Source organism: Buteo buteo, chromosome 3, assembly GCF_964188355.1.
Source record: "Buteo buteo chromosome 3, bButBut1.hap1.1, whole genome shotgun sequence".
In the NCBI taxonomy this organism is placed as follows: domain Eukaryota; kingdom Metazoa; phylum Chordata; class Aves; order Accipitriformes; family Accipitridae; genus Buteo; species Buteo buteo.
Window position 1 is genome coordinate 16,694,080 of NC_134173.1, and position 136,897 is coordinate 16,830,976.

Consider the following 136,897-nt stretch of genomic DNA (forward strand, 5'->3'; position numbering starts at 1 on the left):
CAACAATAGTAATGAAAAGGGAAATAACAAAAAGAGAGAGAAATAAAACCCAAGAAAGCCAAGTGATGCACAATGCAATTGCTCACCATGTGCTGACTGATGCCCAGCCAGTCCCCAAGCAGCGATCAGCCCCTCCCGGCCAACTCTCCCCAGTTTATATAATGAGCATAACGTCCTATGGTATGGAATATCCCTTTAGGTAGTTCAGGTCAGCTGTCCTGGCCATGCTCCCTCCCAGCTTCTTGTGCACCTCCTTGCTGGCAGAGCATGGGAAACTGAAAAATCCTTAACTTACTTAGGAAAAGCGCTACTTAACAGCAACTAAACCATCAGTGTGTTATCAATTTTATTTTCATACTGAATCCAAAATACAGCACTGTACCAGCTACTAGGAGGGAAATTAACTCTGTCTCAGCTGAAACAACAGACAGCCTGGAAGGTGGGATCACTTGTGATGAACCACTACGGACATTGATAGCTACTTTCACTTCTCACTCTTGCAGAAATACTGTAATTAGCATTGCCTCAGCATAAGAACTCTCTCGAAACAATCAAATGTCACTGGCAGTTAACTAAGAATGATATTGAGAAAAAAGTAAAATAGTTGGAAAGTCTATTTGGCCGCATTTTTCACCATTACTTATCAAGACTTTTTGCCATGATGCCACCAAATTGGTGTGCAAGCAAGGACTGGGTTGGAGTTTCAAACATTTGCTTTTGGAGAAGCACCTATGTGTGTCTGAGACAATCTAGAAGACTAGCCCTGTCTTTTTAGGTAATAATTTTGTGGAAGCCTGCATTGTAACCAAGGTACGAGAGCAGGACATGTAATTATTATTTGTCTATTTTTCACTAGCTGTCTTGAACATTGGATAAAGTACCTAAACCAGCAAGCTCAGGGATAGCTACACAGCCCTCATGAGCAGAAACAGGTAGCTGTTTCTCAGGAATCTCAATGCTGTCAAAACTAAACTGTTACCAAGCCATAGAGTTTAAAGTTAATTTTGATGTATCTGCATGACCCATATCACAGTATGCGATACAGATATGATGGTAATTCATAGCTTGCTTGACTCAGGCATTTTATAAAGGTAGAAAAAGAAATAGAGGAAACAGAGCAACTATGACCAGCACTTGAATAAGCAGAAGAGAAATATTTGCTTCATTAAAAACTTTGCCCAAGTTTTTAATAAAAGCAGAGTTTATTAGAGAAATCAAAGCAAAATAACGGTGCTGTGGTTTTAATTCAGTGTCATTTTACTTATTTGTTATGCATTTTGTTCTTTTTTCTTTACTTAGAAGACAAAATCATGAAATGACAGTATATAAAAGAAATATGGATGTATATACCTGTCGTGTAAGTGAAAGAAACAAAACAGTTTCCATAGCTGATATTCCTAAGCTTCCAATAGCATAACTTCAGTTACAGAAAAGGGAGATTTTGTTTACTAAGTTTGCTTTGACATTTGAGTTCGGTTATTGCCATGGTAGAAGACAAGCCGATTAGGTCATTTGCATCATCTAAATGGAATTCTGAGTAATGTCATCATTCAGTGGGTGATTGAGAACAGAAAAGTGATTGTATCCCATCAAACCAGGCTTTATAATCAAGTAAATAATACTTGGAATGTATCATTAGTCTGTGCAGATAAAAAGTCTGATTGGCTGATATTCAGATAAGGAATATGGACCTTAAGTTTGAAAAGGATACTTTAGAGTGGGAAAAAAAAAGAAAACATAAAGAAAGAGGAGGGGAAAAAACCTCTCAAGTGAATCCAAATTTACAGCCAAACTTATTCACATTAGACTGATTTGAGATCACCTTTAAATATTCTGTGATACAGCCAATAATAAAATTATTTTCAGTAATAAATTAATTTAATTTATAGGCATTATAGTTGGTTTAATCTGATGGAGACAGTGCACTGGGTACCTTTGACATATGTTTGAAAAGTAAAAAAACCCCACAAACACAAAAAAACCCCAAACAAAACACAGAAAAAAAACACCAAACCCCTCAAGCCCCCCAGATTTTGTGCAAAGTCTGAGCAGTTTTCTCCTTATCTAACTGAATTAATTTCATAACTCTTACAGCTATGAATATTCCACTTACTATATATGTCACCAAGTCAATAACACACCTCAGCAGGTGTCGACTATTGTTTCTATAGTGGATTACATATTTTCTGATGTAGAAATGTCCAAGATGAACAGCAGGGCTCACTATCCAAACCAGCTTTAAACGAACTTGTACAGAAAAATTTAACTTTGGCTGCCTGAAGCACTTGACATTCAATCAGCCCCAAATGGCTCAAGTTAGTCCAAACTGTAAAATGCACTTTCATTTAAAATGTATACCAGCACTGGAGGTGTGTTGAATCTGTTGCGTATTAAGTTAGCCTTTGTCAGCAGAACATTACAGGGATTTAAATGTGTGTTAACAAATTACCTTCATTCAGAACACCAACTTGACCTGAATCTCCTGAGTTATAAAATTCAGCATGATCAAAAAAGAAAGGAGAGTGACAGTCTAGGTTAGATTCTTTTGGAATTGTAACGTCCTCACTTTCAGTACATCTGACAAGAGTTTTAAGAAAGTGGAGAATGTCTTTTATTGAATGCAATATGAAGTAATCCTGAGAATAACACTCTATTTAACCTCTATACTATAAAGAACATATATTCACACTTCTCTGTATACCTTGCCTTAGGCCAGTGCAAAGGAAGAGAGGGAGTTCAATCCTGTAAGGTACTGAGTACTGTGGCTGTGATCCAGCAAAGCACTCAACTATGAGTTTGAATTTAAATACATGGATCACACCACTAACTTCAATGGGATTGTGCTTAAAGATAAACTAACCTGAAATGCTTTGCTGGATCACAGCCACAATGCTCAGCACTGGGTGAATGCAAGTCCGACCTGAGAGGAGCATTTTCCTCTCTACGTTTCCAGAGAGACCTCACAAAATACATACAAAGTTCCTTTCAGTAAAGAGAGTTCATGTGATAGCCAGACTGAATAGGTTCAGAAGGGTGGGATGATTTATAAATCTTGGGATACTTGTGTTCAAACAAACGAACAATGCACTTTGACTTTCCCAGGTTCAGATATTCATTTATTCATTTAACATAATGACTGAGTCTGGACAGGGATATAGATAAAGCAGAAGAAACTGAGTGAAAGAATAGAAACACAGGCAAACAGTGTTGCCTATTTTCCTTTGCCAAATTTCTCTCTTGATTTTAGCTGTGGCCTCTGTTACTTCTGTAATTGAAAAGAACAAGAAGTCCCTAAGTTTAAGAGCGTATGAATACTCTCACAGAATACATGTCAATTGAAATCAGAAAATACAGTGTATATAATTAGACATAAGTGACATTCTTACAGGCCTACTGCTGTTCCAGCTAACAACAACAGGAAAGTGAGCTTAGGAAACAAAGAATATTTCAAAAAGCCAAAGCAAGCCTGTGCTTTTCAGCATTATATATTAAGATTACTAACTTTGTCATTTGGTATGCAAGTTTTGAACTTCCCTTGGCTACCACCAGCGTAGAGAAGACCTGGTGAGAGCTCTGGAGCCTGCTCAATGAAGGCAGAGGAACCTTACTTGTCTTTGAAAAACTGTAGGAAGTGAGAAGAGAAAGAACAAAGCATGTGTAAACTTCCGCCACTCACCTGTTCTTGATGGGTGGCAAGAAAGGTTTTGCACCAATTTTTCTTCTCTTGTTAATTATTTTTAGGCCAGGTTACCAACTCATTGGGCAAACCTGCAAGCCTGTCTTCAGACAGTAGCTGTCACAGCAACTACACAAAGATGGTGAAAATGTGCTGTGCAACACCGTTTTACCAGGGTGATGATGTGACTTGAACAAACATGTTATAGTTGCTACATCCTAAACATCTTGACTGCCAAAATGAAAACCAAGCTACATTAAGCCTCCTGTAAAGCAAAAAAGAGAAAATGTCCCCTAAAATAGCATACAAAAACCTAGGACTGCCTCAGCAAACTTGGCCACATGTGGCTTTCTCGAAGGCTTGAATCTTATTTAAAAATAATACGCAATACACACAATAGGGCTCCATATTTCAAGGGAAATAATTAAAGACAGCGTTGCACTTTCTAGCTAACAGCTCTCATTGAAGCAATGGGCAGCTCTGGCAAAAGTCTGCCACAGTGCACCCTGCAGTACGATCAGATCAAACTGATAAAGAATTCTATCAGAGGTTAGTGAACATGAGACACTTTTGAAATACAAAGTGCCCAAGCAGCTCAGCATGTGTATTTTTTTTTTTCCCCCTAGGTTTATCTTATTCCCACAATTCAACTTCTCACCTTTTCATCATACCCATCAATCTTTTCCCTGTTGAGAAACAATTGTATCCTAGGAATCTCTTGAACTCATTCATACTTTTTCCTTTACTCTCATTTCCTTGAACTTTGTTCTATGGCTTTAATATCTTTTATATGAGCCATGCTCCAATTTTCTATTTACTCCTAGATCCTTAATGCTATAAAATGTTCTTCAGTTTCAAAATCTGTCACCAACATGTATCAGTTCCTTTCATAAACTGGAAAGCTCGATTTTTGATTCACCTCTTGAAATTTGAAGAATATTCTGTAGTCATGCAGGTACATTTTATGCTTTCATCAAATATTCATAACAATATTTTAAAACAGGATGTGTTTTCTCAACTATATTCCCATAGATCTACCTTTCTAACTGCATAATCAAGTCAGTTAAAACCATAAACAGTGAACTGCCTGATATCCAGTTCCCATTGTACACAGATTTTTATCCTTCAATTTATGAAGCAAATAGAAAAGAGGTTACTAGTTGTATGCAATATAGGTACTCATTACCTAGTCTTTTGAAATGCATTTGCAGAATAAACCCTGCTCTAAATATACCAGCAATTTTAAAAAAAGTACCTTAATTTTGTTTGACTGAAAATTCCACTTGGCTCCAATACGTGGATAGATTTTAGTCTGTAGTTCACTGATCCCTGTCTAACTAAGATCAAGAGATACTTACACTTTTCAAAGTCCAATATCTATTCCATAGCACATGTGAAATGACTGCAGTGATTGTACCAGCTCATTTCCTGGGAGGCAAGTTTCCATCAGGAAATCCATCATGAGAACTAGGATTGCTTGGGAACGTCAACAAAAAGACTGAGAATTAAATGCATTTGGAAAGAAAATTTTCTTCTGGGGTTAGATTTAGGTGTGGATTAAGGTATATTGGTGAAGTTCACTACTAATTTTTGATTATTGCAATGCCCCGCTGAGGCCCACAGCAGCTGGTAGAGTTTAGGATGATCTCAACGTTAGTTCTTTATCCAGGCTCTTGGATTGTTTTCTTAGTGATATTAACTCAAGTTTTCAACAGTTAAGCGAACTCCTTTGCAAAATCACTGCACAGTGTTTGCAATAACAGTACACGACAGCTGAACTCTTCATTTCGAACCCAGAACGTCACATAGGCCAGCTAGCTCAACCTGAAGGTGCTCATTAACTCTAGTGAGCAGTCTCCAGCTGTGAATATGCATGAAGTTAAGATCAAAATGAAAGTTAAATCCTGAGTTTACACTTCAGTAGAAGAGACACTCAGATTTTTTTTTTTCCCATTTATCTTTTAGAGTTTACAAGGGAAATGAACAAAACAAATTTTACACAGAGAAGCGAAGCATGTTTAGGCAGAGAAAAGTAGAAGATTTCATCTATTTTATTAGTGTGTGAATAATTTTGCTGCAGGCTTCTATCTGTATCAGTCTTCTTGGGTTAGGGATCTGTTACTGCAGTGTAGTTCCTCTAAATCCAGTAGCACAACTAAATTAAAACTCATCTCTCAAGAAAACCAGCAAATGTCATTCATTTTTGGAGGCAGTGGGGATATTTAAGTTCTGTTGTTTGGAATTAGTGACTAAACATAAGCACCGTTCAGACTTCCTTCTGTTAGTAGATAAGTGTTCTAAAAATTGGGAAATGGGAACTTACATAGTAAATAAGATGTGTTACCTATGTGGTCATTTAACCAAAAGTACCCCATATTAAAAACTGAAAGTGAGAGAAAATACAGTCATTGGCTATGACATTAAAAAAAAAAAAAGTTAGTCCATTCTCTGGATGCAGCTCAGTGAGACAACAGAAACAACCTAACTGCTCTCTGCTGCTTCAAGGCTTTGAGGTATCTTCCACTTCTTCCTTCCTTAATCTTTCCTCTCTCCTCTCCAATTCCTCCTTTCCCACTTCATATCTGCTCTCATCTCTGCGCAGCAGTCCCACTTCTCTTGTGTCCTCTCTGACACATCTGCTCTTGAAGGCAAATGCACATCAGAGTCTGTGAAAGCAAGGGGTCAATAAACCCATTTGACTTGACATAGCAACACAAAATTACTTTCTTCTCTTGTATTTTTTTTTCTTTTTTTTTCAGCCAGACTTAGTTTATTGACTTGATTTACTGCACAGACAATGTTTGAGATGGCTCAAGTTTGGGAAGGGTTGTCCAGAGAGAAATGTGGAAGCAGCAGAGGTAGGGGAATAGGATATTACTATCTCCCTTTTGAAGGTAGCAAGCTATTAAGTCATCTCAGTTTCCTGTGTAACTGCACCACTAGGATATGGATATGTGCTCTTCACTGGGTGAAAAACTGGCTGGATGACTGAGCCCAGAGAGTTGTGGTGAATGGGGTGAAATCCAGTTGGTGGCGGGTCACAAGTGGTGTTCCTCAGGGCTTGGTGTTGGGCCCTGTTCTGTGTAATATCTTCATTGATGATTTGGATGAGGGGATCTAGTGCACCCTCAGTAAGTTTGCAGACAACACCAAGTTGGGAGGCAGGGTCGATCTGCTTGAGGGTAGGGAAGCTCTACAGAGGGATCTGGACAGGCTGGATCAATGGGCTGAGGCCAATTGTATGAGGTTCAACAAGGCCAAGTGCCGGGTCCTGCACTTCGGTCACAACAACCCCATGGAGTGCTACAGGCTTGGGGAAGAGGGGCTGGAAAGCTGCCCGGCAGAAAATGACCTGGGCGTGTTGCTTGACAGCCGGCTGAATATGAGCCAGCAGTGTGCCTAGGTGGCCAAGAAGGCCAACGGCATCCTGGCCTGCATCAGAAATAGTGTGGCCAGCAGGAGCAGGGAGGTGGTTGTTCCCCTGTACTGGGCACTGGTGAGGCCGCACCTCAAGTCCTGTGTTCAGTTTTGGGCCCCTCACTACAGGAAAGACGTTGAGGTGCTGGAGTGTGTTCAGAAGAGGGCAACCAAGTTGGTGAGGGGCCTGGAGCACAAGTCTTATAAGGAGCAGCTGAGGGAACTGGGGCTGTTTAGCCTGGAGAAAAGGAGGCTGAGGGTTGACCTTATCGCTCTCTACAACTACGTGAAGGGGGGTTGTAGTGAGGTGGGTGCTGGTCTCTTCTGTCAGGTGGCTGGAGATAGGACAAGAGGAAATGGCCTCAAGTTGAGGCAAGGGAGATTTAGGTTAGATATTAGGAAAAATTTTTTTACTGAGAGGGTTGTCAAACATTGGAATGGGCTGCCCAGGGAAGTGGTTGAGTCACCATCCCTGGAGATATTCAAAAAGCGAGTGGACGGGGTACTTCAGGACATGGTTTAGTGGACATGGTTAATGGTTGGACTTGATGATCTTGAAGGTCTTTTCCAACCTAAATGATTCTATGAATCTATGATTCTATGATACTCTGGAAAGGGTAACAGGGAAATTTGATGTGGCAGTGCCACATACAGAACTAAATTAAGGTCTAACTTTATACATCTGCTTTAAATGCCTGAAAATGGAGCTGTGACTCTAAATATGTTAACAGATTTCTCAGAGGATAATTCAACACTCAGCAAAGAACCTAAGAGCCTGCCAACTTCTAAATCAGATGCCCAAAGTTAAATGGGGTTAATACATGAATATTTGTTCTAGCACAGCCCTGAGGGCCCGGTGTAGAAACAGGGATCTTGAAGTTTCTCACAGGTCCCATGTTTTGTAGTCTATGAAGAAGCTGAGGGGATTATTTTTGACCTTGCAGAACAGACAACTGCAGAGGTAGGAGTCTCTTACAGAGAACACTATGCCAGCAACCAATATGCTTTTGCTGAGAGATGAACTCTTTTGCTGCAAACAAAATGTAATGCAGCCGACTGGCTTACTATATTCTGTGATGGTATAGGATTTTAATGAAGCTTTCTGACACAAAACAGGAATAATGTAGTACAAACCAGTCCTGTACTGAAAATGAGAGTCAACTTATACTAACACACTTTCTCATATTATTCTCTACCCTCTCTTAATAGAATAAAAATTATTAGCTTTTCTGAACGCTTATTTGCATTGAGACACCAAGTTCAACATGCTGCCTGTGTTGATACATAGATCTTTTTCCTGCTAGGTTAAAACTAATTCTAAATCTATTACTTTATATGAATTCATTTTTCTCCTTGGTAGGTGTATCACATTGCTCTAGACTACAATGAATATAATTTCCTGGCATGTTTCTTCTTTTTCGTTTTCACGTAGTCCCCCTGCCTTTCATTAACATGCACATGGGCTAAGCTTGTGACACTTTCTTTGACCTCGACTCACCCTCTTTAAACCTCTAAACTTTTTTTCTTCTCTGCTTTAGTTGTGAAGTTCCTCAGAAACACTTCTTTCTTAAACACTTCTTTCCCCTGTAGCCAAAAGAGGTCCTCTCCATTCCATTCAGCTTTTTTTGTTGTGATTGCTGGGTAGAGCTACTTGAGTTGCTCTTGAGTTTGGATTTTGTTTTGTGCACACTTGGGTTCCCTTTTTAGAGGTTTCCCACTGTGCATCATGTGTCAGAGCATAGTCTTTACGTTCTTACCCCTTTCTTACACTTGCTGTCTAAGGCCCAGTAGTACTGCTACCATAAATGTTACATCTTGCAATGTTATCTACAAAGACAAGTCATTCTGGTATATATTTTGATACTGCATGATCTGAGGGTATGGTTGCATTAGCTGCAGTTTGGAAATAGACTGGCATTCAGACTACCTCTTAAGAAATAAATAGCTGTATTTCTTTGTAAGTAAAAGTTCAGATATTTATGGTTTGAGGGTACACAGGAGTTGATCTCTAGCTTGATCTAAAGGCTACTGAATCAATGAAAAGACTTCCACTGGCAGCAGCAAGCTTTGTATCAGGTCCCTTGTGCAGTATCTGTCCTCCACTAGTGACAGATACCTTGTCCTGTGACTCTCTCAGCAAAGAAAAGGAAAGAGCATCTTACTTAACAGCTGATATAGGATGTATTTCTCCTAATTCAGAGCTAAAAAATAGTACTTCGGCAGAAGATGTAAATGTATTTATAAAAGCAAGAGTAAAATTACAGACCTTTACAATTAATTTATCACTGTTCGCAGTTTCCAGTCCACAGCAAAAGAAATAACAATAAATATTTAGCAAAAGAAAGTGAATCTGCATTTAGAGCATTTTAAATAAATGTTTGAAAGAAAATCAGCATAGATCACTTGGCTCTGGCTAACACTTTTTTATCTTCCATCTGTCTGTCTTTGATGGATGTTGTTCATGCTCTTTAGTTTACAGTAACAAGCAGGTTTTTAATTTTTCTATCTTCCTTCTCTCTAGTGCCAGGCTATGATGGATGATGTGACAATGAAATTCATCAGTAAATTCTAAATCCTGAATACAAAATAAATTAGTAATATAAGAAGCGGATTTGCATTCTCCTTTGACAGCATTGCAACTGCATCTGCAGTGTTCTCATTTTTCCCTTTTACTTGTTTAATCTTGATCATAATACGAACTCAGCATAGGGATATCTTGCATTTTTTAAAGTACATGAGTGTACAGTATTGTCCTAATATACTTTGTGTCATTAGTTCAGCCACAGGGTTTGGATTTTGTATTGAAGCAGCAGCAGCTGAATCATAGGCAACAATCTCAGAATCAAGAACTGGATTTCAAATGAACTGTGTTCCACTCTTTCAACAGCATTTCTCAAATATTGTGATACCAATGTGCCAGGTACCATGTTGTTCCTAAAGACTAACCATTCATAACGTATGGATCATGTACATCTCATTGTTTTTCTTTGACTCTCCTGAAGGACAACATTCACCTTAACAATTGCTTTCCTCAAGTTTAGGGATGTCTGGGTTCCTAAGAGGTCTGCTGCAACTAAATGATTGCTTGGAATCCCTCTGGGTTCCTCTATCCTTTATGTAAAGAAAAGCCAAGGTTCCCTCATTGCCAAAATGAACAGCAAGAGCAGTGATAGAGGACCTGAGTACAATTTTGATCTTTTATTCCTTTCTAAAGGTATTCTTTCTTGCATACAATTTCTACTTTAAAAAAGAATTTCATAGTTACTCTTGCATGAGACCTCTGTTAGGCACAAACAAACACACACACACACATGAAGAAAATTGTGATGCTTTCCTGAAGGAAGAAATAACTATTCAGGAACTTAAAAATTGATACTTATGGAAGTCAGGCAGGACTGAAATAAATTTATACAACTAAAAAAAGTAACTAGCTAAAAATCAACAGTGAGAAGAAAGCTGGATGAATTTAAAATGTTCCTTCTTACATATACCATATTTTCAGTAGAGATATCTCAGCATTGCAGTTACTCACTCTTGCTGAAATGCTACTTTCAGGTCAATCTCAGCAGTGGCTCAGATTGTCTGCAAATAAAGCTTTATTTTTATGGCGTGGAGGGCATCTTCTGCACTGCCTTTTACAGCTCTCTTCAAAGGTAAGACTACCCACGTTAAAAAGAGATGGCAAAGCATCCTTATTCTCTAATCAATTTTGCGCCACTGGATTAGACTTTTTGGTCACTTAATTTAACCATTTGAATTGCAAAGGTGACAGATTTTCTCCCATAATTCTTACATCTGTCTTAAGGCTTTACATCATTACTTAGTACTGTAGTATGTAAGCATAGATAACATCTGGTGGAGCTACAACATTTGTTTTAGAAAGGTTCTTAGTCTTAATTTAAAGACTTGCAGAAACAGAGTTCAACAGTGCATTGATTATAGGATTTCAGTGTTTAATTATTGTCAGAGTGAAAAATAAGACTCTGATTTCTAACATAAATTTTCTTCTTCTGGCTATGGATTTTGTGATAAGCAGGAAAATATCAAAACTCCCTTAAAACAAAACAAATCTAGCTGCATGATTTGTGCTTTGAATGGCCAGGAATGAGATGTGCCAGGAGGGCATATTTTGAAACATTGAATTCCATGCACCCCAAACTTCTAAGAGGATGAAGCACCCAGCAATCAAAACTTCAGCTCACCCCCTGCTCGCCCAGCAAACCAAACAAACCTGACATGCCAGCACAGTATATGAGGTCAGACAGAGGTTCTGCAGCTCCATTTATTTTCTTTTTTACCTGTTGTATCAGTGAGTGTTTCAGCAAATGTGGAAGCTCCTGTTGGCAAAGAGAAGCTGAAACAAATCTTTCTTGGGCCAGGAACAAAGAGATCGTCAAGCCTGTGTTCTCATCAGGCAATGGTGATGCCCTTGGGAGTCAATATGCTCTCAAAGCGATTATTACAATATCTGTCTCAGTGGGAATATAACTTTTGTGGGGCTAGAACTTGAGTGTGAAAATTTGTAAGACCATGGCAAAAAGGCATTACTGGGGAAATAAGACAAAATGGTTAAAATCCACAAACACACAGAGAAAGCTTTGCAAAGGAAAGGAAAATGATTGGTTTCATGCATTTGGGAAATTATGGTCTTGAGGTAGAGAGGAGGTAGAATGTTACTCTGGCTTAATTATAGGACCAGGAATGACAAGAGAAAGGGTACAAGTACAGAAGATATTTGATTTTACAGAACCCTTGAAACGCGGAGGATACATAGAGTATGCTCCCAGAAGTAACCCAGAACACTTCAGAGCAATGAGACCACTAAGGCAAGGAAGGCTGTTTTGTTGTTTATTGGTTTTGTCCGATACTTCTCATGTAGTCTGACATGGAGTCTGACAGCAATTTGCTTTCAAGTATAAGCAAAGTGTCCATATGTGTAATACTCATACCTACCACAAATTCCTGAAATCATTAAATGTAAAGCTAAAAGACTTTCATTTTCAGCCAGAGCTGCTGGAGATGCCTAGGAAAGGCAAACCTTATTTCCAAAACCTAGCTGGTCTGGGCACTTTGGTGCCAAAGGATTATCAGAGTTGCTGGGGGAAGCTCATATCTGCTGTACCTCAGGCAGGGACAGAGAATGTCCATATACAGCACCAGAAAACTCACAGCTTATGGGAATTAAAGTCTATAAAATCTCTCAGAGTGGTCCTGCGGTGTTCAAGCAAGGGTGCTCAATTAGATCTATGACATATTTTGTTTTCCTTCCTGTGCCAAGTTTAGCACATTCACAGCTGAGAATTTAGCCTAATTTGAACAAATCTCTCAGATAAAATGCATTCAAATCAAATTTATGTTCTGTTTGTAAATATAATTAAAACATACTTTATTTTTTCACCATATGTATCATATGGGTGCAAAAAGGAAGGCCTACAAATGTCTCTCCTTTTTCATTTTCCTTGGAATCTAATCTTTTTTCCCTCTGAGGTACACCACAAGCATGATTCCTCAACTTTAAGGAGTGTTTCTCAGTCCATAGAGCAAATTAGCACAGTTTTTGTCTTCCACTCTATATGTTCATCACTGATCCCTCCTGATAGTGTTCAGTATCAATGAGGAAACTGGGACACCATATCTGAAAACACATTTAGATGTTCCAGTTTTAGTGGAAAATGACCATCTTTCCAAGTAATATTTGAAAAAACACAACCTTTTTGTTTCACAGTAATTCCAAAGGCATAGCATGAAGTGTTGCTATAAATAGCAGTGGTTACCGAAAATGCTGTGGAGTATATTACAAATGTGTTTGAATTACTTTACCAGTGCTGCGTAAAAGGCAATATGAATATGCAAAAAACATGCTGGAGAATTAAAACCAGAGGAAAACTTATGGGATGCAAACCAAGTTACAATCACCAGTTCACCCATCCCTTTTTGCCCCTTCAAGTTAAGATCTCATTGAGGTGAAGCTAAATAAATACTTGAAACAGAGAATAGAGAAATACAAGCAGCATGCTAAAAGGAAAAGCTAATGTGCTATGGAAGTTTACTTTTTCCTTTCTTTAACTGAAAGATAAGGAAAAAGGGAAGAGTATACAAAACTCACCAACTAAGCCTTAGAGGTTACTTCTAAAACTCTGGGGAAATAAAACATACCCACTTATTAAGACTAATCTCAGATCTGTGTTAGGAATACATTTAAGACATCTAGTCATAGTTTCAGTCTGTCTTTGTCACCAAACCAGGTAGGAAACAATTTAGCTATCACATACTGGGACATAGTTTGTTGCTAACTGTTCCTTATTTTTAAAGATTTAGCCAAAGAAATTGTGTTGGGAAGAAAATAATATCTATGAAATATTATTATAAAAATGATACCCTTATCTGCTAAAACCAGAAATATTTTGGGAGGCTGAAGTTGTCCCTTAAAGGGGAAGCTATCACACTTCAGGATTTTCCAGGTTCCTCGGAATAGGCAGATTTAAAACAAAACCAAATTAAAACCACCCAAAGCAAGCAAACAAACCCCCAACAACACAAAGCTTTGAATAAAAGCTTTATTATATTCCTCTTGGATCTGATCACCAATTTTGAAAAAGTTTGCATTGCCCTCTTTTTAAGCAGTTGAAATTTTCACTGTACCATTAGCTGTGTAAAACATCATCGTGCACTACTTCACTCCTGACACACGAAGTTCAAACAGGTAAATGAATTTGCAAAGGACCATGATGGAAGATGATTCTTTTCCTTTAGAGGTCTGAACCCACTACACATAGCGAGTGGCTGGCCTGGTCCTAAAGACATCCATGAGAAGTTTCCCTCGGAGCCGTGACTCCCGCTGGGCAGTACACAGCTCCAGGGCTTAGGGAGCCCTGAAGAATGGCTGTGTGACACACAAAAGAGGTAGTTTCTATCACGTATCATATTTTAATACCAGTGCCTGAGTCCTTGGCTAGTGCTTTAACAGCTGGGAAATCCCACTTTTCAGGTTACTTTTCTCCGAGTGAGGAAAGTAAGTCTCTTTCAATAACACCTCCCAGTTAGGTCTGAGAAATAGGACCCATGGGATTCACCACAGCATTCATGTACATCTGTTGTCAGGTGAGAACTAAAGTTTTAGGAGGGTTTTTCATGGCACCCAACAGCTTTGCTATATTAACCTGAAATCCAAAGGCTAAACCTTATTATAAGTAGTATGCCCTTGAACACAGAAAATTAATTTGTCCATTTTGAAGAAGCTACCATATTTTTATCCCATGTGGCAAAGGCATGGTACATTGATTATGTCGGGTCCCAGAATTCCTATTTTTCATACTGAGGTTTTAGCTAAGTACTTAAAGAGACTGGAAATCTGTCAGTCGCAGGCAAGAGAGAGCTTCATATAAATATTGAATTTAGTCAAGAAGGTTTGTGTTCTGGATGTCAATGAAGGGCACAAGGGGGAAAGGACGGAGTGGAACAGGGAGCTCGCGTGAATGACTTCAAGCCTGTGGGTGAGCTCAGGGCAGACCCTGTGCCTATGAAATCATTTTCTATTGTTAGCCTGCACAAAATGTTTGGCTGTAAGCCCACAGCGAAACTAGGCTGTTTTTGTGCCAGACTACTGGTGTGAGGACAGGGTCTGATTGCTACTCTGCACATACAGAACAAAGAATTACAGATTTGTTTTTTCTTCTCCATGAAAGTCAGCTTAATAACCTTTATTGTAATTTTCTACAACAAAATAGAAAAACCTCCTGTTCAGGCAGGTGTGTTTCTCATGCACTAGAGAAGGGAAACCTTGACTCTCTGTGTCCTGAGAGTGAGGGGAGAGTTATTCCTACTCTTGGAAAGGTGACCTGCCCCTGAACATCTGAGCTGAGATTTTCTGCCTTGGTGTTCTACAAGTCTTTACCTTTGCCTGCACAATAATTCTGGCTATCCACCCTACTGAATAAGAAAAATGTTTCTGCATGTGAAGGCACATAGCTTTAGTTTTCCCTGAGAGAACCAATGAACTCTGACTATGTAAGGGGGGGGGGGAGGAGGAAAACACTTTTAGAAATATATTTAGAAATAAAAAATGAGAATAATTATAAACCTGAAAACATCCTATGATCCCGTGTCTCAGTAAGCTCTGCAGTACAGTGTTCTAGTAAGAATGAGTAACAGATTAATGTAAAAGTTCATTAAAAATAATTTTATGTTAATAAATTAAATTCATTCCTTTCAATCCCTGCATATTAGCATTAGCATCTGAGTGTGACACATCTGTTGAACTGTATTTCTGCATTACTGGTTGTAATAACTACTCAGGCTGATAATCTTAGTTTTGGGTTTTGGTGGACAGGCCATTTTGTTTTAGGTCCAGGTTACACTTTCTGCTCATTGTCTTTGGATCTGAAGGTGCAAGGCTTTAAAATTGACAGTAGAATGTACTTTTCACAGGTCGTTTGAATCAGCTTTGGAGAAAAGAGTGTTGTGATATTGATCATGTCAGGATCTCTTCCTCTGCTCTAACCAGACCAGATTAACATTAATTTCAGAGCATTTAAAAGGCATCTGTTTAAAGGGGACTAGCTGGGAGGAAGGCTAGGTGAAAGAACTTAATAAAGTGCTATCTTGATTGACATGCATTTTGAACAGTGAAGTGTGTTATCAACCTTGAATACGATTCATATTCTGTCAGCATGTTCAGGAAGTGGTAGGTTTCTTTGTAGCAAAAGAAAAATAAATGTCATTTTGAATGTGAAATAAATACGCAAACCAAGTATCCTAAAACATCATTTCTCTAAGGAAGTTGTCACTGTCAAAAGTCATGAAATGATTTATTGTAAAGAAGACCCTAGATAGTTTTGCTCCTCTCCTCAGGGCTCACTGACATTAATTATTTGCAGGAATCTGTGTATTCCAATGAAACAATAAAGACAAGGAATATTGACTCTGTAATAAATAGTTCCATTAAGTAAATGCCTGTAGGTAAAAATATGCTCTGTGAAATGCAACTCTCTTAAAGCCCTATATACACTTGTGCTGACACTGTTCTTAAACTGAGGTTACATGAGTACATCCAAAGGTTAATAAATGAACATAGCATATCCACCATGTTAAGATGGTTTTTCTTAGATTGAGCTGACCATTAGAGGACATAGCATTTACTTTGAGAAGTCATCTGAAATTAAGACTTTTGTTTTTTATAAACAAGTTATGGTACAGCTTGTTGTAAATAAAATGTAAACTCCTCAACTTGGTAACTGCTTTACCTAGCTGAAGTCATAGTGCCCTTTTAAAATCCCTTAATCCACCAGTGCTTGCCAAATTCTGAATAAACAATATTCATAGACTTTTGTCGATAATTCAGGTGGTTCATCATACTAATCCAATGCGTTGGCAATGGCCAAATGCAGCCATATATCAGCTGGTAAATGACTCTTGGTAGTCACACTTTGCATCACATGAATGGATAAACAGATCATATCTGGCTAAATTCAGTTTTGTTCTCTGTATTTGCAAGTGTGTGGTTAGCCTGACTTTTTCTGGCAAGTAAATATTAGAATATACCTAATAGTGGAAGTCTTAGTTTATCTCTACCAGAGTTATTTTTGTGAGAAAAGAAGTGATGCAATCTCTGTTAACTAGGTCTCATGTATCAGCTCTGGCAGTTTTATGGATTAGCACCTAAAATAATGGTATAAAGTGGGAGGTTTTACAATAAAATTCCACCAGAACAGGCTTGCATTCATCTTTCTAGAGATTGTGCCCAGCTCCACAAAAAATAAACAAACAAAGCAGAACAAAAAAACTAGTTACAGTGATTCAACTTGTGGGTTGTACAAGCAATAATGTCTCCATCTTAAAGCGGAGTTTGAAATCTTCTGGATAACCAGTAATGAAAGATGGTTTTTTTCTAACAATCTAGATGATGGGAAAGCATTTACCAGTCTCCCAACAGCTTTTTAAAATACCGTTGATCTGTTTGATAACTGATGTCCTTCAGTATCAAGGGTTGTGTTGAGAAAACAGCATCATGTCTGCTTGCAGATGATGTAATGAGAAAACACTGGCAGATGAGAGCTAATACACAGCAGGGTGAAAACTTTGTACCATGACCCTATGAACTAAATCAGTAACGCATTATTCTCATAAGATCACAATTCTGAAAAATTAAAAATTGCAACTGAGGATATAAAAGAAAGAAAAAGAAAAAAAGAAAAAAAAAAATAATTTGCTATTATTGGCAGGGTTAAGACAGTTAATCCATGATCAGTGATGGATTAATTTTACAATGTCACTGGAACTCAACTTTTAGGTCCTTCAATACTACTCAATCTGCACTGAGTGCAGTTCTTCCATATCAAAGCATGAACTAATAGCTCAACTCTGTTTAAATGGTACCTGTGGTATTCTTAAACATCTATTTTCAAGAGCTTATTTTTTATATTATAAATCTATTCAGGAGCCCTCTATAAGTGTATAGTAGTCAGTCAAACAATTGGCAGTTTGAGAGAGACAGTGCAATGGATTTGAAGTCCATGTAACTCAGCACTACAAGTGAAAGGCATCATCTGCTGGCCATCACCCCAAGAGCAAGGTGGCAGAGATGTGTCAGAATAGGCTCTCAGGCTTAAGGTGAGATTTGTGCCTGAAGAGGATATTTTTACAAATGCTGAGTTAACAGAGGGCAGCATAATGTCTGTGATACTAAGAAGATGATATTTCCTATTAATGGAGCAGGGACCTTGCTATCGCACACACAATTCTGCTCAGGCTCATCAAGACCCATTTTTTCTGCTTGAATGGAAGATCACAGCAAGGTATATTTTGTAAAGAAAGCTTATGTAATCAAAATGAAAATTGAATTCTTACAGAGGAAAGATTTTAACAACAAAAGCTGTAAAACTCCCCTGAAAGTGAGACTCAGTCCAATTTGACACAATAAATTGTTTTACCGTTGAACAGAGTCCCACTAACAAGTATAGATTACATGTGTAAGACCTGGTTTTGCTTGCAGCTAATGTACCTAGAAGATGTATTAACTGTGTAGCTCTCCTGTTTGCAAGTAGTAGAAAGAATTTGATTCAAGTATAGGAGGAAATGGAGAGGAATATGAACACTAAAGCTTAAAAATGGCCAAATATTCAAAAATATTTAATATCTGTAGCTGACTTAATGTTCCAAATAGTCTAAGGAGGCTACAGCCTTATCTATAAGTAAAATATGCTTTATTATTTACTGGAATACAGAATAAAAGGCAATTACATTAGCCACAGATATTAAAATGCCAGATGGGGGAAGGGGAGGCATGCTATGTATTCTGCAGCATGCCTCCTTGGAACTGTTAGTGCTTCATGCTGTAACAGGCTGAAAATGAAGTGCAAACTCATCAGTGTAATTATTTCTTCTCTTCCTTTTGTGGAGGCTGTGCTGAAGGATGGACATCTTTAACTTAATCACTGATTACATTTGTTGCTGTATGAATCTGTAAAACAAGTGTAGCAAATCTATTGCTACGCTGAGACGTTGGGAGCCCCAGTTCCTGTTCACAAATTTGCAGCTCTGCTGTACGAAAAACAGAAAACCCACTTTTTCCTGCTGGTGGTTTGAATTGCTCTAATTTGTTCTGGTAATGGTGCCAGATGTCACAGTATAAAAGGAAACCCGACCCGGCAAAAAAGATTGCCATTCTGACCTTCTATTGAATTCTAGAGCTCTTGCCCTTTTTTGTTTTCTGAACAAACCCAGCACTCACAAACATGCTGAATGGAGTGGAAAAAGCAGCTTGACTCGTGTGAAAGAAGTTACAAGCAGAGCTGAGATGGCCGCTTGCCACTTTCCCTGTCATGGTGACATCTGCCACCGTTTGCTGAGCTGCTTTTTTGGGGGGAGAGATGAACCTTCACCCCAGCAGGGCTGGCCCTCTCCCCCCATCCCTGCACTTTTGTCATTGCTTCTTTTTTTCCAGAATGGTTGTTATTTTTCCTTTGGTCTTTGGAGTCTGTCTTCCAGGAGAGATGAAAGCTATATCTTATGAAGCTTTTACTTCTTCAGCAAGATCCTGACACCATTTCTTTTCTTACACAATAAGCATTTAGTTTATCATATTTACCACTCCATTTGTCTTGGTAAAATGGTTTTACATCTGTAAAAAAGCCCAGCAGAGTAAATCAAACTGAATACAGCCAGATGCCTGCTTGCATTGATAACAGTCCACTTTCATGATAAAGGCAGTCAACTTCTACATGATTCATGCGTCTTAGCCTTTAAGCCATATTTTTGGTTAACTGATCTTTGCTGTGTTCAAGATAATCTGTGTGAAATTTTGTTTTCCTGTTTGCAGGAAGAAGTAACAAAGCTTGGCAGTATTGATTTTGGAAATGAATAGGTGTGCATATGTGTATGTAGATGGGTGTGTATTTCTGTGTGTCTATACATTTCCAAGGTCTTGGCACTTACTTTATTTCCATAATTCTTATTTATATAAGCCTAAACATGGCTCCGCCACAAAACTGAATACAGAGCAGAATACAGTTGTAGCTCTCACAAGCAGAGGAAAAGTCATTAAAAGAAAATTAAGAGAAAAGATTCAAAGCCTTTCTCTGCTTGGTGAGGGTGTAAATACCCTTGGCAAGCCAGAGAGAGCATAGATTTTGATCTGTCCTCCTAACTGGCTCAGATGCACTATTCAGCATCCTCCAGGGCAGAGACATGCTGCTTGGCAGAGGGCATAATCTCCCAGTGCTACATGAGGCTGCCTGTATCCAGTAAGTGCAGAAAAAGGAGGAATAACCACTAGAGAGAAGAGCAAGTGACAGTCAAAGATATAAGGCTTTGACTTATATTTGTGACATATTTACATATGTCACAAATCAGCCATAAGAACATTTTAGAACCAGACTATAGCCCTTGCTCATGCTAATTCGTATTTGCTCAATTAGAGAAACCCAACAAGTATGTACAGTGCTTTATGATTATATTCAGCAAGCAGAATTACATGCATAGGTATTTTGTTCAATATAAAGAGTTCAAGTGGGGAGCTTTTCTTTATCTGAAATAAAATATTCTTTGTTTGCATCATGTCCAAGAGAGTGAAAAGCAAGACAGACATTAGAGACTAAAATTAAAGCAGGCTGAAAGTAGAAAGGATTTTAGAATCTTAACATTAGAAACTGTCTTGGACATTAAAATACGGTTTAGCAGTGACTGTTGAGTTCTTCTGATCTGCCCCATGAGATTTCCTGTAGGTAAACATGGGACATGAAAATTCTCTACTATAGAAGAAATGTGGAGTTTATTTTATATCTTTATATCTATCTTTATATCTTTACCTCTTTATCTCTTTATAACCATCTCCAAATCTTTAATCTTTATGTCTATATCACTGCATCTTGTTAACACATTTTATCATCACTGTGTACTTCATTAGGCTAGATCATGCATTTTGGGTTTGATTTCAATTTACACAGAAGAAGCGATTAAATATTCACATCTTGAGTTGTTCTTTAGTTGCTGTTCTGGTTTTAAAATGGAATGCGGATAAAAATTATGTCGATTATGGGGTTTCTAGTTTGGTTCAAAACCACAGCTGATAGAATAGACAATGAAGAAACTTGGTACAATGCTAGTTATTCACTCATCTCCCAACAATTAGCAAAACAAGTTTCCTTTTATTTGCAGACTATTGCTGTGCATTGCTAAGGTATTTCTTTGTTTGACTTCTGTGTTAGAGACATCTAAGTGCTGAATTCCATTATTCTTCCATCAGAATCATTCTTATTTTTACAATTCAGAAAGCGTGGTAGGTTGTACATAAATGTGAAATATAGTTTTTGGCATGAGGATGAAGCTTCATGAAATTGCACATACACACGCAAAAAAAAAAAAAAAGAAAGAAAGCTCACTAAATAAGACACTTGCTGGGCCAACAGTCCTTCTCCAAGGATTCATGCTGTCTGGAGATTTCTATCCAACTGCCTTCCTGTTTTCTCCCCTCCATTCTCTTCTATTTATCATCAGTCCACTAGTTCTTTTTATTCTTTACAGCAGTAACTGACACCTACCAGCAACAGCAAGTTGAGGTCACTAAGGCAAGTGTCTGTGTCTTACTAGAATTGATCATTGATCTGGGGGTATGACACACACATGACAGAGCAAGGTCACTCAACTTCTTTCCCTCCATTTTTCATTTCTATGCAGGTAGCTACCACTTCAAGGTTCTTCCTCCCAGCCTGTCATGTTGTTTCTTATTATACTACTGCATGAAAAATAGAGAGTACTCCAACCTTTATGAGATATTATCTCCTAAGTATTGCTCTGCTAACAGTTCAGAAACACACTTACCACTACAATATGTCACTGAGGTACACTATTTTAAAAATACGATTTTATCTAGTAACAAGTGCTACTATGGGAAAAAACTGCAAAGAAAGAAATAAGCCAACTCATTAGGAATAACCTATTAAATCTTAATGAAAATATGTTGTAGAGGAGTCATATATCTGCAGGGATGACATAAATAATAATCCAATGTGAAGTAAAAATTCACTCAGATACCTATGATAGTAACTTTTGTTGATGTAAAGCACTTTAGGATATTCCCTAAGTGCCACTAGGCTATTTATCTTTGAGCAAAAAAAGCATCTGGGAGTTGTGCAAGGTCTTATATTTAAAATGGATAAACCTGTATATTAAAAATAAACCTCACGCTGTGGCATTAGTACTCCACTCTCAAATGTTTAAAGTAAAAATACATGTATTTGTGTGAATATGTGAAACAAACTTCCTGGCCTGTTCTTTTCTTTGGTTGACTTGACAGGGTTATTTAATTGTGTGTAGGAGTGAATGGCACATTCATTGACAGGTTCCTAAAACTGTAATTTCTATCTGACCAGGGTTTTAAGCCTCAGGAATGTTTTTAAATTAATCCTAATCCAGAAGTGAAATAACTTCTCTGAGGGAAGAAAAACTATTGATTGTTCTGTTTCACTGATTTTCAAAAACAAAGATTGGATGTAAACATAAAAGTTGAGGTCAGCCCTTGCTAGACTGTCTTCATGACCTAGAAAGGACAGAAGGCATTATGTTTTGACAGATCTTCTAATCAACTCAGAATAGGGCCAGAGTTTCAAATGAGGTCCAGCTGCTGTCGTCACTAGTGCAAATCAAAATCATTGTCCTTACTAGTTTTGATGCCGGGCTATCTGATGTTGATGAGAGTTTACAAAGGCACAAGAACAGGAATGGAAAAAACCACGTTTCTGAGGCCAACGACATTAGAAGATTTAAAAGATTCCAGAGAATTACAGAGAGGTAAAGTTTAAAAAAAAAAAAAAGGTGCTTCCTTCCACATTTCATTCAATGAATTTAAAAACTGCTGAAGACTGAAAATGTCTTCATCCATGCAGTATAAATCAATCTCAAAGTGGTGGAAAATAGGTAAAAGGATTGGCTAAGGACAATTATTGCATTGTTGAAAACTGACTTTTGGAACAAATTGTTCTGACAACCTTCTGGTATTAAAACCCATGATGTTAAGATGACCTCATATCCAGGGGCCAGAACCCTGGAATCATAAGAAATGAAACTGGGGTGGACCTTAAGGCATCATTAGATCATTCCTTTACACAAAGGCAGAATCAGATGAACTTAAAACATCGGTGATAGATGTTTGAATAGTCTGATCTAAAAGCCAAATGTTATTACACAACTTCCCTTCTGCATCTAGACCTCCATCACCCTTCAGCTGAACTGAAGACATTCGTGATAGATGTTTGAATAGTCTGTTCTAAAAGCCAAATGTTATTACACAACTTCCCTCCTGCATCTAGACCTCCATCACCCTTAAAATATTTCTTGCTACATCACATTGTAAACTCCTGTATAAATCACCACTATCTCACTGCCTATTATTTTATAACCAAGAAATAACACTTATCTATTCTCACTGTTAGATTTTTTACCCTAGTATCTATCCTCATGCTTTCTTGCTTAGAATGACGTTCATTTTTTTTTTTGTCCTACCTATGATGATAACAGTGAATACTTTATCTTATTCCTTTATGGTTTTCTTTTCCTTTCTCATATGTTCTTAGCAGATTTCAATATATAAAAAAAAGTCATATACTGTAATATACTGCCCTGCCATGATTAAGCTGTTCTTTACTAAACTCCACAATAACTGGGTAGGTCTTTCAAAATTTTCTGCATGATGAGCTTTTCCTCTGTTCTGTGGAACAATTGTCCTATCCATAACATGATCTTATTGCCTGGGTGATTCAACAATGTTCAGATGTAATGCTCTTTATCTATCTATATCCATTTGCTTGAAATGTTACCCTCATTGTGATATTTTAATTTCCTTTAAAATAGCTTGCTTTTTGTCTGCATTCAAGAGTCTGACTCCAATATTTGCTCTCAATGACATTTTACCACACTGCCAACTTATAACTAAATCATTGCACTGTTTGTGTGAATGACCAAACTTGTTATTATTTAGTTGCGTGAGGGTCCCAGACCAAACTGAAGAATGCATCTTTGCTTTATATGTAAAAGTATTAAACTGTAACTAAAGCAACACAATTAAACAGCTTATGATAAACTGCAGATAGAAATGTTCAGGCCTGTGAAGTTGTGCAGTTATAAGAAAGCAAATATACCTAAATGGCCAGGTTTCTCAGTCTTTCCTCTGAGAAAAAGGTACAGGGGAAAAAAAAAAGAAAACATAGATATCTATACCACATAGAAACAGTATGTACACATAATGACCTCCATATGTCCATGTTTCTATAGGCTTATAATGAGTGGTTTAATTTCTGATAGTTCTGTCTCCATATGATGATACATCCAAGAATGTCAGCACAGACTTATAACTTGTCATGTTTCTGTCCAAATTTGTAAACCTGCTCCAGTATCACTGTGGAAGTACTGCACCCCTGCCCTCCCCACACCATCCCTTGCACTCCCTGCCAAAGGCACCATTGCTTTAAAACAACAGCAATGACTAGAAATTATGTGAACATTTCTGCTTAAGAGAAATTTAGTGAAAAGATGAGTTTGCCAAATCTTAAATGCTTTGAAGAAAGATATTGGTATTTATTGTCATTGGAAGCCTACTAAAGGCCAGAGCTTACGTTTCCTCTCCAAAGGAGCTTCCTCTATCATTTGCTGAGTTTCAGACTAAGGACCCTTCGTATCATAATTTGCAGTCTGAAGGTAGGGCATATTGTGCCTGTTTTACTTCTATTGATGTAATTTCTGTCTTCTCCTGTCCCTCTTTGAAATATCAGTGCATGACCATTTCCGACATTGTGTTATACAGAACTGGAAAAAGAATTAGTGGGGAAAAGAAGTCAGAAATGTTTGAAGACACAGAGAAGATACTCTGTAGACAATAAATGAGAGCATCCTAGCAACCTCGGAAACAGTGTTATAGTAAATGACATATAAAATGGTAATCAGAAAGTACCATGTGTATGATAAGCATTAAGAAGGAAAATAGGAGAAAAGAAAACCACCCTAGAATTGTAGTTATGGTGGAAAACAGATAAAATAAATAATAATACGAAAAGGTTCATTGAAGTCTAAGGCACTGCTGAGAGTGGTAGAGCATTAGATGCATGATTGGCTAGATTGCCTTAGAAGTAATTAAAAGTACTGCAACAAGAAAAAAATTTTCATACAAGTAGATCAAAGAACAGAAACAATATTTTGCATTATACATACCTGTCTAAAAAAAATGAAAAAAAGAAAAAAAAGAAATCTGCTCTTCTTTGAGGATCTAAATGGTAGTTCACTAATAAAAGGTGAGATGGCAACTATCACATGTAGCTTTTGTACCATGTAAAACAGAACTATACATTGGATTGGGATGTTAGTGCTAAAGTCATCATTCACAGCAGTAACATAAATAATCACACCACCTTGTCAGTTTTTCCTCTGTAAGCATGAAATAAAATTCCTGAAGCCTGAAGTGAATTACTTATCTCAGAAGGTGGTAATAGCAGTAGCATCACCAGTTACAGGAAAGGAAACCAAACCTTCTGTTGTCTTAATCCTTTGGTGGCCAGTCCTGCTGCCTTGTGCCCCTCCTCCCTGTCCCTGGGGAAGAAAAACTGTCCCACCAGTGTCAGCGCATTGCGGCAGAGACCTGCCCCTTCCTCGCCTCTCTCCGCGTGTTTCCCCTGGGCGTTGCTCTGCCATCCGTCCGCAGGCCATCTCCTCTTGCAGGAGAAGCAACCTGGGAGGCAGGCAGACCCTCCGCGGAGCAGGAGGAGGGACCAGAAGCCATCCGCTCACCTTGAAGTTTCAAGAGCTTGCTGATCAGTGCCTCTCCGGTACTTCAGAAGCGGGGAGTCACGTGTGAACACATGGGGCTGGAAGGATTAATTTTTTTTTTATACCAAGTCCTGCTTTACCTCTGTGTTGGCAATTTAAGAGACTTTCAATTATCCTCAGCAGAGTGTTCACCCATACAGCTTCCATAAGTAAAATAACAGAGTGTAAGCGTGTTTTTTTCTGATGGATGTTGTGGTTAAGAGGACATGACAGTGAGCTGCAAGAGTCATTATCTATTAATTTTGCTAGTTTATTTTAGTAAGCAATTTATAGCTTTTCCAGAATGTCTTTTACATTTTCCGCTCATTAATTGAGTCCCATTTATACTATTTCTTTTGCATTAAAAGATGTATTGCACTATTTAAAGTCTTAATTTAGCCCATATGTCAAAACTATATCTAAATGAGACACTTACAGCACTTTTGTATGAATTACATTATGTAAGTCTCCTCTCCTGTCTTTTTTATCCTTGCAGATTCAATTTCTTTATTAGAAGGTAGGAAAGGAACAAATAAAATGCAAGTATAATAAGCAGCAATATTAAAACACAAATTTGGGACTACCAAGTCAAGGTCAAGCTGTAGAAGATATTTTAAGTGCCTAAAAAAAAATGGTCCAGAACCTTGCATAAATGTACTTAAATTATTGCTGCTATCATCAACAGAGAGAAGGTGCATACCTTCTCAAGATTATGTCTTCTTTGTAAGCCAGTGGTAGGAGGCAAAAAAAAAAAAAAGCAGAATAAGGAGGGAGAATCAAGGCAGACCATTATCAGAACTTCTTTCTCAAAGCTCATCTAGTATTCCAGCTTCTGACAGTCCTTAACTCTAGGAAAAAAATAAAAAATAGACCAAAACAAAACAACAACAACAACCCCCCAGCCCTGGGATCTACCCGAGAGTTACTGAGGCTAGGACACATTCTCTCTTTACACATGTTTGGGTTTTTTTTCCGGAAACTCTTCCAGAGTTTTTGTTTGTGTATTTGTTTTCTGGCAAGTAATTTCTTCCTGTTTCATATATTAGCTACCAATGCTGTGAGCTAGATACTTTACTGGTTTAAATTTTCATATCTTTCCTTTAATATCTCCATTGAATGGCCCATTGATTCCCAAACTGTATTATTTACAAGAGGTGCAGGGAACGTCATTCCCTTCCTTGGTTGGCTAGCAGCAGGCAGTGACATCTCCCGCTGGGAGTAGTACCTTTGCACTGTTCAAATGTGCGTATAACTTAGATGCTGATATTGATGTTCACAATAATGATGTTTGTCATCTGCTCCATTGCAGATGTCAGAAGCTCTTTCCCACTTAGCACTACATAATAAAGTGTCACTCGCGTGGTTCTTTATTCTTCTTTCTTTAGTCAGAGAGTTTGGTGAACTTTATTTCTACTTTCTCTTTCTATGTGCAAAGTATGACTTTTTTAGGTTATTTAAGGTATATGCTATATTTTTAAGATCTCAATTAACATTAATCAAGACAGTTTTTTGCCCTTAAAACTGTGACTATTTTCAACATAGTTTTCCTTTTGCTCACACACTATTTTGTGCTAATATATTGCTTATAATAAGATACAATGTTGCCAGTGGTTATAATCATGATCTTTAACATCTGTTCTTTGCAAATACCAACTGTTCCTTAATTTGGTGCCATATTTAAAAATAATTATCCACTTTCAGCCTTCCAATTTAATATCAAGTTGTATTTCATATCAATGTGTTTTACTAGATAGATGATTTTGTTTCTTTTATTGTATAGTTGATTCTTAGCTGATAACAAATTACCGTTTCTTTCACCCTGGATAAATTTGGTAGAGTGAGTAGTACTCCTTATTTCCTGCTTCCATCAACAGCTTTCTTTTGTCCTGGCAAAAAAGAAACAATCACAACATATTACCATGTTATCCTAAGAAGGAATTTGGATGTACTAGAATTTGGAGGTATCTGTACTACATATCTGATGGTGTTGCTCTTTCCTAGTAACTAGTCTTCCACACAGAGCTGAGTATTCCTTTTTTTATTTTTTTATTATTATTTTTTATAGCTATACTTTGGAAAACTATGTGTTTCAGCTTTTACTATAAAGAGATTTTTAGTATAAGGGAAGGCACCTTTATGATAATTTCTTTACATTGGGCTTGGAAATCCCTTCAGACCCTGGACTGCTAGTGCACCTGCTCCAAAACCAAGAAATAGAATAATTTTGAACCCAAATCTTGAATGTTATGGGTCAGATAGTAAATTCTGAGTTATGATTTTTTTTTACATATTAAAACCTTGCTGAAGTTATTAGCTCAGATCCTAACTTGCTCTCCATTTCTTCAAGAAGTGCAGCCTAACCAGTCCTTGTGCGCAAGCAGAGTCCTTCAACCCCCGTAGTGGGTATCATGACACATGCTTTCAACTTACTCATTTTGTGGAAAGGCTTCAGTTATTCAGGCCAATGTGCAGTGTTACCACCATTGGAAAAACCTGAGCTCTCTTCCAGATCTACCCTACTCTGTAGGAAACATTTTTTGCCTTTCTTTATCTTCAAGATAAGGTTGGAGAAACCTGAAACCACCTAAGGACTTGATCAGGCTCTCGATACGGATAGTTCAGAAAAAGAAGTGGGAGTCATTTTATCCCACAATCACTTAGTACAGCATTTTTACAACTTCCCGGACCAGGTTAACATCACTAACTGTTGAAGAGTGGCTCCTATTCTAGCTAGACCTTAGCCTCACCCAGTGCGGCTATTCCAATGTTTCTGCAATAAATTCCATAGTAATACTGGATTTATTCTGATTTTCTGCTGAACATAACTTAAGTAATCTTGAAGGTCATGGACATAAACATTCTCAGAGGAAACTATGGTCATGCACAAATATCTTTAAAGATTCTTGTAGGTGGTTATCCCTGTTGAATTTATTACAGTTTAGATAAAGAAGGCTGGAAATTACATCAAGTTATAAATAACATAGCTTGTAAACCTGTATAAGTGACCAATATAGCAGAAATGCAGTCAAATACAGTCAAAATGCATTTTATGTGTATAAAAGGCTTAGATAACTTTTTTTTTTCTTAGAGAAAAGGAAAGTAATTTGAATTAATCAAGAACTGAATATAAAGCAGACACAGATAGACAATTTTTTACTTTTAAAAATATCTGTGAAAATCTAAACTTCTAGTTTTTATTTGTACTTATAGCTATACTTCCTGAACGGCAAGACACAGAAGCTGAGATCTCAGAACTTTTTCTTACTGTGTCTGATCTGCTAGAGTCACTGAGCAGAATATTCAAAACCTTAAACAAACATATGCTCTTAGGAAATCTCCAGCTTTTCAGACTCACAGATACTGGACAGTTCAAAGATGACAAGTTCATTGCACTGAAGATGCCCTGGTCTGAACACACAAACTTTTGCAAACTTTATTTTTACTGTTGATAGAAAAATCCATTTTCTGTTATTTTCCTGATTATACTTAAAATGAACAGATCATATAGAGATGATGGATTATTTTTTTAATTTATGAATATCAGACAATCTTTAAAAAGAGCAGCAGAACCTCTCATTTTTCATTGAAATATTTAGTTTACATTTTTTTTGGATGAAGGAAATTACTTTTTTCACTGCATGTACAGTACCTAACACAATGAAAATGCTATTTGTTAAAGTCTCCTAGACATTAGTGCACATAATATGAAAAACTAGTAATATTATTAACCTAGTGGGGTAGCACTTCAGAATAAATTTATTTCTTGAGCTCTGCCCTTAATTTTTACAGAATTACATCTCTAATGCTTTGAAGGATTTATGAAATAAAATCAAGTGATAAAGATGTAATATGAAAGAGTGAGTTGTTTTCTGACAATGTATTGGCTTTAGAAACAGCAAGGGTAGAAAGTCAAATACAACTAAAAATGAAATGTCCTATCACTGACCTCTAGAGAATGAATATTATTCCCTGTAACAGGGATTGTTAATTTTATTACTTACAAATTATGTTTTGAACAGCTCTACATTCTCTTTCTATAGTGGTTATTTTAAGAATGATTGCAAATTTTTAGGTTGAAAAAAGGACTAAGCGATAATATGTAAATTTTGTGTTATGTGACTTTAAAAACAGAAGATGAGAAAGCCTTACTACCTTGTTTGATGAATCTTAGGATATTATTCTGAATACTTTGTTTCTGTTTTTGCTGAAGATGGCCTTTGTGAAATAGGTCTACTGGCACATAATACTTTACATACCTACTGTAGCTGGTCAGTCAGGTAAATTCACTGAGGAAAATTAAGCTGTGATGTTTGTATTAGAGATTCTTTGGGCATTTAGGGACAAAATCATCTAACTTTCACTGGAAGTATCATTACTAGACTACAGGCTGAATTTATTTACTGTGTTAAAGTTAAGTAGCTAGTGGTAGAACGAGAGGAAATGGCCTCAAGTTGTGGCAGAGGAGGTTTATATTGGATATTAGGAAAAATTTCTTTACTGAGGGTTGTCAGGCATTGGAACAGGCTGCCCAGGGAAGTGGTGGAGTCACTGTTCCTGGAGGTGTTCAAAAAAGGCATAGATGTGGCACTTCAGGACATGGTTTAGTGGGCACAGTGGTGTTGGGTTGATGGTTGGACTTGCTGATCTTAGAGGTTTTTTCCAAACTTAATGATTCTATTTCTATTTAAAGAAGAAATATTTGAATGCTAATGTTCCTACCATGTAGGTTCCATAAAGTTTTATGAACCAGGAGAAAACAACCATTTTTACTTCAATCAATTGACATGATACATTGTTTGCATCCTGTTTTTTGCAGAACTTAGTTTATTGCTTATAATAATAAGATTAGAATTTACTAAATTAATGAAACTTACTTTTTTCTTCTAATAATAGAACACGCAGAGTGTATGCTTTGACCTAGGAAGAGATTGCAAAACTGAAGCTACTAATATCTTCTCAAATTTTCCTCTTGAATCTCTTCACTAAGATGAGAAGGCAACATTCTCATCTTCATTTATTATCTATGTTGTGTATGTCTGCGTGTATATTAAATCATTTTTTGCTTTGTTCAGAATACTGAACAAAGTCATATAAATAACTACTCATAAGCATTTACTTTTTTGCTTGAAAATCTCAAAAACTTCATGCTACAGGACAAACATTAACTCATCTGATGAACAAAGAATCACAAAGTCTGAAACGCTGGTACATGCATGCCTGTGCTACCAGTTTGGTGCATCCAAGTTGTAGAGTAGGTTGCTTGGATTCCTCTGAATAAATTACTCCCAAATCTTGTTATGAGCAAAGGGCAATGAATACACTTTATCTTCAAAATCAATTTGTTACTCTAGTTGAAATCTCAAGAGTCTAATGAAATAATAATAATTATTAGCCCAATTACCATCTTAATAAGTTGCAGTTCAAACTATATACAATTAAAAGTACTGTGCTCAAATTTCCTAGTATGGTCCCCTTTTCTTTAGTGAAGGGTTCACCCCCTCTAGTGCCCTGCTGGGTGCTGAGGCCAAAAGCTTCAGTGTGGCTTGAAGGAAATTGTACACTGAAACTTCAGCATCCCTAGTCCTTCACTGGAAGGAGCTAAATGTTGATATGGATAGCATCTTCCCCCACATGGCCCAAGGCAATTTTTTTTTACATTTGTAGTACCTTGCTCTTTCTTCATTGGTCTGCAGGACCACGTCACATCCAATGCACTATATATGGTATGTTTTACATGTTTACTCAGGTTATCAGGTTGCATTCTTTTCACAAACGGTGGTATCTCATCTCTGGTACCATCATATGCCCATAATTTTAAGGCCTCTGCTCCTATCCTGTGCCTCCCCTCCTCTCTGCAGCATTTCATTCCAGGTTCATAGATAGTTCATTCTACACCAAAAAGCTGCTGAATATGAATATCAAGGAGCTACCAAAATGTATATAGCTATACACACAAGCACATATGCATGTATGTACATAGTTACACAATTTTAGAAAGCTAAACAAAGATAAAATAAAATCAGATAATTATTAATCTGATCATTGGATAATTGCTTTTATGGTTAAACAAGCTAAACAAGATCTTCAGAGATGAATCCAGACAAAGCCTGGTAAGTTCTAAAGCATGTGTTATTTTGTCAACACAAAGTCTCTAGCCCATTACAAGCAATGATGTCAGTCAACTGAGCTAGAAGGCTGTGCTTGTTTTCTTGAAAAAGATGGTCCTAAGAAGATGCTTGAAGTTGATTTATAGGATCACAGACTGATTAATTATTCAATGCTGGAAGATACCAATGCTGGAAGAAACCAAGCTGGCAAGTCCATATTATATAGTTCAGAATTATATAGCTATGGGTACGCTGTTTATTAGCTCTGATATTCCTTTTCATACTAGTTTCAGTGATCTTCCATACTCCAGCCAGGTAACCTCCATCACTAGAGAATCCTCCACAGCATCCAGGGGCCCTGCATACCAGGACACGTTTAGCTTCCTAGCACATACAGCACTCATCACTGAGACTAAGATGAGGGTTAAGATAAAGAGCTATACTTATCACTACTCCAAAGTCCGTCATTTTATTGCGAAGTAGATCAATTTTATGAGGGTACATACAATCACATAAGCTCAGAATTATAACCAGGCAGATAAACCCTGCTTTTTGGTACCTTTGGTACATTGGTACCTATGAAAGTAGCTACATATATATATATCACTGTGGATCTTAGTTTCTAGACTTACTAACTCAGGTTTCCACGATCTTGTGCATCTTTGCACAGTTTTATGGTGTAAACATTCAGATTTCAAATCTGTATTTGGAGATAGTCATGGCATTTCTGTTGAAGAGAAAGGAAGATTTAACCTCTACAGTTTATAAAATATTCACATACAAAAAAACAAGACATGGAGAAAAGTTTTGCCTCATGGTCAAATGTACTATTTTGGGGCTGCAATTTAAGCATCATTTCAATTTGTCATTATTGGAATTAAAACAACAGTAACACCAATAAATTACAGTACTATACTAATGAAAGTTATGCCAGACTTTTTATCTTAATAAACACTGAAAAATGTTTCTTTTTTCTCCCTGTGAAATAAAGATCGGATATTTTCATTAGTTTAATAGCAATAATAATATGAATGCTACTTTTAAGTTCTCTAAGGAGAAGCCAAATTTGAGACTGGGCCTATAATAAATATTACCGGTGATCTTGGAAACACTGGGCAATTTGAGTAAATAATATTGTATTTCTTTTGCAGTTCAGAAGGCAAAGTATTTAGCCAAGGTCAAAAATAGAAAATAGAGCTTCAGCGTTCTGTACCAAACAACAGAATTCAAGTGCCTTTGTTGCATCCTTGCTAGATTTAGCTTCCCCTGAATCCCTAAACCCTTTCTGAGGAGCAGAGTCATCCACTGGCACTGATAGCTCCTTCTCCTCTCAGCCTCCTTCCCTGTGTGAAACCCCACAGCCTCGCTGTTTGCACGGGAGGTGGGACGGCTCCTGAAGGCAGTGACCCGACTGCTGCACGAGCTGTTCTCCATCTGCCTGTGGGTGACCTGGCTAGCACCCAAGGCAGGGCTGACCTTGCTCCTGGGCTGCTCACATCTTCATCTGTCCGGGACCTTGCCGTGCTTCTCATAAGTTGCTCTCCTTTTTCTCCTGACTGCCAGAAAAACTGGTCCTCCCTCTGGCTAGTGTCCAAGCTGATCCAGTCACTGTTTCTCCATCTGGTTTATTCTTGGAAAGGTGAACTGGATGTTCTTAATTTAGAATAGTCAGTCTCTCTCTACCCTCTCTCCCCAGCCAACTTACTGCATCTACAACATATTTAATTTTGGCCAGATTTCTGTGTAATGTTGGAAAGGAGACCTGGCTGTTTCCCTCCTTCACTCTCAATCTCTCTTTTTTCTCTTTTGTCCTTTGCTTCTTTTCTATTCTCAGGTAGCTGCCAGAAAGTTTCCTAAATACTGTGAAATTGTCACTCCCAAGATTGCTTCTTCATCTCTACACAGCTTTCCTGTTTATTCTCTGCTGGTTTTTAAAAACAATGCTTCCCCCCCTCCCCCCAAAATAGAACAGCTTAACATCTTTATAGTTTTACTGTATTTTCATTGTCCTTTTGATACACCACTATCAACTACACACATATATCCCTTCCTCTCTCTCCAGTGGGTAAAGTGCTTTAACAACACACATTCATAAAAATTAATTCTATATGAACATCTTATATCCTTGGTACCAAATGGTAAAGTGCATAAACAGACAATGGGTTCAAAAGGAAAAGCCTCCATGAATATTTTTAGTTTACTATAAAATATCTGAGTGCATCTAGGCTGATTTTTCTCCTCAGATTTTATCACACAAGGTCCTGTTTGTTGGTTGACTGTGCCGCTGACTCTTAGAGGTCAATGCGTTTCCATGCTGTTACTCATGTAGCATTCATGTCAGGGGCTTCAGCTGGTCTAATTGGCGTAGACTACACAGCAGTCAATGAAGCTAGCGAAGTTTTCATCTGCCCATCCTGCTCACAGATCAAATAGGAGCATTTCACAAGCAGCAGTTGCTCAGTCCTATCTATCTGACCTGGCTTTGACATTTAAAGATAGGACAGACTACGTTATACCAGCTATAAATCTGTGTTAGGCAATGCTGTGTTAACTCTTTAGTAACAACTATGGTAGCATTTAAAAAAAAAAATAATTGTTTATGAACAATTCAGTATTCTGATGTTTAGCCCACATAAACTGATCTGCTGGTTTGTTTAGGGCTTCCATTGATTTTAGTGCAACTTCAAACTGGTTTTTTAGAGAGAACATGCTGTTAATACTTACAATTGTACAGAGATATAAAATAGGAGAATCTCACTGTGGATATTTCAGTGAGAAATACAGAAAAATAAATCACACTATAAGCTTGATTTCAGATATTTTATAGAAGGTAGAGTGAATTATTTTAGCTGAAGTTATTAATTTGGCCCTCTTTTGGGGAGAGTAAAATGCCTTAAAGTCAGATTTTTCTTTGCCTTTTTTTAAAAAATAATTATTTTTTTTAACTAAACCAGCAATCCTTTCAGTCTGCGATAGGTATTAATATGGTGCAAGAAATCACAAACCCTCTAGGTAAAAACAAAAGGAAACAAGTTAGGATTAGTGTCATTATAATGACATATAAGCTGAGGTTAAATTGTTGTGCCCAAAATGCAACTGTAAACTCTGTATTAAATTCTCTTGTGTCAAGACCCTACCTCTGAACCTCAATGAAAACCACAATTTTCAAAAAAAAGGAAAAACTTTTTTTCCCCCAACTTTTTTCTTTCTGAATTAGAACAAAAAATAAAAAGAGGGGGGAATTCCTTAAAAAAAGGGGGGGGGGGGAGAGTTGGTGTCAAACAAAGCAAGGTTCTTTCTGGCTGATTGACTTTTTCTCAGGGTGTAACTGAAAAACCCAATTTTTTCATTCTAGAAAACCAGAGAGCTCAAAAAAATTGCCTTACGTCTTTCCCCTATCCTGTACCTAGAAATCAAAAAAATGTAGAGATGAAGGGTGGTCCATGGAGCACGGAGTGAGGGCATCTTGTCCTATGTCACCTTCTTAGCACCCATTAACAAAAAGAAAAAATGTTGGCCTTCTGTTTTCCTCTCACTCTTGGCAGGAGGGATGAGATTCGAATCTTTTCCTTACCCAGGAGCTCATCTCAAAGGCTTTTCCCTTTTCACAATTGTCTTCCAAGCTATCATTTAGGCTTTGCTGGTGGGACATGGGATGAAATGTTGACATTATGAAATTATTCAGACAGGAATCCTTTATTTTATTTTATTTTGTTCTATTCAATTACATTCATTTTTTTTGAATGGAAATGTCATGGGGATTTGTGATGGGTTGACTCTGGCTGGACGCCAGGTGCCCACCAAAGCTGTTCTATCACTCCCCCATCCTCAGCTGGACAGGGGAGAGAAAAATATAACAAAAAACTTGCGGGTCGAGATAAGGACAGGAGAGATCATTCACTAATTACCGTCACGGGCAAAACAGACTCAGCTTAGGGAAAATTAGCTCAATTTATTACAAATCAGCCAGAGTAAGGTAATGAGAAATAAAACGAAATCTCAGAACACCTTCCCACCACCCCTCCCTTCTTCCCGGGCACAACTTCACTCCCGGATTTCTCCACCAAACCCCCCCAGCGGCACAAGGGGGACAGGGATGGGGTTTATGGTCATCACACGTTATTTTCTGCCGCTTCACCTCCTCAGGGTGAGGGCTGATCACACTCTTCCCCTGCTCCAGCGTGGGGTCCCACCCACGGGGTCAGTCCTCCACGAACTTCTCCGACGTGGGCCATTCCCACGGGCTGCAGTTCTTCACGAACTGCTCCAGCATGGGTCCTTTCCACGGTGTGCAGTCCTTCAGGAGCACACTGCTCCAGTGCGGGTCCCCCACGGGGTCACAAGTCCTGCCAGAAAACCTGCTCCACGGGCTCCTCTCTCCGCAGATCCGCAGGTCCTGCCAGGAACCTGCTCCAGCGCAGGGTTCCCACGGGGTCACAGCCTCCTTCAGGAACCCACCTGCTCCGGCGTGGGGTCCTCCACAGGCTGCAGGTGGAGATCTGCTCCACCGTGGACCTCCCTGGACTGCAGGGGGACAGCCTGCCTCACCGTGGGCTTCATCACCACGGGCTGCAGGGGAATCTTCGCTCCGGCGCCTGGAGCATCTCCTCCCCCTCCTTCTTCACTGACCTTGGTGTCCGCAGGCTTGTTTCTCTTACGTGTTCTCACTCCTCTCTCCAGCGGCTGTTTCTCACTCTCCCAACTTTTTTCCTTCTTAAAAATGTTATCACAGAGGCGTTACCACTATCACTGATTGGCTCGGCCTTGGCCGGCGGCGGGTCCGTCTCAGAGCCGACTGGTATGGGCTCGCTCTCTCTCGAACACAGGGGAAGCTTCCAGCAGCTTCTTACAGAAGCCACCCCTGTAACCCCCCTCGCTACCAAAACCTTGCCACATAAAACCAATACAGGATTAATTAAAACAAAACAAACAAACCAAACCAAACCAAACCAAACCAAACCACATTGACATTTCTGAAATTGGAATATTTAATTTAGTTTTGTTGAACTAATCCAACAGGGTTATTTTCCTGCCACTGAAATTTGTGCATAAATGTCTTTTCCAAATTAGGCTGACCTGGCCGTGTAATCTCTATACCAGTTCTCATACTAATCTCTACACTAGTTTTTATACTGAGAGGTTTTAATGCTGATCAGTCGCAGCTATAGATTTGGTCTTCATAAGCTTGCATGTAATATTTCTGATATTTCTTCTACCTTCATGCTTCATTTTTTTCTACATGTAAATGGGTACACTAATATTTATGTCGCTACCTACCATAGAGGTAGAATAGCATTCTAACATTTGTAGCAGATTGATCACGTATGTGAAAAAGTGTATGAGGGTTACATAGCTAACCAAATGGAAAGAAATATTTGTCTTGTTATTCTTCAACATATTTTATACTAATTCATGACCAAATTCTGATTAGTGCTATATACAGCAGTTGCTGTCATCTCTGCAAGAGACAGGTGGAAGAATATGAACTAGTTACTTACAGAAATCAGCTGAATTCAGGTTCTTATTAGGATGTGATCATCAGCATGAGAACTTGGGCTAAAGACAGAGGTGAGACAACATCCCCAATTTTGTTCAATCTATATCTAAACAGTGTGTAACAGTAAGAGAACAAGGGAGCTCCATTCTTTCAGGGGATCATCTTGAAGATTTTCCTGCTCTGAATTTGATCTTATTGATTGTATCTTGTGATGGGAATAGTACAGGAAAAGATAATAAGGTGTCTGCATATTATTTTCCAAACTCAGTGTATTCTATCATAACAATATTCACTGAGAAAATGAAAGGGAAGGGAAGGGAAGGGAAGGGAAGGGAAGGGAAGGGAAGGGAAGGGAAGGGAAGGGAAGGGAAGGGAAGGGAAGGGAAGGGAAGGGAAGGGAAGGGAAGGGAAGGGAAGGGAAGGGAAGGGAAAGGGAGAGAGGAATTGTCTTTGGAAAGGTCTGATTACAGTGTGATATTCAGATTCTTTTAATTAAGAAGGTTACGCACCATTTCCACAGACTTTTCACACATACTACTAAGCACACACTTATCTTAAATAAGTATACTTTGTTGCAATTCATTAAACTTCTTTCCCCTCTGGGGGGGGGGGGGGGGAAAGAAAGGAAAAAAAAAAAAGAAAGAGAAAAAAAGAAGAAAAATGGATTTCATAACACAGAAAGCACACAATCATATGGAAAAATGCAAAAACACTCAAGTTGATCATTAAATACTGAAACAAATAAGACACAAAGATTTTGAAACTGATTCCAAATAATTCCATGAAAAAGAGTCTCCCTGGTATTGTAAATTAATCCATGCATTTTTGTATTTACAGCGTCTCATGTGTAGCTTCTAACTTCTGTTCCAGAAGCTGTGATTTAAAACATATTTTAGTGGGAACTGAATTTTAGTTACAGTGGAATTATTAAAGAAGAAGTGAAAGAAAAATAACCCCAACATTTATTCAACAAAATGCTTTCATTCAGTGTAGTGTATTTATTCTGTATAGTGACAAGATATTGATCAAGAATGCAAAAAAAAAAAAATTGTATTTCATCCTATTCAGCCCTCCAAGCCCCACTTCTCCTTCCTGTCTTGGTTCTACTTGGCTCCTCTTGGAGCTATGCCTCCCTTAAGTGACAATAAGTAAGACTCACTTTGGGAAAAGCTGCATATATGAATCTCCATTAAAAAAAACATCTAGAAATGGCAAAGATCCCAACAATAAAAAAAAAAAAAAGCAATACAAATCCCCCAAATTCATTATTGAGTCCACAGAGATGAAGGTATTACGTATGCTCTTACTGCTCTTGTTCATACCCCACTGCTGCTATTTTCACAGCAGTTTCTCCACCTTTTAGCGGTGTTGTGCTGGATGCTTACCTAGCCTGGAATAATTCTGCTTAGTTTGATGCAAATTCCAAACACAAGAGCCATGATTTGGGTATTGGTGACTGGGGAGGATCATCCACCTTAAAATCTTGAGTTCTGTCCTTCTCCCTCCCTGTCCCTCACTGAGTAAATTCAACTTACTCTGATATCAAATCAGTATTTGAATAACCTACCTTATTTTCTCTGGGATATATTTGCAAAAGTTATAAGCTGCTACTTGAAAGTTGGAAATACCATATGTAAATCAAAAATAATCAAATAAAACTTTGCTCTTCTCATATTTCATGCCAATGATCTATAAAAGTGTAAAAACATAACCTGCATGATATTCAGAGATCAAATACAGGGATGAATATCTCCTCTTCCCCCCAGTTTTAGTTCACAGGAGCAATGTATTCCTGTGCAAAACCGAGGACAGGACTTAGTAGAAAAGTCTTTACATACCTTGCTTTTATATAGCAGCTTGCTGTAAAACTCAGCAGATGTTTGACTAACTTCATTTAACTTTTTCCAAAATGTGAAGCTTTTTAAACAGCTTTTGTTTGAAAATAATCATCTTTGTAGATAAAACCATGGCTTCTTATTCTCTGCAAACTAACATACATGCAATTTATTCATTTGGTTTTTGCCTTCTAGAGACAAATACCTTCAAAGAAAAAAATGTGGTTTTGCTTTGATTATAAAGTTTTTTCTTTCTTCCCTTTGTTTTATGAGAGAAATCCACCCTTAGGTGGATAGAACAGAAATCCCATCACTGAAATTCCTCTAAACCTCTGCCTTGCATAAATGCATCCCACAAACACAGTAAAAGAATAATTAAACAACAAATAAATGAAATAAGAAGCAAAATATGTGGGTTTCCCCATCTACCACCCCTGCCTCTCTTCTTCTTCTTGGTTTGTTTGGGTTTTTTGTTTGTTTTTTTTAAGGTTTTGTTTATCTCACCTTTTGGTTTTCCGACATTTTTCAGGAAAACTTTTTGCCCTTGCCAAAGTATCTGTCTGTGTTTTGAATTCTCCTCATACTGGAAAGTGATTAAGGGAAGAACTGTTTACCTGTAGTCCCACCAAATGAACCCAAGAGAGTGAAACCTTCTGAGATCAGTCCAATTAAGCAAGTATCAAAGATGAGGATATAATCTCATTTATCTCCTTGAATGACAACTGACCCCTTTTTAATCCTTTTTTTTTTTTTTTTTACAGTGTTCTTTATTCTGTTTAAAAATAAACAGTGCTCCTAGGGCTTCGCATCTTTATTATTTCTTTAGTTTCTGGAAAATGGAATAGGTTTTCCTTAAATAAAGATAATTAACTCTACTGAATTCTCAGAACTGTCTTTCTTCAAGTCATTATAGCACATACACATATAACCACAAAATTTGATTGGTCATTATATTTGAACAGAAATTTAACTTTAAAAGAAGTTAGTAGATATCATATTACAATTGACTGATCACTAACCAAGTTCTAAATTGTATAGACATTTTAATTCCAATTATCATGTTCTTGCCCACTAGCAAACACCTAATTTAAGCTATAGCTTTTGGATGGATCAAATTCCTATTTTTAATCACAATAAATATAATGAAAAAGGAAAAGTTTCCAAACAGTTTAACTGGAATTCTGAAGTTTCTCTCTCAGTACACAATCCCTATACGACAACTCATTTTCATTTATTTATTTTGGTAAAATAAAGTTCACTCAACTCTTCCAAACCTCCAGTAAGGTTTTGTTTGGGCAATGATTAGAGCTCCTCACGTGTTCCCTCAGTACTGGGTTGCCCAGTCATGTTGATTGTGCTACTAAATCTGCTCTCAGCAAGCAACGGGTCTCCCCCGTGGAGCGAGATGATGTTAAGCTTTTAACACACCTTGGAGGGAAGCTGTGACAACAGTCAAGGTGACAGTGGCTGCTGAATGCTATCATATCGCTGAGATCCCTCTCTGCAGGAAATAGCAAGGTCTGTGACATCCAGAAAGAGCTAACAGCGTAACTCTTTTCCTTAATATGTGACAGTCCAAATCATTTCCTTTCAATGTTAGTACCAAAAAGCCTGTCTGTCATTAACAGATGCCTAGACAAAGAGTAGCAGAGACTGTTTATCACATGAGAACACTGTACTGGGAATAAGTATGTTTTCTTCTCAGTTGAGAAATGTTTTCTCATAATTTTGTGAAATAACCTTCTTATTCAACTTCTTTTTTAAGATGCAGACTACACAACTAATTTCTTTTTTTTTACTTATTGCTGTGTGGTACCTGTACCTTGTCAAAAGTCCCTCCTATTCTGGCCAGTTCGCCTCATCAGTTCTTCAATAAACATTCCCAAGAAACTTCCATTTTTATTTGCTTCCTACTACTCATTTCTGTTCCCTTCACATGGCATATATTATTTAGATTACATCCTGTGACAAGTTTCAGCATTCTTGGTAAATGAGCATATCTTATTTGCCAAATGTTAGCAATAATTGTACCCTTTTCTTACACCTATGTCTGGTTAATTCTGACTTGGTGAATGAAACATCACCTCTTCTGTATTGCTAGAAAGCCAGTGAGAAGCAGCGTTGGTAAAAAAGCTGTTTTTCCAGGTGGTAAATGGTAACATATCACTGAATTCCAGTAACACTTCTTCAGTTTCCACAGGTCTTAGGAGAGCATCCTTCTCCTCTTCCCATTTTTCCTTTTTTGCATCAGCTCTGCATCACCCTGTGCAGAGCTGATGTCAGACCATGGACCAAAAGTAGGATGCAAGCATTATTACCAAATAGCAGCTGTCTCCAAACATTCCTGTTTCTTAAAGAAACAAACAAATAAACAAACACGATAAAAAGTGCAGAAGACATGAAAATGTGATCTGAGTTCATGTTGGTTCCTTCACTTAAATCTAACATCAAGTTTCAGACAAAGAAATCAAGTTTTGCTTAGCACAGGCAAAAATGTTTGAGGTAAGAGCACCAGAAAGAAATCTTTGTCAGTTTGGTTTTGATATCCAGTTTCATAAATAATTAAATAACCATTACTAAGAACACAGTGTTATCAAAGAACCTTAAGCTGTATAATATCATCATGTTTGCTCTGTATTGAGAAAAAAATAACAGTTAATCTATCTACTTCTTAAAGCTGAAGCTGTATATAATTTGATAAATTGTGTGTTCATTTCCAGTCTGATACAGAAACTATTTACTTATACTGACGTAGTTAGGAGGAGATAATCCTGAAGAATTTACTGAGAGATCATCCTCAAAAGATTGAGAAGTAATTCTGAATAATCTCAGAAAAATCCAGCTGCTCAGATAGTGTACACAATACTTTTGTATGGACTATAAGGCTTTCTGATGGTGTCATGATGGGCGCAATGGATAGACAGTTTTCCTGTGTTAACTTCAAGCCCATTCATTTCAAGTTTTAAGGTCTGTGATATTAGGGAGGTTTGTATTTCTTTGGAACCAGCTGATTTGTCTCTGACACGTAGACATAAATACAGTAAACAGTGATTCAGTGTTAGCCAAGGTACCAGAGCTCACCTATGCATCAATCATCAGGTCTGTTCCCTTTGCAGACCATGTTCTGCTCTGCTGTTGTTCTCTGAGCTGGCAGCACTACCTAGTTGTATTTTCTTATAGCATTACGTATGCTGAAGAATCATGTTTCCTCATTCACCATCTTTTGTGTTCTGGCCATGAGATTCCTGAATGACTAAGAGCTGCAGGGCTGGTCAGAATTTACTTTCCTTCCTTTCCAGAAAAAAGTATGATAAAAATACATGACAAAAGCACAGGCAAAAGTTTTTCTATCTCCACATAGGAACAGTTGTTAAATTTTCCTAGACTGGATGACGAAGAGGAAAGAGGGAGAGGTAACTTTTCTCAAGATGTCAAAATTTTCTGTTTAAAGGAGGCAGTTTCAGGAGAAATAAAAAAATCTGTCAACTGAAGGCATATTCATTCCTTAAGCAACTAATTTCATAGTGGAAAATCTAAAATTGTTTTAGAAGTTTTTGAGGTGGCACTTTTTTTCTTTTTTCAGTTTTATCATTAACAGGATACATTAAGTCTGACAAAATGTAATGTTTGTTGTTTTACCATTTAGGACTTCTCAGAAATCTTCTTGATCTGGAGCTAATACTGCTGTAGCACTAAGCTCTAAATAATCTCACCATAAATATGTCTTCCATAATAATGACAGAAGTGTTACTGTAATCCACAGTTCTTGTTTATTCCCCAAATATCCTTATTTCTTTTTGAGAGCCCAAGGTATGCACAATGAATATTTGAATTTGTTATTTTGTGTTTTGAATATTTGTTCAAAATTTCATAATTTACTTAAGATAAAACTTAATTTCTATGAAAAAATTGTGACCTGTTGCATAATTATTGCACAAGATTTTGAGTGTATTATTCTTTTTTTTAAATGAGGATTATATTATTTTTGTTATATTTTTCAGTGGACTATAAAAAACCAACGTTAGCTAGTAGACAAAAATTAACTTTTGTAGACAGTTGCAAGAAAAATAAACCGATGTATTTCATGTCTCTCAAAGTATGTAAGGACATAAACCAATACCTTGGGCATGTGTTTTTTGCTCAGTGTGAAGATTTCATGATTCTTGAAACTAAATTATTTGGGGAAAAAAAAAGCTGGAGGGCAAAAAACAGGCTGTAGAAACTCTCTTCTTTGACTAACTTTTGTGACTATTCTAAATTGATCACTTGTTTCCCAGACTAATCTCTAAACAGAGGGCATATCCCTTTCACTTGCAAAATACTCTCACACAAAATGAATTACCTTCCCACCACCTTGGTTACTTGCCAGGGAGTACTTTATTTTTCCACTAGGAAAAAGAAAATCAGCTCGTATTTTGCTTGCTAGAGCCTTCTGAATTTTAATTCTGAACTCTGAATGAACATCAGAGAGGCCTTATGATGTTTTGCACAAAAGTGCCTGTGTTCATAGTTTTACTCAGGGCACCCAAAATAGCATGCAGTAAGCAGTGTCATACTGTGAGTTTTCAAAACTAAAAGCAGAAGTGACTTATACTGGCAGGAAGCTGTAACTCCTAAAGCTTTCTGAGGATCTGTGAAGTAAAAGAGAACTGCTTACTTCTCTGCATCAGATGTTTAATTCAACTTTTACAATACCCATTTCTTTAAACCTAGAAGGCCCTGAGGTTACACAGGTAAGATCTCTATCTTTTTTTTCCCTTTATTATCTTCAAAAATCAAATTTAAAACATTTAGCTGTGTGTCTCCAGTGCAAAAATCACAACAGGCGAGACAAACCCAAAAGCCACTCAAAACCTCCAGGAGAAATCTGCTTTTGTTGTTTTCTCACAGTCCACCAACTAACTTCTATAGCTGTGGAAATCCAACTTTCTAAGTTGGATTTACCAGAGGAAATACTTGCTATGACTGTTTTGTGTTCAACTGGCATATTAAAATATTCATGCTGATTATCTACCTCTTTTTGCAAGACCCCCACCTCTGACAGACTGCTTGCAATTGCTTCATCTACACTCATGCAAGTGATTGTCACAATTTCTGAGTGTGATATCAAGAAGAGTGAAAAGTCTCTTGTTTTACAGCAACACTTAGAAGTACCCGCTGGCTTGCTACTCTCCATTCTACTGTTGCAATAACAATAATAATATATCTTTTTAAATTTTGTCTTAACTTTACGTTCACCTTTATGTTCCCATTTCTCTTTATAATCCCACACCTAGCAACTGCAAAGTCTTTCAGACTGCAAAAAAGGGATGTCTCTACCTTTGTTGGATGTCAAGTGTGAAATGGTAATTTCTTAGTAAATAAGATGTTCAAAAAGCAGTGCAGTATATATACTATCAAAATATTTGTATTGTATGTTTCTTTCATCAGCCTTCTATTAGGAGGTATAGCTACAATTTATTTTTCATGTTCAAACTCTCTGATTAGACTGTAGTCAAGAAACAGACAGTAGAATATAGCCCAGAAATATTTAATAGCTGTTGATTGGTTATTAAAATGCCGAATGTCTGTCAGCTTGTTCGTTTCTACAAATTATTTTGGTATGAAACAGATAGGAATTACATGGCTTTTGGATTATATCATTTTTTAATAGATTGTAATTTAGAATCAGTTGTGGTTGCAAAAGCACTCCGGATAGATAAACTACTTTTCATTTATATGGGGATAAATTTGCACTAAGGTGCAAAAATTGATCTGTGGACACAATTTGAGGAGTTATAATGATACATTGAAATGTTCAGCATTTTTCTGTTAGAAGTGTTGAACCAAGCACTTAACATAAAATGAATATAGGGCTGTGTCTGGAGTTCAGGCTTTCTGCATTTTTACAGCCTAAAAAATGCATTGGTGTAAGAGCTAGCAGACAATGAAAATCCATTCTTGGAATTATTTTTATGTAAAGGAGGGAGGAAGAAAGAGGGGCTTGCCCAGAAAATACTCTAAATATCTTAAAATTGAAGAACAAAATTACAAATCTACTATGGAAAGCCATGCATTTTTAGAACCAAAATGTAACTATTTTAACCTAGTGTTATGAAATTATAATGCACATTTTACATTCTGAACTGCTAGTATGTAGAATATTTTAAAAATGAACTCAGTATGTTGCCTCTCTGTTTCAGAATGCTTTACAATTACCAACCTGAAGTAAATATCAGACAATATCAGCACATTTTGTTTTTTAAATAAGAAAGCAATATGTGATATGCTATACAGGCAGATTTTAATGATGCTCATGGTTTAAGCTACCTGTTGCTTTTCATCATTGCCTGGTGTTTTTTATGCTTTGGTACTTTATAACTCTTTGGGGTGAAATTGCCATGGTGTAGTCTTTGCATCACATTCACTATAAATATACTTGGAAACTTGTTGTTAGCTTTATCAGAAAGATTTGGCTCTTTCTTAAATAATTTTAATTTAAAACAGATAATTTTGCCAACAGAGCTAACAATACAATAGATAATACTGAATTAAAACATTAGCTCTTTTGTAGGTGAAAACCATTATTCTCCTTTTACTCTGCAAGTCACAGAAAGTCTTGATTTCTACCACAGGCAGCAGAAATAGGTTCCATCACAGTCCCTTAATATTTTTCCCTATTTCAACTATTTTCCCAAGCCCTTTTGAGTCTACATGATGCTAAAGGAAGAAAGGTGTAATAGAATGTCTTCGTTATCCATCCTTTTAATCTTCTTAACCCAGAAAAACACTTGTTTCTGAAGATGAATGAATCAAGAGGCCAGAGAGTGTGTCTGGCAACCTCAGCTATCCTGAGTATTGCAGGAGGTTTCATTCCAGACCTTACTAAGTAGACAAGGTACATATCCATCACAGAGGAAGTTGATGAGAATGGAGCAATGTCAACGAGACCACATGGGACGGACCTGGGAACATAATTGTGCTTTGGATATACAGATCCAGGTCTCCTCTCCACAGCTGCGTTGCCTGTAGCATAAAAGGAATTGCTATTGCTGCTGCTAACAAGCTGCAACTGTTAACAATGTTTGCAAAAGGACATTACTCCCAGGCTTTCTATCAGGGACACAAACATAGTGAAGACCTTGTAAATGGAAGGTGATATTAAATTAGAATCCTTCATTCTCAGGCCACTGACCTAACTGTTAAATCAAACTCCTTTTTGAGACAACAGAATTAGAAACATTCAAATAAACAACATAAAGGATATCCCATTGGGAAAAAAAGAAAAAAGAAAGAAAAAGACTTTGTGTCTGCACATATAGTACTGGAACTAAAAATACGATAATACCTGAAATAAGGTTACTAAAACTATATTAAGGGAGAACTCTAAAGTATATATTCTGATGCAATGTTAAATTTGTGGAGGACAACTCTTTTTTCCCTTGGCGCTATTTTTTTTTTCCAACTTATGAGTGACAGTTGTTGCAACCTTAAAATTGCTAACTAAACATTAGAGGAAGTGTTAAGCTGTCACTTAACATTTTCCTGGTTTACATTTTACATGGAGTCATGACACATTGGGAGCCAAAACACATCCCAGTAGAGTAAATTTGAAAACATAAATAACAAAAGAATAACTGAATTCAGTGTGACTGAGCCCTGTCTTTATGTATTTATCCTGATTCAGATCTAGCCAGGATAAAATCTGTCTGCAGAATAAACTCTTTTTCAGTATTTTACAGACCTTTAAGACAGTCAGTGGTAAATAACATGGGTGAATAAAATAGCAATTTAAAGTTCTTGAAGTTTTATTTTGCTTGACAATTTTCTGTTTAAAACTGGTTTTACAACTACTTAAGCAATGTTGTATACTGTTATTATATTAACAAATATTTAAAATGCCCTGCCCTCAGTCTCATGCAGTATAAAGAAGGTTTGTGGCTTTTCATTGTTAGAATTCTGACAGTGTAGTCAAACTGTTGAGTACTCTTTAAATACAAAGACTACAAAAATTAAAAGGGATTTAAAGAGACAATGCTTGGCAAATGGTAAAGACACTATGCTTACACACTTCTTTCCCTTTAGCGAATCTTCTCAGAATGGTGAATAGGATATGTAGAATATGTGGGGAACAATTTTCAAGGCAACATAGTAAATTTTTCCTCTTGCGGTGGTAAATTGAAGTGAGATAATACCATCTGTCAAAACCAGTCAGAAAAAAACAGGATCAAATGACTTTGGAAAGAAAACTGTATTTAGTGTCTCTCTAACAATTTAAAATTGTTAAATGAGATCTAGATATTCAAAACAGAATTTATCAGGAGATGGAACAAGGAGCTATGTCCTATATTGCTTCGTAAACAGACTGTGGTTCACTGGATGTGGTCACAGGTGAACAGAGCTCACTTCCTAGGCATTTTGCCCATGGTGGCTAAACACGGGAGCCAAAACCCGAAATGATGTGAATCTTTGTTAAATCATTAATCTGTGATTTCTGGATGATTGGAAGCACTCTGGAAACGTCAAGAAGACCGCCAACAAACTTCGTAAATAAAGCTGAGAAAATCATAACACAGCAGCATGTAAGAAATTGTATAATCCAAAATACTTTAAATATTCTCTGCATATTTTTTGAAATTTACTGAAAACAGTCATACAAGCACACATGCCCATACACAAAACCTTGCTCTGTGTTACATGTTGACATGAAGAGTATGAACGTGCAAACTGCAACAGAAGCTCCCTAGCGCCTTGATGCATTGGCACGTATTTTTGAGAAGATGGACACAGACTAGGAGTAGTCCTAACTTTGGTTGCCTTTTGACTTATCCATGACATTTCAGGTGCTAAGAAATGAGATTTTTTTTTCTCTAAATGGTGCAAATGCCTTCTCTTTCATCCTTCAGATGCAGAACACAAAAAGAGACCATTATCCAAGGGTCCGTGAGCTGTGACAATGGGTTGCACTCATGAGGCCCTTCCCAGGCACCTCAGCTTCCAGTGGGGTCCACAGAAAACTTGAGGGAAAGAATGAAGGGAGAAGAGGACATGTGCCAATAATGGTGCAACCTATAAACCCCCCATCTTTGCTAACAAATTGGAAAACAGTGTTAGTTTCAATTACTGCCCTGTTCATCTTCAAACAGCTGATCTCTCACTCTGTCTCTCTCCATGAGATACAGATAGCCGTCAGAGAAGATTAAGGGCATTGCTGGTGCTCTTTTTATCTGACACTGTGATATATATTAGCTGGACCAAAATTTACCCTTAACAGTAATTCCCAATGGTAGATGAGCTAGAATGATTTATGCTACTTTATATCCCATGAGGTAACCCTGGAAAATAAAAAGACATTTCCAGACAAATTAAGATGACAACCAGACTTACAGAACAAAAATGTGGTAAGTGTATTGGTTTTCCCCTAACATCAAATTTAACATATAAATTGAATTGGTTTCAAATGCCAGATCATTAGATAGCTGGCATACACAGCTATTTTCATAAAAGACTGACCCATGAAATGTATTAATAGCATTTGGAAATGTCACATAGAGATAAACTGTGCTGATTGCTCAGCTTTTCGTATGCGCGCTTTCAGGAGTGTGCAGGTGTTATAAAATTAGACCCATTTTCTGGTGCCTTACATGTAATATTATTCTACTCAATTGTTTATCATCTCAGCTATTTTTTAAGTGATCATCTTATGAAAATAGTTTTTCCCACATAAAGATTACAGGAAAACAGAGCCTAGACTCAAAGACTGTCACAGTTTGAGACCAATTTGACAGTGTGGAGACTAGATGGGCTCAGTTACCTGAACATTTTAATCACAGCTAGATGAGATTTTTTACAGGGGACACAACTCCCCTCACGTGCAGAGGGGAGATGGTGCCCTCCAGGAGGATGATCAGACACGTCAGCACAGCAGTCCCTACTGTGCAGAGGGACTGCAGGCCCAGCCGTGCACATATGGACAGGTAGCAAATTTCTCAAGAAATACATCAGTAGGAGCAGCTAATGCAGAGCAGCACTGCAAGCTGCGTGCGATGGGAGCACGCCAAGGCCAGATCCTGAAGCGTCTTCTCTTGATGGGCAGAGCTAGTTTCACCACCACCATCTGAACGACCCAGACAAGTAACTGCCTGCTCTTAGCAACCCAGCATTAACAAAACCAAACAAAAAGTTCCTATTACACTGAGTCCTTAAAACCAAACCTAAGAATTAAGTTACATTAAAAAAAAAAAAAAAGCTTTTCTCAGTAGACGATATTATTTCCCTCAAATGAAGCTATTCTGTCAGAAGAAAAGAAAATTTAAAGCAAGAACTTACCGCCAAATATAGTGTCTACAAACATGGGTTTGTTGCCTGTATGAAGTATTCACAGAAACTCTGAAATGTAAATTTATAATCACATTTTCCAGTTATATTATAAAAACTGGAAATGTAAATAATTCAAAGATGTGAAAAACTTACGTTGTCATAAATCATGGATTTTTGCTTTTCTGTCTATTGGGGTTTTTGTTGTGCAGTTTTCCTTTTTTTTTCCTTTTTTTTTTTTTTTTTTTTGTTTTTTCTAATACATAGCCACTCCAGAATAACAGCTGATTTCCAAGTGGAGAAATACTGCTTAAGTCTGACCTACCATAGCCTGATTTGGTCCATTTTGTTTCAAATGAAAACAAGTATTGCTGAGTATTACTAATCGCAAATGTAAGAGAGTAAAAAGTATACTATTTCAGTAGGATATCTGAAGATAAACTCTGTTGGAACAATTTCAGTGGCCTTTTACAGTCAGCAACTTTAGATTTCTAGGAATGTGTAATTGTTGTGTGTAGGCTTTCTTATTTTAAGTCTGGGTATGTTGGAGCAATGCTCGCTATACCTAAACCAGGGAAGTGAGATGAGCCTACAGGCCCACATAGCAGAACCTATTGGAGAATGAACCGATGTCACTAAAAGACTGAAATTGTATTCACCTATAAAGCATGAAAAATGTGAGAGTTTTAATATGTATGTCACAAAATCACAGAAAACAATAAAGTGAGGAAACAAAGAAAACTTAGGTTTGCTTTGATGTGTTTTCACATCCAAAAGAAACATTTCCCTTTTTTCTACACTATCAGATAGTATTTATGATTTACATACGGTAGTATGATACCATAGTAGTATGACATTATGATCATATAGATCATAAATCATAGTAACCATATGGAGGAAGAGCATTCTGGTAATCAGCTGTGTTAAGTAAGGATTCAAAATGTGTGAGAAAAAGTTTCCTGAAGATTTTTTTTTTTAATACACTAGACAACATGAAGAAATGTCAAGTCCTTCAGATAATATTATTCCTCCTGTCCAATCTAGAGACAAATGGTTTCTAAAAAGTGTTCCTCTTATAAAGTAACTTGTACCAAGAAGACAAATAGTGTGTTTTATAAGAATTTCAAACATTATTTTAAGCTAGTTAATCTATGAAACATCTTTGTTCTGGTCTAATTTCCTTTACTGGATTCATTTATCTCTACCTAAAATGCAAAACATATCTAACAGAGGAACTGTAAGCTATACTCCTAACTGTAAATTAATACTTACATATTTAACAAGATGTACCTTGATCCTCACTAATATTAATATGAACTCAGAAGTGAAAGAACTTGCTCAAAAATAGAATATTTCTGTGGGGATGACAATAAGACTAAGAATGTAGTTCATTTGACCTGTTTGTAGATGTCTTTTAGGTCATTTATTAGCTAAGGTTAATTGTCAAGATCTTCTTTAGACAGAAAGAGGGTGATTTAGACTTTGTATGTTAGTTACCTTTCTTACAATGCAGTAAACCACAGATGCCTTTCTCTTTCCATTGACTACTGAGGGAACCTGCACAGGCATGTTACGCTAGGTCTTTAACTTTCAGGTGCTTAAATTATTAAATTCAGTCTTAAGGAAACATGGGAGCCTCAGGCTTTGTATTATTAAAAAGAAATATGCTATCTATGCCATAAAGAATAATCATTCACAGGCATGGAAAAAAATTAGATAAACTCTTAGGTTATTAATAGGCCTGTAACATCTATGAGTCAACAATAAACACTGTAATATTTCATCTTGTAGTCACAACTTTTCAGTAAAAAGGAACTTTATTCCATATTATGTTCTGTTCTTCTGATAACAAAATTAATTTTTCTACCTCATTTAGCAGTTGTATTTAGCAGGTAATGATTCTAGGAGTAGAATTAATTCACACAAACAGTACTAATAAAGGTAATGTAATAAAAAAATAAAAAAGTAACAAATAAAGCTAACAAAAAAAAGGGGGAAATTAAACATTTTGAACGTTGTAACTTTGACCAAGGCTCTGATATATCTTGTCAAAGTGACAGTGGGTAACTGTGGAGAAGCACTGGATGTTTTTTACTCAGCAGAAACTGTGAATAAGTTTGATTTAACTGAGGCAGAGAGGCTGCAAATTGATTTCTTGATTCATTTAGGACACAGTCAGAGGTAGCATATAGAAAACCCTAGAGAGAAGAGGACAGCATTATTGTTTCCTTCCTTAATAGGTGTAAAAGGTTGGAACTCTGTCAAGTGGCAGCAAGTTCATCTGTGTAAAAGACAATGTAAGGTATTTGCCCATCAGACACATCGATTGCTTGATGCAAGGGAGAAACAGAGGTGACAGCCTCAGCAGCCGCTGACAACTTGCTGCCTCCTACATCTGGGGGAAGGAGATAACCGGGGGATGCTGAGCCAGCCCAGCCCTGCTGCCAGTCACACTGCCAGGCTGGGGCATGCAGGCGGCAGCTGCAGTGCTGACAGATCACAGATGGTTTATTAGTCATGGCCTGCTCAGCCTTGCCCTCTGCTGCTTCATGAAGTTAACAGTTAGTTAAAAATTGGTTCAAAATTAGTCCACAGCTAGTTAAACATCATTTCGAAAAAAATCAAATTCAAAGTTATACATTCTCACATCCCTCTCTCAAGAGAGGAAATGAATTTAAAGAAAACAAATAACCCTTTTCAAACTTTGAAAAACTGAAATACTAAACTATGGTTTTCACATGCAAACCCCACCATTTTTATTTTTAAACACCAATGTATTTATAAACAATGGGCATAAAATATCATGGGCACAGTTTTTAGTTTTTAAATATAAGTTTCATTCAGGTGTCTTGCACTGAAGTCACAATGACTGCAAACATTTTTAGAGGGCATACCTCAGCAGTAATTGCTTTAGATCTTCAGGACTTCTCCATTAGGTGGCTAGCTATAGATACATATTAGTAAGTTTGCATAAAAGTCTGTGCGTTTACCACTATTTACCATTTATTTAAAAAATGCACTACATACGTAAAAAAGGAAACAATCTAATATCATGTCCATTAAATCACATATAAGGTCCTTAATTAGCAAACATAAGTTGGGGTTCATTTTTGACCATTTACAAGGCCACAACCTGGCTGTGCAGCAATAGTCCACCAGTGATATTAATGATGTGTTAAAACCCCATCCTTTTTAGTGCTGGAAATTATTTACACTTTGAACTTCTGAAATACTTCTAACAATGCAGTAACTGTATATATATTTAGTTTATGCTTTGTTTTCCAATATTCATAATGCCTTTTAACTCTCCCATTTCTAAATCTGTGATAAAGAAAATAAAAATAATTATGCCTTTCTCTCGTAACCATCTTGCAAGTTACAATTACAGCAGGGGAATCATTTACCACTTTTTTAGATTTGCCATTTGCTGATAACTTTAAGCAAAACCCATGAAGTTCAATTTATTCCATTAAACTCAACCCAGTCAAAGACCTCTTTCTATAAAGAATGAGAAAGCCAGGAAGAATCTTGGTTATCGGGTGGGTAAAGTGATTAAGCACCAAGTACTTTCTATTTTGCACTGATTCTTGTATTGAGCCAATCTTTGTCATATTTATGTATCAGTTAGGAAATTGTGCTAAAATCTTATCAAAAGGCATTATCTTGAAATATTAATTTTCTTTCCATTCTTTTCATCCTTCTGCCTCCTACACAGAAAAAAAACCCATTGTTTGGGGGATATTGTCTAAGCATTCTAAAGAGGTATGAGCATTTGGATTTGGATTTAGATGTAGTGAGGTTGGAAGTAGTTCTTAGATATTGTATTAAGATGCTGAACAAACTGAACACTATATAAGAAAAAGCGCTGTGACATGAAGAGATTAACCTTAGCCTTGAAAAGAAACAGTACCATCTTTACTAAGAAGATGAAGCCGTAAACATGCTGTAAGCATCCAAGCCACTCTCCTACCTTATCAGGCATTTTCTCCCTTCAAACCTTCTCTTCTATTGTATAAGTAGTAAATAACCTAGCAAAAAAAACTTTTTTTTTTTTTTCTAGTTTGTTCAATTCATAGCATACGATTTCTCCATTCAAACAACAAACAAGAGGGGCTGACCAGGGGCAGCAAAAGTGGCTGGTGTTAGAAGAGAGGGAAAAGGCAGCCTAAAGTCATCGTGCTACTGAAAAAACTTATGTTAAACTATAAGCTATAAACTATAAACTCTCCTTTAAGAGGATTGGAGAAGAGCAAGGTAGTACTCTGAGGGGGTAAAAAGGTGATTTCTTACAATTCATTTACCATTTAGCACAAAAAGAACTGAATTTTTAGTACAGAACAATGTTCTACTGAGAGCCAGTGGAGGAAATGCTCTTCAAGGTGAAGTGCTTTCATTGTAGATGAATTATGTGGCTTGTATACTGAATCAGTTGCTGTTTCCACAAAGATGGCATTGTAAATCCAAATAGACCAAATTGCAAGAATCCTGATAATAGATCATATTTTGCTTTAAGATTGCCTTTTCACAAAAGCCTGCTTGGTCTCTATTTGATCCCAGCCGCAAATTGTTCAGCATCCAGTTTGATATCACTTTGAAAAAAAATCAAGTGATGTGATCTACAGATAAAAATGCCCTCTCTTCCTGTTTATATGAACCAACTGGATTTGTATGAGATAACTTTTTTTTTTTTTTTCCTTCTGATTCTCTTTAACAGAGAAAGATATTCTTTTGAAGCATTTCAGAGAATTTGATCAGCCTGGAATTTTTCAACTTTGAAACAGCTCAGAGTTCAACTGTTTCCTCAAGGTAAAATATATTTTTCAAGCTAATCACAGTTTTAAGCAGTAGAACTGTTCTATTTATTTATTTTGAATATTGCTCTGCGTGTTCTGTAAAACTCACCTGATATCAAGTAGAGAAAATGGCAAGACATCCCAAAAGGCAGATTCAGAAGATCTAATAACCTTTATTCCCTGTTCTAGCTGCCATGTTACCTCTTTTCTTTTGGGGGCTGTGTGTGAATGTTTTATACATTTGTTTCTTTTAGTTTTACCTAATCCTTCTTGACACCATTTCAGCAATGAGTAGAGTCAGCACATTAGATTTATTGGTTAATCTACACAGTAGAGCTTATTTTCATGTTCTGCGAAAGCTTGAAGCCCTTTTATTTATTTGTTTGTTAGGAAGATTGTATTTTCTATCCAGTGGGGCATTTTTATTTTGTTTTCACATTGCTATGCTACCGTTTTTTGTGTGGATAACAGCCCTGGCCCCTTCCCAGAGTGGGGGATTTCTGTGCCGTTCTTAAGATTCCATAGCACCATGCCAATAGCCTGTCCCTGCTTCTACTCCTTTGTTATCACACAGCTGTGAGGGTGAAATATTACAATAACATAATCAGCATTAGCGACGCACATTTTGAGTCATATTTCAGTTAAGGGCAAGGAGGTCGCAGAAGTAATTTGAAGGAAAATGAGACTGAAAATGTACAGAATTCACTTTCGTGTCTGACAGTTGTTGGTAATAACAGCAGGAACTCGATTAAAATATTAGTGCTCTTTTGTACATCTGTCTCTATAGCAAAACTGTGAGACCAAGGAGTAATCCCAGTTTATCTCTACATGAATTTTCAGCCAGTTGTCTAAATATTTTAATCTTAGGATTTTTTAAACAGAGTGCTAGTGAAATTATGATGCACTACTGAATGAAGTTTCAACCCAAGGTAATTGAGAACATCTGTGTATTTTGCAAACACCCTGCACAGGAAAATACCCTTGCATTCATTACACTGGTATATGATGTCCTTTATGAAAGCAGTTAAATATATTTCTGTGATTTAGGCACTGATTTTCAGAGTGGCCTTTTAATTCTGAGTGTCCAGAGGACAGATATTTTCTTTAAAATCAATGCTTACTGTTGAAGGCTAACTAGACAGTAACACACACAATACAAAGTTCATAGGCTCTGTAACTGTCTTTGAGGGACAAAAAAAAACCTAAGCAAAAAAAACCCATAAAAACTAGTTGTATATTAGAAGTCCTGAACTATAGGACATCTAATAAAAAACATTTTCCATAAGAGACCTCTAAAAAGTCAAAATGCGCTGAACAGTAGTGAGCTTGGAGAAGGGAGATGAGAGGAAACTTATCATTAAGGAAGCTGCCTATGTTATCTCACAGCTCATGAGAGCTTCCTGGACAAAGCAAAACTTACCTAAAATCACAAAAAAACCCCCAACCCTTCTATTATTGTATGAGACAACAAAAGAAATTTATGATAGTGGCGTATCTAACTGTTGCTCATTTTCTTTCACTTCTGTTAACAATCTTCTTTTTATTTCTCTGAATAGTTTTCCACATCCTGTTGGCTCTTCTGCCATTTATCCACTATTTACAAGTCCTGGGCAAGAATCTGTAAAAGGACCCAAACCACCTGGAATGATAGGACATAGCTAGCATGAGACAAAATGTAAATCTATTGATAAAGTCTGATAGAATGATGAGCAGTGGAATTCCACCCAGGGAGAAATAGAGGTGTCAGTCTGTTCTTTGTATTAAATGTTCAGGGGAAACTTTCAGGTTCAACATCCTGCTGAAAGCTGGCACTAGAATTAAAATGCAAGAAAAGAATGAAATAAAGCAACATAAAATACAATAAAGCTGTACTGGCAATTCCCATCTGGGCTGTTCTTTTCACACTTGCAGGATTAAAATGAATAACTGATGTACTCAGGAATCTCATGAAAAAAGAGCTACAGAAATCATTAACCTAGGGAATTAAATTATATAGAATCAGTTCTCTAAGACACTGAAGTTATAGGTAGATTCAATGATTAAAATGACCCTATACATTTACTAGTGCAAAGCTCCCAAACAATGTTTATGATATTTATAATATTTACCAATGCTATTTAGGAAATTTGCAGTGCAGCAGGCCTGTTTTACAATTTTAATCTGCCCAATTGCTAAACGTTGCATAAAGCAGAAGGTGTGGGGAAGGAGGGCAAAATTAAGCAGACAAGAAGAAAACTGTTATTGTTCTCAGAGTTAGTGGGTAATCTCAAATCAATTCAAAGTAAAAGACTTTCAGTTCGTGATCAAGAAGCTGAGAAGCAGGGAATTATCGGAACTAAGCAAATATATAAATACTTTTTGTTACTTAATTTTGTCACATCCATCTTGACACCACCCAGCAAAACAGTTGACTATGCTACACTTATTTTAATCCAAAAGAATGTCCATGACAAAATGGTGTGATTCATAACCCATTCTACAAGAAACTTCTCCTTTAGTCTTGCTCTCCTACATCTTTCTCGTTACCTGGGCAGTGTCACTGCAAATTTTATCTGTGGACTGGGAACAATAACAATTGACTCTAGTCCCATTGTTTTCATTAGATTGCAAAATTCAGAGTGTACCATCCTCTGTTACTGTTAAATCCACACAGCTTTTATGGACTTTAACAGCTCAGTTTGGGGAACTTTTTCAAAATAAACTCTTAAAAAATTAATAATATAACTCACAGTCTCTTTTAACTTGGAAAGCACTACTGTTACCATACGCTGGTTTCTTGTTCTTTTTCATTCCCCTTGACTTTTTGATTGGCTTACTATCCAACATACAACTACTTCTGAGAAAGCATGGAGCGATCAAAGCCCATTTTTCACTAGCTAAGGAAATGACACCTATTTATTAAATATATATATATAATCCATTAACAGTGGACTTTATAGACCTAAATAATTTAAGACCATTACTGTCTGCAGGATATGAGTTCTGGCTTATATAAACTAGTGAATTAGGTCTTTGTCCATTCAGTTACTATGGCAACTTTATGGACTTCCCAGTTTCAGCTGGCTTGCAATGAATTAAAGTCAGAAACTCTGACAGACTCCTGGAAGAAGGGGAATTATGTGGATGAAACTAGCTTTAAAGAAGTGAGATATCCGTAGAAACCTATTTCAGTAACTTCTTTTGTAAGAACTTATTTTGGGATCAAATTTAAACAATATGATTTAGTGAATCATGGCATCTTTGAGAACTCATGCATATTCATATCTTTATCTACATTGAATTTATTCACTCGGCTGCGTAGGAACCAAAGAATGCTCCAAAGCCTGGCAAAGGAAAAGAAATGTCTACAAAGCAGGCATGCTGATGGCCAGGTCCAAGGCCAAAAAGTGGCTTGAAAAGTATCCACTCATTTCAATGGACTTTGAAGTGTTATTTCTTCACTACAAATTTTCATGAACCACAATGAAGGGATGAACTTTGAAAGAAGTACCCAAAGTCTTACACATCAATTTCACAAAAAATATACCTATGTCCATGAAGAGGTCTCCTATGTCCTAGCCTGGGATTTTCTTAAAATATTACTTCCTCGATGAAACTCCCCCACTCCTGTCACAAACATAGTAATTAATGCAGTGAGGTTTGGGAAATACAGTCCATGCTTGTTTTTCCTGCTCTTCTTCATGTGTTGCTAGCTGAATTTACAGATACATGTAAAAGTTACCAATATAAATAGTAATAAAGCTTACTGAAGTATTCCTGGTCATATTTTGCCAACTAAAAGCCGTAAGTCTCTAATTTTTATAGGCACGTTTCCAAGGGGAAGCATTGATTATGTTTCCTTCTATTTGAGAAAATTAATACAGATAATGGTATGAAATTAGTTTTTGAAAGTCAATTTTATCCATAATATACTTTAAAGTTTCATTTAGTTTGGTGTTCATTGGGTTTGGGTTTGGGTTTGTTTTTTTTAAACTTTACCTTGTTACTTTGTTTTCTTTATTCAGAAATTTTATCCAGAAAGTTAATATTTCACCTTTACACATTCTTATTTAAAAGAAACACAGAAATCCTGGAGCTGTTAGCTCTTCAAACATGCATCATCTGCGGATAAGTTTGCTATTTGCAAAGGCCTCACGTTTCTTCCTTAGTTCAACTGTCAAGCCTTCTGTCTCCTGCTTTTCAACACAATTCTTCATGGATCTTTGAAATCTTCTCAGACTACTTCTGCCTTCCATAACCTCTGCTCCTTTCTTGACTGCCAAACTTCTTTGGTAGTACATGTCGGGCCGCTTCACCGTCAAGGTCTGATAACAATAACTTCTATAATTTTCTTAATCCATTCTCTTACCTCCTTTGCTCCAGAGAAACTACTTTGACCATTTGCCGCGCCGCGCTGATGTCACAGCACCAACACCAGATTTTGATGTTTTAGTTATTCTTTTGAAACAACTGGGAGAGTACTTCATAATTAACAGAGCTCTCTGCTGCTTTCTAACAGACATGAGGCTCTTGCACTGAATTTCTGCAACTCCTAAAGATTTCAGCTGAAAGGACACAAAACCATTCCAGAAGTAATATTTCTGAATAACTTCAATTGAGCTAAACTAGATATAGCTATAGATTTTAGCTCAGTCTGGCTTTTAAAGCTGAGGAGAAAATTGGAACGTGCAAAGGACCTGCCTGCTGGTTTCCTCAGCCCTGCTGTATGGCGATCCGCATGCACCAGGAGGCAATTCATCCTGTGAATGTCTCCCACGGACTGAAAGGCCCCTGGCCCAGCACACTTGGTGCTCCTTTCCAATGCAGGTCTGACTCTGTCTAGCTTCTTTCTTTCTTAATCACTGCATGAAAATCAAGTGTTACATTTTAAACGCCAGGCTCTTCTAGTCTCTCACTTCTTGTCCCTTACCACTCACCATGATTCCTACCTATTACAGTCATCCTAGCCAGGATTTACTTTAGTGTGAACTCCTCTTATTTCTGCCTCTCCTCCACTTGCTTCTTGGCTTAAGAAGCTTCTTCCAGTGAAAGAAAAAGTAGGTAATGAATTTGAAAAGTGTTGAGTTTGATTGTGCATTTAACATTCTAGTAATACATAAAGTACTGAGAATACCTGCTCAGTTGGAGATACAACAGCTAAGGCTACAAAGTACATAAGCGCTCTTGAAATAGGCAAAATTACCCTCTGAATGACTCACAGGGACTCTGGCTCAACAATATAATACAGCACAATTTATTTTTTACAATAGGTTTCTATGAAATAAAATATCAAAAGAAATCTGTACAGAGAGGCCTGATTGAGAGATAACATTGAACAGAGAAGCAACAGAGGCTCACACAGGTAATGGGGGGATAATGACACACAAACGTTAGAGAGAGGTAAAAAACTTGGATAAAGATGCAATAAACTGTTATTGCAGATAAGTTACAGTGGTGGGGACAGAACTGACGGTGAGTAGGTAGTTCATCAATCTTAGGTGCAAACAGAAAAACAGTTTTTAAATGAAGATTGGGAAAAAAGCGGAGAGGGACTCTCAGTGGCTCAGCTTCTCGGTGAGAAAGGGGAATTTGATGTAGGCTAGGAAGAGGAAGAATCATGTTGTAGTAAGGTAAAAACTGGTTGGAAAAAGAAAGAAATGAATGAAAAGTTAAAAAAAAAAAAAACAGAACAGAAAATATGGAGAAATAACAATATTTTGCCAGCTTCAAAAAGAACTGTGTGTCTGGCTTTCTTCTATCAGGAGTATTAGTCCAGAAGATAAGTAATCTTAACAACTAACAATAACAATTAACTGAAACAATATCAGCTGAATTTTGGGGGTTGCTTTGAAGTCTTTAGCCATATTGAATTTTTAATCCAATTTTCCACTGCTCTCACTGCTTTTTTTCTTTCTCTTTTCCTTTCTAAACTACTGTAATACACTTGAAGAATGACCAGAATTTAAGGACCTGAGAAAAAAAGTGTGTTAAAAAGACAGCATTTTACCAGAATTATGTGTGGGTGTTCATGGCACCAAATAATAGCTAGGAACTTTTCAAAGGCTATTTCCTACATAGATACAATACATTATAATAACCACCCAAAACCACAGTATGACCTGAACAATGACTTTTAGAAAGGTAAGTTTCAACACAAATTCTAGTGGTGTTCCTGACTTCCTGATTAATGGATTTTTAGTCAAAAGGGAATTTATAATTAATTAGAATGTCCCAAGATATCTTAATTCAATTCAAGGTAAGGACTATGTTGAATGATAATGGAAATATAAACAGTATTCCCCCCCCCCCTCATTTTGCAGGAAGAGATATGTTGCGTGTACCAAATAGCAAGATGATAGGAGAAAGAGGAATTTTATTTTATGGATAAGCATGAAAGTGATGGACAAAATTTATGCTCTGAGATATTATAGGAAAAAAAGGCAACTTGACTATGAAGAGTGTCAAGACCTAGGTCCCAGATACAATGCAACTTAGATTTTTTAATTTGTATTTTTTTTTACCTGAAATTGCTCTCTGATATTAGGACATAGGAATATCAGAAGGGCCTAAAGTAATCCCTATCCTTTAAAAATAGGTTTAAAGTCAAGAATTTTTGGAGGATGCAATATCAATAGCTAGACAAGGCATTCTAGTTTTAGGATTTTTTTTTTATGACTCTCATAAAATGTGATTTCATAAAAAAAAAAATATGCACAGTTTGTAAATCTGATGGATTTTTTTGGAGTATATCTGGAATACTTTATTCCACACCTTGAAACAGATCAGAAAAGAAAAGAAATCCTTTTTGAAAATCTTTTACATTAAATTGATTATGCAACACCCTTTATTTGGCCTGGATGACCTAATGCTCTGTTCCTATCCTGTTCTGAATACCTTGGCACCTGGAAAGTGCTTACAAAGTTTAATGGAACCAAGTAAGAACTGCACTGGATTAATACAACTTTGGTATATGAGACAGATTAAAAAAGGATATTAGCCTTTAATGTAATTGATAGAATAAGTGAAGAAAGAGGATAAGATTTGTTCCTGGTAACGGAGCAGAACAGTGTAATATTAAAAAAAACGAATATGGAAGAGACAAGCCTCTGCACATTGAGACCTAAGCAGAACTGAAACTGAGGTTACTCCATTTCAAGAGATAATGTAAGATTCATCAGCTGAGAACTAGACTAAGAGAATAAAAAGGCATGAGAGGATATGATATTTTTAGCAAGTTTGTCAATTAAGTCTTTTCCATCTCTACTTCTCCCAATTCTGAAAACTACAAATACTCTTCAGTTTGTTGTCTCTATTGAAAAGCAGGCAATTTCTACCCTTTCCTGTCTGATATTATTGCAGCCTTTCGGAGGGAGGTGCATTCTTTCAGCATTTTTCCAACTGACTTCCACTGTGGTGGTGCACAGTGTGCATGTACATATGTATGCAAGACACATTGTCTGTTCATGAGTTTAAATTGTATCTTTAAACTGTATTAGGTATCAGAGCAAATTTTATAACTTATAATGAAAACTCTTAATACTGTTAAAAGTAATTGTTCCTGTTTTATTTACCTTAATGTGTTTCATTAATAAACAGATCACAGGGTAAGTTAATGAAAATAAATATTATCCTTTTTTCTTTCCTTACTTTTTTTTTATGTGAAGGTATGGTTTCTTTAACTGCTTGTAAGAGACTGGTTTTATGATTATTTATTTACTTTACAAATGAGCCCTGGTAAGTTCTCTCAAATATAAGCATTTGAATCTGATTTCAGTCCAGTTTCCCATTGACATAGACTGAATGCTTTCATTTAAGGCTGTTTCTGATTTACCTAATTTTATGTGGAAAATTGACTCTAAAACCAAAACCACCTGTTTAACAATAAGTCAAATTATAGCAAAAAGCATCTGCTTAACTGAAATGTTGAAGCTTCTTTTTATCCTTGGGCATTTCATGTTTGGAGGAATTAAATCTCCTCAAAAACCATGGGAGAGGTGAATTCATTGCACTATTAGTTTTAGTGTATGCAAAGAATAATTATGAACGAAAGCAAAAAAAAAAAAGGAATCTGAATCCTAAAGAGAGTTTTGGAGCATTTCATGAAGTGCCTTCCTGAAATTCATTTGGCAAACAGTTTCAAGTGTGAATCACAGAATGTGGTCCTTTACATCGTTATGCTGACAAGTGGTTCTTCAGTACTGAGTGGTATCCTGCAGAGCCGGAAATGTTCCAGTAGGATTTGCCCAGTGAATCAAACATCTTGTAATTGGATTTGCTACTTCTCTACGATAAAAAGCAAATGCCAGAAGGCAAGAATTTCTGTTTTTACTGTGTACATGTGTTAGTCTTTTTAATCAGCAAAATATTTATGCTAAAAGACATGGGTTTAGTCATAATTTTCTTTAGTGCAAACTATCTTAAAAATAAATAATAGTCATAGTTAAGGAAAGCTACAATTAAAACAAAACATTTACTTATTTTTAGTGTAGAGAGTGCAGTGTACCACAACTACTGGCATAACTGAATCTTTTAGCGTCTCAGCATCTGTTTACTAAATTGACTTTTTCATCAGAAAAAAATTGCTGAAGCTATTGAATGACTGCAGAAAATGAACATAATTTTTCATAAAGTTAAGTCCTAAGGTAAGCATTTCAATTTTTCTTTAGCAAGTAAGCATCTGGACTGAAGTAGGATGTAGCTGTATGGCAGAATAGTCTGTGAAAAAGAACTAAATATAATCATTAATCCACCAGTGTTTAGACAAGAGACACAGCTATACCTACTTCATTTTTCTTTTCTTTTTCTTCCTCACAAGAAATTGAAGTGGGAATATCTGTGTCTTTTGTCTATGAAACTATTCACCAAATAACTTCTATTCTTCAGTTAATAACATGCAGAAAAGCAATGCTTCCAAAATAAGAGAAGATACCATACCAACCAGGGAGAAATCCTCAAGGTTTAATTACCTCTGGGGAATCTGCTGGAGCTCTGCATGTGTGTCAGTGTGATGTTCTCAGTGATACCTGCTGATCCCCTTGGGGAATTTCAGTAGACTCCCAAAGAAACTTTTAATTTTTCTTTATTACCTTCTGATGTTCCAGATTTAATTTTAATATTATCTTGGTTCCAGCTGAAAAACGGTAACACAAGGACTCACAGGGAAAGTTTACAGTAATATCAGATTGTCTTTTGTTCCACCAATATGCAATGTTGACCTTAACCAGCACTCCCAAATGTCATCTCTGCAGAACAAAAGCAGTCTGGCAGAGTCTTGCCCACCAGAACTTTATCCTTCTCCATTCTGTTCATAGGAATGGTGTGGGTGACTCCTTCTTTGTACCCAGAGACTTTTTAGATGGGTTGGGTCATCTCTATCAGGTTGTTTCTAAAGGAGCTCAAAGGAATTGCAATGAGAAGACTTGAGTCTCCTTCTGCCTTGGACATGACTGAAGTGTTTGAAGCTGTACTTCCAGCTCTGTGTAATATGATTGATAACAGTGAGTGAAATAATTATTTCATAATTCCAAAATCATGAGAGTCTTTGTCCACAGAGTCACAGCAGTGGCAGCAGTCACCTAAGGGAAGCTGAACATAGGAATGCTGAACCAGACCCAGAAATATTGAGCTGGTCCCAGCTACATGTATCTCCAGCAAATTGCAGATCAGCAATCAATTGCTTGGTTCTAAAAATACTGGTGGAACAGGGTTGAAGAAGGCAAAAGACTGGCTGTCTCATCTTGTATGCTCACATCTACTAGGAAATAGGTATTGTGCAGCCAGTTTTATATGACAAAGTTCAAATGGAATAGAATAGCACCAATAGTCACTGGCTTTAATTCAGGAAAAGGCTATTTCTCCTTGTTGGTTTACTCATGTCTTTTGGTGATTAATATAACTCCAGTAATGGAATGAGAATGACTAAAACACTGTGGCATGAGGTTGTAAAACATACAATATATCACCCCATCCTCTCTACTATCTCCTTTGGCCTGTGGGCTGAACAGGGAACAGCTCTACCACTTGTTTTCTTCAGTCACTGCAGGAAATCTCATCCTTCACCTTTGAACCCTTTCCCCTCATTGAAAACAAATGTCCTACCTTTCCCCACAGTTCCTATAGGTTTTTAAGGGGAGACATAAGATTTGAAGAAATAAATATCACAATTTGATACCGTAAAAGATGTTTTGAACCTCTAGTATGGACAGATTTCTGGCTACTGCTTTTCATACTCAGGGTTTTCTCATCTGAAATGACATCTCAGCTTTTTTTCTACAGTGCCACAGGTATTCTACTAAAATAATATGTGTCAGTGTACTACCTGGAAAGATAATCAGTAAACCATTACAAAACAATAAGAATGACAGGGTTTCTAGTCAGTCAGCTCTACACTGATTAAAATCCACAGACTTAAAGGCACTAATCAACTAACAAATTCATTTCTCTAAAGCTGTTTAGTCCATGTATAACTGACAGATAATTACTCTGGCAATTCTATATAATAGTTTGAAGGCCTTCCCTAATGGTACAATAGCATATTTACAAAATGAAGAAAATAATGTACCAATTAGAATGAAGTCAAATTTATATCACATTCATAACAACTAAGTAATTGCTTTCCATGTAAGTGAAGTGCTGGGTGACTAGTGGAGACACATGCAGCCGTACTGTGTTAATATGCACTATCAGTCAATACAATTTGGTCAAATGTCACATCAAGATGTGCATTAAAGAAGACACTTCTCAAGGTTAAGTAGTAGCTTTTAAAATAGCTAGTTGTGCAACAAACTAGCAAGACCATTGCTGATATAGCTCTAATTAATTGACCGAAGATATTATTACATTTTAGATGTTAGTTCTGATAGCCATGGTATAAATAAATTCAGCATACTTGTTAGATGTGGCAGTCCAAATTTAAGTGTGTGAAAGACCAGCAAGTCAAAAAAGACTATATTAAAATATTTCGATTCAATACAAATAATAGCTAAAACTAAAACAATATTAAAAGCTAAACTAATCATAAAAAAAAGAAATCAGGCAGATAAACCTAAGCTGAGACGCATTACAGGAAAGGTGACCTGAGCTACAGCAGGACTAGTATCAAATTTATCCATTCACAAAAATCAATCAATCAATCAATCACACAATATGTATGAGTGTTATACAACAACTGTGATATTCAGTAAAAAATGTTCAAATAGCGAAATAAATTCTTTCAAATTTTAATCCTTTCTTCCCACTGTTGCTTTTATCAACTCAGTTAAACATTACTATCACAATAGTGACTTCTGTGCCAATCTGCAATGGTAGTTATCAATGGAACCAGAGGGCAAATCCAGCATAGTTGGAGCTAAATATGCCATATTTATTCCTTAGAGGTTTAGTATGCCTTTTTCTAGTGTCTCCAAATAAAATACTTAAAATACATGAAGAATGGAAAACTTACATAAAAAAAATATCTTGGCACTGATTGCAAAAGTTCAAATCACAGCTAAAAATCAATGAAAATGGTAATGCAGGGTTTCTAACACACCAAACCTGCAAAAAATATTATCTGCCTCTATGTGAAATTCAGCAACAGTAAGAAGCAGCAAGAATAGGACAAACTTAAACACAAAAAGGAAGACTACAGAGGGTGGAAGCAAGCACAGATAGCCTGGGAGGAATGCAGAGAAATTGTCTGAGCAGCCATGGATCAGGTTAGGAAAGCCAGAGCCCTGATAGAATTAAATCTGGCCAGGGATGTTAAGGGCAACAAGAAACGCTTCTATAGGTACATCAGTGATAAAAGGAAGACTGTAGAAAATGTGGGCCCTCTCCAGAAGGAAATGGGACACCTGGTTACCTGGGATATGGAGAAGGCTGAGATACTCAATGACTTTTTTGCCTCAGTCTTCACTGGCAAGTGCTCCAGCCACATCACCCAAGTTGCAGAAGGCAAAGGCAGGGACTGGGAGAATGAAAAACCCCCCATGGTAGGAGAAGATCAGGTCTGAGACCATCTAAGGAACCTGAAGTTGCACAAGTCCATGGGACCACATGAGATGCATCCGTGGGTCCTGGGGGGACTGGCAGGTGAAGTAGCTAAGTCACTATCCATCAGATTTGAGAAGTCATGGCAGTACAAGGAAGTTCCCACTGACTGGAGAAGGGGAAACATAACCCACCCTTTTCAAAAAGGGAAGACTTGGGGAACTGTAGGCCAGTCAGTCTCACCACTATGCCCAGCAAGATCATGGAGCATATCGTCCTGGAAACTATGTGAAGGCACGTGGAAACCTAGGAGGTGATTGGTGAGTGCCAACATGGCTTCACTAAGGACAAATCATGCCTGACAAATTTGGTGGCCTTCTATGATGGTGTTACAGCATTGGCAGATCAGGGAAGAGCAACAGAAGTCATCTATCTGGACTTGTGCAAAGCATTTGAATTGTCCCGCACGACATCCTTGTCTCTAAATTGGAGAGACATGGATTTGATGGATGGACCACTCAGTGGATAAGGAATTGTCTGGATGGTCACACTTAAATAGTTGTGGTCAATGGCTTGATGTCCAAGTGGAGATCAGTGATGAGTGGCACTCCTCAGGGATCGGTATTGCAACTGACACTGTTTAACATCTTTGTTGGTGACATGGACAGTGAGATTGAGTGCACCCTCAGCAAGTGTGCCGACAACACCAAGCTGTGTGGTGCGATTGACACTATAGAGGGAAGGGTTGCCATCCAGAGGGACCTTGACAGGCTTGAGAGGTGGGCCTGTGCAAACCTCATGAATTTTAACAAGGCCAAGTGCAAGGTCCTGCACGTGGGTTGGGGCCAATCCCAAGCACAAATACAGGCCAGGCGATGAGTGGATTGAAAACAGCCCTGGGGAGAAGGACTTGGGGGTGCTGGTTGATGAGAAGCTCAACATGACCCAGTAATGTGCACTTACAGCCTGGAAAGCCAACTGTATCCTGGGCTGCATCAAAAGAAGGGTGACTAACAGGTCCAGGGAGGTGATTCTGCCCCTCTACTCTGCTCTGGTACCCCACCTGCAGTACTGCATTCAGTTCTGGGGCCCCCAACATAAGAAGGACATGGACCTGTTGGAGTGAGTCCAGGAGTGCCATGAAGATGATCAGAGGGCTGGAGACCCTCTCCTATGAAGACAGGCTGAGACAGTTGGGATTGTTCAGCCTGGAGAAGAGAAGGCTCTAGGGAGACCTTATAGCAGCCTTTCAGTACCTAAAGGGGGCCCAAAAGAAAGCTGGAGAGGGACTTTTTCACAAGGGCAGGGTAGATTTAAATTAGATGTAAGGAAGAAGTTCTTTAGTGTGAGGGTGGTGAGGCACTGGAACAGGTTGCCCAGAGATGTGGATGCCCCATCCCTGGAAGTGTTGAAGGCCAGGTTGGATGGGGCTTTGAGCAACCTGGTCTAGAAGAAGGTGTCCCTGCCCAGGGCAGGGGGTTGGAACTAGATGATCTTTAAGGTCCCTTCCAACCCAAACCATTCTATGATCCTGTGATTAATTGCACTACTTTGCACAGTCTGGAAGTGTTTATCATTGTTCTGTACAAATTTAAAAAAAAAACAAAACAAAAAACAAACCACAAAACATATGCATTAATTAAACTAGTTGATACATATATATATAATCATAGAATCATTCAGGTTGGAAAAGACCTTTAAGATCATCAAATCCAACCATTAACCTAACACTGCCAAATCCACCACCAAACCGTGTCCCTAAGTGCCACATTTACACATCTTTTAAATGCCTCCAGGGATGGTGACTGAACCACTTCCCTGGGCAGCCTGTTCCAGTGCTTCATAATCCTTTCAGTGAAAAAAGTTTCCCTAATATCCAATCTAAACCTCCCCTAGCACAACCTGAGGCCATTTCCTCTTGTTCTATCGCTTCTTACTTGGGAGAAGAGACTGATCCCCACCTCCCTACTACCTCCTTTCAGGTAGTTGTAGAGAGCGATAAGGTCAGCCCTCAGCCTCCTTTTCTCCAGGCTAAACAGCCCCAGTTCCCTCAGCTGCTCCTCATAAGACTTGTGCTCTAGACCCTTCACCAGCTTCGTTGCTCTTCTTTGGACACGCTCCAGCACCTCAACGTCTTTCCTGTAGTGAGGGGCCCAAAACTGAACACAGGACTCGAGGTGCGGCCTCACCAGTGCTGAGTACAGAGGGATGATCACCTCCCTGCTCCTGCTGGCCACACTATTTCTGATGCAGGCCAGGATGCCGTTGGCCTTCTTGGCCACCTGGGCAGACTGCCGGCTCATATTCAGCCGGCTGTTGACCAATAGCCCCAGGTCCTTTTCTGCCAGGCAGCTTTCCAGCCACTCTTCCCCAAGCCTGTAGCACTGCATGGGCTTGTTGTGATCCAAGTGCAGAACCCAGCACTCGGCCTTGTTGAACGTCATACAATTGGCCTCAGCCCATCGATCCAGCCTGTCCAGATCCCTCTGTAGAGCCTTCCTACCCTCAAGCAGATCAACACTCCCACCCAATTTGGTGTTGTCAACAAACTTACTGAGGGTGCAGTCGTCCAGACGATTGATAAAGCTACTAAACAGAACTGGCCCCAATACTGAGCCCTGGGGATAACACTTGTGACCAGCTGCCAGCTGGATTTAATTCCATTCACCACCACTTTTTGGGCTCAGCCATCCAGCCAATTTTTTACCCAGCAAAGAGCATACCTGTCCAAACTATGAGCAGCCAGTTTCTCCAGGAAAATGTTGTGGGAAATGGTGTCAGAATCTTTACTAAAGTCTAGTAGATAACATCCACAGCCTTTCCTCATCCACTAAGCAGGTCACCTTGTCATAGAAGGAGATCAGGTTGGTCAAGCAGGACCTGCCTTTCATAAACCCATGCTGACTGGACCTCATCACCTGTGTGTGCTGTGTGATGGCACTCAAGATTATCTGCTCCATAATCTTCCCCAGTATTGAAGCCAGACTGACAGGCCTGTAGTTCCTCGGATCCTCCTTCCAGCCCTTCTTGTAGTTGGTTTTCACATTTGCTAACTTCCAGTCAACTGGGACCTCCTTAGCTAGCCAGGACTGCTGAGAAATTATGGGAAGTGGCTTGGTGAGTACTTCTGCCAGCTGACTCAGTACCCTTGGCTAGATCCCATCTGGCCCTATAGACTTGTGTGTGTGCCTAAGTGGTGTAGAAGGTTGCTAATCAATTCCCCTTGGATTATGGGGCTTCATTCTGCTCCCTGTCCCTGTTTTCCAGCTCAGGGGGCTGGGTACCCTGAAAACAACTGGTCTTACTATTAAAGACAGAGGCAAAGAAGGCATTAAGTACCTCAGCTTTTTCCTCAGCCTTTGTCACTATGTGTCTCCCCACATCCAATAAATGATGGAGATTCTCCTTAGACCTCCTTTTGTTGCTAATATATTTACAGAAACATTTTTTATTGTCTTTTACAGCAGTAGCCAGATTAAGTTCTAGTTGGGCTTTGGCCCTTCTAATGTTCTCCCTGCATAACCTCACAACATCCTTGTAGTCCTCCTGAATTGCCTGCCCCTTCTTCCAAAGACCATAAATTCCTTTTTTTCCTGAGTTCCAGCCAAAGCTCTCTGTTCAGCCAGGCCAATCTTCTTCCCCACTAGCTTGCACATGGAGATGGCTTCCTCCTGCACCTTTAAGATTTCCTTCTTGGAGAATGTCCAGCCTTCCTGGACTCCTTTGCCCTTCAGGACTGCTTCCCAAGGGAGTCTGTCAACCAGGCTCCTAAACAGGCCAAAGTCTGCCGTCCAGAAGTCCAAGGCACCAGTTCTGCTGAGCGCCCTCCTTACTTCTCCAAGAAGCAAAAACTCTATCAGTTCATGATTTCTGTGCCCAAGGTGGCTGCCAACAATCACATCACCCTCAAGTCCTTCTCTGTTCGCAAATAACAGGTCCAGCAGGGCCCCTTCTCACCAGCTGTGCCAGTAAGTTATCTTCCAGACACTCCAGGAACCTCTTAGAATGTTTCCTCTCTGCTGTATTGTATTTCCAGAAGACATTTGGTAAGTTGAAGTTCCCCACAAGAACAAGGGCTAGTGATTATGAGACTTCTCCCAGCTGCTTATAGAATATTTCATCTGAGTCTTCATCCTGGTTGGGTGGTCTATAACAGACTCCCACCATGATATCTGCCTTGTTGGCCTTCCCCCTGATTCTTACCCATAAACACTCAACTCTATCATCACCATCATTAAGCTCTAGACAGTCAAAACACTCCCTAACATACGGGGCTACCCCACCACCTCTCCTTCCTTGCCTATCCCTTCTGAAGTGTTTATAGCCATCCATTGCAGCACTCCAGTTGTGCGAGTCATCCCACTGTGTTTCTGTGATGGCAACCATGTCATAGTTTTCCTGCTGCACAATGGCCTCCAGCTCCTCCTGTTTGTTGCCCATGCTGCGTGCATTGGTGTAGATACACTTCAGTTGGGCTATTGTTCCCCCAACTTTTTTGGGGGGAGAAGCCCTAATTCCTACATGACCATTCTCAGGCACTTCTGTGGTTTCTAACAGATCATAAATATGACTAATTCTTTGGGAATTCTAGAAGTAATATAGCCTAGATGTCTACCATATTGTGTGAAACCTAAACTGGTCAATGAAAATGAGTTCATACACAGTCTTTTCTGGAAGGAAAATAGAGCAGCAGCACTATAATATGCTAGGATTATCAGTAATCAGCCATATAAAATGCAACTAGGACAAATAGCCAGTAGACATAGTACAAATGAACAAATGTATAGCTGAAATTATGAAGGTTTCTATCCATTCAAGCTTTTTCTAACACAGTAATCCAAAGGTGTTAGTTACAAATACCCTTTCTTCTTTATCCTATTAAGTGAAAATTAAAGATAGCAACATAGAAGAGAGACAAATGTCACTATAATCATAATAATACTGATACACAGAATAGAACTTGCAACTGAAAAAACATCATGTTAGGCCTCTACTTGAGATAAGAAATATGTTTCAGAAGCTGCATATTAATGAATTAGATTAGCTTGCATGATTTTTTCCATTTTGATGCTGTTGTTGTTTGCTTGGTGTTATTAAAACAAGCAAAGACAACACCAAATTCCACAAAAGGAATGTCTTTTGGTCTGGCATTTTTGGTTCTGCTCGGTACTTTCAAAGACAGAGAGATTTGTTTTTCTCAGCAGTCACTGTTTCAAAATCTTACTGTAAAGTAGGATCAAGTACATATACGAGATGGTCCTAATGGTCTCTAGTTAAAGAGTATCTACCACAGCCCTTGTTACTGTGCTCCAATGATTTGTTACCTCCTAATTAGAAGTCTTTACTTATATCAAATTATGGGGTGTTTGTTACAAAATTAAGCTGTTTTTTCCTTATTCTTCAGCTAACAGAACCGGAACAGAATTTATCCTCACCTTCACTGTAATCTTCTATTTGGGGGATGGGGGGTGGGGGGAGAGTTAATGCTTTAGAAGGTTGTTGTTTTGTCCACCCTTGGTCTTTTATTTTTTCCACCAACAAATACATAACTTCACTATATCCCAGAGGCTGTACTTTTTAAACCTCTTATTCTTCCTACTGTTAATCTTGCAATGCTAGGCAATAACAGGTATTATTTTGTAATGTAATGACACGGTCATAATTTAAAATAAATTACCAGCACACCTAAAACTAATACTCAGTTTCAAATGGTGACAGGATATCACTTGGTGATGGTTCTAGAACAAACCTAACAAAGGACTCTGCAACTTTGTGTCAAGAAGGTAAATCTGTTCCTAGTCTACAGGAAACTTGTGATTTTCATTGGGTATAAAAGGAAGTTACTGCTTTAAAAGCTGTAGCTGCTTATTACAACTGCAATTGATATTCTCATTACTCTGTTCTAAGTATCAGTCTTCACTATTGCAATCCAATGCAAGTGAGAGAGAGTGGAGATGTACTTCCTGAAGAATAGGACAGGAGTAGAACAATGGTACCCATTTCTCTCAGTCCCTTGGGAAATTATTAGTGATAGCTCATTTGCTCATTTCTGAAAATATATTTGTCTTTTTTTTCAATGAGAGATTATTCTATTAAAAATTTATCTATTTGTGCATATTACTATAGCACCTAAAAGCTCTGTGCTTTTACTAATCCTCCCTTCTGCTGCATATTAGAATTATAACACAGAGTACAAGGTCATTTCATTTGCAAAGACCTTACAAATTAAGTGTAAAACAAGAAGCAAGTGATGGATAGGAAAAGTCAGAGGAGTACAAGGGAATAACAAGACAATACTGGTCACTGTGATAGGCAGCAGTCTTAGCACAGAACCACTTTAAACACTATGAACACTTTTTTTCCTTTAAGTAGGTAACACTGAAATTTAGATTTTTTTTATGGAAAGGCTAAAAATAAAAGATGGAATCAGAAGTTAGTTTCTGGATATTTTCCAAGAGCTACTTCTGAGTGTAAGTTACAGTCTGTGGAACAGAAAGAAGGTGATTGTTTCACAAGGGAACAACTGGATTTATAAAGAATGGCAACATGTACTCGCCAGAGGCTGGAGGCAGTGTCTCAATGCCAAATGAGTAGGAGGACATTGGAAGCAAATATGCTTTGAAAGATCCTGAAAGTAAAAGCAAATTGAGTATGTCTGATGTGACAGAGAAGAGAAAAGCAGAAATACATATAACACTCAATTCCATTACACAGCTTTATGTGGTTTTTTACAATAATTTGCCTACTATCTGTGTTTTCAAGTTAAAGTCTTTTTATACCCCTAACAGTGTGAAGTGTGTCAAAATCTAAAAATGTTTATTCCCCCCTAATTTTTCCAAGACACGACGCTTGAATCTGTGTATCATAGGCTATTAACATAAATTAGCAAAGAGGAGACACTGAAGCGAACCAAAATATTAATTATGCCCTTTAAGCTGTTCATTGCTGATGGCTAACTACTGAGCGCATCGCTAAAAGGTGGCCAACACTAGATCGGCGTAGCCATAGTCCATACCCTCACTATGTTGATGTGTACACATGGTGTCTGTCAGATGAGTTTGATAATGAGCGTCTGTTTGGCACTCACCCTGCATGAAATACTGCCCCACAAGCCTGAAATACTTGGTTGAACAAGGTGGGCAGTATCAGCATAAGTGGCCAAAGCACCAGCTAATGGTTAGCCAGAAGCATTCGCTATGGCCCAGACTGAACACCTGTCTCCTCATTTAAATACTGATTGAAATAAATTTCTTTATGATTCCTCAGAAAGGTCTCTTTGACTATATCAGCTTTCATTGAGTTGTCTGTCCCTTGGTATGTACTGCAATAAAGTGAATGTTCATTTTCAAGATCAGTTTCTGTGCAAATTACTGCTTAGTGTTAAATACACCTGTTGTACAGAGAGACTCTTGAAGGCCTTTAGGCCTTTTAAACCTCACTCAAGCTTTATTTGAGAGCCAAGTTGAGCTTTTTTGGCCTTGTCTTCCATGTCACAAATATTATTCTTGCAGCTTTAGGAAAATAAGCAATTTTTCAAGGAAAAATGAAATGAGAGAATACCCAAGTCACATTCCTTCCATTCAAGTCTCATCTTGCACTATTACAGCTTTACAGCTGAAAACCAGAAAATGTTAAGAAATTAGAACGTGCACTTTAACACCTACAGTTCTATAACACTTAGTATTAGAACTGCTTTATCTTTTTCTCAGTAAATATACATACGCAGACTACATTTTAACAGAAAAATGTTCAACATCATGTTTAAATTTCTGAAAGGAGAGAAATAGTTGTCTATATGACCTGTCTGTCATTTTAAGCAATTATGGCATTTCCCTTTGCCTAAGGATGGGTATTTATAACATTATAATTTAAATATGATCTTAAAATACATAAATTCATATTTTATCTTGGACAGATAAAAGGATCATGGATTTTTCAGACCTAAAGTAATTGCAGCCACATATTTTTTCGCACTGTTTTGTACAAACTGACTGTCATGTGATAAATTCATAAACCAGACTGCTCCTGCATAGGAAATGCTATTTTTCAAGGCTAGAGAATTTAAAAGAATGGTTAATGCCATTGCCAAGTAAGGTTTTAAGACTTGAAATGCATGTGGTAAGGATTTTCAAAATTTTCCTTTCTTCCTCATAGAAGATGGCCATTCTTAACAAGCATTGCACTTCATTTAAAATTCAATGTTTCATTTATTGTACCAAAAATGACTGAAAAGTCAATAATAGCATATAGTTTGTGCAAAGCCTTCATTTTCTGAAAGAATACTTTGTGCCAATGAAACTAGCTGCAGAAACCTACAGCTTTCAAGATGCATTTGCCCTTTGTCTGTTTAATTGAAGACAAGAATATCAGAGGTAGTAAAATCAGTTAAGACAATTTCTATTGACCAGGAAGGAGAGAGTTACACATTTTTGCTGCTTCTTCATGGTAACTTACCACCTTTGGCATTTTTGCAGGCATTTTGCTGAGTTAAGAAAGAGGGAAAGAAGAGGTTAAAAAAAAATCTGCACAGCTCTGTTTCAGCTGTCAGTCATCAGGGCCACTAAGGCTAGATGTTCACCCTTCAGGCAGTTCTGTGACTGCAGCTCAAAATGAGCCCTGTCTAAGCAGAAACATACAATTATCCCAATCAAATTATTCCTAGGCTACACAATACAATTACCCAGCTTAATTTGGAAGATGAATTAATTGAAGGATGATTTTCCTTTTTTGCATAGAAAGTCCCTGTGTAGGATATTCATAAAGGGAAGTTGAATATTTGACTTTCATGCCAGAGTCTCCAAGAGAATCTCTATTTTAATCAGAGAGACTTTGTTTCAGCTCTTTCCTTTTAGGGAGAGGAGGAGGTTTTAACAGTGCAAATCAGCTCTTGTATTAGAACAGAATCAATATGTAAAAGTGGAAAGACAAAAGTGATGCTATGTCAAAGCTGTTGGTTTTTTTTCTCCTCTTCCACAGATGAAAATTGATTGAAAGAAGGGTCCAGCATGAATTGCTCTGCATTGCTATCTCTCATACTGATGCTGGTTCAACTTTGGCCTTGCTCTCCAAGCACGCAGACCCACAGCGCTCAAAATACAGATCAGTCTTTCACAGCAGTTCGAAGAGTGAAACGTGGCTGGGTATGGGAACCACTTTTTGCAACAGAGGAACAGACCTCTATGGTGCCTGTGTATGTTGGACAGGTATGATAAGTAATGATTCAAGGACAGCACAAGGTTAGATTTAATGTCCCGATTAGCAGCTTACTACCTTGACTTGTAAGACAAGCATCTCCAGTGATCTGGAAATATCAAGAAGGGTAGAAAGAGGAGCTCAGGGAGCTGTAATTAGGTAACACAACATCACTCCTTTCCTGTGACCTGACTCAGGGTCAGAGAACTCCAAGTGCTGGAGGTCGTGGCAGTACCAAGGACCTTCCTTCACCTAGGTCTACTATCAAGGAAATTCCACATTCACACTGTTACTAAAACTAGCTCCATGCACAGCAGATGAACGTATGAAGCTGAAGAGTTCCTTTCTGTCTTCTGAATGAAAGTTGAGGACCCATTTATCAACATCTGGCAATTTGCTTGAGCTATTATTGGCACTGCATCAAAGCAGCCATACTGAGTGCAGTGTAGTTTACAAACAGTATTTAGCATGATTTTCTATTACACTAAGTAGCAGCTGATTTACCCCTCATTAATTTTTAATGAAGCAGATTAATACTAAATCCTTTCACTACTGAGAAACTACAGGAATCTGCATGGTTCATTAGATTAACATAGGTTTAGCGCAACGAGCAATTATTTTTCACCCTCCTTTAAAAATGTGTTTTAAGATAATTGTCTTAATGAGGCTTTATCTGCCCCTTTTTTCTCTCTGCTTATTATTGTTATTATTATTTACTATTATTTTTTATTTTTGTATGCTAGAAGTAATTCTAATCTTGAGATCTAGTTTTTCTTTTCTTTAAGGTACTTTCTAGATGAATGAATGGAAATAAGTTTAACTGCTAATTAACTAGCACTAAAATTTAATTGGGCCCAAAGGGTGAAGTGCTCAAAATTCATTAATTACTTTTTCACAACCTCTTCGAAGTAACTACTGTGGAAGTATGATGTCTCACTTCTGAAAGAACAAGTGTAGACATACTCATTTTTAAATTATTATTAATTTCCCATAGTTGGAAAACAGTTTCCTGTAAAGAAACTTCATAAATGTCATGAATTTTTATACAGCTTTAGAAAAATTTCATAATCTTGCTTTTCTATTTCTCAAAGGTAAACTATAGTGAATTTTTATTGAAGATTATGTTTAATTTTTTGCGGTCTAATCATTGTCTAATCAGACATATTTACTTCTGTCTTTTTATTGAGTAGAATATGCTGTGCTTTCAGTAAATAAAGTGATAGTCTATGATCAACACACAAAATTTTAGTAAATAAGGCCCTGAAGGAAATTGCAGCAACAAAAAAAAACAAAGGTAGACAGTCTCTGTTTTGAAGTCACTATTCCATATCAATGTCTTTTCACAGTCAGATTCAGAGCTCAATCTTCAAATTTCATTTAACATAGACTCATGAATCCTTTTCCATTATCATGTTTAAGAAAAATAAATGTGTCCATCAGCACTGCAGTGGCAGGTGTATGAAGGCAAGTACATAAATTCTTGTTCCCAGTTCTCATTTACAATGGAAAGACCATTTATTCATTTGTGTCTAACATAATACAACAGGTAAATTGAGAACCTTCAGTGTGCTTTCTCAGCAAATGTCATCTGCAAGAGACCTCTCATTTAACATGGTCAAGGTCGTGAACATCTTCTGGGGATAAATGATTCTGAGTGAAGTGGTTCAACACAGGTTATGTCTAAACAGCCAGTCCGAGGCATGCTTCCAGTCTCTAAGGGTTTGATGCACTCTGTGATCACACCTGAACTCCATCTTAGGTTAAAGATCTAGAAACTCGTCACCTTTCCCATGCCCTGGGGTTCATGACAAAGAAACCAAGATTTATAGATCACAATAAGTAAAGAAAAAATTAGAGAATTAATGATATGATAGAAATTGTTGTTCCCATAAAATTTAACCATGGGTGTTTGACATGTTAAGAAGTTAAGTTATTGCTATTAAAAAAGTACTGTTTCATATTGTTAACATTAACAGAACTATTTGTTGTCATGAACAAATGCAGCTGGACCGCAATGGTCTCCAGGGCTTAGCTTCATCAGAGGAACCATCATCATAAAGTTCATCTTAGCAAGACAACAGAGGATGCAGATCATCCTGGAAGGAAATGGAAAATGTCTATCAATTTATTTCAGAATAAATAATACAGGCTTATACCACAGAATAGCTTTTCATCTCTTTAATATTTCAACAGAAATAGAACACCACTGTCTCTCATATTTACACTTAGTATTGCTGAGTACAAAAAAATAGATAAAACTTACAAAGTACACTTGTTGTTCATAATAATAAAAAATTTAGATAATGTTTAATGACCTTTGCATCATTTTCAGCAGAAGTTTATGGGAGCGGATAAAGCAATGAACTAATGTAGGTACATTCCCTTCACTTCAAAGTGGCTGAAGCATCTTTTTTCAGGTTTACCATGCATTTATACGTCTGTTACATCAGCACGTTAAAATTGAGTCATGACTGGCTGAAAATGTAACAGTACCGTCTTTTAAATACTAGTAACCAAGAAGGCTCACTAGTGACAGGGTTCACTATAGAATGAAAACAAACAGAGCCTAAAAAGAATATTCCAGAATTTTATTCCTCCCCAAATGTGGCTTATTTCTCTGTTTTGTGCTTGCAGCTGAAATCAGATTTAGACAAGCAGGATGGCAACCTAAAATACGTTTTGACTGGGGAGGGAGCTGGAAGCATTTTTATCATTGAAGAAAATAGCGGCAAAATTTACGTGACACAGAAGCTGGATCGAGAAAAGAAAGCCTTCTACACTCTAAGAGCACAAGCAATTAACAGGAGCACTCAGCTTCCTGTTGAACCTGAATCAGAATTTATTATCAAGGTTCGAGATGTCAATGATCATGAACCACAGTTCTTGGAGGGACCTTATGTGGCCACTGTTCCAGAGATGTCACCTGAAGGTACGCCATGCTGTGAACCAAACTCTTCATTTCCTGATTTTTTTTGAGAGAGCTATGTTGATATAAAAACTTAATAACATATTTTCTAGACTGCCTTTCAGTGAGAAGGAAGCAAACTATTTTACAAGCTTGGAAATTTGCAAAGGTATCTGCTTAAACTGAAGGTTGTGCAAATCTTCTTAACATCCTTGCCTTTAAATATTTAGGTACCTACATGTATCCAAGCCCTTTTACAGAATCTGATACATGCTTGGATTGACTATAGAGAGTTGTCTTTCCTGTCAGTGATTCAGTCTTGAAATTGGTACCTGTTTAAAAATATAACATTACCATTCGAAATAGGTAGAGTACTACAGCCAGCTGATACTGAAAAGGAGATTTGGGGCTGACAGATTTCACTACTTTTTCAATCAGTATAAAGCCCTAGTCTCCAGAAAATTGTTCAGTGTATGATTATTGTTACAACCTGTCAGCTCTTCAGGCTTCTACCAATCTGAAAGAAAAGTAGTGTGCACGTAACCTTTAAAGTCCTCTGACATCGGTTGACTCTTTGAAGGACATAAATACAAGCTTGGCTGAACTGAAAAGTACTCAGCAGCATCCTTCAGTCTACTCTGATTCTGCTTAATAATTAAACAATATGTCTTTATTATAGCCTGTGTAATATAAATCATATTGTACTGTAACTGGAAGACATTCACATTCATATCACAGGCACTCACAATTTCACCCCCAAGGATAGGGATAGTTTCCTTCTTATAAGTAATAGGTTCAGAACAGGAATGGTATGAAGCTGATGTAGGGCTGAAGTGATCACCACCCTCACACCATGTGTGATGCCTACCTCTTTACACCGCCAAGCCTCTTTCCTATCAGTCAGCTTCTCTGTGTCTCAAATAGATGGTGTGAAGTGAAGGACTGCCTTCTGATTTCCTAAGCACATAAATTATAATTTTCTTGTCAAGAGGAACAACTTAAACCCTGCACCTCTTCTCTCCCACCTCCACAAGATCAAACGGACCTGTACTAGGATCTGTCATGTATCTGGAAACTTAATACAACAAATACAAAGCAAAGTCAACATCTGACAAATATAGTTGTATATGTACATATATGTGTATGTACACATATGCATACATAATGTGTATATATGTACATTTAAATTTTTTAAAAAACCTCAAAGTATGAATGTGGCTGACATAAACAAGCATGTTACAGATACTACTATCTCCAAATAGCCATCTTCAAAATCAAAGGAAAACTGAATTCTTTAAATCTTACAGAAAGAATCCCAGTAATCTTTTAAATTCATACCCCTATCTCTTTTGGATATTTCTATTGCAAATAATATTGAAAAGAAATTCAAATATTGTGCTACTTAAAACTGTAAGAATTAATGAGGTCATTAACGTAATAGCATCAGTGATCATAAAAGGTAATAAAAAATATGTTTCATTCAGCATTACCCATTCAACTTTCAGCGCAGTTTCAGTGAATCTTTCACAGGGAGCTGTAAACTTTATCTTCTTCTGCCAGCCTGGATAGCAGTTGCAAGAAAAGGATATTCATGCCTGGGGTTTAATCAAAAGTGGGGTTAGTATCCTAATTTCTGCCAGTAAGCAGTAGCTCACCATCACAACCAGCAATAGCTACATAAGACATCCATTTAATCAATTTATTTCCTAGTCACCCTGCTTATACCACCTTCTACCAAGGTCTCGTGGTTTAACCCCAGCCAGCCACAAAGCACCACACAGCCACTTGCTCACTCATTTCCCCCCCCCCGGTGGTATGGAGGAAAGAATCAGAAAGAAAAAGCTAAAACTCATGGATTGAGATAAGAACAGTTTAATGGAACAGAAAGGAAGAAACTAATAATGATAATAATAGCAATAATAAAATGACAATAAAAATAATAGAATTGGAATATACAAAACAAGCGATGCACGATGCAATTGCTCACCACTCACCGATCGATGCTCAGTTAGTTCCCAAACAGCAATCCCTCCCAGGCCAACTCCCCCCAGTTTATATACTGGGCATGATGTCCCATGGTACGGAATATCCCTTTGGCCACTTTGGGTCAGGTGCCCTGGCTGTGTCCTGTGCCAACTTCTTGTGCCCCTCCAGCTTTCTTGCTGGGTGGGCATGAGAAGCTGAAAAATCCTTGACTTAGTCTAAACACTACTGAGCAACAACTGAAAACATCAGTGTGTTATCAACGTTCTTCTCATACTGAACCCAAAATATAGCACTGTACCAGCTACTAGGAAGAAAATTAACTCTATCCCAGCTGAAACCAGGACACAGGGAAATCACTTTTGAGTGTATGATTGTTTCTTCACTGCCACTTTCTTCCATGCAGACAGACTTATTTGTCTCAAGACTTCTGCATCTGAGCTCTTGGTCAAGTAACTTTTTCTAACATAAGCAGCTGCTTGTTCCGAGGGTACTTCTTTATGAGTCTTTACATCTCGCTCATTCACTGAAGTTTGGAGACAAGAAGACAAGTGCTTTGTCAAGGACGTTTGCATTATTTTTTTTTTTATGTGCTCACAGTAGTAATGGGCATAGTTCATTACCTGGAATTATCTGGGTATTTTTACCTGGGATTACACAGATTTAAGACTTTGATAATGGCCTTTTTTCTTTTCCTCCCCCCCCCGCCCCCGTGGTAAAGCATTGTTTATGAGGTACTTGGTGTCTTACAAAACTGGTTTTAACTTAGATAATAATTTAGTATGGCTTGATTTATACTCACACAGACCTGTAACCATTCATAGAAGTATATCAAGAATTGACTTATGGATTCCTTCTATTTTATCTTCCTGTCTTAATGATGAGCTCCTGTCTTAATGATGGCTATATAGAAAAAAAAAGAAAAAAGTTTGGTAGGACAGTAGTTATGGCCAAAACCAACAGTAGTAATCTTTTCCTGTATACTTCTGTTTCTCACCTGAAACCATCAACAAGCAGTTGGCAGATGAGACTTTTCAATCTGTATTGACTTGAGTTGGCTATAAACTTATACCCTAAAAATGAAAGGCTCAGCAGTCTTTATCTAATCTCCTGTGTCATCTATTATATATTTAAATTCCTAAAATACTGTATCACTTTAACATAAGATTAATTAAACTGAAAAAAAATTAATTTATTTTGTGATATTCCTGTAAGACTATAAAGAAAAGATTCCAGTAAAATGTAGAAATATATGAAATAAAAAAAAAAAATAAATCAGAAGTAACGCTACCTCCCATTTATCAGAATGGGTGAGAAATAAAACAAGATGCCTGTGTACTTCCTCCCTCAGACACAGACTACCTGAAATAGTAAACTCACAGATTTGCAATCATCCAGTGTATGATATATGAATCTAAGTCAGTCCTATGGATCTTGAAATATTTTCTACACTGATGCTTCTATATTTGACCTCTCCAGCACTAATACCATAGCTTTTTCAGAGATCATTTTTTCACCTACTTCTTCCATGTAGACACTACTAGACTACTGCCATATTGATGTGTATATCTGGCATATAGAATGTAAGTGAAATGGTATATAATAGTATATACCTCAACAGTGGTCAGCTCCAATGAAACAGCCGAGCCACACCATGAAGTCTTCTCAAAGGGTAGGGACCACACTTCGGAGGTGAAACCTCTTTCAGTGCACTTACTACAGCGCCATTCCTTACAAGGAGATTTCTAGCCTCCCAGTAGATAAAAAGAGTAACTGACTAAAATTTGCAGCATTGATACCGTAATAGTTCATTATATCAGTGCTTTTCTCCAAGTAAAATAGAACATCTTCTTGCATAGTAAGGGTTGTAGACCACAATTAGTTTAAATGATACAGTGCAATAGAGAGACTTGGCCTTTGCTCTGTTTCGGTGCTCTCTAGCAGCAGTTCAGCTCACTGACGCTAGACCTGGGATCTCCTGGTAATTTCCTCACAGAAAACACGCTCAAGTGTGGTCAATACTTGGGAAAGCAGTTCACTCTTAGTGAACATTTAGTCTGGAACTAAGAAAGCAAGGAGAGAATAATTCACAGCCTGCCACTTGCCTCAGAGAACCACAGAAAAACAGAAAATAGGCACAGATAATTTTGCCTAAAGTTAGGTACAAATATCTATCTATCTATCTATATACTAATGTGCCAAAAAATTAGAACACATTTCACTTCTTTCTTAGCTCTCTTTTATCTTCACTACTAAATTTTATTAGGATTTTATATGCAAGTGTCACAGTAAATGAAAAGTGTGTCAGCAAATGTACTCTCTTCTGAGAACACAGGACTGTGGTTTTCCCTCAGGCATTTGGTACAATTTTACATTAAGTGTCTTCCATATAGCTGTTAAACATGTACAATGGCAGTGTATCTGATGGAATGGTTAAGAGTCAGATGTAATAATGTATCAGTACTTAATGTTTTTATAGATTTCAAGCTCTAGCTGGAAAAATGAATGACTATTTGCCATTTGAGGCCCCTATAGTTTACCTAATGGGCTGCAATATGTAAGTGGCACTACTATGTTTTGCCCAAGAAGGGTAAAGCCAAGGCTGCAGGAATACAAAGAAAAAACATACAGCAATCACCAAAATGTAGTTTGCCTTAAATAAATCTAATAGAAAGCAAAAAATGTGTAAGCATGTTTACTATCCAGCTTAAGACACTACTGTGTACATAAAACACATACTTGGGGCCAAACTTTATATCAACGTCACACAGACTCCTATATTCAAAAATACATGTTTGAAAACCCACAGACATATTCAGTTAATTTGTCTCTGCCATGATATCCATCTTCATGTAAATGTGGTGAAACTGTATCATGGTTGGATTGTCAATTATATCATGTCATGGCTGGACTGTCAAGAGGTGAGGTTTGGGGGGTTTATTTGTTTGTTTGGGGGGGTTATGTGTGAATTGATTGTTTTAAAATATATTATTTGTATCTGATCAGTTATTCTTCTCCCAGCCATGGAGTTATAAAAAAATGGCTTTTTGGAGTTTTTGAGTACATAATATTAACATTGTGATTTCTGTCACTCAGGTACAGATGTCTGGGTAAACATGATTCCATTCAGCAAATGGCTGGCTTTGTTTGCTGCAGGTTAAATATATTAAGAAATATAGGCTTCATGGCAGTGAAAAATTAAAAACTGAGAAAGTATTCTAAACCCAGGATAAAATTTTTCTTCTGCTTATTACATAGTCCATATTTAATGTAGAGGTTCATATAGTGATCATGAAATCTTTGTCCTAAAAAAATGTGAGAAACCATAGTCCTCTCTTTACATGGTCTCCTGACACCCCAGTTTAAAAATAGTCTTCCTCCTGAGAGTGCAGGAGGTCTGTTATTTCTCCCCTGGCCCCGTCGGCTCCCTCTTTACCAGATGCCCCTTGCCTGCTCACCTTTCCATTATATCCACCAGCTGCATCTCACTGAGCCCAAGTGGGCATATTCCATGCTTCTGTCTTCTGCTACACTCTGGAAGAGTCAACAGGCAAGCAGAAAAGTAAGCTGGACCTTAGATAAGCAGCAAATGCTGGTTTAGATTCAACATTTCTTGCTAATGGTTAGAAACTGTAGAAAATAAATCTACCTTTAAATGAGTGAGATGCACAAAAGGTGTTATGATAACTTTGCAGTCCTATATATGTTGAATTTTATTCCTGATATATTAAATATGGTGCTGTAAACAAGTCCATTTCTAAATGTAGTTGTGGGCACTTGGGTTTATTTAGTAATGGCATTTAGAAAATTTAGTTAGTTTAGAAAATGGCATTTATAACAAACTGTACCTATTGGATTATTCATAGTTCTTGATCCCTTCCTAACCAGCACTCTTTTTTTTTTCCAAAGCAACTGCATTCTAGTCATGCTAAATTGTCTTAGAGGATGGATTTCCTGTATTAGTAAGAACAGTTTCCGTAGACTGCAGCTGATATGAAGTTAATGGTTGTGTAGCTGAAGATTTCCTTTCCCTTCAGTCTTATTAAAGAATACTGTTTCTGAAGCACATATATGCTCTGATTAAATATTAATCTGTCATTTTATCATTTCTCCAGAGCAATAGGGAGCAGTATATATATGTATACATCTATACACACACTTAACACACACCTAAATGTCAGAATTTTGGTATTGTAGGTACGTTTTGAAGGACATATAACTGCAAAAGTTGGTGGCAATTAATAATATTTTAGTGTACATCCACTCTGAGAGAAGATAAAATGCATTATGGAATCACTTGAAGTACTGCTGAATAAATTGAGACAAAATGCAAAAAAATATTTTTTTAAATAATCAAAATATTTCATTAAGCCTATCCTTATATGAGAAAGCCTTTTTCATTTCTGTTTAAAAATAAAACTATTGAACTGTTAGAAAACTCAGAAATGAATATACTTGTTTTATTGGGGATAAGTATTAACTTTGAGTTTGTCAAAAAAGGTGTTTCTGGTTTAAATCCTTGCACTCCATTGTTTCTTCTTCTTTTCTCCTCCAGCATAACTATACAGCTATATTGGTAAGCAGGTGCAACCATGTGAACGTATGCCAGAAAGTTTTAGAAAGTAGCTTGATTCCCTGCTGTTCCTCATGAGAAGTGATATTTGTATTCTTATGCAGAACCTAGGTGAGGAAAAAAGACAAAAATAATGATTACCTTACAAAATGATGCTACTGTGAATATTTTCTTTTAAAGGACAATCATCACTGACAGTACCATGAGATTGCTGTCAATCTTATATCTAGGATATAACCAGCTTCCAGCCAGAGATGAAATCAAGCTCTGCAGATTGATTCTGCCATGTTTTTTCATTGGGGATTCTGCCATCGCTCTTGCACTGGGACAGGCTCATTAAAGACTCAAGAATAAAAAATGTTATCAGAGCCTTGTTATACTTCTTGGCTGCTTTACTTGCTAACAATTAATTTCTTTATCACCAGTGGGCCTACTGGTGATAAAGTGGCTGTGTTTTCTTATTCCCATGGGAAACTTCCATAAAATACTTTGAAGAATATACAAGGGGAGGAGAAACAATTTGCTGGACTCCATTCACATATCAAAAAATAGGGGGAAAAGCATAAGATATGTAGTATTTTAAGCAACATAAATTTAGTGTTGGAAAGTCATATGCTATATATTTTTATTTTTATTGACAATTTGAATGCAACAAGAATAGTTGCTGAGGAAATATTTTCCCTTTTTAATGATAAATTTTAGAAGGTGCCATTTGCTCCTGTAAATTTTCAGGACTGTTTGCTAATATAACTGGTATGTTAAAAGCTTTTTAAAGAGTTTATGTTTTGTAATTATGAGATAATTTATACAAGAATAAAATAAACATAATCTATTTTATTTTTTCCTTGAGGTACTTCGGTTACACAGGTAACAGCTACAGATGGCGATGATCCTTCTTATGGGAATAGTGCCCGTCTGCTTTACAGTCTCATTCAGGGACAGCCTTATTTCTCTGTGGAGCCAAAGACAGGTACTACAAATGATCCTGTAATTTGAAAACATTCATAAACTAACATAAAATGGATGCAAGCAAAAATGTCTTTCTTCATTTCAACACAAAGATCAACTGATACCACCCTATACTTGTACATCTTTGCATAGTTCCTAGATCTAAAAAAAATCAATTCTTTCTTTCCCATGGGAAGCTGAAATTCTTTCTGTCTCGAGAACTGCAATTTATTTAGCAAATTATCTTGCTAAAGAAAAGAGTTGGATTCTGAGTACCCCATCCAACAAATGGACCTAGGAACACTTCTGGGTTAACAGCTCTACGACTCATTATGTGACATTCCTATCTCTATGTTAAAGAAACCACAGATATGTGATTCCCTCCAAAATCCTGATTTCTGGGAAAGATAGATGATTATATATGATAGAGGAGACATATGGTGTGCTCTGCTCCTCAGAACTCTAAGGATGCAGAATGGATCTGTCATACAGCGTAGATGTTGCCATGAGTACTAATTCCCAGTATTAGGACAGTCATGCTGTGCATGGTCTGGAATGCAAATGCATAACTGTATCCAATGATGCATTTTATACCTTTATTATATGGTCAGATGTTGGGAAAAAATGGGTCTATTACATGATATGATACTATACTTTTCATTTTTAGGGGTCATCAGAATGGCTTCCCAAATGGATAGAGAAACAAAAGATCAGTATTTGGTCATCATCCAAGCCAAAGATATGGTTGGGCAAACAGGGGCGTTTTCAGCAACAGCCACTGTTACCATCAACCTCTCCGACATCAATGACAATCCACCTAAATTTCAACAGCGTGAGTATAGGCTACTTACAGTAGTTGAAGTCTTGAGGAAATTTAGATCTACTGTAGCTCTGTTAAGTTCACTGGTAGGTCTTTTCAGAACAGGTCTGTGCTTTGAGTTCAGCATACAAATTTAAAAAATAAAATAAAATAAAGAATTCCCACACAAAAGCTCAAAAATGAAGAGGGGAAGAAAACCTGTCATTACAGAAGACCTCAAGCTTGCTGGTTTTATCACTAGGCTTTGGAGACAAATGACTTACTACACTGCTTTCCACATAGTTTGCTCTACCTAAGCCTAAAATCTGGGCAATGGGATATTCAGCACTGTTTTCACTCACCTTCTTTCTTTTTCTCCTCTCTTCATTCTTTGCTGACAGATACTGTAAACTTTTTGGCAAAAGATGTAGTCTTCTCTGTCCAGGGAGTTTCTAGCAGATGTGGGAGCTGCTAGCTGGGCTGTCAGGAACAACTAGTGACATGCAGTTGGGAAGTGCTGCCCTCCACTGTTTTTTCACCCTGTTGGTTCTCCTTGGCTCTTTATTTCCTGCTAAAGTGGGGCTGAGAGAGGAGGACTCACCAGTGGAAAGGTTGTCATCCCCTGCCTCCAAGATCTAGCCATTGCTGGATTAGACCCATTGCTCTAATAAAATCTGGGGGCTTTCCCCAACTTTCTGAGAGCCTCAGGCCATCATAGCTACAGCAGTTATTGACCATGGCAGATGACTAAACTGTGCCAGTATTTGTTTCTTTAGGACTCTACTACATGAGCGTCTCCGAAGAGGCTCCTGTGGGCACAACTGTAGGCAAAGTCTTCGCAGAAGACAGCGACATAGGAGAGAATGCAGCCATGAACTATTTCATTGAAGGAGATAGTTCAGATGTTTTTGACATCATTACTAACAATGAGACTCAAGAAGGAATTATCTTATTAAAAAAGGTGAGATATTGGAAACCTTAAAAACCCCCTCCAAATACTTGAAAGAACCTTCTCAAGCAAGCTGGATGTTTAAAGAAGGCATATTGCTTTGGATTCTGCTATGTTTTCTTTCTTCAGGCTTTGTGATTTGATTGGAATATTAGGGGGGAAAAAAGAAACATGCTTTTATTTCTGTTTACTTTTTTTGACTCATTCTTATTACTGATGAATACAATAGTGGCAGTCAAAGTATCTTAATGTTATTCCTAGCTGTGCAACACAGTGTATCCCATTGTAAGAAAATGTTCTATCTCTGCTGTGCATCGTCTGTAAAATCTTTATCAATAAATTGTACACAATATTTCCTCACTTGCAACACGTCCTGTTAAACTTAACTGAAGCCAGACTGTATTACAGTATTAGATAGACAGTGGAGTTTCTGTTATGACATAGCTTTGAAAAGACACTAAATACACTAAAAAACATACCAGTTTATGAATGTAGGTATTTAAGAGGCTTTAATACTATGTGATTTAGTTCGGAATCACATAGGAAGATTTCTGGGTCATCTGGGTCATCATCTGAAGCGATGATAGAATTTGATAGTGTAGTGAAATCCAGGACTGAAGAACTGAATATAAATTGGGGGGCGTGGGGGTGTTTGGTTTTGGTGGTTTTGTTTGTTTGTTTGTTTGTTTCTATTTGGATTTATTAGAATTCCGGAAGGGTTGGGGGGGTTAATTACAGAAGATAATGACTATCTAAAATATAAATGTAACTATGCATTTATTAAACACTCATTCTTGCCTTCTGGAATTTATTTCCTTTAGAGTGTAAATTTTAACATACTCAGCTTAACCCCTACAGATATACTGATTCATATTGTTTATGTAAGAGTTAAGAATGGTGTTCACTAAGGTTACACCTATGTTGGAAATACTAATACTAATAGACGTTCTTTTTCTTAGGGCTGGCATTCTATGGGAAGACTTCTTTTACAGTGTTGTTTAACTGTAACATTAAAGCCAGCTTACATGTGAAGGCAAACAATGGCATAGCACAGTTTAATTTTAAAGTGTGTTTAATGTAAAAAGGAAGTCTTAGAAGTAACTACTTTTGAAACATTCCCAAAAGAAGGGTAACACTATTTTATCTTTAATGTCACACCACTTATTGAACTTTATTTAATTTAAATATGAAGAAAGAAATAATTTCACATCTTTCTTTCTTAACAGAGAGTGGATTATGAGAGCAAGAGGAGATACAGTATTCGAGCAAAAGTTGTGAACAGGTACATTGATGACCGTTTTCTGAAAGAAGGACCATTTGAAGACAAAACCATCGTCAAAATCAATGTGGAAGATGCTGATGAACCTCCAGTTTTCACCTTGGAGAACTATGTGATGGAGATTGCTGAAGGGGCTATGAGTGGCTCACTGGTGGGCGTTGTAACAGCTAGAGATCCAGACGATGATGACTGCCCAGTCAGGTACTTAATCTAAAATGGCCTAAAACAGGCCCCGAATATAAATGTAGTTGGGATTTCCAAAGGCTTTTTCTGTTTCTCACCTTGGCTCATGATTACAGTTAATCATGCATTCATTGCAATAGCCTAGGTTATTCCTGATGTCATGGTTTAACCCCAGTAGGCAGCTAAGGACCACACAGCCACTCCTTCACCCATTGGCATGTGGGAGAGAATCTGAAAGGTAAAAGTGAGAAAACTCATGAGTTGAGACAAAACCAATTTAATAATGAAAAAAAGAAGAAACAAAGAAAACAACAAAGGGGGGGGGGGGGGAAGCCACAACAAAACCCCAAGAAAAACAAGTGATGCAAAACAATTGCTGCCCACCAGCCGGCCGACACCCAGCCAGTCCCCGAGCAATGGCAGCCCCTCACATTTTTATTGCCAAGCATGACATCATATGGCATGGGATGTCACTTGGGGTCAGCTATCCCGGCTGTGTCCCCTCCCAACTCCTTGTGCCCCCCCAGCCTCCTCGCTGGTGGGGTGAGAAGCAGAACAGCCCTTGGCTCTGGGTAAGCACTGCTCAGCTGTAACAAAAACAGCCCTGTGTTATCAGCACTGCTCTCAGCACAAATCCAAAACACAGGCCCACACTAGCTACTGTGAAGAAAATTAACTCTATCCCAGCCAAAACCAGCACAGTAGGTTAAATGCTAGTAGGCTTGTGCATCTTTGCAATCACTTTGAGCTGGGGTAATATTTTAAACAGTAGCCTGGAAGAGGCTGTGCATAGCAGCAGAACTAGGTAGCACAGCCAAACCTGTAAGCGCCTGCAGGTGTTCCAGTCTGTTCCCAATAATTTCTGGAGACATGGAGAGATGGACTCATTGCTGGGAGGGAGACACAGAACAGCTCCACTGGCATCTGCTCAGCTCAGCATGACCAAAAATTTACCAATTCCCTACATCTACCACAATTGCCCCACAGAGATATTATATAAAAAGAGTCCCCCAGGCTTTTAAACTTGAAAAATAATTTTGCTGTCTCTTAAGGGAGAAAACAGGTAATTAAACTTTAACATGGGGTTTATAATTAAAATAGCTTCTTGAGTTACTTGACATCACTGTGTACTATGTAATTTAGACAAGCTGGGATACAGGGACAAATGGATTAGACACAAAATAATCTATGGTGTGTAGATTCCTAATAGCAGAAATATATATATATATATACACATATATATATTGTTACCTATAGTTATGGCTTCAGAGGTTTAGTTAATGCAAGGCCATTTTTTGAATGATTTTACATTCATTTACTGTTACTTAGTAAGCTAGTCATAGGTTAAATTAAATAAGAATAAATAAAAATATACATGTAGTCGTCCCCCCCTGAAAAAAAGACTTGTTTTGTGGTTTATTTAGATGACTGCAACTTCTCCTGTGAAACATTTAACCATAGTGTATATCTAGGACTTCTTATTTTGAAATATTTCGATGGAATTTGCTACAAAGTGAATATGTCTTCATAGTCCCAAAACAGTGACACATATATTGCATCACTGAGTTTCTTTAAAATAGAGTATGTCACTTCTAATGTAAAGATATGTTTATTGCACTAAGCGCAATGCATATGAATCTAATTTTGAAACTATTGCTATCACAAAAGACAGCAGTTGCTTATAATATAGAAAACCAGCTGTGTTGCCTTGTGCACCCCAGTTTTCATAGTAAAAAAAGACATGCAACAAAACCATCAGTAATAAAATATAACTAAAAATATCTAACAGATTTTCTGAAAATTATATATCAAGAACCAGATTACCAAAAAAAAACCAACCCAAATAGAACAAAACACAAATATCAGAAAACCCTACACAAGCTTTGGATGCAGAGGATGAGGAATACTCACATAAAAAAAAAAAAAAAAAAAAAAAAAGAAGAAATTGAATTGTAAATCCCTAAAATAGAGATTTATAAATGTCAGACCTTTGGCTCAGATGATAAGAACTTTCACTGACTGTGTTGTGCTGGTTCCTTGATTTATCCTTCTACTGATTTTCAACACAGACAAAATGTAATTATAAATAACAAGTTAGAGAGTCATCCAACTGCTGGCACATAACCTGAGCTGGAGTCGTAAGTGCCAACAGGAGACAGAAAGGCTTTGTCAAGCACAATTAAAGCTACAATAAAAGAAGGACTAGTTGCATGTGGGAATTCCAAACTGGAGTGGTAAGAACCTTTCAACTCTTCAAGCAGGTTTTATTTCCTTGAAATAGACTCTACTAGGAACTGTGACATATAGTCTTTTTTTTATATTTCATGAAAATTATTAGTAAATATCCTTTCCATTTGAACCAATATCTTTGGTGTCTTTTTCAGTCCATCTCTGGCCTGTGACCAGTGGTTAGACTTTAACAATTTGAATGGTATGTATGTATGTATGTACGTGCGCATGTGCATGTCCACATATGGACATAGCATCTGGAGCCTTTTGAGTGAAAACTCAAGAACACGGGGCTTGTTACCAATCATTCCCTGTGTTAGGATTTTGTTCCCTGCCTAGGTGTCACCTCATTATAGATAGTTGTCTGTCTGTCTTTATAATGCCCATTCCCTTGGTCTCAGAACATGTCAGCAATGATAAAATAGATTTGCCATTATACCTCCACTTAGCTGTTAGTGTTATTCATTTCACAAGTGGCACTTTTGCTGTTTCTTTTCAATGAAGTCATTCACCTGCTGTGAGCCTGACTTAGAAGTAAGAATGAATAATGCATTTCAGATTCAGTTCACATTAATATAGATCTGAAACACATTTAGTTTTATAAAAAGAAGAGCTTTGATCTTGGCAGCAGTGAATTTTAAATGTTTATAAGTGTACTTTTTTCATGATTTCTGAGTTGTTGCAGCACACATTTATATGTATATATGCACAGCTCTGTTTTCTCAACTGACAATAGCTTTCTATGTCCTTGCCTCTGATGGAACATTTCAGTATTAGGGAATCTCTTCACTTTTTTTGGTGCAGGTACTCTATTGTCCATGGCATGCATTTAAAGAGATTGTTCAGCATCAATGAACACAATGGAACAATCATTACAACTAAACCTCTGGACCGAGAGATAGCTTCTTGGCACAACATAACTGTTACAGCCACAGAAACAAGTGAGTAGAGAAATTTAAGGAACGTTGTGTTTTAAACACTGTGAACTGTAATTATCCTCTGAGTATGCCTTCTTTTAAGTGAAGAATACATGCTTCTTTCTCATTATATTACTGTTGCTTGCTACATTAAGGAGCATTATTAAAATGATTAGTTAAATAGAAGCGTAATGTATTTGAGCTCCAAGGTCCTGTGCTCTTTCATAAAAGATGACCTTATAAAAAAAGAAAGGAAATTGTAATAGGATCGAGACTGTAACGCTTTCAAGTTACACTGAAGCATATGAATTGCTCCTGCAGTGCAAGATCTTATGTTAAATTAGACCCTGGCTAATTTCACACCAGATTTTTGACTAGTGTGAAATTAGCCAGGGTCTAATTTAACACCAGCCAGAAACCTGTGGCTCATTAATTGTGAATGTAAAGCCTAAATCAGCTAGACTTCCCTTCAGTGGCAATTAAATCTCTGAAGCATCCTTTATATAGATTTTACCTGTCAGTTTGGTTTGAAAGTCAAATGCAGATTGCCTCTGTTTGTGCTTTTGGTGATCTGGTTGCCCTAACTCTGGGACAACACTTTACAAAATTAACAGCTACTAATTTATAAGGCAGTTTAGCAAGAATATTGGGATATTATTTTAAAAATAATCACATCCATCCTCAGGAAGGAGAAAAAACATATGAAATTAGAATCGAATTAATAAATCAGACAGGTTTTGCCAAATACTTTTAGCATTTTTTTTTAATCCTTAATCTCAGATAAATGCTATTTATTGCTAAGACTACTTTAAACACATATTCATAAATTGCACTGTTCCAAAAAGGGGTCATTCCCTGTATATATGTAGAATATTACTGCTAGGAGTTTAGTATAGGATAGTTAGTAGCCATTTTCATTGAAGTCTTTATTTTGTGCTTGGGAATTGATGGTATTTTCTTCCTTTTCAGCTTCTCTGTGAGTTTTTAAGCATGAATGTATTTTACTTCTCAAGTTGTTGGGCAGCTGGCAGGTGTTGGTAAAATTGATCTCTGGCATATTTTTGTCATATCTTGAATGGCGCTATGGAAACACAGCAGGATGACTTTGGTTGGGACTTTTCTGTTTAGTTAAACAATAAAATAGGAAAGAACCAAATGTTACAAATGAGTAAGTGTCTCCTGCAGCAAAAGAAAGCAAGCCTTTCACAGTAATGAAAGTTATTGTAGAGAACCTGAGCCCTCATTATCTTCATATTCTTATTCTTTGTTTCTTTAATGATGATAAGGTCACTGTCTATAACACTATATTCAAAAGCATTGAAGTTAGGTCACCTTGGTCTGGGCATACCTGAAATGATTTATAGTATGAAGTAGTAGCATTTTATTCCTTGAAATATAGTCACAACATTGTGTGTATGAGACATTTAGTGGATGACATTGTGGCTCCATTGAAGCCAAATCAAAATGCCATTAGAGTTCATCCACACAATATTCATTGCAGCTGAGACAGATATTGAAACTGCATTACAACAGCAACCTCCCTAGGCGCCTATTGAGGTCCTGGCATTCATAAAGGACACAAGCCTTTTGCCTCCTTTGTAATGACAGGGATCAGAGATTAGTCAAAGGAATTTGCCTCTGTTATTGCAGACTTGTGGTGTGGATCATCCTGTCCTCATACTATTGAGATAGCACGTTTTAAAGGTACACAGAAGTAGATCAAATTCATTGGACCTTAAATGCAAGCAGTCATAACCTGCAATCTGTTGAGTCTTATTCCACTTTATGCCTAAAATGGTTCTAGACCAACAGAAATCAAGTTTCCTTTGATCAGTTTTTACTTGGTTGTTACCAGTTGCCACCTAATACAAGGCTGAAGCATAAACAACAGCATTCCAACCATGCATGAGACCAAGAAATCCTTAAGTCATCAGCTTTACTTAACACTGCTTTACTGAGTCAGATGAAGATTGACTGGCAAATAATTAATTTAGAAGAGGAATATCTGCTTCAGCTTGCTCTCTGTTGAACTTTAGATGACCAACAGAAATTCCCAATGATAGCAACTGGCTCGAGCTTACTTTGATCCTCATTTCTCTATACGTCCATTGGAAATGTGCATTACTAGTCATAAGCAAACTTATCCGCAAAAGACAACAGTCATTTTCCCACCGGATCTTGCAGAGGTCATTTGATAGTGGGTTCCAGACCTACTATATGACTACAGAACTTACAGCTCTTTGAAGGTTTTGGACATGGATCTATCATTAATTCAATATTTAATTGTCACCCCACTTTGGTCATATATACTTTTATTGACAGACTTGTAATTTTTTAATTAGTCCTTTTAAAAAATATAAAATCATGTCTATTTCCTTTAGGAAGTAGTGAAATTTGCTTTAGCCTACATTATAATTATAACAACAACTACTGTTATTACTATTATTACAAGTTTCCTTTTACTGGCTGATGACAATGCCAAGTTTTCTTTAATCCCCCACAAGTACTGAGTTCTATTTTGTCTCTAGAGATGGTCACTGCTTTTCTTTTCACACAGCTCCAAAATAAGCAAGTTACTAATTTGGGTCCCTAGTAATTAAAACATCAGCTTCACTCTTCACACTGATCCAGACTATTGCACTTGATATCCTGTTTTCTCAGACCTTGTTTTTCAAGTTCTGATCTCTTTCATGGAGATTATGACAAAGAAATTTTCTGCTTATTCAAAGATCTTTAGCCTAATGTTGGATATAAGTACAATAGCTGAATTCAAATTCTGACAACTATTTTCCCATGTAACAGATAAAAGACAAAATAAGTGTTGCCTACCATCTTCCCTGATTGCAACCAAAGGACTCACCCTGCTTCACCTAAAATCTTCTTTAAATATTTACCAGACACCGATTCCAAGAGTGGCATTTTAATGTGTTGCTTCCTCCCGATACAAAACAACTGTGATTTCAGAAAAATTAAGAACTTCCATACTGTTATCTTCCAACAGCAACATGAGAAATGCTCTTCCTTCTCATTTAACCATATGCTGAGGAAAAAAAAAAAACAAACCTGAACCAAAACAGCCACAACCCAACAACCCAAATATAGTATGGAAGAAAAAACCAAGACTATTACCAAAAATAAATAAAAAAAAATAAGGGTTTTTTGGTGAAAGAAAGCAGATGTGAATGGCAGCTCTAGGCTGAAAGGTGCTATCTAAATGCTTGTGAAAACAAAGGGTAGGCTTTAAAGCCAATATAGTATCCAGGAATCTTACCAACAAGCAAGTTAGGAATGGGCCAAGGTAGCTGGGTCCTCCCCATGCCACTTTGTATACAACTGAAGCCACCAAAGGTGTGCCCTGTCTCCTAATAAGTGTTACAAAGTTTTCCTTTCAATGTCAATCCAGGCAAATCTCTGCCCTACACATCCCATTCTGACGTAAGTAAAAGACATTAAGTCCTACACTCGGTATTATTTCTAAAAGGCATGTGTGCTACTTTTAATGCTTATTTAAAAAATAAGCCTAGCACTATTTCAATGCCTATTGTATTATTATGGATGTTGAGATTCAACAAGAGAAATGTCATCCCACAAAGAAGTGTTTTTGAGATGTCTCTGACAGATCATAAGCTTTGGTAAATTAGAATGGCTCTAATGATTTCACAGAAGGAATAGCAACGTGAAACTGCTGAGTATCTAGTCCTTTATCTCTGTGGTAGTTACTTTTGCTGCCATTTCCTTTGGCAAAAGACTCAAAGCTATCAGCACAGATTCCATAAGATCCAAGAAAACAAATGTTTGCTCCAAGCAACTACTGAATTATACATTAAAAAAGCAATGTAAGAACCAACCAAATCCATACAGTTTGAAGGGAGACAGAAAGGACTATGTTTTGTTTTTTCTCTTAAAGGTCCATTTGACTAATTTAAGAAAATGCCTTAAGAACTTCTGAACAAGTCAGAAGCAGTGACACTGATACCCATCATGAGGCGTATTTTAACCATAATGAATATTCTTGTGAGTGACATACTTCTGGTTTAGACAGAGCTGATTGAGATATTGATAGATATTTAGGTTGATAGATATTGAGTATTCCTGGAACATCTTAAGATTATTTTATTCACTGGAAAAATGTCTTCATTATGGTCCTTGCCCAACAACACGTCGAAGTTAATGTGAACATTACTGCTGCAGTGAAACCTCCTGCCTACTAGAGTAATAAATTACATTGTGGAGAGGGCAGACGTTTTTCAGAGCTATACCATGTAAGTGAGGATTCAATGTGCTGATAGGGAAAGGACTTCTGAGAGATATTCAGTATGGAGTCATAGAATCATTCAGGTTGGAAAAGACCTTTAAGATCATCAAATCCAACCATTAACCTAACACTGCCAAATCCACCACCAAACCGTGTCCCTAAGTGCCACATTTACACATCTTTTAAATGCCTCCAGGGATGGTGACTGAACCACTTCCCTGGGCAGCCTGTTCCAGTGCTTCATAATCCTTTCAGTGAAAAAAGTTTCCCTAATATCCAATCTAAACCTCCCCTAGCACAACCTGAGGCCATTTCCTCTTGTCCTATCGCTTCTTACTTGGGAGAAGAGACTGATCCCCACCTCCCTACTACCTCCTTTCAGGTAGTTGTAGAGAGCGATGAGGTCTCCCCTCAGCCTCCTTTCCTCCAGGCTAAACAGCCCCGGTTCCCTCAGCTGCTCCTCATAAGACTTGTGCTCTAGACCCTTCACCAGCTTCGTTGCTCTTCTTTGGACATGCTCCAGCACCTCAACGTCTTTCCTGTAGTGAGGGGCCCAAAACTGAACACAGGACTCGAGGTGCGGCCTCACCAGTGCCAAGTACAGAGAGATGATCACCTCCCTGCTCCTGCTGGCCACACTATTTCTGATGCAGGCCAGGATGCCGTTGGCCTTCTTGGCCACCTGGGCAGACTGCCGGCTCATATTCAGCCGGCTGTTGACCAATAGCTCCAGGTCCTTTTTCTGCCAGGCAGCTTTCCAGACCCTCTTCCCCAAGCCTGTAGCACTGCATGGGGTTGTTGTGATCCAAGTGCAGGACCCAGCACTTGGCCTTGTTGAACGTCATACAATTGGCCTCAGCCCATCGATCCAGCCTGTCCAGATCCCTCTGTAGAGCCTTCCTACCCTCGAGCAGATCAACCCTCCCTCTCAACTTGGTGTCATCTGCAAAATTCCTGGGGATGCACTTGATCCCCTCTTCCAGATGACTGATAAAGCTACTAAATAGAACTGGCCCCAATACTGAGCCCTGGGGATAACACTTGTGACCAGCTGCCAGCTGGATTTAATTCCATTCACCACCACCCTTTGGTCTCGGCCATCCAGCCAGTTTTTTACCCAGCAAAGACTATACCCGTCCATACTATGAGCAGCCAGTTTCTCCAGGAGAATGCTGTATCTGCAGATCTTCCTTCCCTTGGTTTCAGGTGACATATTTAGAAACATTTTTATTACATAAACAAATAGGTTTTTCAGCCTAGTCTACACACAACTTTTTTACTATGAAACAAGTATAGTTAGGTCTGGCTTTGCCTTGTTTGCATTAGTTATAGCAATATAACCTTATGTAAATGCAGTAAATGCAGGGAAAAAGTGCCTTATATTAGCAGAGTTTATTTTCCTTTTCATATGGGAATAAGCCAAACTGACATAGCTTTTATATCTAAAGCCACAGCAATAGAGTGTCTTTAGATATACACAGTCATAGTGTATACTTGTACAACAGAAGCAGTACAGTGAGTACAAAATGCCTAAGAATTAAACCTGTTGTGCAAATAATACTTGGAACAAAACTACAAGATCAGTCTATGAAGTCTGTTAGCAGTAATGCCTTACACATGCCTGGGCAAAATCAGACTTCTTTGTAAATATGTGTTTGGACACCAGTGGATAGAACAGCTCTGTCATTCCAAATTCAAAGTCTCAGCTTTCTGCCTTGGCTAGGGTTGGGTATCCATGTCCACTGCAGTTTCTCCATGTCTACCAATGCAGAAATATTATTAAAGCATGCGAATTTTGGTGAAATTTTCTCCCAAAGATTCAACATTTCAAAGTACTAAAGAAGAGGAAGAATAACAGAATTTCTTAAAGGATTGTGGCATGGGTTTGTGGTATCCATGATGTTAAGTGATGTAAGAAAGCGCAGCCGCCTCCTCCAGCTGCTCTGGCCCAGGACCCACCTGCCCGGCCGCTGGAGCCCAGCCGGGTGCCCGCGGACCCGAGGCGTCTGCTCAGGGATGTGGCTGATGCTTTCCTGTTTGCAGGCTCAACCTGTAGCAAAGCTGAGCACATGTCCCAGAGATGCACAAACACACAGACACGGAGACAGAGGACACTGACACGGCCAGTAACGCAGACTGCCACAGGGAAGGCACTGCCTTCAGCAGCACCTACATACAGGACTCACATAAACCACAAGGACAGACAGCCAAGTCCCCTCTTCTGCTTTGGCTGGGAAGGCAGAAGGTCACTGGTGCAGGCACACACACACACGACACTTTCCAGGTTTGCAATCACACATACGCTCATGGATCCCTTCAATACCTGCATGAACCCTCTGTCCGCCTGGCATCCTTGCCCGGATCCCAAGTCCTCTTATGCATTTTGTGGGTGCCCAGCTCCCCAACTAGTCCGTGCTCAATGCTCGCTGGCAAACCCGCAGCACTCACATGCTTGTCCCTCATGCACCCCACATTTGCAAATCCCCCCTGAGTGTAAGAGCATGGACCCCCCCAGAGTGCCTGGCCTGGACCCAAGGACTGCCTTCTCACTGTTGAGTCCAGCTTAAAGTTTGCTAGCGAAAACACACCCCCCCCCCATGCACACCCAGTTTGGGAAAGATACAGTTGTCCACTGCACCCCCCACTCACTCCAGTAGCTGGGACCCTGGACCAAGGGTGCCCACCCCCCATCTGACTCCAGTAAGTGGCACCAATTTTCACTCCCACATACACAAGTCTTACCAGTGGCTGGTACTTAGTCCCTGCAGCACACGTACACATGCAATGATAGTGAGATTATGCAAAGCAATAGCAAAGCAAAGATTTAATAAGAAGATATAAGATGATAGGACTGGTGATCAGGCACAGGACTCAGCCAGACAAGTGTTCTGACTGGCCCCTTTTACAGCCCTCTCTCTCTCTGCCCCCTCTTTGTTCCTCCCTGCACGTCCCCCATGGGTCTGTACAGCTCCAGTGATTCCCGCACCCCTCCAGCTCTGGGGGTCTATCTGGTTTACAGCCCTATCAGTTGCAAAATCCAGGCTGATCTACCTGCAATTGTTGCCCTGTGGTTTCTGGATAACCCATCAATTATTGTGAAGTTCATTCCTTGTCATTGTCTCCATGTTTGCTTTGTCAGGTCTGTGTGTTGGTGTATTTTGTTTCTGTTTTCCCCTTTTTTCCCCTTGGTTTCCCAATTGTCAAGGTCCCCGATCTGATAACCTCACAGGAATAAACTTTCTCACACTCTCCCATGCCCCCATCAATTAGTGTGTCTGACCAGGTTTGGTTCTCATCACGCCCTCCGTATCATTTGTCCCTCAGGTTTGCGTCCCTAAAAGTTCTTGTTTATGGCTTCCTCTTTTTCTTATTAACTCTTGTTGCACTGAATAAGGTTCTTGACCAGATACCCTTAGAGGAGCAGGCACTCTCCTTCCACATACCATTACATGACTAGCACAGTAAATTGTTCTGCATGAACAAAACCTCATTTAATTTCTCCAGATCAGATTTTATTTTGTACATTTAAATCAGTTTCTGATGTGGTAAATGAAAGAGTGAACAAACCCAAACTTTTACATGAAATATCCTTATATATTTCAAGATCTACTATTATAACTTAACATGATGGATTGGTGAAAAAAACAAAAACAAATCCCCACCCTTTTTAACACCTTTTTTAAACAGAACCCCAGCAAAGAAAGAAAATGTCCTTTTTTATACGTATAGGATATATTTGAACTCATTAAAAAGATTTAGTATAAAATGTGTCTGTAGGTCTCTGCAGAATATAAGTAAAATTTTCTAAAGCCTACATTAGTTTAAAATATGTAGTAGATCGTAGCTTTTGATTTCTGTCTTTTTTAACCATTAGGAAATGCCGAAAAAATTTCAGAAGCAAATGTGTATATCCAAGTTCTCGATGTTAATGATCATGCACCAGAATTCCCTAAATATTATGAAACATTTGTTTGTGAAAATGCAGTTTCTGGCCAGGTAAGTGTGAAGGACTCAGCCATCAGTTTTCTCATTACAATGAAGATTTGGTCTGAGATGTTACTATTTCCTTTAATACTGATTATTTCAGTACTGTGAGTACAGGCTCTATTTTGTCTATTTCCACAATTAGTTCTGTTGATATATGCATAGTCTGAAATTCAGATTTCAAAAGACTGTTGTGTATTTTTCCCCCTTTAAAACAAAATCGATACATCTCCTTGTTTGTCTACCGAAACAGGTAATAGAGAAACACAGACAGAAACTTCTGGAAAAAAAAACCAAAACCAGCATAAACCACAGATTTGATTCATGTTCATGTCACAGAAGTTAAAACTAGGGCTGTTATTGACAGCAGTAGTATAACATAGTGCAGAACAACCAGACATAGACCAGATTCAAACCAGATCCATGTGTTCTTTGGTTAGAAACCATTTACTGTGAACGGAATTCAGCCCCTATCTAGTTCAGTGGAAATCTGAAGATCTTTAAGTCACAACCCTTGCAACACCTTCCCTAGCTGGCGGTTTATAGGATTGTCGTATTAAGCATCCTTCCCTGGAGGTTTTTTTTCATTTCCTATTTGCTCCCCAGGTGAATGGGGTCACATCAGCCAGCTGCCCTAACCCCCCAGGTACACTGCTGACTGTCCATTTTCCTCCTGCCACTGTCCTCTACACCTTTATTTTTTTTTAAGTGATCGGTTCTACAGCCTAAGCCCTAAGCTGTGCAAGAAGTGTGTTGCCAGGCTCTACACAGGAGTCTAAAAGAAAACTGCAAAAAGAAAAACAGAATACACGAAGTTAAAAAAAAAAGGTACAAAATGAGCAACAAAAAAAGCAACAGCAAAAAGCTATAGACAGAAAGATCTGGATTTTTTTTCACCACTTTAAAGCATTCTTTGGACATACGAAAGAGACCTTTGGGATATTTGTGATGGTTCCATTCAAACGTTTTGCTATGTTTTGATTTCTGAATCACAGAGCCTTTCTTTTTAGACTAGCTTGGTTTACTTTGACCTTGATTAATCTGCAGTTAAATAAAGCTTTCTTTGTAGCAAGAGTAATTTCTTTATAGTTTTTGCATCCATTTGTATATTTGTCTATCAGCAGTTGGTTTGTTTATTCTGCATTCGGTAATTTTCCACTCTGCAAAGGCTACCTCTGGTTCAGAGGTACTTGGAGCAAGCCATTTCTTTTGGGTTTTGGGTAACTCATTGACAGATCAAAGTGCAGGCATTAAAGCAAATGTTACTTCATGTTCCTTGTCTTCAAGACACCATGAATTAAATATGGAAGCTTATAAAATGAATATTTGTAACCCATGTTTTGGACTTGCCTACAATATAAAAACCCAGGTGATTTATTTCCCAAGGTTTTTATTATTCCATAGTTGCTTACTGATAAATAACATCTGTATGCTAGCCTATTAATGGCTACTTTTCAATAACAAATTAAGTATATATATATATATAAAAATATATTATATATATATAAAAAGTATTTTGAGAAACACTGGAGAAAATGACACTGTAAAGAATAGTAGTAGTAACAATAACAATAAATGCTTTGAGCACAGGATATAGAATTATTCCTGTTTAACATTGTAATACCTGAATGAGGAATGAGCAGGATATTTTTCCCATTTTACAGACAGGCAAAATATTACTCTAGATTTTCCTTTTTCTTTTTTTTTTTTTTCTTTTTTTTTTTTGAGAGTCACAGGCATCTTTAGTTTAGCCTTTGGAGACAATGACAGTAATGTTAATAATCTTCTCATTAACAAATGATATTAGGAAGAACAACAGTAAATTACAACTGAAGTGCATAATTATCACAGTCAAAGTTTATGACATTTTATTCAATGTTTATGATTTAAAACAGAATTGATAGCTGATGTAGCTCCTTCAGTGCTATTATTCTATTTTTTACTTTTTACTCACGGAAAAAAAAGGTTCTTTATTTTCATCAGCAAGAAGCCAAAATGTTCAAAAACGATTTTATGGATGCCCTGGTTGTCCAATGAATAACACAATTTACATTTCAGAAGAATCAGTTTAAGGAATTGAAGGGCTTAATCAGGACATTACATACCTTTTTCCCTTAGCCATATTTCTGCAATCAATTCCAAATGGCTCAGGAATCCGCTTACATGTTATGAGTTGAGATCAAAGCTTGTATAGATTCTATATTCTAGGCTTTGATAAAGAATTTGAAACACATCATGAACAAAACTAATTGTTGTCCTAATTATCCAAACTCCGAGGCAGTTAACGGTAACTTCAATCTAGAGAGGAATGCTTGTTTTGAAGTTTGGGGTTTTCTGAAACATTATAAAAAATTCTTTGTCTGCTTTTATTCCATGAGTGTTGATGTTCATGTCCCTGTATGGTGGTTTTGTGAGAGTTACAGATAAGTTTAGCTTAGCCTCTGAAAGGCATTCAAACAAAAGGATTACATTTTGATCTGTGGGACTATAATTTGAAATTTGACAATAAAAATGGAAGAAGGTAGATATGTGTTTTTTGACATCATTATAAAACCATTCATTATGTCTGTTAGACATTTTTAATGGATTTTTTCACTATCCATTTCATGTTATAGTTGTGTAGTCTCTTATAACCCAAGTCAGCTGTATACTAACCACAATTAAAGTTTTCTCTTGCACATTGAAAAGCCACTTTCACTGCACCACCAGTATTAAATACATTCTTTTCAAAATAACTTGAACATGAAACTTGCTATGTAAAATAGACTTCTATTCTACTACAGCTATAACTAGTATCAGATCAAATAGAACAATATTAGTAAGACATCCAAAACTAGGATTCCCTTTTGATTATATCTTTTGACTTTATAACTGTATGTAGACATGGTAAATGATGACCACAATGCGGTATTAATTCTTTAGAGTTACCCTTTATGTGTGTATACAGTAACTAGAAACTGTTGAATTCTAGAGGCAATATTCTATAAAAATAATCAGGACACAAAATGGTCCAAATCTGTCCCAAAGGTAACACTAGAGACATCCCGGCAAGAATTGACTTGACCCAGAAAGCATAATTCCCAAGGCATTAATACATTAACTCAGCCTGAAACTGAAGCTTGAAAGTTTGAAGTAAGTTATATCAAATGTCTTACATCACATGTAAGCAAACTGACCATCCAGAATATATCTATTTTGATGCATGGTAATTTCAGTCCTTCTTGTGGATATTGGTCTTTATTCATATCATGCAGGAAACAGATTTCAGCTGAAGACAAGCTGCCCTGGATACACCTACATTCTGAATTAATGCTGTCTTCTCTGTTGCATATGTATTCTGGCAGTTCTGAGTTCCTGTAATTTGGGGATCACATATGAAGTGACTTTGATGTTGTAGCTTGCTTAGTAATTTTTATTAGATCCGAAGAAGTGACTGTGTATGCAGAGCACTTTGTATTAGAGATAAGCAAAAACCCAGATTTATTTACTCAGTACTTAGTATATAATAAAATAATGATCATTTTCAGTGAAATTGAAGAGTACTCATTTGATATTACTTCTCTACATAATAAAATGTTGACAGAACAGGGCAAATCTTTAACCAAATTCTAGGGGTATATGATTAATGTTAACAATGAGCTGTTTGCTAAAACTGATCCTTTCTAACAAATCATGATGTAAAATGATTTTTGATAACAGAGAAGTGAAAGTGATGGGTTAGTAAGCCGATTTTTATTATTTCACGTTGCTAAGTTCTCTTCATCACTTACAAAAAAGCATCTGAGCAGTAGTGATAAGAAAATAAAAAGCTAAAAAGAAAAAAAAGGAATGATGGCATTCCTTAGAGTATAAAAACCTGGTGAAGCTGTGAAAGCACCATCTATTCTAGCAGGGCCTTACTCTAACCTATACCTGCAGATGCACTGAGTGTAACTTGTGACATTTTGAAACAGTGGGCACAGTGGCCCATGGAAAATTCCTTTTTCTGTTTTATACTGGTTGTGATTCAACAACTTTATCTCCTAGCAGAATGAAACAGGGAAGACGAGTTTATCAGCATATGCAAACAAACATAAAAAGGCATCTAAGTGTCATGGCATGAGCTTTGTAATCATTATTCCTTTGCTGAGATGTATACCATTTTATTTATAGCTGAGCAGAAACATCTTACAGGAGAACCAGAGAAATCAGATCAATATTGTGCTAATTGGCTTTTCAAAAAAGAAATAGAAGCAGTCAAAAGGAGAACCTTGGTTTTGAGTTAGAAGTTCTACCTGGAAAATGCATGTATTGTCTATAGTAATGAACATTTTAATCTTTTACCTGCACTAAACTCTCACTGTCATCAAACATTATTAGGCAATGAGAGAAATCCTACTACTTGTAAGATCTCTGCCAATTTGAACAAAACCTGTTCTGTACTCCCAAAACAGGTGGGTGATCAGATCTTTTATATCCCATAAAACACAGCAGAGCTCTTATTGAAGGATGTTGGGTGGAAAATAAAGCAAACTAAACTAAAGCAGAAAGAGAAAGGTGGCAAATCTGTTCCTAGTTCCTTCCATCTGTCTAATGGGAATGGTAAAACTTTAGTTAGGTATGGGAGCATACACAAAGGACTCCAAATTACACACTCTGAGTACTCTAGCATCAAAATTAATGGTACTGGTGGTTGTTCAGATGGACAGTTTATGCCTTACGCTGAACTTGTTAGAGAGAAAGCGCTTAGAAGCAGAAAAGACTGTAACAGAGAAACTTTATTCTTTCTTTTGGACATCTCCATAACTCCAATTCAGTGCAACGACTTGGGGTTGAGGAAATAGATTTTCAATGAAATTTCATTAAGAATACCAGGCAGTCAACTACTCCATAGTCCATAACTTGTTATTTGCAAGTTAAACAACGCTTAGCTAGACATTCAGTCTAGAATGGTTTACAGAAATTCCCTTTTATACAAACTAATTAATCAATGAAAGATCAGAGCTGTTACTGATCTCTTAGACTCTTCCACTGATGATATTTACCAGTTGAAAGTGACCACTAATCAGATGGGTGGGGAAGTTCAGTATAGCAGGCCACATCTCTTTGTGACCTTTGATGGAAGGAGCCCCTGCTGTTCCCAGCAGTGATCTCAGTCTGTTTGGAAAGAAACAGTAAATGAGGCCCACCCACCATGAACTAAAATCAGGTTTCAAGAAAAATCAAGTGAATTAATCTCAGTTTTAATGAAATGCACATTTTCAAATGGACTGCTGGATTATTAAAGCTTCTAGATGAATGAGACTTGAAATAAGAAATTTTATAGCAACTAAATTTCAGCCTAGTCAATACAACAACTGTTATGACCTTGCAGAAGCAACACATCATTCACTCTATTTTCTTTGTTTACACACTAAAATGTAGGGTTTTTTTAAACCTTGACTCACAAACAGCAAGTGCAGTTTTTCAGTCTGTGATGCCAGTTTCCCTGGTGAAAGGCTAGAATCTCCTAGGTTAGATGTACAAATACCTAGGAAACCAGAAAAAAAAAGAAAGAAACCGTTTCCTTCTCTCTGGGTGATTTTTTCCTTTAGAGTCAGCAAAATTGAGCTGCCTATTCCTCTCTGAATATTTTATAGACTCATCTGGGTTTTGCTGAATCTTAGTGAAAGTGATACAATAAGAAATCAACAATAAGAGTTTACCCTGTCCTTACATTCCAAATATTCCCCTGTTTCTAGGGTGAATCCTTGAAGGCATGTGAATATGCCAAGAATAACCATAGGGGTCTTAGGTTTGTGTAGAAGAGCACAGTACAGATCAAAACAAGGGAAGGTGGATTTTTTTTTTTTTCAGCCAGACACATACTCCTCAGAGTTATTTTGATAGGATCAGATATAGATAAATTTTATATGGGTAAATACATTCCGTATGTAAAATAATGGAATTTAATAATGGAATAGCAGAACAGTATCTGATTCACAACTGAAATAATTTTATGATTTTCAAACGTGATAAACTCCTACAAATATACTCTCCAAAGACATTGCTAATACCTGGTTAAGTAACTATTAATCAGAATGAAAACTAGACGTATAAAAGTCACATCTATAACTAATGTGGTTTTTTTTTTCTTGCTAGGTAAGTAGGTAGGTAATTCTTCTCTGCCAAGTAACTAAACTAAAAAATAAAAAAAATTAAAAAATTAGATGTGGCTAAGATGTCTTTGTAAGTTACTATATTACTCTGCATATTCAGTCTAGCTTGACAGACCCTGAATTGTATGGAGAGACATACATCCATACAAAGCTTTCTCTCAGCTGCGGCCTTGGAGGCTTTACTAGCAAATCATCAGCAAAGGCCAGCAGAGTCTTTTTTCATTTTTTCAGGTATATGTTAGAATATTAAAATGAAAATGTGCCATTGTTCGTGTTTTAGACTGGTTATATAGTTTTGTTCTCTATTGCTGTTCATATTGAGCATACACTGAGAACTATATTCCCTTATAAAAATGAAGTCTATGATTTATTATCAGGTAGTATTAGGGATCAGTTATTTCTTTTCACTGATTTCTTGACCTGCATGCCTATGCCTGTATTTGCATCACCTTAGCTATTTTGATTGCTCTGAGGAAAGGGAAAAAAATTTCCTCAAGAAGCTTCATCCTTTGTACACTGTCACCAGGTATATCACTGAACAATCACTCCTCTCATTAGTGGCAATAAAAAAATCTCAAGGGTCCTCATTTTTCCATAGAGTGTAAGTATAGATTTGAAATAAATTTCACATATAAAAAGGGCAGAGTGCTAAGAATACAAAGCTTCTGGGGTATGAGCCACATTTTGCACTCTGCTGTCATGATTTCATCAAACTTAGCTTGCTTGAAAAGAAAAAGAATGTGTGCTGAAGTCTTAGATCTTTGAAAAATGGTTTAATCGGGACAGAGTTTTCAAAGGCACAGATGGAAGGCTGTAGTCACTTCCACTGACTTACTGCTTTGCTTTTAAAGCACCACTTGTAGCATTCAGATGCTTTCTGGTTTGAGGAAAGTTGAGGCTTCAAGTCTTTTGGGTACAAATATATATAAGGCATAGGATGACTGATAAAACAGAGACCGGGTTCAAATTGGACACTTTTCTGAAAGTTGGTGGGCTTGCATCAGTTTGCTTTCCTCCTGGTTGCCAAGGATACTCACCAATACATGCTGAAGCCCAGGTCTTTACATTTTTACTGATAAATGTAACAAATATAAGCTCTTTTTAAGCAGAACTATTGCTAATTATGTTAACTGTAGTGTGGTTGTTTATTTACAGAGATGAAAGATACTCTTTTGAATGATAACTGTTATTTTTTATCTTGTAACGACTATCTGGTTTAACATATTTGTAAGTGAATGTTATTCTGCTTTCTTGAGAAAAAGCAGCCAAGAAGTTCCATAATCAATGTGTTATAATATCCAGAATCAACAATTCAGCACATGAACTTGTCACCATATACTCACTTACTGGAGCTACAAAATATCAGCTGAATGATGTCAATGTGTTTGTGGGCTGGAAGGAAATGGGTTTTGTATAGAAGGATTTGTTCAAATGTAGAATTATATACTTTTCACCTTGAAAAAAAGGACAAAACACTATACATATGATTACTTTTTTCGTTTATGGAAACTTCATTTACCCTTTGTCTTTTGATCTGGAAAATCTTTTACATTTTCTCAAGATTTTAATGCTTGCCTCTCTCAAACAGATGAAAAATCAAAGCAGAATATTTGCAGAATATGAGTCTCAATGAGACTCTTTGAGTATAGGAGGTGTATATTTGTGACTGCGTAACGTGCACTCAACATGTATTCACAGATCACATCTCTAGCATCAACAGTTTAACATACTTGATACGTCCTGTTATTGTTTTAAAGGACAAGTAAATACTTTTATTCTTAAACAATTCTGTTTATCTGTGTTTCCAGCTAATTCAGAGCATCAGTGCAGTGGATCAAGACGACTCAGCAGAAGGTCACCATTTTTACTTCTCATTGGCTCAGGAGGCCACAAACAACTCACACTTTACTGTCAAAGATAATCAAGGTGGTGTCATTCATGTAGCTCTTTAAGACCTTCCTAATAAAAGATGCATGCTTCTAGTGGGCCTCACATCACCAATTTTGTAAAAATTTCCACTTAAGTAGAAATTGTTATTATAAGATATGAACATGTCATGAGGTACATTTCAAAACAATAATTCAGTAATACTAAACAGTTTATGTCTCTTTTTCAGCTAAGTAATGTAAACAGCAAAAGACAGCTTTATTTCAAAGAAAGAAAAAATGCTGAGATGAAAAATACACTGGTATTCCTTAAAATTTATTTTCTTAATGTAGGATACGGTGGGAGATACCAACTTTCTTGTTAAAATTACCAATTTGTCTAAGAAACAAGATCACCAGAAAGAGAAGACTGCTGTTAATACAAGTCTGTTACTTCATCACTTCAGCAAGACCAAAATTATAAACACTGATAAATACAAATATAATCTTATTTCCCAATATATTTTAAATTGCATATGCTGATTAATAATGACATCATTAAATGTCTTCTATATGTATTCTGATGTTATTCAGAACTGATATTGTTTGAGACTCTTACAAAGAGTGATATAGAGTGATAGCAAGCAAAACCAGTCTGAAGTAAAAACGTAAGTGCATTACCGGTTGGAATTGCAGGGAGGATGACCACTTAGAGTCAGCCTGCTGAGACTACAAAGATGAGCTTCTTCAGACTCAGCTAAAGTACACATCGCTTGTATTGACTTTGCTAATTATTTGAATGTTCTGGCTAGGTGAATAAATCAATGGAAATAAGTTTTGGAAAGTTCAGACAATGTTAAATGGCAAACTACTTCTCTCAATACCTCCAAAGTTAAAGTTAATGTATTAATGAGTGTTTCAGTTCCCAGCTTCATTAACCTCACACTCAGTGCCAGAAAGAGATAACTTGTTACATTAAGGTCAAACTGTGTAGGAGCCGCGAGCCTTTCCCACCTTTGCTCGTTCTCCACAAAGTCCGAGCAGAGCCAGGCACAAGGCAATGCATCCCTTGCCTTTTGGTGGCTATTGATGGGGAATAAGAACAACCCACCTTTTACAACATGGTAGGGTCAGCCCTCACTCTCTCCCTTTCTGCTGCATTTCACAGAAATGGTTGGGTGAATTGGGATAGTCCTAGGGAAAAAGCAAAACTGAGTGTACAGATCTGGAGCATTTTATCTCAGAGTTATCTTCTGAATTATGAGAGAAACCTAGAAGAGCTTAAATGTGAGGGAGTTAACTTCAGTAGATTGTTTGGATAGATGTGTCATACAGATAATGGTAGAAATACTTTCTTTTTTTTCTACGTACATGTACGCACACATGCAGTAATTCATCCTGTCATGATAAAAAATTCTGACATGTCAACATTTATAGATGTTTCTCCTTTCCATTATACACAGATTTTGACAGGGCTAATTTGTTTTGTGGCAAGCTAAGTTTCAGATTTGAATTAGTTGATATGCAGCAGGAGCTGAACTTAAGCTGCTTACTGGGTTTTGTATAGAAGTGATTTCTAAACCCTAATAGCTAAATACAAAGCACGGGGAGAGCCTCTAGCAACTTTTCCCTAATTTAGATAGCAAAGGCTCAGCTAGCTCCAGTTTTTTGAGTCATGGAAAGAAATAAAAGACCATTCTAGTGGACTTTTTTCTTGCTTTCTCGTCTTTCCCTTGCCGCCTGCTTTCTCTGTGTGCTGCCAGAAACACTTTTGAAGCCTTTTGATTGGTAAACTGTCTATATTTCATCTGTGAACTGCTGGATTGGTAGCAGCTGGTTACATGGAGCCATTTTAAGAACCAATTAGTTAGTCTAAGCAGGTGTCAGATACTGAACACAGTGGGATTTTTTTTAGCTCTGAACTTTAAAAACAGAGCTCCGAGGTCAAATTTTATTATTGCCTGTGGAATACATATGTCAAAAATAAATGCAATTATTCACGATTGACACAAAAAACCCACCACATACCAGTGCCTGGTTTTACTTTTTTAACTTTATTAATATGTACCTTCGTGCAGTACCGTTGTTTTTTAAATAGGTCAGATTCCACTGGAGTTTTATTGTTGTTGTTAAAAAGTGAGAAATGAATATCATGCATAATAATTTATCTTCTAGATAACACAGCTGGAATTTTCACAGCAAAAAGTGGCTTCAGGAGGCAAGAGCAGTTTTTTTTCTACTTACCAATCTTAATTCTGGATAATGGAACGCCACCGCTGACAAGCACAAATACTCTCACTATCACTGTCTGCGACTGTGACACCGAAGTTAACACCTTCTACTGTCGATATGGAGCTTTCATGTATGCCATGGGTCTCAGCACAGAAGCTTTAGTTGCTGTTTTGGCTTGCATACTAATACTCCTAGGTAAGTATGAGCAAGAGAAATGACTGTTTCCTTTTACAGTAGGCTTGATTAAGTGACAAAAATGTGGTGCCTTGACTGGAAGCACTGCACTATTGAGAAAAAATGCAATAAGGCAAATGTTTCATTTCTTTTCTGTTTTCTTAATTATAATTCCCCTCCCCTCCCCCTTCCCCCCCCCCCCCCCCAGTTTTCAGTAAAATCTGAATTCTAACACAATGACCTAAAAGCTGGCTTTAGTTGAGTCATGGTCCTACTTGTCTGTATTGGTTGAAGTCTGTATTGAGCCCAGGTAAAGCTGAAGACAGCATTACACAAGGAAATTGGCTGGTATAAGAATACATTAGAAGGAGCAGTACCCTACTTATTCTGCCTTAGGTATGCCAAATGTAGAGCTACGATCAATACAAAGTAATAAAAGAAAAAGAGAATTCAATGCTCTCAGAAAGCAGCTCCAAAAACAAGCAGGAATTTTCTTTGTTGGTTAATAAGGTTGCATCTCCAGACAGCCTTTTCTCCAAATGTTGGGCATCTCCTTTTTCCTCTCCCGGGACACCAAATTAACCTCCATTACATTCGGGAGCTTGTGAATATAAAAAGTGGGTTTGAGAGTGTTTTAAATGCACAGGAGCTGTGCTTGTACTTCTGCAAAGGGTCACACATAGCTGGCACGTGGCACTCGAAGCCAGACCAACCACCCAAGGCTGGCTGCTCCTGCGCTGCGTGGGGCTATGGCTGCGGCAAGACGTATTGGAGTGACAGCACTCAGGGAAACAACTTGTTCACCTCGTGAAGCATGCAGCTATTGCAGCTAAAACGCATTTCCTTTTTTTTTTCCAGCAAAAGGGTATTGCTGCAATGTTCACTGAGTGCTTTGATGATAGTGACACACTGTGACGGCAGGCACACTGTACTAGTCATTCCCCAAAGGCTAAATAGCCATCCTGAAACTCTGTACCTGCCTGAGTTAGTGAGGTTAAGGTATGGCAGCTTCTGAGGCCAGGAAAGAAAGAGAAGTGCTGGAACCAGGTAGGTTTGTTTTCCAAGGCAAAATGACTGACCTTAGAGCTTGGTCAGTGATGGTGGTCATAGACCTCGAGACCAAATTGAGGCTGATGCCAATGAAGCAACAGAGAAAGACTTCCAAATCCCTGTTGCCTGTGGAATAGTATGGCACATCCATATTATGCCATAGTCCAGTATATTTCATAAAATGTCATATCTAAAAATGCCACAAAACAATCTATGGCTTATGTTAGTAAAACCATTTTTCCACTAATGAAACTACAAACAACACCAAAGTAAGAAAATGAAGAGAGAATCAGGATTTCACTAAGCTGTGTGATATCAAATCATCATTACAAATTGTGCAAAACCAGCATAAAATGTTTTTCTAAATTTCTAAAGAAATTTTCTAAATTTTCTAAATTCTAAAGAAAAATAAGGAAAACTATAATCAGAATCACAACAAGAAAACTGCAGCATAATATCTAGCTACACAAATATAATGTCCAGAAATAAATAAATAATAATAACAGAAATTACATTGCCTTAAGAAACAAAAACTTTTGTTGAAAAATATTCTCTCACTGTATTTGTTAATGAAAGCAAATACAATAGTAATATTTTTAACCTCCTCTACTGAAAGAAATACAGAACAATTTTATGTAAACCATACTTTTTTGCCATATGAAGAATATCTAGGTAAAGAACATTATTTTTTCTACCCTCATTATACAATATGACCTCTACCAGTCCATAAATAGCATATAACACTAAGCATATCATCATTAACTACAAGAAAGCTGACGCTTGAAAATAAAGGCTTGCAGCTTTATTCTGATGGTGTGTTTTGATCTGCCAGAGTAGCAACAGGACACAAGAAAAACAAGTCCAATAAAGCTAATGGAATTATTTTGACTTTACACCAGTGAAAAAAGAAATTTGACAAGTTAAAAATGACCCATATTCTGCATTCTGTCCACAAGGTTATGGTATGTTTTCCTTAGTGCAAGGAAGAGGAACTGGATCTAATTATTTCCTGTTGTACCTTTCACCTCCTGACTGAATCTCTTGGTGAGAACTCATTGAGATTTCTCCTCAAATGGAACCCTATAATTTAGTCCCATGTAGTTAAATGAGATGTCCAGAAGCAGCACATGTACCTGTTAATTATAAGCCAGCATCTTCAAATGGCTTTGGGGTCTTAAAATTAGGTGACATGCAGGAAACTGCAGAAACAGAATGGCCTACAAAAAAAATACATGTGTTTTTATTTATCCCTGTGAACACACTGAATAGATAGGGCAAGGATGAAAACAATGGAAGGGTACCTTATAATTATTGTGTCTAGATGGGAGTACCCTTGGCCAGACACTAACCGTTTCTTGACTCCATAGCAAAGTCCAAGGATTGCACCAGTTACCCTACCTCCATCTCCTGGTTTCCAACAGAGAAAACAGGTACATGTGATTGGATTTGTGGTTTCTAGACTTGCCTGCACTCCCAGAGTCACCTTATTTAAATCTGAGCATTTCTTGCCCCAGGCAATCTTCAGTAGTGGCACGGGAAAGCAGCCCCCCTGACTGAAGTCCCTGCCTTAGACCTGGCAGTCAGTGTGAGCTTACAGGAAGGCCAGTGTGCATTTCAAATTTTCTGTGATTGTCGCAGGCTATCGGAACCTGGTAACTTTGCGATATGCATTTACGGGACTGAGGATCAGGAGGCAAACTATATCACTGAATTATCCAGGCCATCAGTGGAATTATTCACCAAGGTCCTCTCTCCAGGTGGAATAAACCCTTGATGTCTCCTGGGCCTATGCATACCACAAAAGTCAAAGCAGGGATACAGATAAATATAGTAATGAGAAAGAAAAAGAAACTAATCTACCATGCTCTTTAAAGACTTAGTGTTATATGCTGTTATTTATGGACTGGTAGAGGTCATATTGTATAATGAGGGTAGAAAAAATAATGTTCTTTACCTAGGTATTCTTCATATGGCAAAAAAGTATGGTTTACATACTTTACATATTTTAAATGCATTAAATCTTCAAATGTATTTTTGTGATTATTTAAAATGAAATAATAAAAGGTTCTATACATAATATGTTTGCCACATATCTGAAACCAAAAGTTTGATTTTTTTTCCATTTTCCTGTATCATCATGTGCACCATTTGAAGAGTTCACCATGCAAAGGGTTTGGAGAGTTGAAACTATCAGGGGTTTGTAAACTTATAATAACATTGTAGAAATTCTTGTTTCCAGTGCTTTCAAGTTTGGGGCTGGTATCTCCCAGTCAAATGAAACTGTATACAGTAAATATGTAGAAACAAAGAACTACTTCAGGTCCCTCATATCCCTAAGTGAGGTAAAATCCTGTCATTGTTGGTAGTTGTATCATGTTATGTCCTGAGTAAAAAATTACAGTCCACAAACTGGTTACTTACTAGATAGAACTTCAGTAAGATTTAGTTAAAAACTGAAAACATTAATCTCTGTGAATGTCATAGACTATTTCAAGGGGATCATTCAGCTAAAAATGAAATGAGGTAGGATCAAAAAATAATGCTTTAAAATAAAATTTTAAAAAGTTTTCATGTGTGAGAGAAACAAGCTGCTCTGATTCATAGGCCTTGCTAGTAAGTACCGCTACAAGATCACACAAAATTTAGTGATAGTCTTCAAATTTCCAAACCAGCACCACGGAAATAATTGAACCACACCCTGCATAGTCTATGGAATTGAATGGTTCAACCAGCTGAGGAGGATATCTTGCTCATTGCCTCATTTTCCATTTGATTTTCCTGGGGCTTTGATCTGAGAGAGACTGAGAGATTAAGAATTTAAATTCTGAATGTGAATTTGATATATTATGTGATAAACCAAAGCAGTTTCAAAAAGCATAACTCATGTTTCCATCAGTTTCAAACTCCCATCTACCAAAAGAACGGCTCCATTTCATTCACCTATTTTATAAGTCCCTTTGTAGCCATTTTCCCACCACATGCTATGCTCATTTCAAACCCGTAAAATCCATAAAAATTACAGCTCTATAAATTTGTTAAGATAGCTTGACATCACAATAGCATCGATATTAAGAAATGTTACCATTTTTTTAAGTCTTTCCAAGCACATTCAAAGTCTCTGGTTCTGTTTATTTTTTTCCTTTCCTTTCCTTTCCTTTCCTTTCCTTTCCTTTCCTTTCCTTTCCTTTCCTTTCCTTTCCTTTCCTTTCCTTTCCTTTCCTTTCCTTTCCTTTCCTTTCCTTTCCTTTCCTTTCCTTTCCTTTCCTTTCCTTTCCTTTCCTTTCCTTTCCTTTCCTTTCCTTTCCTTTCCTTTCCTTTCCTTTCCTTTCCTTTCCTTTCCTTTCCTTTCCTTTCCTTTCCTTTCCTTTCCTTTCCTTTCCTTTCCTTTCCTTTCCTTTCCTTTCCTTTCCTTTCCTTTTTCCTTTCCTCTCCTCTCCTCTCCTCTCCTCTCCTCTCCTCTCCTCTCCTCTCCTCTCCTCTCCTCTCCTCTCCTCTCCTCTCCTCTCCTCTCCTCTCCTCTCCTCTCCTTTCCCCTCCTTTCCTTTCCCCTCCTTTCCTTTCTAATTTCCTTTCCTTTCCTTTCCTTTCCTTTCCTTTCCTTTCCTTTCCTTTCCTTTCCTTTCCTTTCCTTTCCTTTCCTTTCCTTTCCTTTCCTTTCCTTTCCTTTCCTTTCCTTTCCTTTCCTTTCCTTTCCTTTCCTTTCCTTTCCTTTCCTTTTTCCTTTCCTCTCCTCTCCTCTCCTCTCCTCTCCTCTCCTCTCCTCTCCTCTCCTCTCCTCTCCTCTCCTCTCCTCTCCTCTCCTCTCCTTTCCCCTCCTTTCCTTTCCCCTCCTTTCCTTTCTAATTTCCTTTCCTTTCCTTTCCTTTCCTTTCCTTTCCTTTCCTTTCCTTTCCTTTCCTTTCCTTTCCTTTCCTTTCCTTTCCATTCCATTCCATTTTGTTTTTTTGTCAGTGTTCTTTCTGGCAATTGTAGCCATAAGGCAGCAGAGGAAGAAGTCTCCCTTTTCAGAGAAAATGGAAGAGTTCAGAGAAAACATTGTCAGGTATGACGATGAAGGAGGTGGTGAGGAGGACACAGAAGCCTTTGATATTTCAGCACTGAGGACCCGCACTGTCATGCGAACACACAAACCTCGGAAGAACGTCACCGCAGAAATCCACAGCCTCTACAGACAGTCTCTGCAGGTCGGTCCTGACAGCATCATCTTCAGGCAATTCATTTCAGAAAAGCTTGAAGAAGCGAACACAGATCCTAGCGCTCCTCCATATGACTCACTTCAGACCTATGCATTTGAGGGGACCGGCTCTTCGGCAGGATCCCTCAGCTCTTTAGGTTCACACACATCAGATGCGGATCAGAGTTACGACTACCTTACAGACTGGGGACCTCCCTTTAAACAGCTTGCAGGCATGTACACTTCCCATAGAAGTGGGGGGGATTAGTTACTCTTTGCTTTGTTGTTTTATTTTCCTAAATCTCAGCAACCAAAAACAACTGTACATTTTTAAAAAGGAGATCATCCCACACTTAAGCATGAAAAATAGAAGCCCAAGGTTGGGTTTTTTTCTGGAAAGTCTTGGACGTAGCAATCTTTTGAAAAATCATACCAGGCATGTCATGAGGTGAGGGAGCCTCCCATTTGAAAATCTCGTGGCTATTTAGGTGCCTGAATGCAAACTGTGCTGCTTTGGATATCTAGGCTCTCTTCTGGATATTGAAAACCTGGGTCCTGTGAGTACAAAAGGAGGAGTAGAAGCCATAAATGGATATAGTAAATATTCCATCATCCATAAGCTTTAAACTGTTTCCAAAGTTAAGACAGACTTTTGCTGTTGGGGTTGAATATATTCATTAACTGAAGTTAAACTTGCATATTTGTACAATGCTTCATTATATAAATATACTTGCGTGAAAAAGTAGACCCTAGATATTCTAATACAATTGCCAGAAGAGCTCACAGAATCATCTATTTATTGTTCTTAGGATGATAAAACTAAAACAAATGTCTTTTCCTATCAGTGTAAAAATAAAGACCAATTACAGCATCAGCAAGTATTTGCTGCCATTTTAGTTTTTAATGGAGCTATTGGAAAATATATAAACCAATACTTAATTTAGCAAATAAGATAGAAGAAAAGAAATCAGTTAAGTTAGAACCAATATTCAATGTAAATACTGCAATTGTCCACATTATACATTACTGTACTTAGAACAGAATGCTATCCAAATACAGGCATTTTTCCTTTTATTAAGAGTTTAAAGGATGACTGATTTACCAGCACAGATTTATTTTTTTATTATGGAATATAAAATTATCTGCAGTAGTCAGTTTTATTATAACAATATTAAGAATCTTTAAAATGCTAAGCTGATGGTTATAAAACTTTATGTATAACATTAGATAATAAGATAATAAAATGTTTTAATGTTAATCCACTTCTGAAAATGATCTTGAATCATTCTGCAAGACTCAAGTCAGACTTCAAAATTAATTTCCCACAGTATTTTTTCCAAATATTCCATAATGAATATAAAGCTGTCTCAGAATATTTCTTTACTCTTACTTGTACCACTACCCAGCAGCAATTTTGGATCTGAGGGTCATCAAATATGTTCAAAATGGTCTGCCTGGAAGAAGCAACCTGCCTGGTTTTTACTCACCTCTCTTCCATCAGGTACTTATTTGACAGAAATTACATCATGTAATCAGCTGATACATTTCCACACCTAAAAGCTGGCATCAGGATAAAGAAAATTATGCAACATGTTTCTCCCCCCCCCCCCCCCTTTTTTTTAATAAGATTTTAGGTAAGTGCTACTGAATTACAGAGCACTGGACAAAGCTTATGCAAGAAAAATAATAATAATAATAAAAAAACCCAAAACACTCAAAAAACCAAGAAACAAAAAAAAAGCATGTAACATACAAGGTCTGCAATGTTTGCTACAATTGCTGTTCACTGAAGAAAACCAAAGCATGTAGGCTTAGGGGAAAGGTGCCAGTCCAGAGTTTAAATTCCTGTCAGCTAAAAATAAAACATGTGGAGGAGTTTGAAAATCAGGAGAGATTTCCAATGTGAGGTCTCGTAAGGGCAGAAACATTATTCATGATATTCATAGCTGGAAAAATGCAGGGCACATCATCTGACCAGGCACAGATGAAGCAGCATCTGCTTCATAAGGAAAAATTGGTTCTCGCCAGTCTCATGCTAGGACGCCAGTATGAATGAGCAGCTACAAAACAGCTTTAAAAGATGCACAAGTGAAAACATTGTACTAATGACTCTAACATTTGAGTTCAATGGCTCTCAAACAGATGTGACAAAATAACTTTTATTTGAGTTAATATTGTACATATTAGTAATTTTCTCCATGGAGAAGAATAGAGAAAGAGAGAACACCTATACGTGCGCTGTTTGTTGGAGATGGTGAAAAGTACATTTTTAGGATTAGGTCTATAGATTTATGCAAGTTATACCCTAAGCAAATCCTTATTCCACAGATGGCCCCAGTGGCATTAATAGAATTCCTCATGCTTTCAGGCTGTATTTAGTACAAAAAGGATAACAATGTCTGATCTTTTCTCAATCCAGAGATTTTGTCCATTTATGTGGGGAAACAGCCTTGAACACTCAACCATTTTTGCACTTATAATTTCCTCTTTTTACTGTAAGGAATTTTAACAATAAATAATTTTTGTAACCAGTGCATACCACTGTCATGTAATTTTTGTAACCAAGGTATGCCATTGTCAGTAACTTCTATATGAAAAAAGAATAATGGCCTACAATGGATCTTAAATGATCTTTAGCTGAAAAGACATAAGATGGTGTTTGCCCAGCAGAGAAAGGGAGTGTTTTGCTCCAAAGTAAGAAGTTATTCCTAGCTGTTACTGGGCCACATCTTATTAGGCTCCTGGTATTCAATCTAAGTCAAACCTGCCAATTTATTTCCACATGTGAGAAAAGAATCACTGAACTGACCTAGTAACTTCACACTTCTTTTAATATACTGTGTTTAATTTAGCTGAACAATGTCTGCAAAAAGGTTTTGTGGAAGTGTCTGCTTATTTGAAGGAAGTAAACATTCTGAGGAAGCCAAATTAAACACATAAGAGATATCACAATAATTAATAGTATGAAATTAATAAAGGATAAATTATAAGCCAGAGTTCCTGATGATGAGATCTATTAAATTGTGGAATGGTTGTCCCAAGAGGATCCTCTGTTACCTTCATCTTTTAAAACTCCTTAGTAGCTAGAATTAGTTATGTTGTTGGCTGAAGCAAAGAGTGCAAGTATGGTACCAAATGGTAAATATATATTCAGCTGTTCGTGACCTGCCTGAGGGAATATGAGGAAGACTTATTGCCTGGTCAAAGGAAGTATGATCATACACACTGCTTTAAAGAGATGTTCCTGTATATTTCTTTTTCTGTAACATGGTAATGAGACAGATTAAGAACTGGTGAAATACCTGACAAAAGATTGGCTTCCTGTTCCAGTCCTCGTTCATAGGGATTCAGTGCGTTGTGTTATTGGTTTTATTTAAAAGTCAAGGAAATGAAGACTATGCATATATTAATAAATGCTTAACATTCATATGTTTTAAGTTAAAAAACAAAAGAACAAAATTACTTGATAGCACATTGCAGCTTCAGACTCATTGTTGTGACTGGAAAAGGCTATTTTGTTTATCCATTCACCCAAAATAAAATGCTTTAATTTGATTTTCATTTTGTATATCACGAAATAGGGGTTTTTTTTATCATAACACTGAGAAGCAATCCTGCTTGCCACTGAGGATAATCTTAGTCTTTAATTCACAGAATCTTCCTACTGCATTTTCTCATAGATACTGTCATTACACGCCTAGCTTTGCTTTCAAAATTTGCATTGGAAATGTGGTTGTTATAACACTCATTCTTAATTGTATGGGGTAACCCTGTCAGATGAGAGTAAAAATATTTTTGAAAAGACAGTGTGCATTTTATGCTTCAAAGTCAGATCTAATATATGCTCTCTGAGGAGTAGAAGTTAAAGGAGATTATGTGATTTTACATTTTGGCAAAGAATACATTTTACCCTTGATCCAGAATATGAGCAAATAGAATAGAATTTATACAAAAAAAATCAGTAGCTATTAGTAAAGTCTGTAAGATTTCTCTACCAGAAAATTAGTAAACCTATATTTTATAATGAAAAATAAATTGCATTAATGTTTATAAAAAAAGTTGACACTTTTTACAATAGTAATTTGGATGGTCTCATATTTATTCAGAAAAAAAAATTCTTCATACATGGGTCTGTATCAGCCTTATGTCTCATATACAGAGTCCAAAGAACAGTAAGATTTACTTATAGTGCACAGAAGGATAAAACATACATACAGAGAGAGTGCTTAGATCAGTATGAAACACTTTACCCACAGCAAATAGATAATAGCAATAATCAGAAATGTGCATAAGACTCAAGAGGATATCTGCCAGCAAAGGCAGTTAGATAAAAGGCATTAAGAGCAAATATTAATAAATACAATTAGAAACCATCACTCCTTCACAAAACTCTCCAATAGCAGAAACCAGAACAGGATATCAATGACTTTTAATTCCCCAAACATTTTAATTGTGATTTAGGTAATGCTTTAATAATATTGAAGTTTTTAATTTAAACAATACCCCACATGTGGAGGTTCAAATAGGATTGGTTTGTAGAGAAACAATAACATCTGCATACATATATCTGACCAAAAAGATACAACAGAAGTTACTGGATTAAAGCTTAAAAGGATGCAAACCTGCCCAAAGATATATGATGCATCCCTTCTGACACTGTTATGAGTAAATGATCTCTATCATCACAAATTCCTCTGAAAAGAGACTTTAGAAAGTGTGTCTCAGACAACTGTTTCAATAGCTTAGGAGCTGGAATAAGAATTTTTTATATGCTGACTCTGTATGTTGGACTTACAAATGTCAAAACTATCCCCCATTATTAATATTGAGGATACCTGAGTTATGAGCAAGAACTGGATGGCCTTGAAGACTGGAGAACAGAAAATGGATAAAACGTAATGGCAGAAATAAAGATCATCCACTCTGGAAATAGTTCTTAAAAAAAAATCTGCTATTATACTGGGCATTTATCCAGTAGAGTAATTAAACAGGACAGGGATATTCTAGCTGCTAAAATAACTATGAACTGCCAACAAGATTCAGCCCAGAAAAGCCAAAAAAAATTGGTTTAATTTATTCAACTTCCTTCCCATCCTGTGTTGCCACTCCCTCGGACATCCCAGAAGTTCAGGGCAGGCTGGACACTCTCCGAGACTGCAAAATGAGAGAAGCATCCTTACTTATGAGACGGACTCAGACATGGTAGACCTTCCGTAGCAAAACTCCTGCTAGTACATCTCCTTCATGTCACTGGGTACTCCAAGTCACTGATGAATCACCCCCAAAGACTCATCTGCTTTCCCCATCCTGATAGGGGTATAAGGATTCTGCTTTGTCTTCTTACCTTCACGTACATTTGGGTTTATTTTTAAAAACCTGATAAAATCTTTTCTTTGACAATAGTTCTTGTCGGTCTTGAATGGTTATTATTGTTTTATAGTATTCTACTAACAGCTAAAGGTTTCCAAGTCAGCTCCTTGTGGGCATAACTATTTTGCAATCGCAAATTTCAGGAGATGCAGAGAAAAAGACATGAAATCCAGGCTGAGGGAGGTCATGTAGCTGGTCAGCTCCTGAGCTGATACAAGTTGTAAATCCTGAAATATTCAGTCCGCTGCTCAGCTCCCTGGACTACAGTTAAGTTTTTGCAGCTCTGCTTGTGCTTTCTTGGTGAATAACAAAGTCATTTAAAATAAAAATGTTATGTTCACCTGAGTTGGTCTGTTCCAGTTTTGTAGGTCATTTTGAACAACTTTTTGCATGTGACCATTGTCAAACCAGATTAAAGTAATGCAACTGCTAGTTTTTTGTTTATGATGCTTTTTCCCAATGTAAACTAGACCATAAGTCCATAAGCAGCTTTAAAAAAAACCCCAAACAACAAACAAGCGAAGAGTACATCTCAGGGAAACACTTTATCTTATCCTCTCCCTGGTATATAACTTATCTAGACCCACCTTTGCCCTGCTATGCCTGAAAAGAAACAGAAAGCCTTAGCAAATGCAGGTCTCTCACAATATTCTTTAATAAGAGTTTTGTAAGTAACAGTCTATGACTAAGATTCACAGTTAATTGTGGTGAAGCAAATGGAAATTAGATAAAAGAGAGTTGAAGCGTTTAAGGAAATCACCATTGACTTGTTACCAATTACTTGCAGCCAGGTTGCAGGGTAGGTTGCTTGAATACCCACCAATTTGTTAGACACAATATGTTGTTATAGAGAAACAGTTATATTCAAAGGTAAGAATTTACTGTTAGTCTGATTAAAGTTATTACTAGTCCCGTTGTTAAAACTCATAGTTCAAATTATATACAGTTAAAGTGCTGTATAATCAAACTTTTTCCTCTCTGCTCCTCTTTTTCTGGTTTTATGCTCATGCTCGTAAGGCTTCAAGTCATCAGTATCACAAGTCCTTTGCCAGGAAGAATGCAGCACTGATGTTGATCATGTCTTACTCCTTGCTCCAACATTTGCTTGGGGGTATTTTTATATGTTTGCTAACATTCTTTACACCTTAATCTTTCTTCGCTGGTCTACAGGTATGAATATACTTTATATGGGTTGTTTTACATAGGCTGAATACTTCTTTGTTCTAAAGCTCGTTTTACCCAGTTCCCAATATTGCATCCCTTTGGTGACCAGCACTGCTAAGCTGTTTGTACCTCCTAGCATCCTGTGCCAACAGCAGCATCCTGGGCCAATACTTTCAAGGTGTCTTCCCATTCTGTGCTTTTATTCTATGCTGCATTTCATTCTAAGATCATAGGTACATTCTACAGCAAATAACTCTTTCACATAATTAAATACAAAAATAGATAAATAGATATATATATAGTCACACCATACAATTATACAAAGCTAAGCAAAGCTAAAATTAATTAGATAATAGTCACCTGATCATTAGGTAATTCCTTTTATCATCAAACAAGCCAAAACATATCTCCAGCCAGGCCAAGATAAGTCCAGGGAATAGCTGGCAGGTCCTGAGGCCTGTGTTATCCTGAAACTAAGCCTTTTACAGACAGTGGCATCTCCATGCTTACTATCTACAAGTCTACAATCCCTTGAAGGTTGTCAAAGGGAAATCACAATCAGAAACTGAGAATTAACTGTCGCCTAATATTTCAAGTATTTCTGGAAGAGTAATCACCCCTGAAAGAAGGAGAGGAGAACCCTGACATTTCTGTTGGTCTGAGTTGCGAGAGAAAAAGCAACCAACATTAGAACAAATATAATTTGAAAGCATTTGCCAGAAATGTGTTTTCATCCTTGCTATTTCTTCAGGGTATATTTGCAATAGGAAATTCCTGACTGTTCACCACATGTTTTGGTTTGCAGGTCCTTGCCCACAGCTAAAATGTTCCTCAGCCTTCTGCTGTATAAGTGCTCCTATGTGCTAGATGGTTCAGATTCACTAAAGAACCCCAGCCAACCAACCAACCAACCAACCCACCAACCATAAGCAGTCTGCAATACTTATTGCAACAGGATTGTAATATTTATTTTCCATTGTTACTGGAGAGTGGTAGAGACAACAAGGACCTCATGATTAGGGAGCAAATATTCTAAAAAGATCCACAAAGTGAATGCTTCAGCTATAAACTTGCAAATTTTTGAAACAGCAGAAATCCAAAGAAGAATCGACTTGGCTGATACTTTCTTCTTTGCCTTTTTTTTTGCTGTCCAGGAGAAGAACTTTATAATGCAAGTCATTGTGGGGACAATTAAAATGCACCAAATAGCTGTTGTAGCAGGTCACTCTGGAGGCCCACTTGATTCCTTGGGGATGAAGTAGATCATTAGTGATGTTGGTATCATGGATCAGGCCTGAGTAGCAGGGTAAATGGAAAGGAATTATACTTCTGGACACTGAAAATTGCATCCACTTTGTAACACCTTTCTAATTCTCCTTTGCAGTGTCCAGGACATAAATTAACTATTTGTGACATTCCTTGTAAAATTCTCACTTTTTTGGTTTACTCCAAAGACTATACAGAACAATTTTAGCTTTCCACATTTCTCCTCCTTATTGATTTACTGGCTTGTAGGATTCTGACAGGTATGCACTTTTTGCTCTGAGCATTTTCTTGATGTTCCTTTTTGTGTGCTCCTTTTTAAAAAAAAAGAAAAAAAGAAAAAAAGGAAAAGATCAGGAGGGAACCAAAAACTCAGCAAGCAGGTAGAAATGCCACTGTGGAATGTATGAAATGTAGTTTGAAACACAATCAGAAATGGATCTTACCAGGAATTCTACAACTTAACCTGTAACAAAAGAAGTATTTGGACCTTTGTTTTCCCTTCACAGGGCACAAAATACCCTTATAGACACCTAACAACATTCCTGCTATTGCAGAGACCTGGGACATCAGAGATGCTTTCCATCATCTTGTTCTCTTAGTGTGGCATGTTATAGATATTTTACTGTAGCTCTTAAGCTCTCAGTAGTGTGCTGGGAAGCATTTTGTAACCCTTACTAGGGAGTTAATAATAGGAAAGATGTTTCTAAGGTAGATACAACCAGGATGGTTACATACAGATGATCTGATCTCATATTCCTGTTGGTTTTTATTATTACTACTATTTTCATTTTAAATAATTTGACAGTTGAAGTCTGACAGTTTAAAAGAATGTATATTCCTTGTCTACAGGAATTGTTTAAGGAAAAGATAATGAAATCTTCATGCCAGTTTGCCCCCCAAAAAAAAAAAAAAAGACAGAAATCCCATTGGTTCTTATAGCAGACCTCAACCACCCCAACATCTGCTTGGAGAGCAACACAGTAGGGTGCAAGCAATCCAGGATTTTCTGGCGTGCCAGGTGACAGCAGTTTGATGTACGAATTGGATAGGCCAGTTACAGTACTAATCCCATGGGCTGGCTAGGAGGTACTCTACCTGAAGTAGGAAAAGATCAGTATTGTTGGATGGGTGGACTACAATGTGGGTGAGAAACTGGCTAGACCACTGGGCTCCATGGGTTGTGGCCTACATTTCACCAGTGTCCAGTCTAGTGGTGTTCCTTAGAGGTTGTTACTGAGCTTAATACTGCTTATAGTCTTCAACAATTCCCTAAGCAATGGAAGGGAGCACACCTGCAGCAAGTTTATGGACAGCACCAAACTGGGAGGAACATTTAATATGCTGAAGGGTAAGGGTGCCCTCAAAAGGTACCTGATGACACTAGAGGCACAGGCAGCAATATGCCAAAATGATGGGGAAATGTTACTCTATGACTGTTCGTAGGTGTCCTGCTCTGACAAGGGTCACTTATTCATATGAATGATAGAATCAATTTGTTAAGATTTAAATAAAAAATAAAACCAACCAAAACAAGAGGTGTCCAAATACCACTAGTAAACTGGGAGATGTAGCAGCTGTTTAAGCATGGAGTTTCACATTCTAATATGATACTCACTGTCATGTCTTTTGCTTAGCTAACTCAGAAGGGAAAGCAACATGTTAGCCAATTTAACTTTAGGGATTATTTTCACCAAATGTAATAGTTACATCCAGAAATGTTCTAGCTGGGAGAAAGGAAAGGTAAGAAATAAGTAGCATAACCATCTGCTTATCTAGAAAGCTATTAGTACACAGATGAGCTCAAAGCATAGGCTTTCTGTTTGGGTTTTTTTTTGATGATTTAAGAGGTGCAAACAACTGTTTGCCAACACTGTAATATGCATATGTAGGTTGACAAAGCATACAAACTCTGTTTTCTTAGATAAATAACATTGTCCTAAACCCCAACAATTCTTGCTTATTTCTTTGTTTGATCACAGTTAGAAGCAATAAAACATATGAGAATCGCCTGACTTCCTGGCAATTTAATATTTCCTGCCATTTTGACAGAAGTTGGCATACCCTAAAAAAAGTTAGATTGAGTCCAGGTATACCTGAAAGACCTTTTGTATTCCTGCCTCCTTACTACTATCTCTCATAGCAGCTGCTGAAGGGAACCCCTACAGCCTGCACCTTAGAGAAGAATATGGGAGTACAAGAAAGAAAAAAAAAGTCAAAACAAAACCAAAATCAGAAATTCAGTCACAAGTCATCTTTGCTAACAAAAAGTAAAAACAAACAAACAAACAATCTTTTACAGATCTTGAAAAGCCATTGAAAGGTAAGCTTTAGAGATTAATCTGAGATACAAACATCAATTTTCTTTCCTCTGCGATTGTTTTAAAATGACACTATACCTCTGATCCATCCTCTGAGTTTTCAAAAGTACATATGTGACAACAGTGTAAATATAAGAAAACATCATTTTCTGATAGAACAACTATTTTCTTCAATGCTGTCTACACTTCAAGTTTTTAAGTTAATCTTTGAGCACTTTCCAGGCAACAGTCCAGCTCAATCTGACATTACAGTTTTCAAAAACTTCCTTCTTCTTCTCTCAGATGCCTTTTTTTTACTGCACATACTTCCTCATCAAAAAAGCGCTAATTATCCAATTTACAACACATGTTCTAAATCCCTACCACCTGAAATTGATATGCTGAAGCTCCAGTGCATACTTAACCCTATCCTATGCAAAACAAGTAGAAAATAAAAAAGTGACTACTGATTTTCTTAGTAGGTATTTTTGTTTTTACTGAGACAGGATTCTCACCTTGGAGCAATCAATCATCCATACAGTGAGAAACCATATTAGAAAAGTCCTTAAAATAATGTCATTGTGGGGATATTTATGGTGATTTTTTTTTAAAGTCTGGAGCTATTTACTGGTGGTAATGTTTCACGAAGGTTTGCTTAGATTAATGGATGGGAAAAAAAAATCACTAAACAGTTACATTGCTGGAAATTCTGAGCGCCTGTAGAAGTACATGGGTGCATTAAGACTGTACTCATATGCTTTAACACTGGGCAGTTTTATAGGCTGTTACACTATTGAAATAATTCTGAAAATGTTTGCCCAACACTTTTATATTAGTGTTATTCTGCATTGCCGGACTAGACAAAAACTTTATTAAGAACCTTATCAGTTGTCTATTAGCTTTCTGCACCTCATTGCAAAACATCAGAATAAAGCCGTAGGACTAAGCTCTTGGTTTTTGAACCATTACTCTAATACGTCTTCATTGTTGCAGTATGCTATTTGCAGTGCTGAAAGCTCTCATCAACTGAACTTATTTTGCAAAGTTATTGAGATGATCCTAATGAACTATAGCTAGGTCTGCTGAGTTTGTTTGTTTATTTATTTATTTATTTCTGCTGATTGCAGAAAATAGTTTTTTGCCTATTTAAGTAGTGATTTTTTATTACTTTACAAGAGACCTGAAGAGCCAATGCTTACTGAGAATTACTGCACAAGCAGCTTCCACTAAGTAGATGATTATATACATCCTTTCATGCTCCTATATTAACTTAAATGCTGATTATTGTGGTTCTTTTTAATTTTCTTTCTTTCTTTTTCTTTTTTTTTTTAACTTAAGGTGGTTCATATGGGTTCAAGTCTTAGCATGTAAAGCATAGAAGTGCAACTGTAGGGTCTACTTTATATACCACAGAGCTTATTGGTGGGAAAATCCTGATATCCAGGATTAGCTTCACACTGTGATTAACTTTTCAGTGGCAGCAGGATGGGATTTTTAATTCTAGGTTTTAATAAGTTTATGTCAGTTATCAGTTGAACACTTTGGTTAGAAATACACTATTCTCATATGAAATGTCTTTATTCTACATCCTCTTCTTTTTTTCAGCTACTCATAAACCAATTCTGCAAATAATTCTTATTCTATCTTAAAGGATTCATTTCAAAATAGACTCATGCAAGGCTTTCAAACTTTAATATTTCAGTTATTTTCCTTTCCAAGTGATTTTTCTGTCAAATCACATGTAACTGTTAATGCAGCATCCACTGTTAAACAAATCAGGCTTGTTTGTGGCTTACCTGTATGGGTTCAGCTGGGGAAGGAGAGGAGAAAAATAGTAAGTAACAAGGGCCTAAAAGTTACTGAAGGTCATGTCACAGTTTTGGGAAATGATTGTCTTAAAACCGGTTATTGACTTTGGGACATTAGAGAAATAAGAACAATCATGCTCAGAAAATGTCCACCTATACAGTTCTAAGGGTTGACTCTTGAATCTCAAGCTGACCAGCCATGACCCGACAGCAGCCTGTGGCACTGAGTCTGTAAAAGGTGACTGCTCTCTGGTTATGAGATAGACATTTTATTTTTTATCTGCATTACTATTCTGTATGTGATAGGCTAAAGTATTTGATGCTTTACAGTGATACTCTTGAAACAGGTATGGATCCAGTGTAGAGCTCTTAAGGCCTATATAATCCAAGGTAGCTTTGTTATTTTGTCTCAGAAATGCCCATCAATTCAGTTTGATTATAGGATATTCAAACTCACATCCTCTTTCTTTTTCCCCATCTATCCCATAGTAGGTGTAACACCCATCTGCCTCATGAGCTGCTTTTACCTCCAATTACTAAAAGTATACTCATAGTAAAGCTAACTGTAAAAACAAATTGATAGTCTGGATATTGATCCACACCCTTCAACAGCAGAAAATTATTTACTTTACTGCATACATAGATAAGGGCTTCTGTGAAAGCGATCAGGAAGGCTTGATGAGTTCAATAAAAATGCTGTGCAAAATGATACCCAATGCAGCATAAAGAGTCATGTAGTATGGTCTGCTGTAGGAGACACTATTGGGAAGATGGCAAGAGAAATGTGGTACAGGTAGGAGTCTGCACAGGAGATGTTCCACTCCTGTGACCCCGGTTCATATGTATGTATGTATGAATAAACAGATAGGTGCAGAGTATCATGTCAATATTCCCACCATCCCCTGAGCTGTCCAGATGCCAGCCAGCTGTAGATATAGAAACCATATTACCATTCAAGCACAGAAATAAACCCTTATTAGGAAGAAAGTATGCTAACTTGGTCTAAACCCAGCTCCAGTATGCAGCTCCAGAATCATAACTGGCATACATGTGGCTGCCTTGACATACCTACACCTGCCTTCCTGCACCTCTCTGCAGAGAGGTGCTCTAGTACCAGCCTAGCCCTGGCTTATTCTGTGAGGATTATTACACTGTTAGAGGTCAAATTCAAAAAAGCAGCTTCTCAGGAGAACAGGCATTAGTATTTTGTAAGTTAACTATTTTAACAGCGTCCAATAACACTGCAAATTGCAGAAGTGGACCTTTCATTAAAAATCACTTGTTTCTTCAAGTGGTGCTCTGTTTTCTAATTAATTGGTCATATAAGACTTACAGTAACTCAGGGCCAGAAATTGCTGAAAATTATGGGAGAGTAGTTGAGCACTTCAAACCAACCATGAAAGGACAAAGGTTAAATTCTGCCTTTGAGCAGTACTCATGTCGGGCAGACTATAGCCTGGAAACATTCACTTTATGAAATAAACTTAAGCTATTTTTACTCTGCACAGAGCATGGAAAACCAGATAATTTACTGTAGTTGAGCAGATGCTTGTTTTGTTTTGTCATTATTGTTATAAATAAAAAGAATGAAGAATAAGCAATCTCAGCCAATGGAGAAATGTTATTGCTATAAATGAAGAGCTTTGAAATACTGCACAGATTCAGAAATCAAACAAAGAGCGAGCATCACTTAGAAAGATCTCTAAGATAAAGAATAAAGGAAGGATTCTTATAATACAAAAAAGAAGGAAAGAATAAAAGACTGAGCTTTCTTTGTTTCTCCACCACAGTGGGTCTCCTGCTGTTTGGGGGCTGTAGTGATTTCTGTAGGAGAGCCAGAGGCCAGGGAAAGGGAACTGTAAATGAAATAACCATTCTTAAAGGAGGTAGAGCTTAGGAGTGGCAACAAGCACCCATCTCATCCTCCTCGTTGGTAATGTGGTCAGAGCTTATTTGAAACACCTTGCTCTGAGCAGTGCTGTCCATAAGGAACAGAGATGCACATTCCTACAGCACTAAGGAGCACACGGCAGCAAGTTGTTGCCAGACTCATCCTATAAAGTGATAGACTTCATAAAATAGGGATGCTTGTTTGGGGAAGGGCAAGGGAGGACAAACCCACTTTCTGCATGATGGGGATAAGTTTATACATCTGTGTTCTATATGAAAAATCTTGGTTGTGTTTTCTAGCACTACAGGAACATGGTTTGGACTATTTCTACTCTATTTTTCTAACTTTATTTTACTCTATAAAGAGTGAGATTTGTTCTTTTTGCATACAGTGTTTTGCCTTTTAAGAAAGGCTAGAGAACAAAAGCAGAGATTATTTAGCCTAGTGACCTCAGGCTATCTGAAGACTATGTGGTTTTCTGAATAAACCTCACTGCCTACACAGTGGTTTGCTTGGCTGACAGCAAGTTAGGCTTGATGATTGATCTAAAAAAAAACAAACCTAGTACTCAAAAAGTTAAACTGAGACGGAACTGCCTTAAAGCATGATGAGTTTTGCCTGTACTGTCTGTGTAAGGGGAATAAAAAAATTCCCCAAAATTCCAAAATGTCATGTATGGCAATTCTGATAGAGGCTTTCATGCAGTTGGCATCCTTTCCCCTTAACCTGTTTTACAAAATCGTACATGAGGGGTCCATTGAGTCCATCAGGTTGCTTGGCTGACATCCCAGGGCAGATAGTTGGCACCAAATTTTGGTTGTTCAGTGTGTGACAGGATTTTTATCACTAGCTACCACAGCTGATGGCACTTGCTCATTCAGTTTCATTGAAATTATTCTTCCTTTTATTCATGTTCTTCTTAGTAGAGGTTTCTGGAGTGAGATGTTTTAAAGCTATTGTATCAGCTCCATATATATATATGTAATATCTATAAGTCTTCATAATGAAAATTTGAGACAATGACATGACATTCATTTGAGTTTGTCAGGTAAAATGGGATTACAGCATGAGCTCAGAAAAGAGCAAGCCAGTCTTAGTCTGTGTTAGTGGTTGTTTTGCTGTGTTTTTCCTCCACTCATTCTATGCTTTCAAGCATTGGCTTCAATATTAACTTCCTCCTTGATTGCTGTCTTATCATTTCAATTGGCATTGCTTTTATAAGACATTAATATTTTTGTTCTGTTATATATTAACATCCATCTGTAGGAAGCAGCTGTCAAAGCAGTATTTTCATTTTCTTTTTAAAAATAGATTAAATATTTAGATTTCAAAATAAAACACTTTTAAGGACAAACCACTGAAAACTCAAACATTTCAAAATTTTAAACTACATACCTAAATATTTTCTGTACTTCTGTTGGCTTTTGAAAAATGTTTTGATAAGAAAAACAGGAAAAAGGTGACTAGAAATGAAAAAATCCTCCAGGAAAATATTAGTTTAAAATACAAAAAGCATTTTTTTCTTTCTAGTTATATGTGAAGTCTTAACATATATCTATACCTCACTCTTTTCCCTCTGAAACTTTTGTTTCAGTTCAGTAATAGTTTCTCTGACTTCGAGATTTTGCAACATTTGTTTTTACATTTCACTCATAATTTTTGACTCTTCTACTATTTCTTTGAATGAATTTTTTTCAGAAGAATGATTACTACATGCAGCACTCCTTATGAGATTTGTATTATTTAGACATTGCCCTACCCTACCATATCTAGTGAAGGTGGGGTAAAAGCTTTTATGTTCCACCCTCCCCCTTCCTCCACAGGCCACCTTTAAAGATCTGCATGAAATGCTGAAAACACTCTCATTCTGGTTCATAAAACAGATATTTGAAACTGATTGTCATGCAGTGCTATACTTCCACAGAATCACAAAATGGTTGCTGTCAGAAGGGACCTCTGGAGGTCACCTGGTCCAACCCCCCTGCTCAGGCAGGGTCATCTGGAGCCAGTTGCCCAGGACAGTGTCAGCTGGCTTCTGAATATTTCCACAACTTCTCTGGGCAACCTGGGCCAGTGCTCGGTCACCCTCACAGTAAAAAATTGCTTTCTGATGTTCAGGGGGAACTTCCTGTGTTTTACATTGTGCCCATTGCCTCTGTTCCTGTCACTGGGCACCACTGAAAACAATTTGGCTTTGCCGCCTTTGCAACTTTTCTTCAGGTATTTGTACACATTGCTAAGATCCTACCCCTGAGCCTTCTCTTCTCTAGACTTACCAGTCCCAGCTCTCTCAGCCCTTCCTCATAGGAGAGATGCTCCAGTCCCTTCATCATCTTTGTGGCACTTTGCTGGACTCTGTCTAATAGCTCCATATCTCTCTTGTACTGGGGAGTCCAGAACTGGACACAAGACTCCAGGTGTGGCCTCACCAAGTGCTGCGTTGAGGAGAAGGATCACCTCCCTTGACCTGCTGGCAATATTTATGCAGCCCAGGATACCATTAGGCTTTTGTGCCACCAGGGCACGTTGCTGCGTCATCTTCAACTTGGTGTCCACCAGGAGCCCCAGGTCCTTTTCTGCAAGGCTGCATTCCTGCTCGTCAGTCCCAGCATATACTGAGGAGGTTGTTCCTCCCCAGGTGCAGACCTTTGTACTTCCCTCTGCTGAACCGCGTGAGATTCCTGTCAGCCATTTTCTCCAGCCTGTTGAGGTCTTTCTGGATGGCCGCACTACCCTCAGGCATATCAGCCACTCTTCCCAGCTTTGTGTTATCCACAAACTGGCTGAGGGTACACTGTGGCCCATCATCATTAACGATCATTAATGAAGATGTTGAAGAGGGCTAGACCCAGTGTTAACCCCTGGGATACACCACTAGTTACTGGCCTCCAACTAGACTACATGCCACTGATCACCACCCCCTGGGCTTGGATGCTCAACCAGTTTTCAATCCACCTCTCTGCTCATCCAGCCATACTTCATCAGCTTCTTTATGAGGATCTTACAGGAAACAGAGTCAAAAGCCTTCCTGAAGTCTAGGTATGCAATATCCACTGCTCTCCCCTCATCTACCCAGCCAGTCATTTGATTGTAGAAGGCTACCAGGCTGGTCAAGCATGGCTTCCCCTTGGTGAATCCTTGCTGACTACTGTAAATCACCTTCTTGTCCTTCATGTGCCTGGAAATGGTTCCCAGGATTTCACTATTTGTTTATGCTCTGTGTTCTCCTGCATTGAAATGCCAGTCTCACAGTAAAATCTCACTCAAGTCAACTTTCAAACCTCTAGAGGAGTATTAGTGACTTTGAGACAATCTTGATTGATTTTCTTATCTGTAAAACAGGCTAAATAATATTTTACTCCTTCTTATGGAACAGAATAACTTTATTTTAAATTAGCTCCTGAATTAAAAGTATTCTGCAAAATCCTTTTTTTTCCTTTTTTTTTTTTTTTCTGACACATCTAGTCAAGTGGAACAGCTTTATCAGCCTTACATCAGTTAATTTATTGTACAATTTGACCTGATAATATGTTAAAATAGTGCATAATATAAAAAATCTAGTATATTTAAAATACTCTTTTCTGTAGCTGCTTGATTGTAAAAGTGTCATATTCTAAGCTTAACAGAATTCTGGAAAATTATCTGGGATTTCAAAGAAAGAAAATAATTAGTTCTAACTTGGCATTCATTGAAATGTCTTCCCAGTCATTTATAAAGGCGTTGATTTCATAGACTAGCTTCCAAATTCATGTTGGCAATAAATTGTTAGCACCAAATTCTAAACATGAGAACCAAGTAGTGACATCACTAATCTACAGAGAAGCTGGGCCATTTCCAGTAATTTATTTACAAATTTCAGATAATTAATTTGATGGAAGGCTTGTCAGTGTTCACTTTTCATATCAAATACTGGCTTCTATTGAAATTGTCTATTTTGGAGCACTTCATTTTTTGCCTATGCATCATCACAAATAATAAGGGCAGAGAGAGGGGTTTTTTGGGGGGTGGGGGTTGGTGGTGGTGTTTTTTTTTCTCTCCTGGCTTCCAATAAATAACATCTGACACTTGTAAGCAGTAGTAGCTATTACTCTAAAGATATTTTCATTGGCACCTCTGAAATTACCATGTAATGGCTAATACTACAACTATTTGAGGAATAAACTGCCACATATTATTTCCTCTCCTTCCCTCCATTTTTTGTCAGTTTAAGCAGTTTTTAGGTACATATATTATTTTCTAAATCAAAGAAGGCTTTTTTATGCATCAACTTAAAAAAGTAACATAAGTATTAAAAAATTATTACTGTGTTCTGCTTGAATAATAGTTGGGAGAACTGTCAACTATGTGTTTACTGCACTGTCTATGGAATTTTTTAGAAGTTAGAAAATACACAGCTTGACTTTTGTATGCCTGGTGGCATATATGTATCTGGTGGTTAGAGGGGGCAAAACCACTAAAAAAACCTTCTGATTCAGAGACTGATGAAGTCTAATACAGAAATCACACATAAAAAACAAATGTGGAACTCAACAATGACAAATTTGTTGTCAGTGTTTAGTGTCCTTATCACTCAGATCTTCAGGAATGTCTGAAGTCGCTTCTGATCTCAGTGAAAGAGGCTACGCCACCCAAAATTTGCTCTCTATGCCATCACTGTAGCTATACAAGAACTAATTACACAAAATGTGAAAAGCCTACTTGTTAGTACATTTACAGTAGTATATTTACCTCTTTGACTGGAGGATTTCTGCCTGCTGCTTTTGCTTCTTTTATTCCTCATAAGGAATTCAGTTTAGAGAGGGAACACAGCTCTCCAATAAAACCATAATAACCACTATTGCAAACAATCTAGTAAAGGCAAAGAGATTATTCGATATACTTCTCTTTCACCCATTTATCTTTTCTACTAGCTCAGACTTCTAAAACTTGAGGTTAGCTTGTGATGAAACTAAACCTAAATCTATAGTTTTCTCTACAGCATGTTCAGCATTTTTATGTTAAAATTCTTGTGCCTTTTTTTTAATGTTATTGCCTTGTTTTTATAATACAGTTTAATTGAAAGAATATTTTCTCCCTTTTTTCTCCAACTTTGCTTTTTTCTTCAGTCCTCGTGTTGTGATTCCCTGGTTGTTCATATTTACTTCAAACATATTATTAGCAAGACTAGATGAGAGAATGAGAAAGATTTCCATAACTGCTTCTCTTTTTTTGATATTCCTGTCCCAGGTAGTCTATTTCTACCTTTCTTTTGTCTATTTTTAAAATTATTTTTATTCTGATACTGTGATATTTATAGTTAAAAAAAAAAAAAAAAGAATTAGGAAAACTGTTTATCTTCCTATTGGCAAGATCAACCAATTGGCATCTACCATACTAAACTTGAACACATACTATTTTTTTTTCTTTTCAAGAAAAAAGGATGTGTTACATTTGCAGAGCTGTGGGGTTTAATCTGCATTTGGCATTACTTTCAACATTCTGCTCTCAATTCACGTGCAATTAAGTGTGTTCTAGGCAGCAGCAGTTGTATGATACATGTGCAGAGATAAATTTCCATTTTATAAATGTACTTTTAAATGCTTTATCACAGCTCCTAAAAGGCCTGTCATGGCTGAGTTCCTGTTGCACTTAGTAGTAAAGAAATTGTGACCCAAATGACAATGTCTGCTTCAATGACTTCGCATGTTAACAGCATTTAAAAAAAACCCCAAAACATTGGCTATATACATACAAGGCCTTCAGGGAAACAAGGAGACAAAATGTTGGATATATCTTCTGAGTCTTTTGTGTGATATTTCCTGTGGAGTGGTCTTGTCCTTTGATTCAGGCCTAGATTTTACTTTGAGGACAACTGAAATGGTGCAAACCAGGGCCAAGGAGAGAGCTAATGATTTTGCATTACAGGCTTGCTTCCTGGCTATTTTGTATAGTAGTGCACCATTAGAGACCAAGAGGAGTATGTGCATCTTTCTCTATGAAAATAAGCTGTGTTTGAAAAAAACCACAGAAAATTTTACTTTCAGCATGGCTACTACACATGAGAACTCAGGCTTTCCAAACTGATAGAGAAATAAATGGCATACAATTAATAAGTGTTTTTTTCTTAATCCAAGTTCCTGTCCCCGAGGAAAAAAAAAATAATTTGAGCCAGGCAAAGTGATCTAGTCTCTTTGATAGAGGTTATTCTGCGAGTCAGATTATGCATCAACACTACCACAATTTTGTCTCATATTTTAGAGACTCTGTCCCTTTGTAGAGATGCCACTTTGCTGCCTTTTCCTTCTTTATGCTGTGATTAAAATGCTGTGTTGTTTAGACTCCAAGTCATACAAAAATGGCAAAGCATCAAGCCTTGTAAGAGCACTTCAGAACTTTGTCAATGCAGATTCTAGGAATGAAGGTGTGTCTGCATCAGGCTGTCTGTAGCTCAGAGGTGTAAACTTAATCTATAATGTCCTGCACATATGTATGATCTATAATGTTTTGAGACATAAACGCTGGAATTTTATGGGATCCTCGTGCCTGAAGCTGGCCGTGCAACAAGGTTGCAAGACATAATAGGTGCATAATGACTGAACCATGGTGATGAGGTATGACTCATTTAGCCAGACAGAAAAATAAGTTCTGTTTGGTTTTATATAAAATTACCATTCTGTGTTCTGTACTCTGCGGCTGGAAGTTTTCCACAAGTCTGTCTCTTAAGACTTATTTCGGTCCAACCAGTGTAGGTAAATGTAAACTTGGCCTCAAGCACAGTCTTGAAGGTTATATAGATCTGGCCTTCAGAAACAAAATATTGATCCATATGGGAATATTTCAAAAATCTAGAAGAATGAGACCATAGGGGAGGTAAATATAGCTGAATAGGTCATAATTACACAACCTTTTCTGGTTTTCCATTACATTTAATTTTCATTGACCCTTTTTTTCCAAATAGAGTTAGGCATAAGACAATTATTTTAACTTTTTTTTTTTTTTTAATAGGAGCTGCTGTCTTGTGTCCATTGTAGCAGTTTGTCTATGATTGTATTCCAACTAAACACCCTGATATCAGTTACTTTGGAAACAAAAGCAAGCAAACAAAAAGGCCTTAAAAACCAAGCAAACAAACACTGTATTTATTTCAAAGTTCAGCATATGCTTATCCTCTTTTTCTAGGGGGTGAATGAATAAAAACTGAAACAATTGGATGTTATTTATTGGTAGGAACACTTAAATGGAAACTAAAATTGTTTTTGAGTAGAAGGCTAGAGGCATAGTATTATTAAAGGAATTGTAACTCTTTGTTGGACTCAAGAGACCAAGTCCCCAACCCCTTTGAATTTGGAATTTTAAAAAGTCTGGGGGAAAAAAAAAAGAAATTAAAATATTAGAAGGAACACTCATCTAATGTTGTTCAATATTTTGCTACAGCA

General features: G+C 37.4%; 1 protein-coding gene across 2 annotated transcripts; it reads left to right on the forward strand.

The window, feature by feature from the left end:
* Window positions 1-43,365: 43,365 nt before the first annotated feature.
* Window positions 43,366-119,261, forward strand: CDH19 (cadherin 19). 2 transcript variants are annotated; one of them, XM_075022916.1, is made up of 13 exons: window positions 43,366-43,553; window positions 53,831-53,922; window positions 74,835-75,061; window positions 77,685-77,979; window positions 85,362-85,481; window positions 86,127-86,291; window positions 87,035-87,219; window positions 88,434-88,687; window positions 91,703-91,839; window positions 99,945-100,066; window positions 108,000-108,117; window positions 110,232-110,483; window positions 115,464-119,261. In XM_075022916.1, the coding sequence occupies exons 3-13, from the start codon at window positions 74,864-74,866 to the stop codon at window positions 115,952-115,954; spliced, it is 2,337 nt and encodes a 778-aa protein (XP_074879017.1). In that variant the 5' UTR covers window positions 43,366-43,553; window positions 53,831-53,922; window positions 74,835-74,863; the 3' UTR covers window positions 115,955-119,261. The 2 variants fall into 2 exon arrangements, with proteins under 2 accessions (XP_074879017.1, XP_074879018.1); XM_075022917.1 differs by lacking the exons at window positions 43,366-43,553; window positions 53,831-53,922; window positions 74,835-75,061; window positions 77,685-77,979 and adding an exon at window positions 84,594-84,622.
* The last annotated feature ends 17,636 nt before the right edge of the window (window positions 119,262-136,897 follow it).

Excerpts from the sequence above, each read along its gene's own strand:
- CDH19 (XM_075022916.1), top strand. The coding sequence starts at position 74,864 with ATGAATTGCTCTGCATTGCTATCTCTCATACTGATGCTGGTTCAACTT. Across the intron at positions 100,067-107,999 it reads AAAATGCAGTTTCTGGCCAG|CTAATTCAGAGCATCAGTGC; the intron begins GTAAGTGTGAAG and ends CTGTGTTTCCAG. Across the intron at positions 108,118-110,231 it reads TACTGTCAAAGATAATCAAG|ATAACACAGCTGGAATTTTC; the intron begins GTGGTGTCATTC and ends TTTATCTTCTAG.